At 39.6% G+C, this 133,060-nt stretch overlaps 1 protein-coding gene across 1 annotated transcript; it reads right to left on the minus strand.

The window, feature by feature from the left end:
- Positions 1-1,600: 1,600 nt before the first annotated feature.
- IGF1 (insulin like growth factor 1) lies at positions 1,601-71,105 on the minus strand. Its single transcript, XM_087723040.1, has 5 exons — positions 70,896-71,105; positions 64,439-64,601; positions 16,509-16,690; positions 11,477-11,532; positions 1,601-2,282 (listed from the first exon to the last, which is right to left on the minus strand). Exons 1-5 carry the CDS (start codon positions 70,956-70,958, stop codon positions 2,243-2,245), a joined length of 504 nt encoding a protein of 167 aa, XP_087579166.1. The 5' UTR covers positions 70,959-71,105; the 3' UTR covers positions 1,601-2,242.
- Positions 71,106-133,060: the final 61,955 nt, after the last annotated feature.

Below are 133,060 nucleotides of genomic sequence, written 5' to 3' on the forward strand. Positions count from 1 at the left end.
CACAGTGGTTAGAGTGCAGTACTGCAGGCTACTTCTGCTGCCTGCCGGCTGTCTGACATTTGGTAGTTCAAATCTCACCCAGCTCAAGATTGACTCAGCCTTCCATCCTTCTGAGGTCGGTAAAATGAGGACCCAAATTCTTGGGGGCAATATGCTGACTCTGTAAACCGCTTAGCGAGGGCTGTAAAGCACTGTGAAGCAGAATATAAGTCTAAGTGCTATTTCTATTTCTATTCCTATCATAAAAACCATACATTATTATGTTTATCTGCAACTTTTGATTAGAAAGGATAGGAAGCATCATACTCAACAACCACAGGTTTGGTGTGTCCCAGAAGCTGTCCTTCCTCTCACTGATAGCCAAAAGCTATGAGATCTAAATTATGTCACATTTCCCATGACCCTGTGCTTTTCCATCATCTTGAATGAAGGATTTCTAAGAATTGTTGTCCAACAGATCTGGAGAATACCAGATTAGGGAAGGCTGATTTGCAATAAAATCATAGTCTTGGCTCAGGCTGATGGGAAGCCAGAAATACCCCAAGTACAGTATGTTTTAAAGCAACCAGGTTACAAGTAAAGAGATCAAGAGTGATAGGGAACAGAAGATGCTGAGACAGAGATATTTATTAACCATTATTATTTATTCAACCTCACAGAGGTGTAAATTATACATAGAAATACATTAGAAAGGTACCCTCTTACAGCAATGTTTCACATTTTGACTTTGTTCCAAGAGGGTTGCAAATATTTCCATACATTCTACAAACGGAAGATTGCTTTTGCTTTCATTCAATACAGTGTGACTGAGTCCATTTTTCTAAAAAAAGAAACTGCAGTCAATTAAAATGTAGAGATACAATGCAAAAAAATAAAAAAGTGGAAATCAGAGTTAGCTTTTGAGAATGTTTGGACCTATCATGATAAGCACTAAAAAAGCATTTAAGAAGCATGAGTATGCTATTTGTTTATGGAACAATGTATACCGGGCTAAACATTTTGGACAGAGTTGGCACATGGGCTAAATGATTCTGAGTGACCTATGAAATAGTGAGATTTTTCTTCTTCTTCTTTGAACAAAACAATAAAACTTTGGTCATTGGGATTTCCTATGTGTCTGTGTGCAACTAATGAATGCTAAATAAAGAGAATAACTGATGAGTAGTATTTGATAAGAGTCTTGGAATAGGAAATTCTGCAACATACTAATGTTACATACATAGTATGAAATATTATTTACTTGTCATGTAGTCATGACAGTTTTGTATTCTGATGGAACACAAGGGAGAAAATGGCAAACTAGAAAATCCAAAAATGAACACCCTTTTGCACAAACGTTTATGCTCGTGCATTTTGCATGCACTTAGGAAGATCACCTGCACGATCTGAAGTGGAGTGGATTTAGGGGGAAAAACTAAGAACTTTTTACTGTTAAAAGACTAACAGAATAACAGAGTTGGAAGGGATCTTGGAGGTCTTCTAGTTTAACCCCCTGCTCCGGCAGGAGACCTACACCATTCTGGACAAATGGCTGTCCAATATCTTCTTGAAAACCTCCAGTGATGGAGCACCTACAACTTATGAAGACAAGTCTTTATTGTCCTCCCTGTCAGGAAATTTCTCCTTAGTTCTCCTTAGCTTCTCTCCTTGACCACAAGGGAAATATATGATCACAAGGGAAATACATCAACATTAATCTCAACATTTAGCACCTTGGCAGTTAAAAAAATAAGAATGTTCATAAATCGGAGGGCTACTTATGATATATGCTAGATTTGTAAGAGGTCACCCATGTAGGTGTTAGCCCATCCTCAGTCATGTTAGCTTGCAGAGAAGATTATGCAGAACTTATGCAAGTGGTTAGAGGCAACTGACATTGCAAATATGCATCAAGTTTTGTTACCAAAACCTCTTGGGATGCATTAAAAATGCCTCACTTTGAACTTTCTCCAAAGTATGTAAAACATACCCCATAACATTCTGCTTTTTCCAAAAAATAAAAGAAATACACATCTTGCATTGAAGAATCTTTCTTTTAGGTAGCAATACTAATTTAAAAAAAAATGCCGTAAGACACCAGCTGGTAGTTTTGATATTCTTCTTGGGATGCAATTGAATTGGTGAGAAATGTGTCAAGAGTCACTCTGTCATACCTCAAAGTAAAAGTTGACTCTCTATTGTCAGGAAACTTGCCCCTGGGTTAGTTTGACGCAGGCAAGTTCCTTGCTTAAGGCTCTGGTCCTCAATGTGGCTTGTGTCGGTGGAGCGCTTTGGGGTTTGGGCTGCAAGGGGAAATAAACCTAAATTACAACATAGTCCGGAAACAGGTGTTTAAGTTAATGGAATGATTACAAGAAAAAAAAAAAGCAACAGTTCTTAAAATTAGGCACACAAAACCAAGGACATGAAGGGAGTTTTTCTTCCAAACCCCAGGCCTAGCAGAGAAATCTTCCAATTGGTATAATAACTAAATGCAATTGCTATACTTGCAGAGCAAAACATTGTAAACAAACAGCAATGATGTGTTGCTTTTTTTCCTTCTCAAGTTTTGAACAAAAAAATAATTAACCAACAGATGCACAGACTGCAATGCACAAACCATTTTTTCCGGATGGAATTTTCTGGGTTCAGATAAAACTTTCCTAAAACTTAAATACTATACAACTCCCTCTCTCCCCCTGCCCCCACATCTAGAGAATGTCACACAATTTGCAAGGTATTGACGCACAAAGAGATTAATATACTGAAGTTGCCAAATTGTCATTTAGTACTGATATGGATCAGCTTTTACACTAAATAAATTTATGTATTTGACTTAAGTAAGAGACTCAGCCTCTTTTGAATAATATTTCACTAGCTTTTTTTAGTAAATGAAATTTATCAAAGAAAGACTAAAGTAGATACTTTCATCAGTTCATTTAAGAAAGCATCCATCCTTCTTTCATATATTTCAGTTATTTCCTCAGTGTTGTTTTCTATTAATTTTTTTAGTTTCATCTTTAGAGGAATCCTGTAATAGGTAAACACTCATTAAATAAGTCAATTTAGAAAGTTCATTGATATTGATGTTTAGTTGGGCAGTATCAACACTCCGCTATGTAGTACAGCAGAAAATAAGTGGCAAATATAGCAGAGTAACAAAAATATTCTGTGAAAAAGATATTCTATATTGTTCGTATTGGAATTTAGCCCAAGTTAATGACACTATTGCAGGAAAATAGTGAATATGATATTGGTGCCATAAAGTAAATAAACAGGGGACTGGATATATTATAGGTTGGTAGTCACAATTAAATATTTCTGAATTCAGTGGGATTTGTAGTTAGTCACAACAATCATTATTTATTTATAGATCTTTTCCCCTCTTTTTTCTATTTAAACAAGGATTCATGGCAGTTTATTGTACTGATCTCTAAGTAATTTTCCTGGGAAATACACATGCAAAAGGGTTGCTATAGCCAAGGTAACCACTTATACAGCTTCTAATGGCTTCATCAATATATGGATTTAGTATTACTGATTGACATGAGACCACATTACACTAGAAGCTTAAGACAAACTGTCCTCTTCGTTTCTAACAAGATGTCACTGCAGTCAGGCACTTTTCCTAAATTTTGCATTGCTGTGTAGTTGATTTCTGTGTAATTAGGTAACACTCCTTGTTATGTCATTCTCTGCATCCAGACTAAGGATAAAACATTATCCTGGCTAATTGTCAGCAACAATAGGTGCTACAATCATATAGTGTTTTGAATGCTAAGGATTTTCTACTCTTCATATTACAGCTCAAGGGTTATGTATGTTAACTATGGCAGTCCCAAAGAGGCTTTTTCAAGAGGCAACTGGACTTTCTTGTTTTTCTTTGAAGACTTTTCGCTTCTCATCCAAGAAGCTTCTTCTTCTTCTTCTGGAAGAGCTGAAAAAGCTTCTTGGATGAGAAGCGAAACATCTTCAAAGAAAAAACAGAAAGTTCAGTTGCCTCTTGAAATACGCACCTTTGGGACAACCATGACCTGGATGACTGAGAATCCCCATAGACAGTTAACTATGGCAAATTTTAAAATACATGTTGGAAGTATCCTGTGTGGCAAGCTAGACACCCAATAAAAGAGGCAATGAACAAACCCTTTTTTGGGGAAAAAAAGAAGAGTAATTTAAAATGGTAGGGAATTCAATAGGCAGACATACAAATGGGCAGAGAAGAAACTGTAATGTTTGTAAATGCTAGGACTGATGATAAAACAACCATTTTAATGCTGTAGTATCCTGAAGCAATTGCTAAACAGTGCAATTGTTAAGTGAGCTCTGCCGGTATATATTTTGCTGTCTTGTCCTCTTGTAACCTTTAACCTGTAGTATGGCCACGTGATCTCTGCTTCTCTCCTATAAGGGGATGAATTCTTTATTTCCAACAATTGTAGTGCTCATAGAGCCCTGTTTCATCTTCCAACAAACTTTTTATATCTAAGAAGTAATTCTGTAAAAATGTGAAACTGACATGCCAAATACATTTTCTTAGAAAATTATACTAGCATCTGTAGGATGGTGTTTTGGAAATATCTGTCCTTGGCCCAGGACAGTGATGGCGAACCTTTTAGACACCGAATGCCCAAACTGCGTGCGCACGCCCAAACTGAAAGGTGACTGTGCGTGTGAACATGTGTATCCATGCATATGCATGCGCATGGATGGACATGTGCAAATGTCCACATGCGCATGCATGCATGCATGTGTGTATGTACGGACATGCGCGCATGCGCAGCAGAGACCCAAAGACCAGTTGGCTGGCAGGAGGCGGGCCATCCCAAGACTGGCAGCACAGCAAGAGGTAAGATCTATTTCTTTCGGGAGCTTCTGTTTCATCATTTGCAGGGATCTGACTTAGGGTGATGGCATGTATGCCAGCAGCAGAGAGGGCTCTACGTGTCCCCTCTGGCACTCGTGCCATAGGTTCGCCATCACGGGCCCAGAAAAAGAATGAAAGCTAAAGGGGAATAATGAGCAATACTGGTAGTCCTCACTTAACAACCATTTCTTCAGCAAGCGTGTAAAATTATGATAAAGCTGAACAAGTGGTAGTTCGGACTGGTCCTCAAAGGTACTGCTATTGCAACACATTAACCCCATGATCATATGATCAAAATCTGAACACTTGCAGCCTGCCTACACTTAACAAACACAGCATGCACTGCAAGTCCCTCAACCTGCCTACCTCTGCTCCTTTGCTTCCCCCGCTGTCACCTACTCCTGCCAAACACAGCTGACCTTCAATATCTTTCTCCTACTGTGGTTGGGCCGAGGCACTGCTGCCCCTTCGTGAGATCTCCAGTGGTGAGCAGAGTGCAAGGTGACCAATAAGGCAGGGATGGGGAAGTGATAGGCAGATGGGGGAAACTAAAGCAGAAATGAGTGTGGCGGAGCAGGAGAGTCATGAGGTCTTTGCTTAAATACAATTTAGGCAAAGGACAATTCAGTCCTTACCTAATGACCCCAACTGGAAATGTCAGCACTAAGTAGCATGGCCATAAGATGTTTTGTATAATGACTGCTTCACTTAGTGGTGGAAGTCAGGCTCCAATTAAGGTCAGTAGTAAGGACAACTTGTAGCATTAAAAATATGTTTTCTTATGGGCAATGTTACTTCCATAATTCTATCTTCACACCTATGAAAATCTATCCAAGATGGTGCAGAGGTTTCAGCTGACTCCTAGCTGTAGTTTGGCAGTTCAAATCTCACTGAGTCAATCTCAGGGTTGACTCAGCTTTCCATCCTTCCAAGGTGGGTAAAATGAGGGCCCAGATTGTTGGGGGAAATATGCTGACTCTGTAAACCGCTTAGAGAGGGTTGTAAAATCACTATGAAGCAGTATGTAAGTTTAAGTGCTATTGCTATCGTCCCAGGTCAGCTAAATTTAATTGCAACTAAATTGAAATCCACATTCAGTAAGAGGTAGCTACTAGTTCTTAGCTGCAATTTACTTGAATAGAAGGGAGTCAGGAGAGATGATAGCAATAGCAGTAGACTTATATACCGCTTCATAGGGCTTTCAGCCCTCTCTAAGCAGTTTACAGAGAGTCAGCATATTGCCCCCAACAATCTGGGTCCTCATTTTACCCACCTCGGAAGGATGGAAGGCTGAGTCAACCCTGAGCCGGTGAGATTTGAACCGCTGAACTGCTGATCTAGCAGTAGCCTGCAGTGCTGCATTTAACCACTGCGCCACCTTGGCTCTATCCATATCTACCCTTAGATCTTCCAGCCAAATAAGAAGATTGTCCACTGTTGTTTTATACAGTAGTATCTCTCTATTGTATTATTTGTAGCCAAGTTTCAGGTAATCTTATAACTTACTTCATGTAAAAAATCAAATTAAAATGACTTCTAAGATGCTGTATTTGAACAAAGGTAAAGCTTGTAGTGTGCTGATGAGCAAAAATGTGATAAAATAAAAATGAACATGGTCTGAAGACAGAGTTGCTTCTCTTTCAAGAGCAAAATGTGACGTGTATGATTTACTGAATATGATTCAACCGAAGTAAGTTACTTCTGCAAAAAATTCACAAAGGGGGATCTGTGACTTATTATATAACTAAAACATTTTGACAACAATAAAAAAATACCTGATCCCCCTTTTAAAAATAATCCCTAAACCCACAGGCACTTACATTAGAGTGCCTATTTGCAACTAAAACAATAGAATGTCTGTTTCAATAATCTTTAAAATATATATGGCATAGTTTTGCGTAGAAGTGGTGCTATTTTTAAAAGAGGAGTCAGTTTGTTGGTTTATTTATTTGTTTGTTTAATGAGTTTTTCAATTAATTTCCAGATGAAGAGAGCAGTCCTATATAAACGTATAGTCACAATTCATATAAAAGGTCTTGGTCCCAAATCAGTGGGATGGGACTTCTGCTTTAAAAGTAGTTTTAAAAATGAATAAATGTTTATATTTTATACAAAAACATTTCCCTGCTTAGATTCAAATAATCTCTAATTGGGCTAACTTTCATTAAAAAAAAAGGACAACCCTGGAAACTAAAATATTTTTTTTTCACGAGATAAAGTTTATGGAAATTACCATTTTAAATCATATACATGGATCTAGATACAGGCATGTGCACTCACACAAACACACAAGCATACATAACTTAGGTTCCATAGAATATTAGCCATACATTTTCAACTCTTTCTCATAGAGCTGTCCCTTTCTTTCCTTATGTGTCCCTGCTTGAAGTGGAGTTCCATATAATCTTTTTCAGGACAGAAAATTTGAACTGAGAGACCTATAGATGTGGTGTCAACCGAAAACATTTCATTGTGAAATCATCTTGATAATTGATAGACCTACGTAAGTGTGATCAGGATAACAGAATAACAGAGTTGGAAAGGACCTTGGAGGTCTTCTAGTCCAGCCCCCTGCTCAAGGATGATAAACAGTAGATTCAAGTCCTTCTGCTATCTCCCAGAGAAGAAATTCCATACTTGAAGCTCTACTCACACTTTATGTGCTGGTTTGGGACCTAAAGCAGTATTTTTTGCAGTGCAATATCTATTTATCCCAGATAAGTTAGATCTATATCATGTCCATTGCAACAAATGGAAGTTAAGTAAGTATTAATATCATCCTTTACCTCCTAAGAGTCAATATACGTAGCGGTAGTATTCATTCCAAATTTAATTTAATTTTCTTGTTTTAAATTAGGCTAGTCTCTCAGTTCATAAAATATTTCCTTTTTATAATCATAAAAAGTTGAAAAGTTATGGCTAAACATATTTCAATTTTACGTACAATCTCTATATGTGCAATTGGCTTATTAAAAAACCATATTTATGTTTTGTTCTATGTCTTTGTTATTCAAGTACTTTCTCAAGCAGAACAATAGCACCACTTTGCATTGTTAACCAAAAACAGTAACAGGTAAAGCAAAATTTTCCACATATTTCGCTTTCCCACTCCGTGCATTTAGGCATCAACTTCATGACCACTTTCTAGGGCTGCATCCTGAATTGAGGACTCTGTAGACCAGGGGTTTCCAACCGTGACAACTTTAAGCCTGGAGGACTTCAACTCCCAGAATTCCCCAGCCAGCTTTGCTTTGCAGGTTGGAGATCCCTGCGGAAGACCATAGTCTCTCCAAATTTCTTTTCGGTTCTAAGGTTTTAAAATATCGTTGGTTGAAATTAAGTTAAATTCAGTGGCTAATATTTGATTCTGACTTGCCCTAAACTAAAATTCCTGAGTATATTGCCATATAAATGCACTAGGTTGAATGCTGCTATCTTAGGGAGAATGGTGGAGGGCTGTTTTCATATGACAAAGGAAGTCAAGCTACAGTATAGTGCAGTCTTCTTTTTCTATCACAACCACACTAGTTTTAAGAGTCTTGGAAATTCAATCTGCTTTTCCTCCTTGTTGCTGAAAAGGACCAATCTTTTCAAAGGTGCTTTTAAAGATGAAATCTTAGCTTTTTCACAGTACCATGAATCGTAGATGTCCCTTCTATTAGCTATTAGTACAGGTAATTGACTCTCAACCACAACTGAATCCATAATTTCTATTGTTAAGTAAGACAGTTGTTAAGTAAGGTTTGCCCCATTTTACAACCTTTTTTTTGCCAAAGTTGTTAAGTGAATTGACTTTCCTTGTCAGAAGGTTGCAAAAGGTGATCACATGACTCAGGGAGACTGCAACTGTCATGAATACATGCAAGTTGCCAAGTGTCTGGATATTGATCATGTGACCACAGGGATGCTGCAACAGTCATAAGGGTCACAAGCAGGGGTGAAATTCAGTAGGTTCCAACAGGTTCTGGAGAACCGGTAGCGGAAATTTTAAGTAGTTCGGAGAACCGGCAAATATGATCTTTGGCTGGTCCCAGAGTGGGGTGGGGATGGAGATTTTGCAGTATCCTTCCACTGCCACTCCCACCAAGCCACGCCCACAGAACAAGTAGTAAAAAAACCCTGAATTTCACCACTGGTCACAAGTCACTTTTTTCAGTGCCATTGTAACTTTGAACAGTCACTAAATAAACTGTTGTAAGCCAAGTACCTGTATTACTCTTTGATATTAATGTTTTAATGAATTAGAAACCCTAAATCAATTGTGCATCTTTTAACAAACCCTTCTATCTCATCTTTGCCATTGTTTCCAACTCATTTCAAATGTGCTACTTTGCTTGTACCTCTTACTGTTTTGGTAAGACCTTTCATAAACAAGCTACAGAATAGCACCATTGTACCATTAAAGATTTTTTTTTTACATACTGTTGGTTATATGTGTATGATTAATATGCTAAATTTTTACATATTGCCTTATAGGGAAGAAAAAGACATTTATTTATATTGTTAATAAGTTATCTGAAAGAGTCACTGAGAATTTAAGAGCGCTTATATGAGCTCTCAGCTTAGCTTGACAAAAATTATTATATTCTTCATATTGCATATACCATAATTTTCAGAGTATAAGACGCACCAAGATTTTGAAGAGGTGAATTTAAAAAAATAGTTTTTGCACTCTGCAGACCTCCCAAAAATGGCCCGTTATTCACAAAAACGGGCCCATTTTTTCCAAAAAAATGGGCATGAATAGTCTTTAGGAGGCTTGTAGAATGCTCCTGGGGGGGTGGCCCCACCCCCAGAAATCAGCAAAAATGGCCCTTTTTTTTGCAAAAATGGATCTTTTTTTGTAAAAAGGGGGGTATGCATAGCTTTTAGGAGGCTTATAGAGTGCTCCTGGGGCCGGGGGGGGGCAAAACTGAGCAAAAACCGGCCCGTTTTTCACTCATTCCTACCCTCCCCAGCCCCCAGGAGCACTTTGGAAGCCTCCTAAAGGCAATGGACGGCCATTTTGTGAAGGGGGCAGGGTTCCAGAAGGCAAAAAATGCTGCATTCAGTGTATAAGACGCACTCAGATTTTCAGCCTCTTTTTTGAGGGAAAAAGGTGTGTTTTATACTCCAAAAAATATGGGTATGTCTATTTTCATCTGTAATGCAGGGGAATGGCCATCTTAAAACCTAGACCCAGAAGCTTGCTTTAGATATTGGAGTTTGCACAGGGAGTTCCAATATATGCAAGTTGTTCTATTAATTTCAGTGGCCAAAGACAGATTGGCATAAGGATGAAATATGAATAGTAACATCCTCAATGGAATAAAATCATGTTTTGCACCTATGTAAGAACTCTCTGTGGATCCTGGAATATACAAGGATCTCTGAGTGAGATGAACACACATCAGGGGTGGGTTCCTGCCAGTTTTAACCTCTTCTATAGAAGAGCTTCCACAAATCTACAGTGCCGTTTAGAACCGGTTCCATTCCCCCCCCCCCCCGCCCATCCGCCCATCATCAAGATGAAGAGCGAGAGAAGGAATTCTGGGAGTTAAAGTCCACAAGTCTTAAAGCTGTCAAGTTTGAACACCCCTTGGGTTTTTTTCTAAAGGGTTAGGGGTTCAAGGGTCTTGTAACTTGACAGCTTTAAGACTTGCATACTTCAATGCCAGAGTTCCTGAGCCAACATGACTGGAGGAGGGATTCTGGGAGTTGAAGCCCACATGTCTTAAAGCTGTCAAGTTTGAACACCCCTGGGTTTTTTTTCTAAAGGGTTAGGGTGCAAGGGTCTTGTAACTTAACAGCTTTAAGACTTGTGTGCTTCAAATGCCAGAGTTTCTGAGCCAACATTTTGGTTGCTAAGCAAGAGCGTTGTTAAGTGAGTTTCACCACATTTTATAAGTTGGTCATGCCTACCCAGTCACATGGCTGGCAAACTACTCTCACTCGGTCACATGGCTGGCAAGCCACTCCCACAAAGCACATCTACAGAAGAGGTTCTAAAAAAAATTGAGACCCACCACTGACACACATGTGCTGTTAAAAAGCCACAACAGTAGTGAAATGAACATGTTAACTTTATTGCTGTCGCTACTGGGAATTCCAAACTATGTAAATATGGAAGGGAAATCAAACAGTGTTATCAGACACTGCAAGACAAACAATCTGTTGCTTATCTAGAAGTACAAATATTTTAAAAAAGTAAAAAATAAAAAAATAAACTCCACTTAGATAAGGCTGGGGGAGTGACTCCCATAGCAGGGTTCATAAATTAATTTAGTGCAATTGAGTCCACTAAAGGTTTTTGCATTGGCTGCTGCCTTTGAGGGCAGAAGGCTTTTAAGAGGTGTGGGATTGGGTCTATGTGAAACATGTACAGTTTTTGTACATACTGGCGTGTGGCACATTTTATTGCAGGAAGTGAACAATTACAGTAGCAATCTACCAGTCTCAGAAACATTTGAGCACTGAGTTGGCTTTTTTTGTTGAAATGTTTAATTGCATTGTTCCTAGGGAGAATGCCCATTAGTGGAGAATTCATTAAACTTATTGAACTCTAGCTTTGTCCAATTTCTGACTATTTACAGCAAAGTATCCTGCAGGTGGCACATTCATTCTTCACTCTAACGGATGGAATTTTCTTACATTCTGTAGTTCTTGTTTCCTGTGTTTCCTCTACTTGTGTTCTTCAAGTGCACTTCCTGAAAATAAAAGACATATTATTTTGTAAGTGAGAGTGGTTGACAATCTTGTCTCACTGAACGCTGCAATAGTTCTCTTCCTATTTTTTGAATGGAATGATGAGAAGCTAGTTTATATCAAGTGGAGGTATGTGGCCCAATTGAAATCCAGTCCATATTTAAATACTTAAAATTCTCTTCCATCATTTTCCTGCAAGTTAATAAAACACAGATTTAGAACAAACCATTCTGTTTCCTTTCATAGGTATTTTCCTTAGAATACATATGGCTTTTCTAGATACAGTCCCTATTGAATAAAATTGCCCTTTATGTACACCTTTTGGCATATAACATTTCATAATAGACAGCTTTTTGTCTGTAGTTTCAAAAATATACTCATTTGCATTAAAATTCCTTACTATCATTGATACTATGGCAAATTTTGCATTGGTTGAGTATGGCATTTCATGCTAAACAGAAAGCCTTAATCATGAAACTGTAAGTTTATCTAGTGTATAAATTTTGTTTTTCAGTTATGGTTGCTTGGATCAATGGAAGATGTATTGGAATACATCTGCATTGCTTCAAGTTTGGGAAGAGTGTTGTACAACATTTTGTTTTTATAACATTTTTCTTTTAATGTTAATTTTTATACATAGCTTCCCCCTCCCCAATTTTTCATTTTATTGTTGTTTGCCACGCAGAGTTGCTTTTGTGAGATGAACAGCTGTATAAATATGAGAATAAATAAATAAATAAACAAATAAATAATTACTAACTGGAAGCAGTTTCCTTGGTAGAGTTTGACTATATAGATCTTTCCCCATTATTTGGCTGCATGGCTAAACTGTGTCAACTCCCAATTTTTCAAAGGTAATTTATGGTATTTGGAAACACATCAGCATTTAAATCAGAATTTGCGAAGGACAAGTTCCAGAATGCCAGTTTCAGTCCTATTCTGACTCCCAGATTGCAATCTAAGACGGTATAGAAAGCGTAGAACAGAAATAGATCCCTGGGGGTGGGGGGGGGGGGGCTACCAGATATTGCCAACAATGTGAAAAAGAATTTCTGACTCTTGTCCTAAGGAATGAGACTAGGCTGTGGTGGCTCACATGGTTAGGATGCTGAGTCAGAAGACTATTGAAAGGTCAACAGCTCAGCAGTTCAAAACCCAAGAGTGTGAGCCACATGATGGAATAAACCCCCATCAATTTATCCCAGCTCCTGGCTACCTAGCAGTTTAAAAGCATGAAAATGCAGATAGATAGATAGGGACCACTTCAGTGGGAAAATAATAGGGACATTAAAGTTATCCCTTCAGATGTCCCATAGGCAATGGTGATATCTCTGGCTAATCCTTTCAACCTGGAAGCACTAGACTAGATGGGTCAATCTCATCATCAGTCATATGTCCCTGTGTTCCCACAAGAGATCTAAGTCCAGTTCACCTTGAATTTTCTTCTAATCTTACCTCCCACCAATATTCCTTGACCATGAGTAGTTCAGATTCTTGTAGAGAGCTTAGTCTTATAATAAATCTTTATAACTCTTTGAACTGCCTGGATCTCCCGATTTCCCTGGTGCTTAACATTAATCTGAACTACTAGAAAGGAATTCAAGGTGGACTGGTCTTAGATCTCATGCGCAGGGACTCATGATTGATGACACATTTGATTTCTCCTTTGGGCTCATCTCCTATAGTATAATAGGCCAGGAGGTAGGTAGATTGATAGAATGGGAGTTGTTTGTTAAGAGTTAGCATTTAAAAACCACTTACAGTATGTGAAAGATTTCAAGCTGCTATGCTCCAAATAAATACTATTACATATGATTCTCCCATTTCTGGATATATAGTTAAGGATTAGTTGAAAATGTGTAGAAAAATGGTTCCTTTGAAACTATGCCAATCTCCTGGTTGTTTAGCTGCAGCTATTTTTGTCTGCAATGGAAAATCTTGTACAACAAACTTTCTGACAAAGTTATAACAAGTTTAATTTGTGAAATGATATGACCAATGTGAGTCCAGCAATAACACTGTATTGAGTTTGAATGCTATTCCTTGGAGAATCTAAACTTAACCTGACAAAGCATTATATGTTAGCCACTAATAACGTAAAAGTCAGTGTAATATAATAGTTAAGGTGCTGGACCAGAATTAAAGAGATCTAAGTTGAAGCCTACCTCAACTATAGAAATTCACTGGGCAATGTTCTCTCACCCCAACCTACCCCAGAGTCTTGTTGTGGGGGGGGGGAGAAAGAGAGAATGGTATGTATATCACTATATTCCTGATGGAAAGGTTTAATATAAATTTAGCAAATGTGCTTTATTTTATCCAGTGCTTTATTTTATCTTTGCCTTGGTTATCTTCAGTTTTGACACTGCAACATGATTCATCTGGGGCTGTCCTTCAAAACATGCAGAAGTTTAAATTGGTACATAATATAGCACCTAGTTTGCAGAAGCCGAAGAAAATACAGACATCATATTAACTCTGAACTGAAATATCTTCACTGTTTACCAGATGCTTACCAGGCACAATAAAGTGTTGATATTAACTTTTAGAGCACTGCTTAAAATCTGATTGTACAAATTAAATTATTTATTTTTAGCACTTAGGAGAGAATTTTCACCTATATTAGTTGCTTTTGACAAAATGGGTGGCATATAAGTTTAATAAATAAATCACTCCCACTTAATGGAATGAAGTCCTTTAGGTGCTTTTATCTTCACTCTTTCAGTGATTAAAAATATTGTACAGTGGCAGCTGTTTTGTCACATTTTTAATTTTTAAATAATTTAGCAATAATTTCAATTAATATTTTAACTTCCCCCTTTTAAAGAAATGTTATTGCCTTTTATTAAATTGGTAAGTCAGTTTGAGTGCTCACTGGAATAGAAAGCAATGAGTAATTAGAATGAAGAAAGAAGCAAAATAAAAAAAGTGACTTTGGTCTAATTAAGCTGGTGCAGTGGTTAAATGCAGCACTGCAGGCTACTTCAGCTGACTGCAGTTCTGCAGTTCGGCTGTTCAAATCTCACCGGCTCAGGGTTGACTCAGCCTTCCATCCTTCCAAGGTGGTTAAAATGAGAACCCGGATTGTTGTTGGGGGCAATATGCTGACTCTGTAAAACCGCTTAGAGAGGGCTGAAAGCCCTATGAAGTGGTATATAAGTCTAACTGCTATTGCTATTGCTATTAAGCCTGTTTCTGACTAACATTAGTACCTGAGACGGTTTGCATCTGGTTTGTTTTCTGGCATTATTCTCATCAGACTATCTGCTAATAGTATTAACAGACTACAATCCCTTCTGACCTTGGTCTTATGCCATCAGTTGATTTCCATAATAAGATCTCCTTGCACCCCAACTAATAAGTGAAGCCTTATTATAATGGTAGCCAAACTGCCCTAAAGGCCAAATCTGAAGCCTCATGAATTTGAAAGAATGCTAAAAGAAGCCAATTTATTATTTTACTAATTTAAATTCTAGACCACTCTAAAGCCTGGGGAAATGTTAAAAAGTAAAACTGACTCTAAAATGTTCAGATAAAAATCAGTTGTAAGATCAAGGCTTAATCCCCCATGTGTAGGCAGCAGAAGTAAAATCCCATTGATTTTAGTGAGACTTAGTTTGAGATGACTACATTGGAGAGAAGCCCAAGAAAAGAACATAGGAACAGAGAGTACTAGGAGTTGGATCAGCCTATGTCCTTTCTAGTCCAGCATTCAGTGTCACACATTGGTCAACCACAGACATTCATAAACATGGAGGAAAGGGTAGTGGCAATACAAAAATGGACAACAAAGTTTATGAAAGTTAGTTGGGACTAGAGACTTTTAGTAAACTATCCTTTGCAAAGTTTAAGGATGAGTACAAGCCATTAAGTAGCTAAAGCTGCATCACTTATACACAAAATATGACACCAACACACATATAAACCAGAGGTGGGTTCCTACCGGTTCGGAATGGTTTGGCCGAGTAGGTAGTAACTTGGCCGGATATGCACCTGAACCAGTTCTATCAGCACCGCCATAGGCACCACCATCTGGTTTTTTTGCTTCTGCCCATACGCAGAAGCATTTTTTTACTTCTGCGCATGCGTGAGTAGCATGCATCAAGCGTGCCTACCCGAAGCGCAGCCCTGAGTGAACCGGCAGTAAAAGAAGCCGGAACCCATCCCTGATATAAACAATCCTTGGAGCTGGGGTTTCAAGCTCGATTTCATTGAGGGCTACATCAGTGTTGTATTTGACCTCTGGGGGGGAGTCAGAGTGGGTGTGTTCAGCTTGGTGTCACTCATGTCGGGGGAGGCTCTTGTGGAAGTCCAAGCACTCTGCTAACAAAAACAGGCTCCTGAGCTCCATTTTCGGCTGTGATGGCCTCCTGCAACCCTCTGCCAGTGAGGCACCGTGAGCCAGTCCATTGCTCTTTCCAGGGTAGCTCTGTGGCCAGATCTAAGAACCCCAGGGGGGCAGATCTGTCCTCCAGGCCTTGAATTTGACACCCCTACCTTAGAGAGTATATCATAAGCAGAGGGCAACAATTTCTGAAGTACCCAATGACTTATTTCTCAGCAAAAGTATCAAGTCTTTTGGGATAGAAGAAAGAAAGCTAGATAGGAATATGGAAATAATGTGGCTAATTTTAACAAAGTGGGGAACTGCTACAATAAGCCAGGATGTTTCAGAATAACATTGGTCATTTATCAGCAGCTACTAATAGAGAAAGAAAAAAAGAAGGCAAAGACGAAGATGAGATAAAGAGATGTGGAATATACAATTATCTCTATGGCTCTCTTCCTCTGGTGTCTTCTGTTCCATTTCTATTTCATATTGGAAGACTACAGTATTTTAGAAATGAAAGCTGCCCATAGATATCAAATTTGGATTTCTGGTACTGGGCAACCATATGTCCATCCCAAGCTTGGAGCAATGCTGAAAATCCTCATATGTAACAAATAATCAGATTAAATTTCATCACACTTCAGCTACCTTTTGTGCTTTAGGCATATCAGTGTGTCGCTGAGCACGTAGAGATCGTGCAGATTTAGGTGGCTTGACAGGAGCACAGTACATCTCCAGCCGTATCAGGTCACAGCTCTGGAAACAGCATTCATCCACTATTCCCCTAGTAGAAGAGGAACGCCTACTGCCTCCATAACCTGCTGGTTTACCTAAAGGGGACAAACGTGGTCATTATATATATAACAAAATCTTTCACATTCTGCTAATATTACAATATAATTAGGTGCATTACACTACAGAATAAGACACACAGAGCAAATTCTATTGTATCCTTTACTGGATCAATGTGCTAGCAATATCTTACAGACCTACAGGAGTAGCCAGGTATCTTCATTTATTCACACATTTCTCTTCCATTCATCCTGGCTAGCAAAACCCATAGCAGTTAATAGCCAGAGCAACATCACTAAACTCACAGCTATAATAAAGTATCCAAATTACAATATAAAACAGGGATGTCAAACTTGATTTCATTGAGGGCTGTGTCAGGGTTGTGTTTGACCTTCTGGGGTGCGGGGCAGAGAGTGTGGTCTATGGTAACTGTGGTGGCCTGAACTGTGGTGGCCTGTGGTGTCAGTGAAAACGGGCTCCTGAGCTCTGTTTCTGGCTGTGACGGCCTTCTGCAATCCTCTACTAGTGAAAACAGAGCTTGCAAGGGGCATGCACTGCCCTGCTGAGCTCCGTTTTTGTTGGCAGAGGTGCCATGGGCCAGTCTTCTGCTGTTTCCAGGGCGGCCCCGTGGGCCAGATCTAAGCATCTCGTGGGCTGGGTGCAGTCCGCAGGCCTTGAGTTTGACAGCCCTGGTCTAAAATAACAGATTCTGAGTATAAAGAATAAGTATTTAATGTTGTCTTCAAGCAAGCTGGAGAGGGACCCATCCTAATTGTAACAGGGAGAGAATTTTTACAAAAAATGATACCACTTTTCTCCTGGTTGATTTTTGACAATCATTTGTCTCTTGGCCACCACCATAAAAAGAGAACAATCAGACAATCAATAATTCACCACACAGGGGAAGGTTATTTCTTCGAGTAGCTGGGTTCCAAAGGTTTTATATGGATTTGTATTTTTACACCAGCACCTTGAATTTAACTCAGAAACCTACAGAGGGTAATGAGTAGTTATCACATATTGCTAAGAAACATTGAGCAAAGGTCCCGCTGCTGCATTTTGAATTCACTATATGTCCAAGGGCAGGTCTTGGCAGATTCATTACATCAAGTTAACCTAATTTGGAGGTAATCAGCGGATGTTGACTTTATATTAAAAGGAATGATTCTTTGTTGAAGAGTAGTTCAATGGTAACCTGGTTAAAGATTAAAAAAAAACTATAAGAAGAAAAAGCAGGGCCTTGAAGTATTCAGACTGAAGTGGTATTTGTGTGGGAAAATGTGGCTATTCAGAATTCTAAATCTAAATTTTGGGAGTACGTTGGGCTCCTACTGGATCCAACACTTGTAAGACAGATTTTGTTGTGCCTGAAAGTGTTCCCACTTTTAATATAGTATGTACTAAACCACTGTTAATCTGGCTTAGAAAATCCAAAGTGAAATAATTCTTACTTTGGGTTTGATTAGGACACTTTTTCCGAACAGCGTGAAAACACATATTTTATCATTTTGTCTCATGTATCCACATAGTGGATTAAACTGCCATAAAGCCATCTTGCTAAAAGGGTGGATATAAAACATGTTTTTGCTTAAATGATAAACAGCACTTCTTAGCAAGGGCACTGCCAGAGTACCCAAGATACTGTATTTTTGGAGTATAAGACACACTGGAGTATAAGACGATTTTGAAGAGGCAAAAATGGCCAGTTTTTCCTTCATTTCTGCCCTCCCCAGCCCCCAGGAGCACTCTGAAAGCCTCCTGAAGGCTATGCATGGCTATTTTGGTGAAGGGGGCAGGGTTTCAGGAGGCAAAAAATGCTGTATTCAGTGTATAAGATGCACCCAGATTTTCAGTCTCTTTTTTGAGGGAAAAAGGTTCACCTCATACTCTGAAAAATATGGTAAGTGAAGTGGTTTTGGCCTCTGAGAATGAAAATCCCTCATATCCCTATCCCTTCCCTTGGCAGTGAAAGTATGATCAAGTAAATGTTATGCTTTCATAAGACTTCAAATGGGCTAGAACAGCAAAGTTTAACAGCTTTATTGTTGCTAATGAAAAGGCTGGACCATGAGACAACAAACTGAGCTGTAATCATATGCGTATGTATGTATATATGTATGTATGCATGTGTGTGTGTGTGTGTGTGTGTGTGTGTGTGTGTGTGTAAATGTATGTGTGTAGCCCTCAACTTATTGTACATCATGACCCATTGTATGTCATGATGGTTGAAAGTCAAGGCACCTCTGTGACCAACTCAATTTTTATGACATTATTTTGTGGTTTTTGTTAAATTAATGCGGTGGAGGTTAAGTGAATAGCAGTTGATAAGCAAACCCATTTGCAGTGGGCATTTTTTGCTGGAAAGCAGTAGTATACAATGGTTTCTGGCAAAAATGTCATAAATTGCAGTCATATAGCAATAGCAATAGCAGTTAGACTTATATACCGCTTCATAGGGCTTTAAGCCCTCTCTAAGCCGTTTACAGAGTCAGCATATTGCCCCCAACAACAATCCGGGTTCTCATTTTACCCACCTCGGAAGGATGGAAGGCTGAGTCAACCCTGAGCCGGTGAGATTTGAACCACTGAACTGCAGATAACAGTCAGCTGTAGTGGCCTTCACTACTGCACCATAACCACTGCGCCACCTCGGCCCACATGACTATGGGATTCTGCAAAAGGTCGTAAATATGACCGCCCAAATACAATTATGTAACAACTGAAAGGAGTGCTGGCGGCCAGAATTTTGAACAGATACTAAGTTGAGGATTACCTGTACATGCATATCTTTCTACCTACTCAGACCCCCCCCCCCTTACATACATACATATATACACATGTACACACACACACACAAATTATGTAAACTGTAAACCCCACTGAATTGGGGAATATAGCAATAGCAATAGCAATAGCAGTAGACTTATATACCGCTTCATAGGCCTTTCAGGCCTCTCTAAGCGGTTTACAGAGAGTCAGCATATTGCCCCCAACAATCTGGGTCCTCATTTTACCCACCTCGGAAGGATGGAAGGCTGAGTCAACCCTGAGCCGGTGAGATTTGAACCGCTGACCTGCTGATCTAACAGTAGCCTGCAGTGCTGCATTTAACCACTGCGCCACCTTGGCTCTTGGAAATTTGTTGCTGTTGCCTGAACTTTGTTCGAGTTTGCACTCTTGTTGATTCATTTGTTCACATAATATGTGAACCAATAATATGTAAAGAGGGAGATGGATGGTTAAGAAATATGAAATACAAATAAATATTCCAAGAATATCTGTTTAATAGATCATAGCCTTTCTAGTAATAAAATAAACATGACCATTTAGTCAGCGGGGCCCTTCAAACTATTTGCTTGATAAATTCCAATAGATTTGAAAAAAGGTTTTCCCCAGGATATACATATAAAAAAGATATTTGTTTTGAATTTCACAAGTCAGTGAATTCCTCTAGTAGTATATAACATAACTTAGAGCAAAGCCATGCTCTGCTGTTAGGATATGTGCCATGATTATAAGAACAAAAAAATGGTATCAAATTAGTCACCTTAGCTAAGAGCCAAACAACACAAGGCATTTGGAAATCTTTCACTGGATTTGTTTTTAAAGCAATATTAGTGTGGGACTAAATCAAATTGGAAGGTCTGTTAGGAGCCACATTTTACTTCCAAACTTTCTTTGTCTTCTTCTTCCCTCCCCTCTTTCTGGAAGCTGCTATATGTCTCCAGAGAAAACTATATGTCCATTCAGCATGTTTTTCCACATGAACAAAAAAAGTAGCATGCAAAATTATTTCCAACTAGTAAACTGCAGTAGAATCTTGCTGTGACAAATCTTGCTGTTTATTGTTCCACTTAATTATGCCCTATTCCAGGATACTCTATTCCCATGATGGCACGCAGAGCCTTCTCTGTGGGCACGCGCACCGTCGCCAGTTGCTCTTCTGGTTTCCCTTGCGCACATGCCCGCTGGCCAGCTGGTCTTCATGGGCACTGGAGTGCTGGAAAATGGCCTGAAAGCAGCCCAAAAATAGCCAAAAAACAGACCCTTTGGGGGCTGTTTTCAGGCCATTTTTCTGGCTGTTTTCAGGCTGTTTTTCAGGTTTTCAGGCTGTTTTTCAGGCTATTTTCAGGCTGTTTTTGGCCTGAAAAATAGCAATAGCAAAAGCAGTTAGACTTATATACCGCTTCATAGAGCTTTCAGCCCTCTCTAAGCGGTTTACAGAGTCAGCATATCGCCCCCACAGTCTGGGTCCTCATTTCACCCACCTCGGAAGGATGGAAGGCTGAGTCAACCTTGAGCTGGTGAGATTAGAACCGCTGAACTGCAGATAACAGTCAGCTGAAGTGGTCTGCAGTACTGCACCCTAACCACTGCGCCACCTCGGAAAATGCCCCCAAACCAGGCATGCATGCGCCAGCCAGCTGGTCTTTGGGTTTCCAGTGCATTCCGGTTTGGGCACTTGGTGTTGAAAAGGTTTACCATCACTGCTCTATTCTATGTCCCTTCCTATTCAATTCACATCTTCCCTGTTCAACAAATCCCTAAGCATTCTGTGTTCATTGTGTATATTCAAATGTCATAAATTTCATTGAACTTCCATTGGGTTAATAATATTAACCTACTGAATCAAACCTTGCAAATCTAATTCCTATTAAAACAATTCTACTTTGCAGAATTTTTGCAGTGTGTCCAGGATCAAGATCAATGGCCTTTGTCTGAGTTAATGTTTGTTATTCAAATCATTTATCTTGAAACCGGCTTTGCTGGGAAGGGCCAACTGGCTTAGGACATCACTGTCTCCGTGCCTAGAACCAATCTATGCAACTGAAAATTAAACCTGAGGTAGAAGCATGTTGGTTTAATGTTTATATGATTCCTCTGACATCTGGAGAGATCAACATTTTTATATCGAGATCAGGCACATGGAAAAACTGTTTGCAAGATGTAGTTTTGAATGATTGACCAGTTTTATTGTTCAAGGTATTCAGGCAATGGGAATTCAATATAAGATATTATATGTGTATAATTAAAGTTTTAGACCTGGATTTGGAGAGATTATACAATGGGATAGATATTCTGGTTATAAAATTGTAATACAAATAATATTTTGCAAACAAAATATCATGAAAATACATTAAAGTAAACTTGTTTTTTGTTCAGATTTCATTATTTATTTATTTGTGGAAAAATAAATTTCATGATGAATTTGAGCCTTTCTGTTTGTATAACATGAATTAATGGTGACAATTTTAATACCTATAGAGAAGAAAAATCTTGTTAAAATGAATATTACATCAAGATTGGAATATATATTAAGAGAGACATCTATGTTAATTCCACTTAGATATCTTAAAATAATTATTGGTGTTTGGTAGGAAATCTAAATTCTGATTCCTATTCCCATGGTAAACTGATCCTTTGGAATAATTCTTATTTAAAATGGAAGGTAAAATCTCTTTTGAGTAAAGGATGAAAATAATAGATATTCTTGAGGTTCTTCAAGCTCATCCTGGAATGGGAAAATCTGGAGTAATCCGAAGGACCAATGGATATCTACATCTATGAAAATTTTGAGGGGTCCTTGGTGCTCTCTGAATTTGCTTGCTTTCTTGCAGTTTCATTACCCAAACTAGGTAACACCATCAGTGCTAATTTTTTCATGGAACACACATCTGCCCACTCTATCCCCCTGCCAAAAGGTCTTCCTGGGTGATCAGAAGAGCTGATGCTTTGGTCAGCTTGATCAAGGTGTTGTGGACACTCATGGATGGAGGCCAAAAGATAAAAAACCTAGCAGGCAAGTATGTAAAGGTAGAGTAGTTTTCGTCATTCTGACAACATTTCAATGTGTTGCACATCCTTCTGGAAGTTTCTAGGAAACAGTTGTTAGTTCTTAGGATACCAAAATAATGGAAGTTCAGAAGATCCCTGTTGGCATTCACTGTCAACCATGGTATCTGTATGTCTAAGCTGACTTTGCCTGACACATGAATCCCTCTGCATATATCTTCAGAGAAATTATTTCCAGGATGGGGCTGGGGAATAGAGGAATTCCCTTGGTCATCTCCCATGAGTTGTCCTGTTATGTAAGTCAAGTTAGCTCCCAGTTTAATCTGTTGGTAGTCAACTCTCTGGACTACATTTGGACAGATTCATAAGATTGAATCATACAATTTCAGTAGCTTTGGGGAAAAAAAGAGTCAGGCTTAATATTTGACTCATTCAGTAGCTGGCTTCTGTAGCAAAGGGGCTTCACTTTAAATAGGGCAGGAGCAATGATGTAATTCAAAAGTGCTTTCCCTTGCTTGAAATATCCTCTTCACTATTGTCATCAGCTCATTTTTCTATCAGATATACGAGAGCCGAAGTTGTTTCCATAAAAGACATTTAAACAGCAGGTTCATTCTTCTGTCCACACATCTTAAATTTGCCAAGGTTGAGAAGCACTGCTCTGGAGAGTAGCTTTTATAGATTTCAGATATCAATCCCACCCACCCAAAATCTGTTTTTGGCTTCTCTTTACATCACCTATGAGAGTGCAAATGTTGGCATGACTTTACCATTCATTAAAATCAGAAAGGGAAATCTGCCTTTTGAGACCTACCAGAACTGGACCACAAAAATCCAAAAAGTCACTTCATGTCAGCAAAATGTGAAAGTTTTCCATATGTCTGTGCTGTTATCCCATGGAATTTTGCAGTGCAGTTCTGGTACTCTTTATGGGGATGACTCAAAAGGATATCTGTTCAGTAGCTACTTTGGAAACAGGAATTAATACCATCACTGGTCATTAAGAAAGCTTTGAAAATACATTTCAGGCAAGCTTTTTTCATAGGGATTTTTGATAGCGTTAGTTTGCTGTATAATTTTAATATATTAAACTATTTAGCAATCCTTGATTTAGTGGATTATAGACTGTATAAGTGCGTAGGTCAATCCAATAGTACATAGAATTGAGTGAAAATGAGTAATCTGAGTATTATTTAAAAATGAGTCTGTCATCAATATCATAATAATGGTCATCTCATCATTTGAAAAGAAATACTAACATTTACTGCACACTTTTACTGCATTTTCAGTTGAACTATACTCTGAAGTATTTCTGAGAATATTTTTCCTTCCCGTTTTTCCTAGAAATGGTTATTTTGATGCCTGAGGCAAAGGGCAAACTTCAGGGAAATTTGTTTGAGAAGGGAAATGATGGCAAAGCCTGCGATTAGAGGAGCAAGGATTTTAAGCGAAGGCAACTTTGTACTTTCCAGATGTTTTGGATTTCTGCTCTCCTCAGCTCCAAGCAGCAAGACCAGTGGCAAAAGATTCTGAAATCTGGAACTCTATATTTCCAGAACACATAAAATGTTGTTTATACTTTATGGTGACTTCAGTCTATAGTCTTTAAATTATTATTTGACTCCAACCGTGTGAGACATTACAGCTAATGGTTAGAATGGAGAGATGGCCACAAAGACCACAGATTGTTAACCTTTTATCATGGACTAAACAAGGCCTTTGTGCATTCAAAGAATGGCGGGTATTAGTGCCAAGATAGATAGGGTTACAAGATCTGAGCTGCAAATCTTGACCACCATCAGATGGCAGCAAAATGTTACAATTGATGCATCTTGTTATGTCCATTTTTGTTGTTGCACTCTAATGGTCATCCAGATAATTGCAACCTAGATCTACCATTAGACAGATAGTTAGAAAAACAGGGAGACGAACAGATATTTTATTTGAAAGTACGGAAACTGGACATTCTTCTAACATCTGACAAAACCTTGGCAATCTGGTTGTGTTACATAACCTTTTAACATTTCCATCTATCATCTATATCCATGATGGCGAACCTATGGCACATATGCCACAGGTGGTATGCGGAGGCCTCTCTCCCAGCATGCGAGCCTCAGCTGAGCTCCACCAAGCATGGCCGTTGGCCAGCTGATTTTCGGGTCTCTGCAAAACACTATACAAGCCATCGATATGCATCCAATAGGAATAGGAAGTGCCTCACTGGAGCAGATAGAGGTAAATCCTAGAGAGGCAGGAATGCATCACTAAACAATTGAGATGAATGCTAGAAAGGAACAAAGCTGCAAACAAGGCCGACATAACTCCTGTAACTGCGTCCTCCCTGCACCCCTTTTTTGTTCCTAGGAGGCTTCAGGGAGGCCTGCTAGGCCCAAAATGGGATGCAGGGTGGGTCGCATGCACATGCACAACAGGAGGTGGGTGTGCACATTGTATTATGGTTGTAGGCATGTGTACATGTGCTGTCATGCGCACGCATGCGCCTTCGGCACACAAGGACAAAAAGATTAGCTATCACTGATCTCTATCTATCTATCTATCTATCTATCTATCTATCTATCTATCTATCTATCTATCTATCTATCTATCATCTATCTATCATCTATCTATCTATCTATCTATCTATCTATCTATCTATCTATCTATCTATCTATCTATCTATCTATCTATCTATCTATCATCTATCTATCATCTATCTATCTATCATCCATGTCTAGGAGGGTAAAAAATATAGGTATATATTACTTGAATGTAGCAGTTTTGAAGTTGGATGTTCAGGGTTTCAACTTGAAGAAGTTGGTGAAAGAAGATTTCCCAGTGATGTTTAAAAGTTCTCACTGTTTAAGGAATGTGGTCTCCCAGAGGAAACCTTGTAGTTTATGTTGGAATTAACTATGGTCCTTTGGAACCTGGCCTACTTTTACATAAGAATTATATCACTGCAATGTCTGCTTTAGGATTACTGTTGTGTAATTCTATGGAATTATCATAATTAGCCAGGCTTCTTCTGCAGACAAAATAATGTTTAATACATTAACCAGCTTGGTAACTTCTGGGAAAAAAATGGAGGGATATTGACGAAGAGACTCTACCAGGAAGAAAATAATCTTTCAGTGAAATCTCCATATTTGGGTGGGGATCAGACTCAACTTATTGGATAAAGGGAAGTGTGTGTCCTCAACCTTTCCTCGGTGATGGAAAAAGCCTGGAGGAAAAAACTTATGTTCACTTAAAACACAGTAGAAATTCACAGCTGGACACTTCAATTTCTATTCATATTAAAAAAAAAACAAGTAATTTATTTTTAAAGATGTTATCCTCAATATCAGAAGGTAGAAGACCACTTAGAACAGTCTGGACCAGACTGTTTCTTTTAATCTCATGTGTAAAAGGAGGTACATTGATATTTTTTTTGATAACTCAGTGGTGGGATTCATTTTTTTTTAAACTACCGGTTCTATGGGTGTGGCTTGGTGGGGGTGGCAGGAGAAGGATACTGTAAAATCTCCATTCCCTCCCCCCTCCAGAGCAAGGATACTGTAAAATCTCCATTCTCTCCCCACTCCAGGGGAAGGATATGTAAAATCTCCATTCCCTCCTGATTCCAGGGCAAGGATACTGTAAAATGCCCATTTCCCCCTCACTCCAGGGCAAGGATACTGTAAAATCTCCATTCCCTCCCATTCCAGGGGAAGGATACTGTAAAATCTCCATTCCCTTCCCCCTCCAGGGCAAGGAAACTGTAAAATGCCCATTCCCCCCTCACTCCAGGGGAAGGATACTGTAAAATCCCCATTCCCTCCTCTCTCCAGGGGAAGGATACTGTAAAATCCCCATTCCCCCCTCACTCCAGGGGAAGGATACTGTAAAATCTCCATTCCCTCCCCATTCCAGGGCAAGGATATTGTAAAATCCCCATTCTCTCCTCACTCCAGGGGAAGGATACTGTAAAATCTCCATTCCCTCCCCATTCCAGGGGAAGGATATGTAAAATCTCCATTTTCTCCTGATCAGCTGGGACTCAGGAGGCAGAGAATAGACTGGAGTGGGGCCAGTCAGAGATGGCATTTACCAGTTCTCTGAACTACTCTCCAGAACTGGTCAGAACCTGCTGAATACCACCTCTGTGATAAGTTAATAAATATTTATAGCAATAGCACTTAAACTTATACATTGCTTTACAGCCCTCTCTAAGTGGTTTATAGAATGAGCATATTGCCCCCAACAATCTGGGTCCTCATTTTATCAACCTTGGAAGGATGGAAGGCTGAGTCAACTTTGAGCCAGTGAGAATCGAACTTCTGGAGTGAGCAGTGAGTTAGCGAGTTAGCCTGCAGTACTGCATTCTAACCACTGCACCACCATGGTTAGAGGGTTATAGAAAAAAGAATTCTTCCCTTCTCAATAATAAGATATCCTTTATTGACACTTTTTCTGTGTACACATTGGCGCACATTAAAAATGAAATTCTTATGCATGCTCTGAAAAGAATATACATATATGCCCTGAGAAAAAATGAGATTTTTATAACTTCTTCTGTGTTAGGCATTCAGTAGAGTTCATTTTCTCTCTATAGTTTGGCATCTTAAAAGTTATCAGAACACTTCCTTCTTGTTGCATTGTTTCTAGTCCAAGTTTTTTTTGAAAGTTTAACATGAATCCCAAGAACAGTGAAAGATGTTTCTCACAGATATTTGTGATTATTATTTTTAACTGGCAGCTATCCTTTTCTCTTGCTGGATTCCATCTCTGGATTAAACAAACATAATAAATTATGGAATAGATGGATCAAGCCAAAGCCTGATCCAGAAGAACAGTTTTCACTTAATAATTGTTTTATGACTGATTTTATTTTCTCAGTCAATGTACCTATATTAAAATTGCTCAATGGTTTTTAGAACTTATCAACCACGTTAATGGAATGTATATTTTTTCAGTTTGTAGAAAAACAGACAATTTCTATAGAAATGTTGTTGTTAGTTGCGAAGTCATGTCTGATCCATCATGACCCCATGGACAATGTTCCTCCAGGCCTTCCTGTCCTCTACCATCCTCTGGAGTCCATTGAAGCTCACGTCTACTGCTTCAGTAGACTCCATCTACCTCATTCTCTGTGATCCCCTTCTTCTTTTGCCCTCAATCGTTCCAGCATTAGGCTCTTCTCCAGTGAGTCCTTCCTTCTCATTAGGTGGCCAAAATATTTGAGTTTCATCTTCAGGATCTGGCCTTCTACAGAGCAGTCAGGCTTGATTTCCTCTAGGACTGACCACTTTGATCTCCTTGCAGTCCAAGGGACCCGCAGGAGTCTTCTCCAGCACCATAGTTCAAAAGCCTCAATTCTTTGGTGCTCAACCTTTCACAGTCCAAACTTCACAGCCATACATTACAACTGGGAAAACGATAATCCTAAAGATATTCATATTGCACAATAATGGTACAATATTTGTATCATTTTGCCATTATTACTCCATTAGTAATTTATTCTTCTATTGTTTCCCTAATATAGTTTAATTTTCCTTCCATTGCCATTGCCTACAAAAACATTTCCAGAAAGTATGAACTGAAGTAATTGATACTTATCCATGTAGATATTAGTTAAAACAGTTATTAGAAGAAGAAGTAATACAGGTAGCCCTCAACTTACAACAATTCATTTAGGGATGAGTAATGACCTTGAGGACACAGAGAAATCTTCAGGTGGCCTCAACGATTCTCTAAAAGGATGCAAATGACCAGCTGTCTGCAAGGAATATAAATCCTTCCATTTCCCACCATCCAGTCAGAGCTGAAGAAGCTTATTGGATGAGAAGTGAAATTTCAAAGAAAAAACAAGGAAGTCCAGTTGCCTCCCGAAAAAAAGCACCTTTGGGACGACCATGACCTCGATGATTGAGATTCTCTAACAACTGTAGTAATTTACTTTTAAAAAAAAACAGATTATGAAATAGGGCAAAACTCAGTAACTGCTTTGCTTAAAAATGGAAATGTTGGACTCAGCTGTGGTGCTAGATCAAGGACCAACTGTATATAATTCCTCTTTTTCTGGTCCTGGGTTCTTCTCAATGTTTAGCTTTCTTTTACTTAGAGAAGGGATCAAGTGGTCAAAGATGTTAGTTCTCATCCCTTTCACTGCAATTACTGGTGGATGTTTTCTTACCAACAGATAATGTGTGGAGTGGGGAGGATTGCCAAGTCAGAGGATGTATTGTGAGGGTACATTGCACCATTTGCAGTGAATCACAACAGATGCAACTGTGACAGGATAGGGATTGGCAATGGGGGCAACAGATGTCATGCCGGTATAGTTTACTGCTGACTCAAGCATGGGTGGATAGCACTTTAATTCAGCAATGGGGAAAGGCCCAAGGGTGCACATGTTCTTCTTGGCTCTATCTCTAGCACTTGGAATTTATCAAAGCATCAAGAACAATGGGTCCTTTGTGCATGAGGGTGGCCAAAAGAATTATTTATTGTACAACATTGGAAGGCTAACGCTATACCTTATGTGTAGCAGTGGATTGCTAGTAAGTGTTATTGGAAATAAACCTCTGAAATAAACTTTTTTTTCTCTCCAACAGAAGGTCAAGAAAGAGAGCATTCTACTAATCGGCTTAATTTTTCTGGGGTTCTTTTGTTCATGATGCAAATTTCCAGGTTGTTTTTTTTCTGGGAATTTTTTTTAATGTGTAGTTTTGTTGTTCGAAAACAACAAAACAACTATTCAAAGGTTGCAGAATATTTGGAGTGATAAAGTTTTCTTGAATAAAGTTTGAATCTACAGCTCTATATGGAACAGATATAAGTATACTCCTGTTCAGACTTATATTCACATATCACAAATTTATCTACTGTTCTCTTTACGGGCAAGAACAAGGGGTCTTTTCCACCCGCTTTCTTTCTGTAATGCTAAATAAACATTTCAGAACAGGTGAGCCAATTAGGTGTAGAAGCCAAGAGACGGAGAGTTTTAACGCTGCTTTAGACATGAGAGCCCAATGGGTGATTTTGGGCCAGTCATTCTCTTGTCAGCACTCAGAAAATAACAATGGGAAATCACTTTGATGTTTATGTAGTCACCAGGAGTCAAGGCTAACTTGGATAAAATAAATTCATAGTAAGGAGGGGGAGTAACATTCTTATACACATATTTTATAGTGACTTTTTAATTATATGTTTCAGTTGGGTATATATCTGTATATTTATATTTATTATATATATAATGTATTCTGAGTGTAATGCTGTAATAAAAGATTAATGTAACAGAGCTATTATTTTTGAATATATATGTACACCAGTCTTGCAAGTTTTGAGAACTCTTCAAAAAGTATTAATGCCTTTTTCACTTTAGGCAGTGGTAGAATAATACAAAATCTTTCTCTCTCTCTCTCTCTCTCTCTCTCTCTCTCTCTCTCTCTCTCTCTCTCTCTCCCTCCCCCCCTCCCTCCCTCCCTCCCTCCCTTCCTCCCCCCTAGATATGTGTATGTGTATGCACTCATCACTGTGTATAATAATAGCTTAGTTGTATTTCATTTTATTAGGAAAAAAAAGTTATTTTCCTTGTGTTAAGTCAGTGCCTCTTAAACTGCTGTGAAAATATAGCTTGTAAAATTCCGTCAGCCTCTAAACACCTTTTGATGTTCCGTGCACTCATAAAAAATAATTTGATTTATTTCATTTCCCTCTTGATGATTGTAAAATCCTGCCCCCTCTTGTAGAGTAAGGGTTCATCGAGATGGCTTTGCATAGAAGCCTTGAGCCCTCCAGGGTTGATTATTCCTTCTTTAAAAGGCAAATGAAGAAGATGAAAAAGGAAGAATAACAAGACTCAAGTTTAATTCAAGATTCTTAAACCTTTGTTTTGCATTCAGATACTTTTGTATCAAAGTGATAAAAATAAGAGTGTAAAGAAAATACTACCAGGTGACATTTCACATTTTGCAAGTTTTTAGGAGTCACACTCTAAATTTTGAGATATGCTACCTTAAACTACCTTTAAAGCATAATTAAAAAGGAGAAGTAAGTCTTAAAAGACATGAGAATCAGAAGTGGTATTCAGCCGGTTTGCGCCGGTTTGCTCAAACCAGTGGCATAAATTTTGCCCAGTTTGGAGAGCCAGTAGCGATGGCTAGCTGCCCATGCCCCCAAACCGGTCCCCATGTCACTGGTTCTCATCCTGCCCATCTGATCACTGCTTGCTTGCATCCTTTGCATACTGGCTCTCAAAGAGGCCAGCAGCTTGCCGCAGGCCACCAGAAAGTCCTCCAGTCAGCAAAAAAGCATCTGCCGTTGCCGCCATCTTCTTTGTGCATGCGCATCCCATTGCTTTACAAGTCCGCTTGCCTCTTTGAGAGCCAGTATGCAAAGAGGCGGCTAGGAGGCTTCTATGCCAGCCAACTGCTTCTCAGTAGTGGCAGCTGGCTGGGAGCCACCGAAAACTCCAGTCAGCTTGCCTTCTGGACTAGACCAGCCACCACAGAAGGTAAGCACCAAAGAGGCGGTTGGTGGAGGGGGAGGAAGCAGGGAAATGTGGACGACTAATGAAGGGAAGGCAGGGGTAGATAGGAAAAAAATCCTTAAAAATTTCCTACCTTTTCCCGTGGGTGTGACTAGGTGGGGGGGATGTGACTGAGTGGGCATTCCACACCCACTCAGTCACATGCCCCCTCCACATAACCACGCCAACCAAAATTTTTTGAATCCCACCACTGATAAGAATGATAATCCACTACTGAAAGTTAGGGACAAATACAGCATCACTGCATTTGATAGAACTATCAGTAAAGCCACTATAAATTAGTAGTGCAAGGACTCATGGGATACACTGATTGGCAACAATTCTCTATTATTCCAGAGAAGAGTCATCCCCAACCTCTACTTAGAGAGGCCAGAGGTTGAATCTTTTATTATTATTTTCTTAAATTAGTTCTTTTGCTTCGCTACTACTTGCAAAGTGCTGCAGGTTTTGGGCTGCAGGTAGCACAAGTATAACAACCATGGATTGAAGCAAAGAATTAAACAGGCCTGTCAGACTGACGGCCCATGGGCCGGATGCACCATGTGCAGGCCACACCCACCCCAGGTCCGCAAAGGCAAAAAACATCGTGAAACATCACAATACGTCACGTGACATAATCGAGTTTGACGGCCATGAATTGGAGTATTCTGAATCTCTGTGCAGCATCTAGTAGTTCTTAAAATTTTTGCAGTCCAAATCTGCAGCCCTTCTTGTTATCAGTGGCGGATTAAGGCTCACCGGTGCCCTAAGCTCTGACAAACCTTGGTGGCCCCCCTCCTTTGTACGTACTGTACAACTCTTCATTGGTTTTTCTTTCTTTCTCAACTTTGTGGTGCCCCCTTGGGCCTGGTGCCCTAAGCATGTGCTTAGTCTGCTTAATGGTTAATACACACCACGGCTTGTTATACTGGCCATTTCATATTGTACTCTTTTCCTTTACTACCAAATTTCTGACAATAAAAAATGAATTATCAAATGTTTGATAAAAAAGTTACAAATGTTTGATAAAAAGACACCCACGTTTTCATTCGGTGAGCTACATGTGTCTTCATTTCCTAATAGTCTATATTGTTGAACCTCTTTTGTGGCCTTCCGTGAAGAAAGACATTGAGACTTATGTAGCTAGTTGCCCCATTTGTGCCGCGGCGAAATGCCCTCTGGGAAAACCCCAGGGTTTGCTCCAGGCGGTAGCTCACCCAGAAGCCCCGTGGAAGGAGACGTTCAACTCTTGAGACCTACAGGCAGGACTATCAGATTGGGACTTAAAATTTTTGAATCTTTCTCAAGTTGATTTGAACAAGTGATTGGTTTTACTCTTTAAAGTCAGTGGTGAAATTCAAATTTGTTTACTACCGGTTCTGTGGGCATGGCTTGGTGGGTGTAGCTTGGTGGGCATGGCATGGGAAGGATACTGCAAAATCCCCATTCCCACTCCCCCACTCTGGGGCCAGGCAAAGGTAGCATTTGCCTGTTCTCCGCACTACTCAAAATTTCCACTACCAGTTCTTCAGAACCTATCAGAACCTGCTGGATTTAACCCCTGCTTTAACTATAAGAAGTATAGTAGGGATGTCAAACGCATGTTGTCACATTGTTGTCACATGATGTATTGAGACTCCCCCCTTCGCTAAACTGGGGGTGGGCGTGGCCAGCGTCTTACATATCTGTCCTGTGGGCCGTGAGTTTGACACCCCTAAAGAATAGCTATATACAAGATGCTATAGCTCAATAAATCCATTACCTTAGTGTTTATTATGTTATTCTCAGCAGCGTTTTGGATATTTGAGCATTCTATTTTTTTTCCTATAGAAACTTTTAAAACCGACATCTGATTTTGGAAGAGATTTTACCATTGGAGTCTTACTGAATATTAAAATAATGCTTGGAAAGTGTTGCTGGATGATAGGGCACGGAAATAGGGGAGACAAGTTATAAAAATTGTAATTTGTTCCTTATGTCACATAAACTCCCAGGTCAATTGTAATTTAACGTGTGTGTGTGTGTGTGCGCGCGTGCGTTATTTATTTAATATTCTTTGTTATGAGAGATAATTCCAGTCTTTTTTCATGGTGACAAACTGATCAAAAATTAGGAAAGATTTTATGTTGTGAGCCACAGCATTTCCAACTCTAATGCATTCGCTGTTGTAATAAGAGCCACTAGATCTTTACAAATTAATACTGGTTTTAAAATCAATATTTATTTTGAAGTGCAATAGATAAATCTTTCCTCTCTTGACTTTGGGAGGGGGAAAGGGGAGAGAAATAAAAGGGTGATCTAAGGATAAGCAAGCTTTGTGCTGCAGTGTTTCTTGCTTGCTTTGTCCCATCTGGCCAAGTTCTCGAATATTATTCAAGCTGATATGTTATAAAGTGCAACATTCGGGAGTTCAACAGATTGCTAGCATCTGAGTGCTAAAGCTGGCAATAATTACAAAGCCATTCATTATTAACATTCTTTATTTCAGCTTTCAAACATCAGTTTCTCATGTCAGACATGGTCCCAAGCGATGATTTAATCCCCTTCCTTTACTACACCCAAGTATGTAGAAGATTCCTAAATGTCAGGCTGTTATTTAGTAGTCATCTAAAAGTACTTTTGTGAACTTTTGTCTTGATGTAGCAGACTATGAGACATGTGCATAGTACAACCTGTACTTTCCTGAAGAAACCCTTGTGTGTTCCCCAGTTCCCCATAGTTTTCTTATTGTCATTAGCAAGCACCTTTGTGTAAGCGGTTTAACCTAACGCAATTCACTTCATGTTCAGTAATTGACGCCTGATTTCTGAGCCAAAGTCTCAGGGCCACCTGTTTGGCATTCTGACCATTCTGATTTGGCGGTGGAGGAAGCTTTGCGTTTCTTCGAAAAAATACCCTTGTTTTGAAATCAGAAGTGTACTTTATATTGGGAAAGAAAAAATAATATTCAAGCCATCTTTCTCTTTGCATCTTATTGCTTGCAAGTACTGCTTAAATTCTGTTTCTACCCTATCTTTGAATTTGAAAGTTTATTTATAGGCTGCCCTTTTCCCTGGGGGGACTCAGGGCGGCTTACAACTCATGGGGAAGGGGATACAAACAATGACACATAAGAACAATACATAATTAAAAAGAACACAACATTCATACCATTGGGTGGGGGTGGGTTAAATCTTTAGCCCCAGGCCTGACGGGATAGCCAGATTTTAAGGGCTGTGCGGAAGGTCTGGAGGGTGGTGAGGGTACGAATCTCCACAGGGAGATCGTTCCAAAGGGTCGGAGCTACTACCGAGAAGGCTCTCCTGACTATCTGACTCTGTCTCCAAAACTCAGCATTTTGCAAGCCATGTCAGCCCAGACTGGACAATAATAACTGGATTCTTAGATATTAGGTTTAGATTTAGATTCTAATCTAGATTCTTAGATACATATTGCCAAAAGTATTCACTCACCCATCCAAATAATCAGAAACAGGTGTTCCAATCACTTCCATGGCCACATGTGTATAAAATCAAGTACCTAGGCATGCAGACTGTTTTTACAAACATTTGTGAAAGAATGGGTCACTCTCAGGAGCTTAGTGAATTCCAGCATGGAACTGTGATAGGATGCCACCTGTGCAACAAATCCAGTCGTGAAATTTCCTCGCTCCTAACTATTCCACAGTCAACTGTCAGCTGTATTATAAGAACGTGGAAGTGTTTGGGAATGACAGCAACTCAGCCACGAAGTGGTAGGCCACGTAAACTGATGGAGTGGGGTCAGCGGATGCTGAGGCGCATAGTGCGAAGAGGTCGCCAACTTTCTGCAGAGTCAATCGCTACAGACCTCCAAACATCATGTGGCCTTCAGATTAGCTCAAGAACTGTGCGCAGAGAGCTTCATGGAATGGGTTTCCATGGCCAAGCAGCTGCATCCAAGCCATACATCCCCAAGTGCAATGCAAAGTGTTAGATGCAGTGGTGTAAAGCATGCCGCCACTGGGCTCTAGAGCAGTGGAGATGCATTCTCTGGAGTGACAAATCACGCTTCTCCATCTGGCAATCTGATGGACGAGTCTGGGTTTGGCGGGTGCCAGGAGAACAGTACTTGTCTGACTGCATTGTGCCAAGTGTAAAGTTTGGTGGAGGGGGGATTATGGTGTGGGGTTGTTTTTTAGGAGCTGGGCTTGGCCCCTTAGTTCCAGTGAAAGGAACTCTGAATGCTTCAGCATACCAAGACATTTTGGACAATTCCATGCTCCCAACTTTGTGGGAACAGTTTGGAGCTGGCCCCTTCCTTTTCCAACATGACTATGCACCAGTGCACAAAGCAAGGTCCATAAAGACATGGATGACAGAGTCTGGTGTGGATGACCTTGACTGGCCTGCACGGAATCCTGACCTCAACCCGATAGACCACCTTTGGGATGAATTAGAGCAGAGACTGAGAGCCAGGCCTTCTCGTCCAACATCAGTGTGTGACCTCACAAATGTGCTTCTGGAAAAATGGTCAAAAATTCCCATCAACACATTCCTAAACCTTGTGGACAGCCTTCCCAGAAGAGTTGAAGCTGTTATAGCTGCAAAGGGTAGGCTGACGTCATATTGAACCCTATGGATTAGGAATAGGATGTCACTTACAGTAAGTTCATATGTGAGTAAAGGCAGGTGAAAGAACACTTTTGGCAATATAGTGTATATTTTCTAAAATTCTAAAATACTTGGGAATAGCAACAATCCTTCCTTCCTTCCCCCCTCCCTCCCCTCCCTCCCTCCATCCATTGTTCCTTCCCTCCCTCTTTCCTTCTTTCCTTCCTTCCTTTCTCTCTCTCTCTCTCTCTTTCTTTCTTTCTTCTCCCTCCCACTCCCTCTCTCCCTCTCTCCCAATCTTTGCTTTTCTCAATTTTATATGTATACATTTCTTAACTAACAGCTTATAGAAGAATGCACTTGGTCATTTTTAGATGCTTTCTCCTCCCCTTTGCAACAAATCTTCTCTAAGAAGCAGAAGAACCATTTAAGTTGATTTGGCTGACCATACAGGAAAAAGGAAATGACATTCCCTTGCACAATCACCAATGGTCTCTTCATCTGTTTGGCAACTCCAGATGCTACATCCAAGCAAGTAGTCTGGCTATTCTTTAGTAACTCATATACACATGCTCTGCTGAATTGAGATACCAGTGCTTACATAGGACTAGTTTCCCTTGGAGAGACACCACTAATTGTGCTTCTGCTTACTCAAATATACAAACGGAGTTAAGAGAATGATTCATAGCAGCAACATATTGGTAGATTAATTTTCATTGTCTAGATTCTCATTCTCTGCCAGATTTCTGGAGAATCCCTAGCATAATACAGTTTTTAGCAAGGGAAACTTCTCTTTGCCTCATACTCAAGACATCCTTCCTTCCATAACACATCTCATCTCTCTCTTTCTTTTGGTCCTGGCAGACTAGAATAGGAGTAGCTACCTATAGCTGCATAGTGGCTGCATATAGTCCCCAGAAATCTATTGGGTCATTTTAAAAAATGGAAATAGAAGCAGTTTGATGATTATTATGTATGGTTGTCTCTTTCAGACGCATTGGTAAGCACCCAACCCCTCAAAAGTTGTTCATCGGTATGCTAAGGTTTGAGTAATCTTTTATTCAATTAACTTCTCGTCCATGTTCAGTTTTCACATTTCTTAGGTAAGGGAGAGATGTTCATTTCGCAAACAAAGGCCATGGACATCTACAGGGTAATCAAGATAGAGTCTACAATTGTACAATTGAACCTTTGTCCCTATTTACTTGACATACAATGGTGGATACCCATTTCTAAGACAATTTATGATTGGCTAGTGTACCTATTTTAGCAGTTTCTATTTTCTTTTTTTAAGGGATGTGGTGGCTCAGTGGCTAAGCTTGTCAATCAGAAAGGTTGGCAGTTCGGTGGTTTGAATCCCTAGCGTCGCAAAACAGAGTGAGCTCCTGTTACTTGTCCCAGTTTCTGCCAACCTAGTAGTTCGAAACCATGTATAAATGCAAGTAGAAAAATAGGAACCACATTTGGTGGGAAGGTAACATGCTCTGTGTGCCTTTGCCGTTGAGTCATGCTGGCCACATGACCACAGAGATTCTTCGGACAGCACTGGCTCTTAGAGTCGGGAACACCTAGCACATATGTGTGAGGAAAACTTTCACCTTTACTATTTTCTTTTTTAACTACAAAGACTCTATTTTTAGGGGTTGGGTGGGAGTGTTTTGAGAAATAATTCATACTAATGAATATTACCCAGTCAGATGCCTACTATAATGTTTTCCAGAAGCAGGTAAAAATCTGAATTATTCTGGGTAGTTTTGAGGAAACGAGGAAAGTGAATATGTTGGCTTGGTGGATTAGATTATTTCAGTGTTATGACTTTATACTATTAATTGTGTTTCATTATGCTTTTATTTTTGTATTGTTATTTCTCAGAAATCTATTGTGTGATTAGATAAATGGATGGATAGGTAAGCAGTAGGTTGGTAGGTCGGTAGATAGATGATAGATAGACAGATATTATCCTCTGATACTTAACTACACTATTATTTATTTTCTATATTTAAAGAGGTTTCCAAATTCACCATTAGCATTCCTGCCACTAACACATCTTGATAATCTTTGTGATACATTAGGGAAATAAAAATCTAGTGAGTTTATTCAGAAACTCACTACCTTGAACACTGATGTGATTTTAAAATACGGAATATATTTGCAAGCCTGGCGGGAGTTACATAATGGTTTGATGTCAGCCTCTTGATTAGTATTGTACTATTGAGCAATTAAAGTTCAATTTGGATGAGAAAGTTCACACACGAGAACTGCCCAACAGTTCTAGGAATTTTGCATTAGTTTCCCCCTCCCCTGATGTTAAGGCAAGGAACAAATCTGGCTTGTTATTTTCCAGAATTTTTAGTGAACTTCAGGTCATTGAATAACTTCCTTATTGGTTGTACTGGACATTCAACTGCTTCCCCCCAGAAGATGGCATTAAAATTATTAAGTTTCATAAAATATATTTCTTACACTTATTGCACAAGATCATCTGTCTTGGTGTAACATAGCTGGAAAGATTGTGACTTTCAAGATGTTGTAAAAAAAAAAAATCACTCTCAGTTCTCTTCTCTCCACTGCCCAAGCTGTCTAACACCATAGCACTAGGAATAGCACTTAGACTTATATACCGCTTCACAGTGCTTTACAGCACTCTGTAAGTGATTTGCAGTTAGCCTATTGCCCCCACTAATGTGGCTCCTCATTTTACTGACCTCAGAAGGCTGGACAGCTGAGTTCATGTTGAACTGGTCAGGATTGAATTCCTGACAGTGAACAGTGAGTGAGGCTGCAATATTGCATTCTAACCACTGTGTCCCCACAGTTCACGAATGCTTGGGAGCTGTCATCTTGTGAAATCTGGAGGGCCATGGGTTCTTCGTCCCTATTGCATTGCTCAAAGAGCCACTTGAGCAGTTGATAGTCTCCCCAAAAAATTGTTTGTACAACATAGTTCCCCCCAAATATATTGGAATTGCTTTGGTGTTATATTGAATATAATATTCACACAAATAAGACTAAAGAAAAATATGATGTGTTGCTAGTAAATCAAAGTATATTCACATTTGGAATTAAAGCATTATTTTCACAACTAGTAAAACCTTTGCCCGTCTAATTTTAAGATGCAAATTTTAACTGCATCTTCTGTAATAAAATTTTCCTTTTTTTTCTCCAAATTTCTGGCCCTGGATTTAGTAATTAACATTTAAAATCCTTCTGGATATATTCAAAGGCTATATTTTACAGTTCATTTATGCAGAATTAAAATGGAATAAGGAAACACTGAGCCACCCAAGCACTTTATATTGCGTGCCTAGAGGAGATTCAGAGTACTTTTCAAAATTTAGTGATGTGATTATTGAAAGCTGACATCTGGCAAATGCATATAATGCGTAAAGTAACCCTAACATAAACTGCCCACTTTTTAAAAGATAAAAACGGAACCTATTCTTTGCCAAAAAGACAGTTAAAGAAATGATAGCTAAAGAAATGTCAATCTGCCTCATTTAGGTACGATGACTATAGCTTCCTATTGCCATCTAATTTATCAGTTAAGAAATGGAATATATATATGCATGCATATGCATATGTATACCTTGTTTCCTGAAAATAATGTGCTAAAATAAGCCCTCCCTGAAAATATTGCAACACAGCAGCAGCCATGAGGTGGCTGCTCACTACAGCAGCTCGCCACCTCCTGCATCTCAAAAATAATAAAACCTCCCCGAAAATAAGGCCAAGTGCTGTCTTATTTTCGGGCAAACACAGTACATACCAGAGGTGTGTTCCTACCAGTTCGCACCTATTCAGTAGAGCCAGTTCATCAAATCTACCAAACCAGTTAGAAGATGTTCCACCAGTGGACCCGGAAAGCAGGCCACATCTACAGAAGAGGTTCCAAAATTTTTTGAAACCCACCACTGGTCCTTGGATATGATTATTCTACACTATCATGCTCATATTTATAAAACTCAGTGCCTCTGTGAAAGGTAAGGATGACTACTGAGTTTGTGGTGCAATCAGAAATTGCGTATGTTGAAGTTGTTTTAACACAAACCAAAGATGCCTTTTAAAAAACAAGTTTACATCATATTCTTATGCATGCCAGTGCTGTGTGTGAGGTAATTTAAGGTGGTTCTGACAAGTGTCGTCGGCATCTTCATGTCCGGTCAAATGGGTGGCAAGCCACTCCTATCCGGTCACATGGGCGGCAAGCCACTCCCACAAAGGAGGCCACACCCACAGAGTAGGTTCGAACAATTTTTGAAACCCACCACTGGTACACACACACACACACACAAATTTGCTTAGACTCTGACAAAGCAAAAAACATCTTGTCGTTTATCAATTTGTTGACTTCTCCTTCAACCAGTGGTGAGTTCCTACCAGTTTGGACCGGTTTGGTCGAACCGGTAGTGGTTTGGTGGCCTGGGTTGCTGGAACCAGCAGCGATCCAGGCCTGCCACGCCCCCCGAGCCAGTTCCCCAGTCTCTTCTCCCATCGCCGGCATGTTTCTGTGCATGCGCAGAACAGTTTTCACAAAATTTTTGCACATGCGCAAAACACCCTTTTTCATCAAACCGGTAGTAAACCACTTTAGGAACCCACCACTGCCTTCAACCCTGCTTCATTGTTCCCATATCACCAGACATGCCATGAGACCTGGTAAAAGAGAGTGGAGACCAATATTTCACTTTTGGCCACGCTTCGATGATCAGTAAACTTGGTTATCCACATACATTTTTAACTGATACAGTAGCTTGCCAAGAGAACTCCAATCTGCTATTTTGTCTATTACCATTTTGCATAGGAGACACAGGAGTGATCGTAAGAAATTCCAGTCTTTTTACGAAGCAGTTATTTCAATGCATGGGTCGATAATCAGCCTCTGTGGATAACATTGCTTGCAACATTGCACTTATCCCTGAGTTCCTCTGGTATCTACACATACTAATGCGCTGAGAGGTGAATTTTGCATCGACAATTGTATGTACAACAGCAGTTATATATATAGAAACTACATATATAAACAAAACCTTTCTGTAAACTTTATAAGTTTGGATAAAAGGGACGAATGTTACATACAATATGCAATATTAAAGCTGGAAATATATGATGCTGTCTTGCTTTCCGGATTATAATGCTTGAAAAAAATGCAGCCATGTTTGCACAATGCAATCTGCATCTTTTTTCTGAGAATATAGCAGGGATTTCAGTATCTTCATCTGATATGTTATAACTTATTTGTATTTATTTAAAATATTATAAGCTGTCATGTCATCTATGAACATCCATATTTAATATATTCAAAATTAACTAAACAAAAAAAAACCCAGCAACACAAAAAATCTCTCTAAAAATGGAAGTATAATTTGTGCATAGACATCACTTTGGCAATAAAGGTAAAGGTAAAGGTTCCCCTCACATATATGTGCTAGTTGTTCCTGACTCTAGAAGGCCGTGCTCATCTCCATTTCAAAGCCGAGGAGCCAGCCCTGTCCGAATAAGTCTCCATGGTCATGGGGCCGGCATGTCTAAATGCTGAAGTTGCACCGAACGCTGTTACCTTCCCACCAAAGGTGGTCCCTATTTTTCTACTTGCATTTTTACATGCTTTCAAACTGCTAGGTTGGCAGAAGCTGGGACAAGTAACGGGAGCTCACTCTGTTACGCGGTGCTATGGATTTGAACCGCCGACCTGTCGACCTTTCTGATCGACAAGCTCAGCATCTTAGCTACTGAGCCACTGGGTCCCTTGTCATTTTAGCAATACTGCCTGATATATTCCTGATTAAAAAAAACATGCAAATGAAAGGAGACCTTTTATAGTAGTTTCTAATTTTGCAGAAATAGTATAAATATACTAATAGCATATACTATAATAATAGTATAATAATAATAGAGGCTGATTATCGACCCATGCATTGAAATAACTGCTTCATAGGGCTTTCAGCCCTCTCTAAGCAGTTTACAGAGTCAGCATATCACCCCCACAGTCTGGGTCCTCATTTCACCCACCTCGGAAGGATGGAAGGCTGAGTCAACCTTGAGCCGGTGAGATTAGAACTGCTGAACTGCAGATAACAGTCAGCTGAAGTGGCCTGCAGTACTGCAGCCTAACCACCGCACCACCTCGGCTCTAGAGACTTTAATGTGATGAAGGGGAAAGTCAATTTTTATTTTTTTTTATACTTTTTATTTTCTGTTTTCTTTTTCTTTACTGAACCTTTCATTTTCTATTTTTTAGTTTGTATTAGATTTTAATTTTAGTTACAATTTTTAATAAAATTACAATTAAAACATAATTGTGTAAAAAAAAAGTCTGAACAATATATCTTCCAAGTAGCAATAAAGCAACATGCCTTAAGCATGCCTTTAAGCAGGGCTGTGGCTGAGGAAAGGTGAATGTCTATCCCTCCTCCCCCTTATACATACCTGAGTATCAGAATGGTGTTAATCCATCTGGGTTGTGGACCCGGAAATAACAATAATATAATAGTTCTGTGCATTTCTATATTAATGGAACCAGGGAAGCATGGCTGGATCGCGGGCCACATGGAAGGGAATAGGGAAGGCAGGCAAGCGGGCCTGGCAATGGGGATTGCCAGGGAAGCCATGGGGAAGGCAGGCAAGCATTGCTGGCCCATGGGGGAGTGAAGGAAGACTCACCACACAGAGATCAGCTGGGTAGCATGGTCGAGGTAAGCAAGGGAACCAGACAGCAGCAGTAGCTATCCTGCAGACATGACTCTAGGCAGGTGAGGTGGAGTGAGTGGGTGGGGCAGGGAGTGGCAGGGCCAGCCAGCGGTGACAGTTGCTAGTTCGTTGAACTGCGCATAATCGTTACTACCTGTTTGGGAGAACCGGTCCAAACCAGCTGAACACCTCCTCTGAACGGTACCATTCTAACTTCTTGATAACATTGGTTCAAAGCAAATATTATAGTTACATTTTTTTATATCTTGCCTTCTGACAATGTCCTATTTTTTTTAAATACCATGTGAACTCAAAATCTGTTGTCTATTACTTAATAGTTAATATAGTTCCAGCATATTGGATTTATTTAAAATTTATAACCTTTTTGACATGTTTAGATTTCATCTGTTTTTAATCAGAGATGATCTTTGGGAAGGTTTCCATTGAAATCAATCACATAAAGCTGTGTAGTACTGCCAACATTTGTTCATCAAGACCTTAGTAACAGATCCAATGGTTTTCATGGTATCAACAACAACTTTCAGAAATCAAGATAGGTTGCCATATGTATACTATCAAATACCGTACTGTCTTTTAATCCAGAATACTGTTTAAAATAGCCAGGTACATTAATATTGTTGATTGCACTGCTTTTTCATGATTCTGTTTACAATATGATTATTGCCTACATAATTTGTAACTGTTCATGTACCAAGTGCCTTCAAGACTATTGTAGGGGGATAATACATCAAATATGATTTGTTATAATGTTTAGTACTCTAATAATCCAAAGGCGGAATGAGTGTATTTCATGAATGCATAGAGGTTCCTATGAAGTTGATAAGACTGTAGCAAATAAACAAATATCTAAATAGTAGCTTTTGTGCATGGGTAGAAACTTATGTGAATTGAACAGATGGGATCTTGTAATGTAATACATGTGACTTCTTAGAGCAGGGGTATCAAACTCAATTTCATTGAGAGCCACATCAGGGTTGTTTTTGACCTTGGCAGGCCAGGGGGCATTGCCAGGGTGAGCATGACCAGCCCAACAGTCATGTTGGGGGCATCTGTAGTGGCCCAAGCACTCTGCCAGTGAAAACGGAGCTCAGGAGAGCTGAATGGGTCCCTCATAAACTCCGGTTTCATTGGCAGAGGCACTGCGGGACGGTCCTTCACTGTTTCCCAGGCTGCATGGTGGGCCAGATCTAAGCACCCCATGGGTAGCATCCAGGGGCCAGCCATGAGTTTGACACCCCTGCCTTAGAGTCAAACATTATTTTGTATGACTACACAGACATGTCCATGTAGTTTTCTTGGTTGCAATATGGAAGTAGTCTTGTTTCAGCTTGCCAGCCTAGTCTACTGATTTGAGATTTTGTAGTAATCTGCCATCCAAATACTAACCAAGATCAATCTACCTTAACCTTTTTTCCCCTTTTATGATCAGTTAAAATCTGATAAACATTGCAACATTCCTGAATGCTTCGGGAATAATGTAAATAGAAATGTTCTCTTTGAAAAGAGACAAATCCCTTCAGCTGCACGATCTCCAGGAATTCCAAGGACCAATTAAAATAGCTTGGGGAGCTGAATATGGTTTGCAAATTTCTGTAAATTTCTCAACAGGTTCTAGAAGCAAGATGGTGAGAGACTTTGTGTATGGCAGAGTAAAGCAAGTCAACATTATCCACATGTTCTAGACTACCATCCGAATAATGCCACGCCTGAATGGCCCAAACATCCTGGAGATCACCTCCAGTATCTGACACTTCATGTGAATCTTCACTTCTCTTCTCTGTACAATATGTTGCTTTCAGGGGTGAGTTCCGGCCGGGACTATTGCGGGGTTTGCTCATGTGCGCATGCACAGAACTGAAAAGGAAGATGGCAACGCCAATGGCGCTGACCGGGGAACCAATTCAGGGGTGTGGCAGGCTTGAGTCGCTGCTGGTTCCAGTGACCCAGGCTACTGAACCACCACCAGTTCGGCTGAACCTGTCCGAACCAGTAGGAACACACCACTGGTCGGTTTGCTTGATTTAAAATGAGATTGACATTTATCAGATATGAAACATATTTGAGAATGTAAGCTTGTGGTTAATAACCTAACTAAGCTCCTGGGTCATATTAGAATCTTGCAGTATAACAATTACATAGCTATCCTACCCAATGTGATTTTGGAACTGAGCGTTCCAAAAACGAAACACTATGGAAAGAGCTATGCATTGCCTTAAGAATGTGATTTGAATTAGGAATACTTTCTTCCCATAACTGTACCTTTCGTTGGACTCCTTAGGTTCCTGTCCCATTTCATAGGTTGGGCCTAGTTCTAAAAAGGGAGGGTATGAGTTTGGATAATGGAGAAGTACAGCAGAACAATCTTATCCATCTTGGTGCCCTTCAGATGTATTGCACTTCAGCACAAAAGTCTGGCTGGAGTATATGGAAATTAAAGTCCAATGCAGCTGAATGGCACCACAGTGGAAAATGCTTCTATTAGGAGAACTTCTGATTATATTGCTGTAACAGTAGATGGGCCACAACAATTTCCACAATTTATTTGAAAAAAAAAAGTATATGGCTAGGAATATGAGATACATGGCACCCTCAACAAAAAGTAGTAGGACAAAACCCCTTGCATACTCATCTATTCATTGCAGACATAAATCTCTGCCTTTATTTTTTCTTCTTCTATTGTCATTTTTAAAACACATCACTACCCAAACTTGGCAAAATCCACATTAAGTAAGGCTTAATGCCGCCAGTTTTGAAATTGCAACCACAGCAATTAGCTTTTCCAATTTCCAGTTCAAAAGAGGTCAGGAAATAAGATTATTCTTGGAGCAGAAGTACTCTATGTTACCTCAAAGGAAAATGTAAAATGGACAGGAGCAAGCAAAAGAGGCATTTCATTCTTGTCTTGAAATAAGCACTGACAAAGCTTCCTTCATTAGTTCTTCTCCTTTTTCCTCACATCAATCAGCTTTCTGTCTTCTGCACAAACATGGTCAAAGTTGCCCCTGCCTCTCATTTTGTTATATTTATTATTGTTCCATGAGTCATATTTAATGTTACTAATCAAAACCAGATTTTAAGGTTTAGCAAACTTGGGGAAACAAGTATTGGTCATTCTTTATTAAATGAACATCTTTTTCATTTTGTTAAAGGTCCAGGACCCATCACATCCTAGACATAAATTGTTTCAACTTCTACTCTCAAGGGTACACCAGAACAACTAGCCACAAGGACAGTCCCCCCCCCACCCCAATGCCATCACTCTGCTAAACAACTCATTCCCACAACACTGTCAAACTATTTACTAAGACTATATTACTGTTATTCTTCTCACCCTTCCTATTACCTATCTCCTCCCACTTATGATTATAACCATGTTGCTTTTATCTCTATGATTTATATTGTTTTATTTGTTTCCTAGTATGATTTGATGGCTTATTTGATTGCTTATTATGACTATCACTAAGTGTGTCTTATGATTCTTGATGAATGTATTTTTTTCTTTTTATGTAGACTGAGAGCATATGCACCAAAGACAAATTCCTTGTGTGTCCAATTACACTTGACCAATAAAGAATTCTATTCTATTCTATTCTATTCTATTCTATTCTATTCTACTCCATTCCTTCTATTCCATTCCATTCCACTCCACTCCACTCCACTCCACTCCACTCCACTCCACTCCACTCCACTCCACTCCACTCCACTCCATTCCATTCCATTCCATTCTATTCTATTCTATTCTATTCTATTCTATTCTATTCTATTCTATTCTACCTTTTCTCCCAATCCCCTATCGTTGTGGAAATGGGTAATGCCACCAGATGGTTATACACAGTAGGTGGAGTGCAAGCGCCAGGCAACTCAATAGGACTTCCTTCCGAGTTCAAATACAAGGGATTGTGCTCTCAGTTACTTTCTGAATTGCATTAACACTGAATATGAAACGATGCCCCCTTACAATGATATTCAAGGCAACACCAGAATCTACATGAGTATATAGCTTCTATCTACATGAATACACAGCTTCAACCTTAAACTGTCCACTGTGGACCTTACCCCATTCCTAAGAGGTCCGTAAAGGGGGCGTGAATAAGTGCACCAGCGTGCCTAACTTCCCTGTCGTACTATCCCCATCTATTTGTATTCATTTCTTTAGTTTATATTTATACCTGCTATCTTGTACATGTTTGACAAACTAATAAATACAAATACATTGACTGTGCAATCTCCATCAAATTGTAACCAGATAATCTCTAGATCAAAAAGTTCTGAATCTGTTTTCTTTCTAATGTTTAACTTTTAGGGGATATATATATCTCCCAGGGGTGGGTTCCTGCCAGTTCTAACCTCTTCTATAGAAGAGGTTCCACAAATCTACCATGCCGTTTAGAACTGGTTCCAGCTCCCTCCCCCTGCCCGTCCGTACCACGCTTGCCCCGCCCGCCGTTCACTGATTGGCTGGCTCACCAATCACCCCACCCGCCTCTAAGAGTCCTATCTAAATCTTAAAGTTTTAAAGCTGTCAAGTTTGAACATCCCTGGGTTTTTTTTCTAAAGGGTTAGGGGTGCAAGGGTCTTGTAACTTGACAGCTTTAAGACTTGCACACTTCAAATGCCAGAGTTTCTGAGCCAACATTTTGGTTGCTAAGCAGGAGCATTGTTAAGTGAGTTTCACCACATTTTACAAGTTGGCCATGCCCACCCAGTCACATGACTGGCAAGCCACTCCCACCTGGTCACATGGCCGGCAAGCCATTCCCACAAAGCAGGCCACACCTACAGAAGAGGTTCTAAAAATTTTTGAAACCCACCACTGATATATCCCCTAATACACACACACACACACACACACACACACACACACACACACACACACACCAGTGGTGCATGCATCCTTACCTCCGTGCGCTTGTTTGGAAGTGCCAAAGAGCTTAAATACAGGTAAGGATGGCGGGCGGGCAGGTAGGCCCTCCGGAGCACCGTACCAGAATGGTACCCAGTGCTCCCGGCAGGCACCGGTACGCCCATACCAGGGTGTACCACCTGCAACCCACTACTGATACATACATACAAATATACATATACATACACATACATACACACACACACACACACACACACACACACACACACATATACATATATACACAAACACACACACATACATATGTCAAATATGGAATTTGTTTTCCCCAATTAAATAAATAAATAATTGGGGAGGGAGGGAGACTGTTTAAAGCAGTGGTTCTCAACCTGTGGGTCAGGACCCCTTTGGTGGTTGAACGATCCTTTCACAGGGATCTCCTAAGACCATCGGAAAACAAATATCTTTGAAAAAATACAGAAAATATAAAATAATTTTATGGTTGGGGGTCACCACAACATGAGGAAGTGTATTAAAGGGTTGCAGCATTAGGAAGGTTGAGACCCACTGGTTTAAAGGCTTTAGGCATTTCCCAATATTAAGGGATATGATAAAAATACATGCTTTTCTAAGCCTTTGTCACCTATTTTAAAGGTCAATTTTAATGTTGGTTTTTATTTTAATTATAATAACTAAGTCACCCCTGACTTAGGGTAAATAGCTATTTTGTATGCCAAAAGCTGAGTTGTAAAGCAAGGAAATTATCTTTCTGAAATACTGAAGGAGAGCTGCTGATCAGTGCAGGCAACACTAAGATCTATGGATCAAATGAATGAATGGTATAAGGCAGTTCACATATGTATAGCATAGAGGAATTGAAATAGACATGCTCACAACAATGTTTTGACCTTCTTAAATTCTGTGCTCTGGAAGAAATACATTAAAATAACCTAAAATAAGAAACTAGTAATAAAATAAAAAAATGTAAGGTCACAGAAACATTAAATTTAATGGAAATTACCACTATGAATTCATCATTTTAGCAAAGCATATGAAAAGCTCTTCTTCACATTGAGCGGTATGATAAGATCATATTAGATATTGCAAGAAATAGATCCAGGCAAAATTTAAGCAAAATTTAAGCAACAGCAGCAGTGGCTTTTATAATTTCACTTGTTACTTTTTGATTTTACCCAACCTGATTGCTGCTTCTTAGTTACACAAAGAGAAATTAGATACATTTTCAGTAGCTCATTCTCAAATCTTTTCTGTGAGTCACTGCTAGTGCTTTTGCCAAACTAAATATGTCTGAGCAAGGTTGGAAACATTAATGGAAAGAAACATAACACTTGCAATGTGTGTGTGTGTATTGGGGCAGGGGAGTTGAGCAACAAAGGAAGCAAGTTCTACCATGTTCAAGCATAATTCAGCAATGTAAAGGATGCAGAAGTGAGATATATTTCGATATAAAGAACTATGGGAATGATAATAACTCTGAATTTGTTAAATTGAAAAAAAAATGATGCAAGGAGTGAAGTGATATATACAGCTGCCTTATCATCAGGCAGCTAAGCTAAGCTAAGCCAAGCCAAGCATAACCATCCAAAGCATACCAAATCAAGAAAGCTTCTACATGAACAGAACAAAGACCAAATCATGGATAATGCAATCAGTATTTTGGTATGATATATACATGTGATAAAGGTAAAGGTTCCCATCGCACATATGTGCTAGTTGTTCCCGACTCTAGGGGGCAGTGCTCATCTCTGTTTCAAAGCTGAAGAGCCAGCGCTGTCCGAAGACATCTCAATGGTCATGTGGCCAACGTGACTAAATGCCAAAGGTGCATGGAACGCTGTTACCTTCCCACCAAAGGTGGTTCCTATTTTTCTACTTGCATTTTACATGCTTTTGAACTGCAAGGTTGGTAGAAGCTGGGATAAGTAATGGGAGCTCACTCCATTACATAGCACTAGGGATTCGAACTGCTGAACTGCTGACCTCCTGATCGACAAGCTTAGCGTCTTTGCCACTGAGCTACTGCAAAATCCTCCAAATAATGCTTAAAATTAGATCAGTGTGCCATGCCTCTAATTTTGGAGGGTTTTATAATGACCAATGATCACTGAGGGTTTTGTTGTTCAGTCCTTCTTTAAACTCTTTTTACTTGAAGACAATTGCATATGTTTTGGAAATGAATCTCCTAATTTGATTATGTGAGGAAGGATTTTCCTTTGACTATCCTGAATCCTTCATTTTAGGGAAATGAGACACAGAACTCTACTTTTCCATTTTATAGACAGCTCTGTTATGTCATCTCTCCATTGGTTTTTCCTTCTACAACAGTGGTTCCCAAACTTGGCAACTTTAAGAATTGTGGACTTCAACTCCAGAGCAGAGCTGGCTGGAGAATTCTGGGAGTTGAAGTCCACAAGTCTTAAAGTTGCCAAGTTTGGGAACCACTGTTCTACACTGAATGCTGTAGTCCCAAACATTTATGATTTCTTCTCATGAGAAAATTATTACACTTCCCTAATAATTTGTTTTTCATTGCCTCCTGAAAAATAGGATGTTGATCAAAACGCATCATTGCCCCCTATGATTGCAGCTGGGAGAAGTACATTTTAAATATTAAATATTTTTTTCTTTATTCGAGGAAAGGCAATTCCAAACGGATTCTTTACACACCTATATGGTGTGTAAAGACATTCTTCTAATTCCCCTATCTTCAACAGACAAGCCCATGTTCTAATAGTGTACGGTGAGAAAAAGAAAAATTGTTTTTCCCATAGTCCCCATTAGTTTACATATCTGTTTAACTCATGATTGTTATAAGCCAAAAAAATATATAACTTTTCTCTTTCTTTCCATGAAAAACCGTTGTTGTTTCTAATAGCTTTGATCAATGTTTACTGAACTTTTAGCAACTGTACAACATTCTTTTTGTCTACAGGCACAAGAATTGTAGCAGGATTCTAAAGGCACAAGACCTTCCATTGGTCAAGCCTTCTGATTTTACTGTCAAAATGGGACAAAGCTCGAACAGGTTGTTCTGACTGTTGAACTGCCCAGGTTGGCAGAGGGATGAGCATTTTTTTTGGGTGAGTCTACAATATTCCAGCCAATTGGTGCTCATCTGCTGACCCACTAAAGATCACATCATTTCTCCTTTTTCTCTGCACATAGTTTCTACTTGTTATAAGTCTGTAGAGATTCTCAGTCATCCAGGTCATGGTTGTCCCAAAGGTGCTTTTTTTCAGGAGGCAACTGAACTGTCTTGTTTTTTCTTTTGAAGACATTTCGCTTTTCATCCAAGAAGCTTCTCAGCTCTGACAGGATAGCGGGAAATAGAAGGATTTATATTCCTTGCAGACTGCTGGAAATTTTCATCTTTTGAGAGGGTCTTTAAAGCACTTGGAAGTTTATCTGTGTCCTCAGGGTCACATGAGTAACGCTCCTGGTCCTGTAGTCTGCAATTATTATTATTATTATTTGGAATGCCATTCCTACTCCCACACCATTCAAAGGGTGTTCATCCCAAATTGTATAGCTAAAAGTCTATAGCTCTGTGGAAGTAGGAATGGATTTGCAGGGGAAACAACTGAAGATTACAGGAACCAGGAGCACTACTCAGGTGACCCTGAGGGCACAGATAAGCCTCCATGTGCTTCAACGACCCTCTAAAAGGATGCAAATGACCAGCTGTCTGCAAGAAATATAAATCCTTCCATTCCCCACTATCCTGTCAGAGCTGAAGAAGCTTCTTGGATGAGAAATGAAACATCTTCAAAAGAAAAAACAAGAAAGTCCAGTTGCCTCCTGAAAAAGCACCTTTTGGGTTCTACTTATTATGTTGGGAAGCCAAAATGCTTCTTTTGCCGTTGAAATGTTTGTTTTACCCTTTTACCCCATTCGAGAATGCTGCCAATTGGAAGGTGGCATGAATCAGATGCTTCTCCTGGCTGCCCAGACTGCTCTGGGCTAGAAAACGCTGTGGAACTTTTGGATCCAGCAGCTGAGAAATGGCCTAAATATGGTCCCACCATTGATGTACACAGAAACAGGGATGAACTGACAAAATGGATACTGAATTTTGTCCTTCATACATTCTAGCATAAATTGGCCTTTGAGTAGCTGGCACAGAGCTGATTGATATTTTCATTAAGCTTCCCATCATAATTGCAATATTTCTTCCCCCGTCCAGGGCTCCCAGTTCAATCCCAGTTATATATCAAAGGGTTTGATGTGGTGTTCCAGTTTTTATCACTTGTTTTGCTTGTACTGCATTTACTGCCCACTCACTCAATTTGGATGGCTCATTTTGGTCCTCTTCAATGTTCCTTGTTTAGTTTTATAATGTTAAATGATTTAATATAACTAACAATTTTAGCTACATCACTATGCAACCCCACTGTTCGATCATTCATAGCCAAGTTATAAAATATTAGTCCTAGTATAAAGGCTTGGTACAGCTTTGTAAAAACTCTGTCATTACTACCAGTCTAGTGCATTTTTAATAAGATGCCAATCTATGAAAGGATCTATACTTAAGACCTTGGTCAAAGGCCAAAGTTACTGTGTTAGTCATACCATTCCCATTCACTTGTTTCTTGACTTCCACAGACATTCAAGACTACCTAACTAGTCTCAGACTACAGTTACTATATAGTAACTGTATAGTAAATGTTTTGGGAAAAGGTTTTGATTAAGAAACTGTGTGGTCTTAGTTGACTGTATGATTTGCCCAAATGATTCTTGCTATCCATGCTCAAATATTGCAAAGCCATTAATAATATTAGGGCAAATAAAGGCAATCATGTGCAAACATTTTGGATGATTGCATAATGGAATATGCCAGAAATAAAACAAGTCAAGGATTTCTTGGTATTTAAGGTTTCATGAAAAAATGAATTGGGGCAGTAATGCCAAGAACTGATACTGGGCTTGCCAAGTGCTTTTTAAACTAACATTTGCCAACATGACATTAAACAATGGATAAACATGTGCACACACACGAACACACACACACACACACACACACAAAGAGAAAGAGAGAGCGAGAGCGAGAGAGACAGAGACACACAGAGAGAGAGACTATAGTTAAACATACCAGTGTTAAATAATTCTTCATTTTCCCTTTCTTTTCACTAAAACACTGATAAAATACCAGAAGCTATTGCAATGACTTGTCTAAAATAAAGGACAAATGAATTTTGGCTGTAAAACTTCTCATTTTCATTCCCTCACAAAGGCAGAACGTGAAGATTTATCTGTCTGAAATGTCACTTGGGACCAAGGCTCCAGTTCAAGCCATTTTTGGTAACTCATTACCTCTGTTGTGGCAGTGCTAATATCACTAAATGAAAACCATAATTCTTGTCAAAAGGAGATGTGGCTGAGTTCAGTTTTATCTCCTTCAGATGTTGTCTTCTGCTGTGGCCAGCTGGTGAGAATTAAATGAGCCTTCCGCATTCTCCGAAAGCTAGTGACTTCCAGATATTTGGTCATGCTGATTGGAGATTATGAGAGATGCAATCAAATATTTCTGTATCGTGCCAGGTTGGGGGAAATTGAACCAGATTGCCAGAAAGTCATTTTAAGTAATTGGCAGAATTGACACCATTTAGATGGTATATAGGTATGAATGGTTGAAGGATACACATTCATTCATGCATATAGTATAGGCATAGCATGCTAGTTCTTACTAATTGTAAATGTACTTTTAGTTCTAAGCCATGATTGCTAGGCTCACACAATATATTAAATCAAAACCAAATCAACTACATTGTTTAGTATCTTGTGTGATCTAGACAACTGGCTATTTATGAGAATAAAAAAGAAATGGGCTATCAATGCTTCACTTATGCATCTGAAGGTGTCAGGTTCAGAACACTGAGAACTTTTATCCTTTGAATGTTATGCTGGAGGCTCTGTTCCTAAAATTAGCTATGCTGATAACAGAGAAACAGACAGAGGCAGTGATATTGTAGGGATTATTCTAGGCACCTGATAGAGGAAATCTTCCCAGAGTTGCATTCTGATAGAGGAAAGTTCCCACAAATTGACAAAGATATCACCATGTCCTATTATATTTTGAAAGTGTTTGATCCTTGAAGAAAGAGATAGAATTCTTGGTCTTGTTGATCCAGCCTTATTCCCTGTCTATTTAGAGAAGACTTTCTGGGAGATAAACCTGAGGTTGGACCTGTGGTAAATGCTTCTTTGAGTGTGGAGACGATTTTGCTTGCCTTGAAGGATGGTGTAACACCTCTTGAAGCAATCATCACTGGGGCAAACAGTTCTGCCCAATTTTGTCCAATCTTTCCTTTCTGAAGAAAGTTATTGAGAGAATTGTTGGAGTTTCATAGGAAAAAGGAAGCAGATTATCTGGATGCTTAACAGTCCGGTTTCACACCAGGACATAGTACAGATAACTTTGTTTACACTTGTCAGTGACCTCTGGCACAGCCAGGATGGAGGTGATGTAACTGTCCTGGTTTTTCTTGGTTTCTCATTGGCTTTTAATACCATTGAAAGCATCAATCAAGTTATTCTCCTGGACTTATTGTGGGAATTAAGAATGGGAGGCATGTCCTCCTTGATTTGTAACCAGTTCCAGTTCATTTTGACAGAAGGGAGGAAGGTTGGGGGCCATGACATGTGGTGTATCAAGCATTGGCACTTTAGCCTTTCCTGTTTGATATGTGAATGAAGCCACTAGTTGAGACTATCTGATGGCATTGGGACATATATCATCAGGCTGATGATACCCAGTTCTAGAGCTCAAGCCCTTATTGACCAAGTGTGCTGTCAAGCTCTGGCCCCAGGATCTGAAAGAAACAAGCATGCTTAAACTCAACCCCAAATGACCAAATCGCTTTGTGTTCCTGGTTCTTGTGGTACCATGCCATGTCCCCAGAAAAACACAAGTGCACAATTGAGGGCTCCTCAAGGTTCTGCTCTCTTGTGGCCAAGAGAGTCTTACCTCATATTCATTTAGTACACCAATTTCTCCTTTCCTGAACCAGATATCTCTTTTCGCAATCACTCACGCCTTAGTTACCTTTTGTGTATGAGTTATAAACAGTTTGAGTATTGAGTTATAATCAGTGGTGGGTTTCCATTTTTTTTACTACCAGTTCATCCATGCACACTCAGGTGGCCAGAGCCCTGGCGGGTGGGTGGTGCCCAGCTCGGATGGGAGAAGTCCATGTGGGTGGGCAGAGCGTCCCGTCACTGCCAATACCGGTTCACCTGATCTGGGCCAAACCGAAACCCACCTCTGGTTATAATGGACCTTACATGTGGATGTTGTTAAAGCTGCAGTTGGCTCAGAATGGCACAGCACTTCTGATAAGTTTGAATAGACCCCTCCATGCAAGTCTTCTAAACAGACTTGAAGCCCTGGATTTTTAACCTGGGCCCCATGTTAGGCAAAACATGTTGCCTCCTAAAAAAAACACCTTTAGGACAACCATGATCTGGATGACTGAGACTCCCCATAGAATATGTGTCCTAAATACCATTGTGTTTATATTGGTGTATGTTGCTTCCCTAGTCATGTTTTTTTAATATAAGGTTTTTTTTGTTGTGAGTTAGATGGCTTTATAAATTTAGACTATAAATAAAACCAAAATTTTATTTAATTGAATATGCAGTTTAATTTATATTTTAGAAGATCAGTTTCCATGTTTTTAATAATTTGCCTCTGGTGCTTTATTAAAAATTCTGAGATTTGCTTGCCTACCATTTCCCTTTACTCTTAAGACTTAACATCTTCATATTGATAAAAAATAGAAATACTAATATTTCTAGTATTAGACGCCATTAAACAAGAAACAGTTTTAATTCATTTACCTTAGTTAATTGTAAAACATTAAGGCCTACAAAATTGCCTATTGCTGGTCTGTGAAGAATTTGTGAAATGCATCCATTATTTTGGAAATAGGCATACCCTCTTTTGAAATATTATACATGATAACATTCTGTTTAATATAAAGTAATGATTTTTATTTTTATTTTAAGTAAATCCTCAAATGTTTCCATGTAAATTTGCTAGCAAGAAGGCAGTGGCTAAGTTCACATGCAATACTAAGCCATAATGTTTTCAATAACTATGTTTTTCATAATACTGAGCCATAAAAATTGGTTCAAAACAATTCACCCTATGGCTTAGTATGCTGGGTCAACCAAGCCAACAAAAGTATCTGCTTCTAAAATATTGGAGTCTACACTTAATTAATTAAAAATGGAATTGAGAAAGTTTCTGGGTGGCAAAGCACGAATGAAATCAAAGAGGAATTTCCTGCATAGCCTGTGAAAAAATACATAGAAGGATAGAATCTAATAGCTTCCTATTAATACTTTCTATGATCTTGAAGAGCCAGGGCCAGATACCTTTATAAATATGCGGATATCACAAAAGTATGCAGATGAATTAGTGACAAGAAAAGCAGCAGTCAAATGACATCATGGGTGGACACAAACAGCACCTTGTGCTGAATATCAAAGAAGAAGAAAAACCCTATCAAATTCTTTTATGAAATTTCTTCTTCTAAAGCATGTGTATGTTAGATCATTCTTTTCACCCGTGCCAAGTCTTGTGGTTTTTCATTTTTAATGCAAGCAATGCCTCAGAAGATTTGCTTTAAACATAACAGTTGACTATTGTTAGTGGAAAAATGCATTCCACTTTGTGGCAGTCAAAAGCTCTAGGTAGTTTTTAGATTTATGGATGTTGAGTGAATAACCCAAGTATTCAATAATTTGGCTGTGACTCATTTCCCAAAAGACCATTGTTCTGTTTTTTATTAGCAAGTGTGGATTAGGTTGAAAATTTTCCATCAGTTTTCTTAGATGGAGGAAGTCCTCACAGACAGGGTGTCATAATTTTCTTTGAATTAATGACATGAATTAAGTGTTTCCTTTATAATTTCAAATACTGTTTTTTCTGGAAAATGGATGGAAAGATGTTATCTTTAGAAGGTCCAAAATATATAACTGGTCACACTGTTATTAGAGTCAACTAAAATGCCATAAGAGGGTGAACAGAGGTTCAGGTTTTCCGGAATATCTTGCAAGGCAAGCTCTTAGAAAAAACTAGTGTAGGGAAAAAATGAAAGAAATAAAAAAAAACTAGGGCAGATAAGGTCTGCAGTTCAAAAACAATCTATAGAACTGTAGTCTGAATGTAGGAATGATGGGTGTTCATAATTGTCAATGTACGCAATGAAGGACAAAAAAATGACTTCAATCGCTAAGTTATGTGTGACTCTTTGTGACCCTATGTATCACAGCACACCAGGCCTCCCTGCCCTCTATTGTCTCTTGGAGTCTGCCCAAATCCATGTCCATTTCATCAATGACAATATCTAACCATTTCATCCTCTACTGTACCCTTCTCCTTTTCCCTTCAATCTTTTCCAACATTATGGTCTTCTGCAATCATTTGGTGGCCAAAGTATTCAAACTTTAGCTTCAGTATCTGTCCTTCCAAAGATCTCCCTGTAGTCCAACGGATTCTCAAGAGTCTTTTACAGCACCACAGTTCAAAAGCAACAATTCTTTGATGCTCAGTTTAACTCTCACAGCCATATTGTCAGTGGGGAAGCCATTTTTCCTTTTTGTAGTTTCCTGACTGCCACATGTGTAGCTTGGGAATTCGGGAGTGGAGATTTGGCTTCGAGCGGTATAATTTAGCCATACAACATTCTTTCTTGCCCGCACCTGGATGGAAGTGGTTGGAGATTGTTTCTCTTTTAAGCATTGGATTGGACCATGTGATGAACTTGGGTGGGGGGGGAAGGGGCTGTGAACTTTCAACTGGGTGGGGTAAGCCTGGAAGCTTTCAGATTCAGGTTTCCCCAGATGTGCCAACATGACATCTCTAATAAAATGGAACTTTGAGGAACTTCAGGCCTTGGAGTTTTATTTCATTGGGCGTGTTTCTTGGAACCCTGACACCAGTGGTGGGTTCCTACCAGTTTGGACCAGTTCAGCTGAACCGGTAGTGGTTTAGTGGCATGAGTCACTCAAACTGGCAGTGACCCAGGCCTGCCACACCCCCAAACTGGTTCTTCTACGGCACTGCCATCTTGATTTTCAGTTCTGCACATGCGCAGAACAATTTTCATTGCAGAAATTTATTTTTTTTCTATTTTTTGCACATGCGCAGACCTATTTATATGCAAATGCACACATAATTTTTTGTGTGCACTGAACTGGTAGTAATGCCCAGCAGGAACCCATCCCTGCCTGACATATATTACTAGTGGGAAATAGCTTTGACTACATGGTCCTTTGTTGGCGATGTCTCTGGTTTTTAAAATGCTGTCTAGTTTTGCCATAGATTTCACTCAAGGAACAGGGGTCTTTTAATTTCATGGCTGCAGTTGCCGTCTGCAGTCTGAAAACACAAATAGTTTCAATCTGTCTCCTGCTCCTCATTATCATTGAGTAGCATCATAATCCTATATCCTTGAAATCTGCAAAGTATATTAGATAAAACATCAAGCCAAGTTACATTGTCTTACATAAAGTAATTCTTCCTCAAGTTAAGCTTGATTCCTAGTGCAGAGGTCCCTAATTCTCAGGCTGTGACCCATTACAGGTGGCCACTCACGTTCTGTTAGCGCGAGCAGCATGTGCCTGCAGCTCACACAAATGGAGCCGAACATGCTTGCATCTGCCCACCTACCACTCACAGGAAACTATCCCCTGCTCCCCATGAGCCCACCAAGCCAGAAAGGCTGGGGACCACTGTTCTAGTGAAAGTATGGATACATTCAAGGGTGGATTGCTGCCGGCATTACTGCCGGTTCGGTGTGCGTGCAATTTTGTGCATTCTTGCTTGCTTCGCTCGCATGTGCATTTGACCATAAATGCAATGAAAATTGTTCTGCGCAGAAGCAAAAAACAATATGGCGGCGCCTATGGCACCGCCGGGAGAACTGTTCTGGGGGTATGGCAGGCCTGGGTCACTGCCAGTTCCAGTGACCTAGGCCGCCAAACTGCTACCGGTTCAGCCGAACCGGTCCGAACCAGTAGGAATCCACCACTGGATACATCTATGAAATTTTCTGGAGGACAAGAAGTGGTTCTTCTGTGATTGTTTGGTTTCAGTTTTACAACACTGTGAGTTCCTGATGATGCTTCATCCAAGTAATAGGCAGATGTGGTCCTGCTTAGTCCTAATCAGCTAAGGTTTCTAGGTATTGTCGCCAAATGATCTTACTCGTACTTAAAGCTATTTCATTTCAGTATCTTTCACTTTAGTTAGAACATTTTCCTAATGTTGTTGTTAGCCCATGAAACCAACCACCTTTCTTTTTTTTAACCTTAAAATCACCTAGAGATCTACTACAAGAATCCAATCGACTTTTAAAACTTATAAGTGTAACGTCTTAATCGTAAGAAGGATGCTAGGAACAGAGAATCTGCTACTGTTTTTTTTTCCTGAACAAGTGGCACAATTCCCCCCCCCCAAAAAAGTTCTCCAATCTGGGCTCAGAGAAGACTTTGAGGATTTATAAATAAAGAGAACTATGATTCATGGAAGCTTATGAAATAATATATTTTACCCTTTAAGGTAGCACAGAACTGTATTGTTCTCTAATGAGTAGTAAACTTTTCAAACCTCACATTTCTCTCTAGCTAAGGTCAAAATGTGAGCTGATTTTCCATGTATCGGCCAGTCCTTCGTGCCCACCCAGATTCTGTCTACCCCCATCTTTGATAAGTGGTGGTAATGATCCATATGAAGAGGATTTAGAGAGTTCACTTATTTACAGTCTTTTCACAACCTAGGGTAGAATAGAATAGAATAGAATAACAGAGTTGGAAGGTTCCTTGAAGGTCTTCTAGTCCAACCTCCTGCTTAGGCAGGAGATTTGACACCCCTGAACTAGAAGGATAGAAAAAGTCACGTTCCTAACAACTGCTGATAGCAATGGATGTGTGTTGAGATCTCTTGGCTGTCCATTGTGGGCTGTTGGGTAATTGATTCCTGCTGAGTAAACAGAGGTTGTAAGAGGAATAAAACCAGTCTAGTTCCACAAAGTTGGAATTGAGCATATTAATAGAATAGAATAGAATAACAGAGTTGGAAGGGACCTTGGAGGTCTCCTAGTCCAACCCCCTGCTTTGGCAGGAAACCGTACACCACTTCAGACAAATTGATATCCAACATCTTCTTAAAAATGTCCAGTGTTAGAGCATTCACAACTTCTGGAGACAAGTTGTTCCACTGAATAATTGTTCTAACTGTCAGGAAATTTCTCCTCAGTTCTAAGTTGCTTCTCTCCTTGATTAGTTTCCACCCATTGCTTCTTGTCCTGCCCTCAGCTGCTTCGGAGAATAGTTTGACTCCCTCTTCACTGCAGCAGCCCCTGAGATATTGGAACATTGCTATCATGTCTCACCCTAGTCCTTATTTTCATTAAACTAGACAAATCCAGTTCATGCAACCGTTCTTCATTTAATGGGTAGCCCATTAAATGTTGCATAGAAAGCTCAAATATACATAGGAAATGAAATTCTTCTAAGACCCTATTGAAATTGAGGTATAATCATAAAAAATAAATAAAAGGGAATAGGAAAAAATAGCACTCCTCTGTTTTCTCTATTATCCCATTATTGTTCCCAATATTTTACATGCAAAGAGGGAAGAAGGTTTATTTGGGGCATATAGGAGATCTATGGGAGGGCATGGAGAATAGGGAGAGTCAGAGGGAAGGAAACTAATTTTTTATTCCTGTTGGAGTTTTTCAGAAAAAGATGTTGTACATCCTTTAGCGTTAAGCAGCATATGGGGTAGAAGTGATAAGGATACCTTTTCCCCTCATTTGTTTCAGGTTTCTTGTTACCTAACTTCTTTTGAATGCTGTTTTCTTTAGAAAAAGTAGAAAAATGAATTCTTTGGCTGTTTGCTAGCATTGTACAATTCCTGGGTCAAGTGTAATGCATAAATTAAAGGTTGACAGCATTATTATTGTGGAAGGTTTTTTTTCTCCTTTTACAAAAATGAAATGCCAAAGTCTTGTCTTAAATACCTGCAATTCCTTTTTAACCGAGACATAGGTTTTCACGTGATTTTCCAGCTGTTTGGATCCAAAGGACCATTACGCTCTTCACAGAGATTTCCCTTGGTTGCCAAGCATCTCATTGTGAACTTGGAAAGCCACAATTTTCCCCCTGCCATGGAATTTAGGCTACTAAGCAGCTTGCTTTAACAGCAGATGATGGAATGCTCTACAAAGAGAGAGAACCTGGAAACATTTTATGCTATTTGGCAACCAGTTCAAGATTACTTGACTCAGTGAAATATGACTTAGTCTTTATCACCTAGGTGTTCCTGGCCAGCTCTTTCTTCTGTTTTTTACATCTATCTTTGCTTCCTACGGCTTATTTTGTATATGAATTCTTCCCCCGCCCCAAGCAATGGGTAAACATATTGTTTTTTTTCTTTTGGTCTGTTGGTTTATATAGTATATAATTCAAGATCTACTGTGGCACTGCAGATAATAGGTTGATCTGTGCAATTGGAGGTCCCTGACTCAGCTGTTGGAATATGGGACCATAAGAAGTTGCTTTACATGGACAAAGTTCATATGTTGAATTATAGTAGCTATAATATATTTGTTTGGTTTTGCTGGGTTAGGAATTCTGGGAGTTGAAGGTTTGGGAATTCTGGGAGTTAAAAGGTGGGGAATTCTGGGAATTGAAGGTTTGGGAATTCTGGGAGTTGAAGGTTTAGGAATTCTAGGAGTTGAAAGGTGGGGAATTCTGGGAGTTGAAATCTATATGTCTTAAAGTTCCCAAGTTTGAGAATCATGGACATAACCCTGGCTCTGTGGAAGAGACTCCAGGAACTCTGTTGGAAGCAAAGACAGAGTGACGTATCAACACGCATACACTCAACATTTGGGCTATCATCCTACTTTAAGTTCATGTAACCTGCCACCCAAAACTAAGCCCAATACACGAGAGGAGGACATGGGATCAGACCAAGGTGATGTTGCTGCAGTGGTAGCAGAACATGTGCTACCTTAGCCATGATGGTGTACTAGTGATCTCTGCCTGGGCACAGGATAATCCTTCTTTCTGAGTCTGAAACTGATTCAGTGATTGTATCTCTCCACCAACTATTCAGTGTTCAGCTATGGCCCAGGGGTTACAGAAACTGACTGGAACTAACAAACTGCTGCTGCTGTCACTGTTCTTCTAATATTATCTAATCATCTCTCTCTTGCAGTGTGTGTGCAGAATGTAAGGCACTTTCTATTGTTCTTAATTGGGGCAGGTCAGCTTCTCCTTTTCCCTATCTCCTTTTTTCCCATCAGTCTTCTCTTTGATCTTGTCTCCTGGTGTTCCTTCACACTTTCTTGGGTGAAACAATTGAGAGGACAGAGAGTGCCACCTTCTTTCATAATCTGAAAGATATGTGACCTGTAAGCCTTAGTTCTCTTCTACATATTGTTGCAAGCAGGGAAGAGCTGCTGGGGGTTTGCAGGGGTCCAGGAGAACCTCTAGGTAAGATTCTGTGCAGTTCAGAGAACCCCCAAATCCCATTCCTGGCTGGCCCTGCCCACCCTTCCCAGGAGTCCCCACGTAGCCCATTTTGGATGTAGGTAAGTGCAGGGTATGTGCAGAGGCTCAGGGAGGGTGAAAAACGGGTCTACCGGAAGTTTGGGAATGGGCCTGTTTCCAGCCTCCAGAGGTTATTCAGAGCCTGGGGAGGCCATTTTCACCCTCCTGGAGCCTCAAGGAAAGAGGCCAGGGAGGGCAAAAATCTCTCTCCACTGTAGTGCAGGAGGTCAACTAGGCCATGCCCACCATGGCCACGCCCACCCAGCAACCGGGCAGAGATCCCCTTGCTAAAAATTTTGAAACCCACTCCTTGCAGGTCACCGAAAGGGATATGGAGCACCATGAGGAAATAGCATGAGGGCCCTGATGCGGAATAAACTGGCTTTTTTGGGTCATTATGAATGCTATATTGACTCAACATGCACATCATCAAGTCCTTGAAGACATGGAGGCCTTATTTGTGCAGAAGGTGAAGGCATGAGTCACACTGAGCTTTCTTCTCTCTTTTCCCAGTATACTGAAACCAGGAGGATCTCAGAATCTTTCACTCACACTTTCAATGAGTTATAGTTTATTTAGGATTAGCTATGAGTCAAGTAGGACTTCCAGGTCACATAGCTACTTCTTCAACAAGAGGGCCACCCAGTCAAGAGGCACCTTGGAATGAAATGAGAATCTTTAGGACAGGGGTGTCAAACTGACACGTGACGTATTGCAACTCCCCCTCCCTCTTCGCTAAATCAGAGGTGGGCATCACATCTGGACCATGAGCACCCAAGTTTGACACCCCAGCTTTAGGAGGAAATGGCAACATGAAGGCCCTTCCCCTCTTATTAAACTTTGAAATTATTTAATTTTCATTGTAATTGTTTTAGTGTAATATTTATGTATAGTATTTGAATACTACCCAGAGTTGCTCTGTATGGGGGAGTATGATATAAATAAAAATAAATAAATTCTGTTGTCTTAAGACTTAATTGCAGACTGTTTTATTATGCCAAGTTCTTACAGCCTACACACACACACACGCGCACACACACACACAAACACAAACACAAAAGGCACCCATAGCATCAGCATCAAAACCAAGTGGCAATACTGGGTATCATCAGGTTATTGATGGTCCAATGCCAAGTTGATGGATGACCCCTGACAACAGGTTAATATAGCTGTTAAACAAAGTGATGAAAGGAGGAGATAAACATCCTCTAAGATATCCTATATAATAAGGTGCTTAATGCCCAAATGTAAACATCCTCCAAGGGGCAATATCCATCACAGATGTCCAATAAAGAGGAGCTGAAAGTCAATGTGATCATCACAAGTTTTATTAAAGTGCTGTAAATACTTACAGGAGGAAACATGTTCCCTGTATCAGGTATACATGTTCTGTTCTTGCCATAGCACAACTATATCAAGGGGCTGGTTTATAAGGTTTGTAACCATTCAACAATGGTTGAAACAAATTGTGTGAGAAGTTAGTTTAGTAAAATGTTATTCCTGCAAACTCTTCAGTATCTCTGAACCTGAAATTATCTCAGTGTGCATTTTAAGCTCTTCATTCGTAATTTCAATTAAATATTTTTTTACCAAACAGTTGGATATTAAAATCAAGATTTCTTACAAACAAGCACAAAACATTCCATTACATGACAATCCTTCTTAATTCATGAAGTCACATTCATACAAAACTGTTCAAGCAGAAATTTCTCCAGCCTTGTTCTCAAAATATCTTGAAGCCAAAGCAATAGCAAAGATTGTTCAAAGCAGTATGCACCTCTTGATATTTGCTTTATATTACCATTTCCTACCTCCTGCACGTCCCACTTAAATGACAATTCACATAACCACAAAGACTAGAATGTTGGAAGAGAGTTGTAATAATGATAGAACACCCAGTTTTTAATTTGCTAAAAAGAGAAATTGTGCAGGACTAAACCATTTCCAGATGCATCATCTTGTATCAGAAGAAATTCTTAGGGTGGAAGAGAGGTGAAATTGGTAAGTATAGCAAGAGGAAAAGAAAAAGAATAGTTAGAAAGTATAATAATCTCCAAAACACATATTTTTGAAGTGAGTAGAAGATGTTAAACCCACACAATGTATTTTTTGATCTATAAACTAGGATTTGAGAGGTCTATTACCATATTTTTCAGAGTATAAGACGCACCCTTTTCTCTCAAAAAAGAGGCTGAAAATCTGGGTGCGTCTTATACACTGAATACAGCATTTTTTGCCACCCAAAACCCCATCCCTTCACCAAAATGGTGATGCATAGCCTTTAGGAGGCTTTCAGAGTGCTCCTGGGGGCTGGGGAGGGCAGAAATGAGCAAAAAACAGGCCATTTTTGCTCCCCCCAGCACTGTACAAGCCTCCTAAAGGATATTCATGCCCCTTTTTTTGGAAAAAAAGGCCCGTTTTTGTGAAAATTGGCCATTTTTGGGAGGCCTGCAGAGTGCAAAAACTTTTTTTAAAATTTGCCTCTTCAAAATCTTGGTGTGTCTTATACTCCAGTGCATCTTATAATCCAAAAATATGGTATATTATTACTTACATATGCTATTATTTGATAAATACCATGCAGATATGCACACACCATCTTCCACATACGCTTGGGTGTGGAAACACTGAAAAAGCAGAGGAATTGGTGGTTGATGTGTGAGACCCCAAAATTTACATTCCCCAGAAAAACAGTCGGAAAAACTGACCCAGCTTTTCAGCACAAAAAGGATCAATGGATGGTTAAACTTACTGAAATAAAAGCCTCTTTCTCCACAGACAAATTGAAGAGCATCAACCAACTCAGCACCACAAAGTGTTTCTTGGCCGGCAGCAGCAACAGAAGAGCTGGTTAATGTGAGCAAACATAGGCCAAAGTAGAAGAAATTAATGGATGTTGAGGTGAGCATTTTTACCTGTGAATGAAATAAAAAAAAAACTCTGTCAGTGTTTTTTCAGATAATCCCAATAAATAAGGTGCTTATTTATGTAGAATCTACATTGATTGCATTATTAGCACAGAGGCCCATTCAGAAAGAATTATTACATATTGAGGAAAATTCTGATGAAATAACCATGAACCTTGTCTGCCCAGCAGCTAATGTCTATGTGCAATTTCAAATTTCTACTTCTGATAGTTCTTTATTTTTAAATAGAATTGACTGGACAGCCCTTTATACAGATCAGAAACTTCATTCAAATAGATCCTGGACAACTCTGTAAACTAGGACAGTGGTCACCAACTTTGGTGGTCCGCAGAAAAATAATTTGCATTTTTTTATATTGCACTAAATCAGGGGTCCTCAAACTACGCCCCCTGGGCCGGATACATGCAATGTGTTGCTGCAGAGAGTCTCCCACTTCGGAGTCTTTTTGTGCAGGTTGGAGGGGGGCATAAATTTCAACTTGGGGTCTTATTCAGCTTCCTGGGGCGGGGCTTTGGGCAAAGGCTGGAGGAAAATGCTGCTGGTGGCAAACAGGCAGAGGGCCTTGTTCCAGTGGGACAGCATTATGGCTTGGAATTGGTTGACCATCTCAGCCCGCACTGGTACCTGACCTTGCCTTGCACTCTCACAGGTCTTCCCTCTGCTTGGAAAGCCTATACTCATAGTCCTCAGTGAGGTGCTTTTACTAAGCCTCCTTCTCAGTCAGATCCAACAACTGCTTTCTGTTGGGGCCCTAAAAAGCCCGGGCAGGAAGAACGATGAGTGGCTGGGAGGGGAGGGGTGAGTAGAAGTTGGTGAGGCAGCCTTCGATGTGAGTGGCATTGAGTTGGCCACGCCTTAACAGTCATATGACCAGTTAGCCACGTCCACACAGCTGGTCATTAGGCAGATCATATTAGTGGTCCGTGGGATTTAAAATTATGAATTTAGTGGTCCCTGAGGTCCGAAAAGTTGGGGAGCCCCTAAATACAGGGCTACTCCCAGGTGGGAAACCCAGTTTTCTATGTCTTTCTGACCTCTGAGAATTGTTTGTTGTTTCACTTCATGCCTTTTCTCTGAGGTATACCCACATCCACTCCAAATTTGATTGAAGCAAACTCTGAATCACCCAGGAAGATACAAGCATTTTGAGCAAAATAGACAAAGAAAACATCTCATTTTCAGATAAATCTTTTGCTTTTTGTGCATTTTTTAAAATCAGATACATATGTACCTTAGTGTAGTTTGTATGTTGGTGTGGCAGTTGATTCCTATCCTGCATTCTTTCTTTTTCTTAAAGAAATCCATGGGTGATTGTGTTGGCATCCAGAGCCATCTCCCATGCCTTAAATTCATGTGAACCAGTACTATGAATACCTCTGCAGGATTTTGATAAACTCAACTCCATTAAAGAGTTGAGATTACTTAATTTCAGTTCAAGCAAAACTTCTGTGTCTTTTAAACTTCACCCAACTTTTCCAACTATTACAAGAAAATGGCGACATTAAAAATGGATCTATTTTCCTTTTAAATGCTTTGTCCAAATTATTAAAAGCAGAGGGATTTCCCCACCTAAATGCATATTGAACCAGACAACTTATTTTTAAGTTTTCAGAGGCTTAACTCAACAGATATAGTGAGGTTCAACTGTGAAGGGCAAGGCCAAATACATTGGGTGAGATCCAGCTACCAAAGCAGTTTTAAACCCCTATCTAACTGATGTTTAAATTAGGATCAGCAGCTGTGTTGTGTTACTGGAGCAGCACAAGGCAGCTGCAGTTTGCTAATCTTTTTCAGACATCTAAGACAATTAACTACCGGGAGAAATGGGCAGGGATTACAAACACAAGCACCATCAAATTCTGGAAAGTATAGCATGCCTAGATGAATTCACTAGGAATTGGGAGTACCCCAACAACTGCAGCACAGAAATTCTTACACTTGTAACAAAATATTGTAAGGAATCTTTCAGTTCTATGCTTAACCCAGGCAGCTGTGCTCTCTTCTAGGATGCTCCATTCCATTTCCCTGTCCATGCTACATATTGATATGAAGTATTCCATGACTACTATATAGCAATCCTGATTGGATTAGGCTTATTTATTTATTCATCATACTAGTATGCTGCCCATCTCACAATGAAGTGACCCTGATTTAGACTTAGAGGTATGGATGTGTGACTCTACTTCCCCAAATATTTCCTGTATACTGTATTCAGAAACTGTGCTAATAGTACATGGATTTTTCTCCAAGTAATTTAGCAATAGCAATAGCACTTAGATTTATATACCGCTTCACAGTGCTTTACAGCCCTCTCTAAGCAGTTTACAGAGTCAACATATTGCCCCCAACAATCTGGGTCCTCATTTTACTGATCTCAGAAGGATGGAAGGCTGAGTCAACCTTAAGCTGCTCAGAATCAAACTCCTGGAGTGAGCAGTGAGCTAGACCTGCAGTGCTGCATTCTAACCACTGTGCCACCACGGCTCTTAATTTATCTCCAAGATCAGTTGCTAAATGAGCTGTATCAGCATCAGCATCATGATCAGCCCTTTTTCTCAGCCTCCTGAAATTTTGCCACATTATAGGATTATTGAAAATTACAACATTGCCCAGTAAGTAGAAAAAGATTTGATTGCCAAACACTTCCTTGGCAGTGGCTGGAAGGATTACCTAGGTTACTTGTCTTAATATCTTTGAAAAGCAGGTTTTCCCTCTATGAAGCTTTTTTCCCAAGAGCATTCCTTTTCCTTGAGCCAGCCACCCAGCCACACAGACAGACAGACAGACAGACAGACAGACAGACAACACATACTATTTATTCCGGGGGAGGGGCAATCAGAATCACAGACAGAAACAAGTCCTTAGCAATGCCTAGCTTGACTCTCACATTAAATGTAAAACACTTTTCTACAAAAGCCCATCTATAATGACTAGCCAACCTGGCAGAGAACATAGTCAACTAGCCAACAGACGAGAGTAATAGGGAAGAGCTTCATTTATGTAAACATCCAACATAAAGATATAAAAATATTTAAAAGATTCAATGAAGATGAAACAACCATTTAGCATTTGCAAAACATGACAGTCCAGAATAGTAGAAAGGCAAATATGAGTGTGACTTCAGAAGGAGAATCAAGGTTCACTATATTCAATCATGAAAACTGAGAATAGTCCCAGTTTTCATAATGCCATTTCCCTCTATTTAATGATACCTCAGAAGTGTTTAAGGCAGAGGTAAGTCACCTGCTTTCACAGGCTTTATCTCCAGCGTGCAATTCAAAACGTTATCCCAGCATTGTCCCAATGAAATGCATTGCGTACCTGCTGAAGAACACTGTGTATTCAACACAGTGTTCTTTGATCCCAGTTGGCTTTGCCTCAAACATAAACTTCATTTAACAATGTTATTTTTTTCTGAGACTGCAGCAGACTTTTTTACACACTGTAAAAAAGAAATATCAGATCTAGGACAAGAGAATGGGACTCTTGTGTTATTCCCACTCCTTTATGTGAGCCAAGAATGTGACACCATACACTTGCCTAGAAGTTCAATCTTTTATCCTAGATTGCAAAATCATAATCTCTTTACCAAGTTTGGAAAGAGGAAATAATGGTCAAATGGACCAAAAATCCTATCCCATCAATCACATAATAGTGTTTTTGAAGATTTATCTGTCAGAAAAAAATCTCTGAGATACCTTAATATTTCTTCTTCCTTTAGATGGGAAGACTTGAGTCATTAAAGGAATACTTACAGTAATTAACAATTTGACTGCTGGTCTTTTCAATAGATCAGAGTGTCCCCAATTTATTGTCTGTCCCATTTGAATTGGAGGCAGAGGCCTTTAAAAGCAAGTCCTGGAAAGTGGGTGGGGTTTATCAGAGTGTCTGATTAAATTTGGACTCTGAGTCCAGCTCTGTACTGTGCAGGACTGGCTAAACAATGTGGTAATGAATGACCAATTATGTTTCATAGCTGCAATTTCGACAGATCTTCTCCTTCAGAGAGGACCCAGGATCTTCTGCATCTGGAGAGCAGCAGTCCAAAACAGTGGCTCTTAAAGTAGCCAGCAGATGGATTGCTCCTTGGCTTTAACACCTTCTTTTGCCCTCCCCCAACTCCTCCCCTTCGGCAAGCTTCAAATCAAGCAGCGCGTACAAAAAAAACCTCCGCTTGAGCGAAATTTGGGCGCGCGCCGGTTTGGTGGCTATCTAAAATAACAACGCTTCGGGGTTACTGAAAGTGCTTTTCAGAGACCCGGCAGCTGGAATATTGTACACAGAAGTCTCAATTCTGTGCTAAGGAAATACATATGCAAGCTGCCAGACATTATCATTAGGTAAATAAGGCAATATATGCAACCCTCACGATGCCAAGGAAGGCATTGAATAAGAAATCAAACATACTGTAAGTACCCTGACTATCTGGACAAAGTGAGTGGTTCTGTCCTGTTTGGGACTCATTATACCTAGGTAGCCAGATGTTATTCTATGGAGTTCAAATCCTCACCAGGAACTCATGGACCTTTGCATTTTAAAAGGTTATATGCAGTACATGAACTTTAGGAGCTATCCAAGTCCTGGCACTCAGTAGGTAGAGAAAGTAATATATACTATCCATTAGAATCACCTTTCCTTCAAATCTCAGAACAGAGAGATACAAATGGATCTTGCTGTGCCTTTGTGTACCAGGTATTCCTTTTCTATCTATTGGCATACACAAACAATACTGAAGAACCAATTCTTTCTAGAAGCTATGGGAGAAGTCTAGCAGGATCAGTGTAGCTAGCGTTACCCAAGAAGAAGTTGAGGAAAGTTCTCATGGCACTAAACTCAAGAATATTCTTATCTCAAGGATAGCCTTAGGAATGGAAGAAAAACAATATTTGGAATTAAGGTTGCAAGTTATGAACATTTACAGGGTAATAATCCACATTTAACCTGTTGGTTTTTCTCCCTGACATGCATGCATGGGATCCAGCTACAAATCCTTCTAAACTTAATAGGATTTGGTTTTCAGCTAACATGGTTAGTGGTTTAGCACTGCCTTCTTTTATAAATTCAATTTTGCTACACTCTGCTAATTAATTGTGATTTGGTATCTACATTATGTTGGGAAGCTTATAATAATAATAAAAATACCTTCCTCTTTCCGATAAACTGAGCATTGGATGCTGTCCATAGTTCTGCAGTTATAACCATGACCCTCCAATAGCTATTGATTTCAGCAATATTTGCATGACACTGTTTATTCTTACTCCAAACATCTTATAAAATCATTTCTTTCAAGTAAAGTAAAATGGATAAATCATACTCAGGCAAGGTAGTTTTTTTTTAAAGTAAAAAAACAAAGCTAAATTGGCACCTACAGCTTTGGAGATTGTCAGCTGCACACAACTCTGCCTACAAAATGGAAAAACAAAACTTTATTCTTGAAGGATATAATTTTGCTGAGAATGGAAACTTGAGGCCATCTGACAAAAACAGAGGTCAATAGATCTACTGAAGTCAAATCTAGCTAAAAGGAGTTATGTTTCCAAGAAGCAGAGAATACAGGATACTATTTTTTTAAAAAAAAAAACCTATCAAACTTTGCTTAACAAAAGCTGCTTTGTGAAAGTAAAATAAAACTGCATAAAATAATTTGTTCACTTTTCTTACTGCATACTTGCTTAAACTTAGCAGGAATCTGAAAGATCAGAAAGCTGTGCATGGTTTTTCTTTCAGAAAAGGGGAAAAAAAACCCTTCACTTTCACAGGAAACCATTAAAAAAAACTCTAAATGCAGATTGATGCCAATAAGCAGCTGCTATAAAGAACTATATACTGTAATCTCTGGGTTCCTTCTGTGCTTCTGGGTACATAATAATCCTAGAGAATCAGCTACTTGATGTCTAATGGGTATCACAATGTCAACATTTGCACCTGCAGTGCAATTCAAAACTGCTTGTATCCAACTCAGCAGTTATTAACCACAGCAAATGATGTAAGTGGGAATTTTAAATGTGACAGAGCAAGAATTTTTGCAGAAAGTTTTCCTAATCCAAGTTGAATTCTTAAGTACCTTCACCTTCACTGTTTTCTAAGCTGTCTTCATTCCATGCAGGCATTTCTCAACTGTGCTAAAATTGTTTAGCAGTTTAGAAATAAAATCCCAGTGCAGAAATAACGCCACTGAAAGTGTCTATAGCAATCTTCAAGCCAAAATCTGATTACACATACAGCAAAATTATCAATTATATATATATTTCAAAAAGAAGTCAAATAGGAAGAAAGATTTACCTTCAAGAAATCACAAAAGCAGCACTTAAATAATAGTGTTGAAAGACTGTTGGTTTTCCCCATTGCTTCTTAAGTGCAAACTCTGGAAATGAATTGGTTAGCAGAAAAATAATGAGGGGGGGATAAAAAAGAAAAAAAAAAGAAATCCAGGAGATGTTCACATATCAATATTGAGGAGTTTTATTCCATTGCGCAGGCTTGATCTGCTCTGATTTGAGAGTGAGATTTAGCAAACAGAAGATTTAGAGAAAATCCTCACATTTATCTACATTACAGACACTGTAGACAGGAAACAGCTGGAGGAGCATTTGATCTCTCTCTCTTCTCTCCTTTCTCTCTCTCTCTCCTCTCTCTCTCTCTCTCTCTTTCTCTCCCTCTTCTGGCAGAGTTACTGAGTAAGGATTTTTGGGCACAATGACAAATAACATCATACCTTTGCATTTTGAAACTGGAGCACTGAAGTGTCGTTGGGTTTTTTCCACCCAATCCCCCTCCTTCTTTAAAAGAATGCACGCTTCTGAATGGAAGACAAGAAAATATAGTTGAAGAACTCCGAGAAGCTGAAGCTGCAATAAGAAATGAAACATGTAAATGGACATGTTTCAGCTGGCTGCAATAGATACCCAGAGATTAATTCAGATACCTTTGCGCTGTGTTGTCCAAGAAGCTGCTGGGATTTCTGCATGTTGGCCATTGTGAGAACCAGCTCTTCTTAATATCAATGCTAAAAATCACCTTTTGCCATCTGATTCCTACCAGAATGGCTAATCCATATACAATGCACATCCTCGTGCCTTTTATAAAACCCGCTGGAATAAATGCATCTTGACAGAAGTGGAATATTTTTGTTTTTTTCCTTCTACCCCAGGGGTGTCAAACTCACATCATTGCAGCATCATCAGGGGACGTATCACAACTTTTTTCCTCTTTCCTAAACCCGTCGTGGGCATGACCAGCGCGTGACGTATCTGGCCCGCGGGCTACAAGTTTGACAGCCCTGTTCTATCGCACCTATTCATTGATGTTCCACAACATTTTGCTTTTTGTTTTGTTTTGTTAAAGCAAGCTTGATGGTGTGAATGGGCAAAGAATTGAGTGATCATGTAAGATGGATACAGCCGAGGGGGTCTGTTTTTTTCAAGAGCTAATCTGGGTCAGTCACCAGAACTAGAGATTTAGTCTTTTGAGCTTTTGCACTCGTGCTGGAACTGATCTTCAGGGAATTTCTCGCCCATCATCAAGGAAGTCTCCTGAGGATGGGCTCCAGAATGAGTCTGAAAGCTTGGAAGACTAAACCTCTAGTCCCAGTGACCAACCCAGATTGGATCATGCAATATTATCCTTGGACACATATATTTGTCTTCATTCATGATTTTTTTTCTTTGCAGATGAAGGATTTTTGCTTGTTTTTCGGGGATGTTACTCCTTACTGTGGTATATGTGTTATACTTTAACATTTATGTTTTGGTATGTATTTCACAAAACCTAAATGTTAAAGTCTAAAACGTATACCACAGTAAGTAATAATATCCCTGAAGAACAAGGAAAAATCCTTCATTTGCAAAAAAAATGTTTTGGTATGTATTTCACAGGAGACGCGGTGGCTCGGTGGCTAAGAGGCTGAACTCGTTGATCAGAAGGTCATCAGTTCAGCAGTTTGAATCCCTAGCACCGTGTAACGGAGTGAGCTCCTCTTACTTGTCCTAGCTTCTGCCAAGATAGCAGTTCGAAAGCATGTAAAAATGTAAGTAGAAAAATAGGAACCACCTTTGGTGGGAAGCTAACAGAGCTCCGTGTGCCCTCAGAGTTTAGTCATGCCGGCCACATGACCACAAAGATGTCTTTGGACAGTGCTGGCTCTTTGGCTTAGAAATGGAGATGAGCACCACATCTAGAGCCGGAAGCGACTAGCATGCATGTGCAGGGGAACCTTTACCTATGTATTTCACTCAAAAATGGCAAGAAACTGCCACTGAATTTGGTGGTTGAGAATGGAAGAAGCTGCACAATTCTGTACTAAATTATTAGAAGAGGTCTTCAGGAAGGGAATGTGGTTTGAAGATACCAAGTTATTCCCTAACAATAACCCTAAGTCTAGAAAGTCCTTTCTAAGACAGAAACTGAGGTGTAGTTGGATGGTCTTACTCCCAATCATGAGAAGATAGTAGCTAGTTAGATGGATAGTTTGACTTCACATAAGATAACTGAGATCTCAAACAGTGAGACTTCTCAAATTCCTATCAGCAACAGAAAATTTTTTGGCAGTGGAGCTGTTCATGGTAGGGCAACACACTTTATTATCTGCCCGTATCTATAGATCAAGCTGGCCCTCAGATATCTTTGAAAAAGTAGCTGAAATGGTCAGCATCCTTGGAGGGAGATGATCAAAACTGCTGATATATGTCACATCTTGTCAGTTATTGGATGTTCATCTTTTACATCTTTATTCTTTTCTCAGTTTGTTTCTGATTTATAAATAGCACATAGTGGCCAGAAATAGGAGGATATGATGTTATTGATCAGTTAAATCAAGTTGAAAATATAAAAATCCAAAGCAATAGATATAATCTGTTTAAATTATATATACTTTAGGACGAAGATAATTATCATGTGCAAGAATCAAAGCATGCATTCTTGCAATACATTGTTGTGTTTTTCTTTGCAGGCTCTTGGGAATTTCTTACTTAGTAAAAAGGGGGGGGTGGGAGCTACTTTCTCTGTGATTTGGATGAAATTATAAACCTGAAAAAATGTTTTCTGCAAAATATTTGCAAACTTTACCATCATCGGAAGAATGAAACAGATTCTGAAGCATGAGAAGTGTTGGAATATAAAGTTGTATGTTCCACTAGGCCTGTACTATCTCATTTCAAAAGGCAGTTTCCTTCTAGTCTGTGAACAGTACTGAAAAGCTGAAGAAACTGCAGTAATATGAGCACAGATCTCATTAAAGCACCCATATCTTAAGCTGCCATGCAAGCAGCAATATTTCTTAATGCAATTTATTAAAACAGTCATAAGCTTCAGGTTTGTGATTTACCAAGGCAGTAGTTGCCTAGGTCAGGGGTGTCAAACTTGTGTCATCACATGACGTATCATGACTCCCCCCCTTCGATAAACCAAGAGTGGGCGTGGCCAGCATGTGACATTTCTGGCCCGTGGACCGCACATTTGACACTCCTGGCCTAGATGGATCCATAGGAAGGGATGTTTTTTTAAAGAGGTGCTACATTCATGCTCCTGCATATATCTAAGCATGTTTGAAGTACGCACAGCCCTACTATGCTATGGTCAGCATAGAAATAAAATTAAGCTGCCAACCTGTTTTTTTTTTTAATGGGAGATTGAGGAGATATTCTTTCCTTCTTCACAAATAGATGGATATGCTGGAAAGGGCATGTTTTAGTCCATTTACAGATGACTCAAGTACTAAAGCCGAGTTTGTATGTTTCCCATATTGTATATTATAGTCAAATATAAGAATGACTGCCATCAAATACAACGCTATGGAAAGCTAGGCAAAGTTCACACATTAAGTCAAACTTCATGGATTGGGGCGCTTTTCATTCACAGTGTTCTGACCTAGGCTTCCCAAGATCATGAAGCAGACTCCTCGTCCCGATAAAACCTCTTTTATTTAGGTTAAAGGGGATTCTTCTCCAGCAAAGTCCCAGCAAACAGTCTTTCATGAGATTTCACAACTGCAGTCCTTTATCAGGATTGGAGAGTTGCAAAAAGGGGAAATGGTTAAACACTAAGACATATATTTTACTTTTTCATGAAACGTGTAATATACATAACAAATCTATGTGCAGTGCAGTACAAATCGGGGAAAACCCCACTATTTCTTAAGTGGGGAACAATTCGCTTCACCAACAGTTCAAACCAAAAGTTAAGTAGTGGTGTGAAAAACTCTATATTGCCTACAAGCTGAACACTGTTTTGCTAGTCATAGACCCTTATACTGAATATTAGGGTTGGATTCACTTTAAAAAAAGTGATTCATGACGTGTGTTTGGCCCTTCTGCAAGCACAGCATCCCTCTGCTACCATTGATCCTAAAGGATAGTGGTACAAAAAAGTTTCAAGACAGGGACATCCTCAAGGGGGAATCATAAAACCAAGGTGATGAGTACACTGCAGAATTGAAGGCCCTTTCCTGTTTACATGCAACATATATGAAATTGGACTGGGCTTCAGTTGTGTCACCATAGCATATGACTTCCCCCTGCAGAAACCTCTACCCAGGCTGGAACATGGCCAACAGATCTCTAGCATGCTTCAGCCAAGTGGAAAGAAGTGTCTCTGTAATTTCTCTCCCAATTGCTTTAGCAACTGGCAGAGAGCTTTGCTGAGGACTCAGGGGTAAGCAGAGCTCAGGACTCTATGTTGTTTTGAAGTCTGTGGATAGGATAGTAAGGGCAGGGAGAGCCCTGTTCCAGAGCAATGCTCATTGGTTGTATAGCATGGAGGATTGTGTGACTTGATAGGCTGGTCTTTGGGGATATTATGGTGTGTGTGAGAGAGAGGGGGGGAGAGGGAGAGGGTGGGAGAGAGGGGGAGAGATGGTGTGTGTGTGTGTGTGGTGTGTGTGTGTGTGTGTGTGTGTGTGAGAGAGAGAGAGAGAGAGAGAGAGAATAGACCTTGGGGAGATGTGATGTTGAGGAACACATTTCCATGTTGACAGACAAATGGGAAGATGTTGCATGTGCTGCTCCAGGAAAAGCAGGACCTTCGGTTTGTGGCAGGGCCTCACATCTATTGTAAATGTTCCAACACTGGAAATTTTAAAGAAGATATTGGATAACCATTTTTCTGAAATGGTATAGGGCCGTGATGGCAGATCTATGACACATGTGCCAGAAGTGGCACATAGAGCCATGTCTCTGGGCATGCCAGCTGTTGCCCATTGCTCTTCCGGATTCCGGAAACTGGAAGAGCAGCTCCCGACCTGCATGCATGCACCGGCCAGATGGTCTTCATGAGCGCATGTGCACCAGGAACCAGAAGACCATGTGACTGGTACTCATGCGCATGCCAGAAATCAGACGTTTAGCTTCCCGGCATGGACATGCACGCTGGAGAACTGCTCTTCCAGTTTTTGGTGCTCCCCTGCATGCATGTGCATGCTCCCATTTTGGCACCAAGTGCCGAAAAAAATAGCCAAAACTGGCATAGGGTTTCCTATCTGTGCAGGGGATTGGACTGGAGGATCTCCAAGGTCCCTTCCAACTCTGTTATTCTGTTTTATTATGTTCTGTTCCACTCCAATCTGCTCTATTTTTGCCTTACTTCTGGATCTATGTGGTTAGATTGCTGGATGCCTTGGTCTTAGGCTGCTTCTCTATATGAAGTTGAACCAGGACTGCAGATGTATTGGGCCATCTAGTTTTTTTTAAGTGATTGAATTGTATTGGCAGAAAACAGCAAGTAAATATTATTGAAATAATTATGATTCCATGGTCAGAAAGATGTTAAGAATGGCAAAGCATGTATATATCTCTGTTATTATTGACTCCGCAAATTATTGTCCAACTATACAGGTCAAAATAACCTGTTTCTGGTATAGGGAGGATCAAGTTGGAAGATAGTCCGGCTGGAAGTGATACCAGACACTTGGAAAGAGACAGGCATTGTTTGACCCAACTGCATTGGGCAAACGTAATCTCCAAACAGTTGGAAAAAGGTTATGGAGAATGTGTTATGTTTATATCCATGAACTTAAACCAGGTGTTTGTGTTGGTTGGGATCATCTTCTTGGAGCAGGAGAACATCAGTCTTCATCACCAATGGCAGTTGGCAGGTGAATGATGCTTTCTATGCAAACCTTTAAATGGAAGAATTTTCTCAGGATATACTCTGTCCAAAATGAAAGAAAGGGCAATGGTTTAGAACTGCAAATGTTTTAACTTTGCGGAAGAATGGTTTACATATTTTCACAGTAACAGCATCACAAGTTTGGCAAGTTTTCTCACTTTTTATCTTACAATGACCTGATAAGAAATTTATTTACACATGTTTGAATGTCTGCATATTTCCTAGAAACTGCTGTCAGACTGGAGAGAGAGAGAGGGAGAGAAGGAGAGAGAGGGAGAAGATTTAACAGGGGCAAATTAAGGCCAATCTAGTAGTTGCTATCGAGGAGTTAGGGATCTTTCCTACTCCTACCTGGAGTGGGACCACCTTCCGTATGCAAAACATTAGTTGTATCACAAAATTTCTCCACTACTGCTCATGAGATGGAATCAAAACCAATTGAGTAAAGCAGAGTGGAGGACATTTACGTTCCTTACATGTCATCTGGTGGAAAGAAAAATGAACCTTAGCCATCCAGAATATGTGCTTCCTTTTATGTGGAACTGCCATACCAAAGATATCAGAAAGCAAGCAAATGTGCAGGGCTGTGACAAAACTCTTCATTACAATACTGATAAGTTCTAAAATGTTGTCTGATTTTTCAACATTAATATTGTACCATGTTACAACTCTTAGATACCTTAGTTCCGTGATAGTGAACCTATGGCACATGTGCTACCTGTGGCACACGGAGTCCTCTCTGCGGGCACATGAGCTGTCGCCTATCTCAGTTCCACTGCACATGCGCATACGTCTTCTGCCAGCCAGCTGATTTTTGGGTCTGCGAGGAGGCTCTGGGCAGGTGAAAAATAGGCCGCCTGGAAGTTCTGGAAGTCCGGAAACAGGCCTGTTTACAGCCTCCGGAGAGCATCCTGAGCCAGGGGGGAAGCTGTTTTCATCCTCCCAGAGGCTTGAGGAGAGCCTACAGAGCCTGGGGAGGGCGGAAATGCCCAACCCCGCTGTGGTGCAGGAGACCAAGTAGACCACATCCACCATAGCCATGCCCACCCAGCAACCAGGCAGAGAACCGGTTGCTAAACTTTTTGTGTGGAGGGGCAGGGGATGAGTGATGGGGTCTGGGAGTATTGCATTACGGATATGGACACACACACACACACATACACACACACACACACATGCTGTCGCGCACACATGATTTTGGCATGCAAGGACAGAAAGGTTAGCCATCACTGTCCTAGTTATTAGTTGGCAATTTTGAGCGCCCCCCTGGCTTTTTTTTTTTTTTTAAAAATTGCTGCCAAATCAGCAAGGTGATTTCTTTTCATTATCTCTCAACTCTCAGTCTGTCCTTATGTTGAGTGGCATATCAAAAATAGACCGCTGATGGAAATAAATATAAGCAATGGAGACCAAAGAAGCTACAGTTTCTACTGAGCAGTACCATGAGCAGCGAATTCTCCTACTCCCTCATTTTTTTAAAAATCCTCATAGAAATTTCTTCTGGTAAATTAGGCTGAGAAGTTCCCCAAAAGTTGCTTAGCAACTTCCAATTCTTATCCTGTTATATGACATTCCAGTAGAAGAAATTAGTGTAAAATTTGAGTTTCTGCCTGCTGTTGGGTTGATTTCTCTTTTCTCTCATAATAAATATGAAAAATTTATTGCCATAAATGATTGGCTGCAACTTCTAATTTAGTGGGCTTTAGAAATGGTTTATAGCCCAACCCTACACTTATGCACTTGTAAATTCCACTGAACTCAGCTTATTCTTCAAAAGATATCCAGTACTTCAAATTGCAACCTTGGACATACATGTGAGATACATACAATATAGGGATGTATGAACCTGCAAACTCCTATCAGTTGTGGCTTAAAAAAAAAGTATATGCAAAAATGTATACAACTTTTCATGCAACTTCCATGTACGCATGCTGTACATATTTTGCTAACATGCGCATTGTTGCATGCAGTTGTTTTGACATGCAATATTCCAGCTGTTACTTTCGCTAATGCAGTGTCTGTGTATGTGTTTTCCCCTATATATTCTTTTTATCTGTGAAAATAGTTTTGCAACATTCAGGACAGCTTGACTATTGAATAATAGTTGCAGTTTGAATCATGTACAATTCAGGAAGTACGATGTAGGTATACTTGAAATAAAATGCCAAGAACATTTATCTCCATTCCCTTGATAGAATAATATAGAATAATAGAATTACGGAGTTGGAAGGAACCTTGGACGTCTTCTAGTCCAATCCCCTGCTTAGGCAGGAAGCTCTACACCACTTCAGATAAATGGTTATCCAACATCTTCTTAAAAACCTCCAATGTTGGAGCATTCACAACTTCTGGAGGCAAGTTGTTCCACTGATTAATTGTTCTAACTGTCAGGAAATTTCTCCTTAGTTTTAAGTTGCTTCTCTCCTTGATTAGTTTCCACCCATTGTTTCTTGCCCCACCCTCAGGTGCTTTGGAGAATAGCTTGATTCCCTCTTCTTTGTGGCAACCCCTGAGATCTTGGAACACTGCTCTCATGTCTTCCCCTAGTCCTTATTTTCATTAAACTATACATACTGAGTTCCTGCAACTGTTCTTCATATGTTTTAGTCTCCAGTCCCCTAATCACTTTGTTGCTCTTCTCTGCACTCTTTCTAGAGTCTCCACATCTTTTTTACATCGTGGTGACCAAAACTGAATGCAGTATTCCAAGTGTGGCCTTACCAAGGCATTATAAAGTGGTATTAACACTTCTTGTGATCTTGATTCTATCCCTCTGTTTATGCAGCCTAGAACTGTGTTGGCTTTTTTGGCAGCTGCTGCACACTGCTGGCTCATATTTAATTGATTGTCCACTAGGACTCCAAGATCCCTCTCACAGTTACTACTACTGAGCAAGTTCCACATATACTGTACCTGTGCATCTTGTTTTTCTTGCCTAAATGTAGAACTTTACTTTTTTCACAATTGAATTTTATTTTGTTAGATAGAGCCCAATGTTCAAGTGTGTCAAGATCCTTCTGTATCTTAAGTCTATCTTCTGGAGTGTTCAGTATTCCTGCCAGTTTGGTGTCATCTGAAAATTTGATGAGTTCCCATCTATCCCCTCGTCCAAGTCATTGATTAAGATGTTGAAGAGTACTGGGCCTAAAATAGAGCCTTGGGGTACTTCACTACGTACTTCCTTCCATGTAGGTGCAGTTCCATTGAGGACTACATGCTGAGTGAGGTTGGTCAGCCAGTTATGAATCCATCTGGTGAAGATGCTAACCCACATTTTTCTACTTTATCTAGTAGTAGATTATGGTCTACTTTATCAAACGCCTTACTGAAGCCAAGTAAATTATATCATGATATATATGTTGATAACTGTAATATCTATTTAATATCTATTCTTGCATATAAAGTCTGAAGAAAATGAGGGAAAGCTGTTGGGATCACATTCTTCTTATGGTTCCTGGAAGTATCCGGTTTGACTACTGTGAGAAACTGGATATTGAATTAGGCAAACCTTCATTCAGATCCAGAAGGACCCTCCATATGTTCTTATGCACAGTGTCCAGTACTCTTGGGTTGTTTCTCAGTAGGACATGACACCCGAATAAACAATTGCAACCACATTATTTAGAAAGAAGCTTCAGCTTACTCCATAAGACTTTATGGTGTTTGCTGTAAGGGCCTTTAAAATACAGTCCTGTTTCTATAACATTTTTTTAAAAAAAATAGAAATTGACTTTTTTCATAGACTGCTTTTTAATAGGTTTGTGCATGGTGGCTTTCTATTGTTTTTTTGAATGTCTTCTTGCTTCCACGTACTTATGTGTTTGGAGCATGGTTGAAGAAATGAAGTCCACGAAAAATAAAATAAAATAAATGGTGAGCCCTCTGGTGGTCACGTTGTTTATTTCGTTACAGCCGGTTCACATTATTCAGGGATCTGCCGTGAAGTTAAGTAGTGTGTTCTTTTCCCTCCTGAGAAAAGTGCTCCAATCTGGAGATCCAGTCAGCCATTGCTTCCAAACAATCGTTTTACTGCCTTTTTTCTTTTTTCCAACCAACACTCCATGTTCTGTGGCTCTTAAACCTCACTAGAGGTTTTCAGAAGAATGTTTCTGCTTAGATATTTGCTTTCCTGAAAAGTCCTTCTGCAAACCTCAGTTTTCTGCTCTAAGTAAGCTTGCTTTTAGAGAACCCAATTGCAGGAAGGAAAATTCTGATAAGGGGTGTCCTTGAGTTTTCTGTCCTGAAGGAAAAATGTGAAACCATGTGCCACCATAGTTGGCACATGGCACTATGTGCCAACCATATCAAGTTTGATATGAGGGGGAAAAATAATTCTGTGAGTCCCTTGGACTGCAAGACAATCAAACTGGTCAGTCCTAGAAGAGATCAATCCTGACTGCTCTTTAGAAGGCCAGATCCTGAAGATGAAATTCAAATACCTTGGCCACCTAATGAGAAGGTAGTACTCACTGGAGAAGAGCCCAATGCTGGGGAAGACTGAGGGCAAAAGAAGAAGAGGCCGATAGAGATAAGGTGGCTAGATGGAGTCACCGAAGCAGTAGGCGTGAGTTGTCCATGGGGTTGCGATGGGTAGGACATGACTTCGCAACTAACAACAACATAAAAGGAGCCCTTAATTGTTTTAGGATTTTCAGGGTGGCTCCAATGTTGAAGAGAGTACAGGAAGATGTAACAGAAAATGTGAAAATCCTCTTCCTGCAACTTCTGGCCAAGCCAGCATTGCTTTCCTGGAAGCAAAACCTCCTTCACCATTCAAAGGATTCCAATATTACCTCCATGGGAAAAATCCATGATGTAGCAGTGGTCATATTGAGAAGATAATATGAATGGACCTCAAAGTCTTCTAGTGATTAGTTCTACTCAGGTCTGTACTCAGAATATAGTCAATATGGCGGCTGCAATGGTGTCATAGAAACACCATCCATTTTTATGTGTGAAGTTCATAAGGAAAAACAGGCAGAATTTCAACAGGACCATTGTGGCCTCCATCTTGACTTTTTGACCATTGGCCCTGGACACTCCTGGCTCTAATTCAGGACAGAGGGTTGGAATAAGCTTGTGCATCAGAAAGAGTACTTCACTACAGTTTTTCTTTGATTTTACCACTTTACTACCGGCATTTTCTATATTCAGATAAGTTTGAAAAATGTATTTGAAAACATATTTGGGAACATTTTTAATTGATCTGTTCCAAAGTTCTGCCAGAATCTCTGGCAGATATTAGGGAAAACTCTACCCTGACTTGTCATATTTCTTCTATTGCACCTATAAATATGTCAAACCTTGAGAATGGGGTCGGTAGAATCCCTGGCAAGTTTTTAGATAACTTCCTCAATGGGCCTTATCAGGGGTGGATTTCGGCTTCTGTTACTGCCAGTTCACTCATGGAAGTCCTTGAGGTGCGCTATGCGCACATGCACAGTAGGTAAAAAAAATGCTTCTGCGCATGCACAGAAGCAAAAAACAAAATGGCGCTGCCTATGGTGCTGCCTATGCCGCGGCCGATAGAATCAATTCAGGGGCATAGCCGGCCAAGTTACTACCTACTCAGCCAAACTGGTAGGAACCCACCTTTGGGCCTCAGTGTTGGAGAATGACACATCTGTTGAAAGGAGAACTGGACTTTCTTGGTTTTTCCTTGAAAACATTTCGCTTCTTATCCAAGAAGCTTCTTAATTCAATACTTCAAAAGAACTGAAGAAGCTTCTTGGATGAGAAGTGAAATGTGGAAAAAAACAAAGTCCAGATGCCTTTTGGAAAAGCACCTTTGGGACACACCTGATCTAGATGATTGAGAATCTCCATAAACACATTCTTTGATCAGTGAGGGCCAGTCCTTGTTTCTAATGTTTTGAAGAACCATTTCTACTACTACGGTCTCAGTAGCTTATTCCTGAGACTGAATTTCCCTAACCTTTACCGAGTCCCTCCCAGAAAAGCACAAATAATGTAGATTGCTCTTAATTTGAGACTAGATGTTTCTGCTAGGTGTAGTTTCTAGGTTGTTTGAAGAAGTTACGCTGACATTTCTCCTGGCTGAATTTTCTCAGAATTGGGCTCGTTGCCTTCTTGAGGCTTTACCTCAAATTCACAGCACAGCTTCATGCTTATTTCACAAACAATTCTGGTTTCCACATTCCCTCTGAACATATGGCAGATTGCTTGCTGAGCTCCACTTTCTTCTGCCACAAATAACTGGCTTCAACTGACAACCTTTTCTTTTTCAGAAATTCTTGGCTAGAACTGGGAACTTATCCCTACCCCACCCCCATTTATCATCCCCCCCCCTGCATATAGTAATGCATTGCATAGTTCTTAGAAGTGCAATTTGCAATATACATTCTAGAATATAATGTTACACAGCAATGGTATATGAGTCAGCTTTTACTATTCTCATACCACCTAATTTTTATGAGTATGGTAGCTTGCCCTTTCTGTAGTTCCAAAAATGAAATTGAAGACCACATGAACTGAGATGCAGTGCTCCCCCCACAATTAATATATACTTTTCTTAACTGTGACATCAACAAAATATTGTAATTAAAATATTTTTCCCAGTTTCATCATAAATTCCTTCTAACTGTTTTTCATATAAATCTAGACAGCATACTAAAAAGGAGAGACATCAGCCTGCCAACAAAGTGTGTATAGTCCAGGCTATGGTTTTTTCCAGTTGCAATATATGGCTGTGAAAGTTGGACCATAAGAAAGGCTGAGCGCCAACGAATTGAGGCCTTTGAACTATGGTGCTGGAGAAGACTCCTGTGAGTCCCTTGGACTGCAAGACCATCAAACCGGTCAGTCCTAGAGGAGATCAACCTTGACTGCTTTTTAGAAGGCCAGATCCTGAAGATGAAACTCAAATACTTTGGCCACCTAATGAGAAAGAAGGACTCACTGGAGAAGAGCCTAATGCTGGGAAGGATTGAGGGCAAAAGAAGAATGGGGCAACAGAGAATGAGGTGGCTGGATGGAGTCACCAAAGCAGTAGACGTGATCTTAAATGGGCTCCAGAGGATGGTAGAGGACAGGAAGGCCTGGGGGAATGTTGTCCATGGGGTTGCAATGGGTCGGACATGACTTTGCAACTAACAGCAATAACAACATTCTCACAAGGTGCCCAGTGTTCTCAAGCCATTAAAGACATTCCCTACTTATTGGACATATTATGACCTTCAGTTTATGTTTTTCCTCTTTCCATAAGATTTGTATACTATATCTTGTGGCTTTTTGAAGCCTTCAGATTTATCCATCATTTATCCATCATTTATCCTTCAGATAGGTAGTACTACATAAGCGAAAGCACCTTCAATAGCCAAAAGAAAGATACTAGCAATTGTATAAACTGAAGTATATATTTGTGAATTACATGAACCAGCTGACATTTATGATGTAACCATGTTAATGCTTTCTTGAGTTCTGTGCAAACACACAACATCTTGTTTAAAATAAGACAATTTAATGAGGGCTACATGTATTCCAGATGTTGCTCACAGAGTATGTCTCATGAGCAAAAAGGAAGTTTCTCTGTAGTTATATATAATGTTTATGTTCTCCTGACACCTTTAACAGAATAACAGAATAAGAAAGTTGAAAGGGGTCTTGGAGGTTTTCTAATCTATCCCCCTACTCAGGCAGGAAACCCTATACCATTCAGACAAATGGTTGTTCAATCTCTTCTTAAAAACTTCCAGTTTTTGGAACATCCACAACATTTGGAGAGGGAGTTGTTCCATTGAGTAATTGTACTTTGCAGTTCTCTTTTCCATTTGGACGAGAAAGTCTACTGAAAAACTATAGTCAAATGAAGTTTATATATGCACAGAAGACATGGAATGAGAGCAATTTTGGGGAGGGCAAGAGGAATAGTAAACCTTTAGGTGGTTTCTTAAAAAGAGTGTTACTTAAGGAAGAGGATATGGTTAATAACTGGAGAGTAAATGTATTAACTACTTTTAGTGATCTTAATTTAATCTTCATGATATTAATATGCTATGATATTAAATCTGATTTAGTCTTTGTCCTGCACTCAACTGTTTTAAGGGATGTAGCCACTGACATATCACTAAAAAGTTCGGTGTTTCTCTCTCTTCTTACATCTCCTCAAATTGTGCATGTCTACTCTACACCAGGGATGAACTATTAACTGCAGTTACTAGGGGTTGGCTAACTGGCAGGACAAATAACGAGGAAACTTAAGAATTACATACCAAGAATATCTAGAAGGCTAAACATTTCCCACACAACAAAATGGCAAATTAAATTCTAGCATTCTCAAGGAAGCTCATTTTGATCCCAACTCCCACCCAGTAAGTATCTGTGGGATGTTTTTCCCTCTCAGTGCCCCTTCACAATTTCTCATGTCTCAGCTTTATAGAAACCCCCATCACCATAGTGGCTGGATGTTTATAAAATAACAGTGTGATATAGCACTGAGTGGACCAGATGTTCCAGATAATGTGTTGACAGCAAAATTTTCATCCTTGAAGAAAATTTTCTGAGTTGTCATGACCCACTTGGTCATGGTAAGATTTTTTTTTTAAAAAAAATGCTAATTGTTGTTGTTTTTCCTTCTGGCAAGGTACTACATGCCTCTTCATATTTGATTAAGAATCTGCTTTGAGAATCTGTTTGACACAGCAATACTCCCACTCTTCACGATTAATATGTCTATTATGTGCAGGAATTTAGATAGGAATATTCTTTTTTCTTTAGTTTCTTCCTCACTGAGAAATTTAGTTTGGTTGATTAAGACACTGCATTAAGTATTTTTGAGCCATTTGTGAAGCATCTGCTCAAAACAGCTAATCACTAATTACAAAATGTCTGATCAAATTCATCTGAAACAGCCACCACATAGAGAAAGACTGAGATACAGATTCCTCCATTCACAAAGCAGGCATGTTTTAAATCAGTGAATGTCTATTCTACAGCAGAGCAGTCTTATGAGATTCTTAAGAGTCCGTTTTTGTAGTCTTAACTCCTTTAGACTGACGAATGTTTCCCCTGCGTAGTGATATCTTGCCTATGAGAGAAAAAAGATGCAATAATTGGCTCCATATTTAATCTCTTCTTTTATGGCCTTGGGGACAGGTCAACCTAACTGATGCTGAACTTCCAAATGCTTGCAGAATTGACTGTTTGTACCTGTCTACGGCCCTATAATCAATACTTGTTTTGACTCTGTGTTCTGAAATGTTTAATGTCTCAAAATCCTAATTGGGGCAGGTGTGTGTGTGTGTGTGTGGCATTGGGAGAAAGGGAAAAAAAGGCCTGCTTTCAGTCGCTCATTGTTAATTGGATTGTTGCTATGACTACCAAAGCTGATGAGTAGAAGATGGTGTTACCTATATTGATTTATTAAATCATATGTCTTTCCATCACAAATGGCATTCAGAGTAACTATCCATGAGAAATCTAGGCTCCGCAAATGTAACATTTTATAGAAGTATACAGGTAAATCAGTTTTAAAAAACCCATATATGAAGCTCACTTGTTGATTAAGCAGCGATCCATTCATTTTCTGTTTTATTCTGACTTTACACTATTTGATTTTTTAAAAAATAATCACTTTGCCTCATTACAATGCAAGACTTAAGGTGCATTTGTGAATGGTTAACACAGTGTTTTTCAACCTTGGCGACTTTAAGTCCTGTGGACTTCAACTCCCAGACTTTAAGTCCTGTGGCTTCAACTCCCAGAATTGGGATTCTGGGAGTTGAAGTCCACAGGACTTAAAGTCGCCAAGGTTGAGAAACACTGGGTTAACATGACTTATTTCCAAAATAGTAGATAAACTATTGTGTATCATTGCTATTTGTTTCCTTGCATTCCAGGGCTGTCAAACCAAGGCCCACGGGCCGGATGTGGCCTGCGGGGTGCTTAGATATGGCCGACTGGGCTGCCCTGGAACCAGCAAAGGACTGGCCTGCTGTGTCCTCTGCCAGCAAAAATGAAGCTCAGGAGGGCTGCGTTCGGCCCTCCTGAGCTCCATTTTCACTGGCAGAGCACTCAGGCCACCACAGGTGCCCCAACACAAGAGATGTCAAGCTGGCCACACCCCCTTCCAAGGTCAAACACAACCCTGATGCATCCCTCAATGAACTCAAGTTTGATACCCTTGGCCTATTTTATTGTTTCCTATGTATAAGAGAACACCTACTGCAGAATGGGTTTGTATATGTGGTAAAGGAGAAGTGGAAGATAATTCACATGTTCTATTACACCGCGAGCTATACAGAGCTTGTAGGTCTGCACATATTCTCCCCTTATTAGAGAGATTGCCAGGGAGGGCAGACAATTTTTATCTAGGCTTTCTCCTTCAGGACACTAACCCGGTTACCACCTATGCAGTGGCAAAGTTCTGTGTGGCTGCAATGTCCATAAGAAAAAAATTGGCTACAGAAGTATAGTTGTCATCTGGTACCAATTATTTGGACGTATCTCTAACAATCTTTGGACCATTGTACTTACTCCTATACTTAACAGAGTTGCACCCAGGTAAACCAGGGAGTGACCCAAACAATCTGAGAACATGTATGTTATTTTCCACTTTTAACGTCAATACTTTTTAACTATGTCTTAATGTCAGTACTTTTTAACATATTGTAAAAACTAATGTGTGTTGCTGGTCTTTGACCGTAATAAAGATTTACTTACTTACTTACCTATGTGCCAGGGTGGTTTTTATTGGCTGTCAAAAAAACCTACTTAATAAACAAAATGAATAAAGGGCACATCATGAACATGCAAAGGTGGAGATTAGAGATTCTAGAAAAATTAATATTTTCTAATTCCCTTTATAGCCTGTACAGTTTGGAGGTAACTTTTGCCTGCCAAACAAGGAAGATCTGGCCAGTTTTTTAAAGGTAGTTAATTGGAAAGAAACTATGCCAAAGAATAACAGTTATTTTGATCAGGAGCAACTGACACGTAGATATTTTAGAGCGTATGGAAGTTTTGCCTTATTGATGCCATATGGCAAGTCTGATCAATGTCCAATTTTCCTATAATGAGTATCGCAGATGTCTGCATGCATGGCGATGCTTTCCAACCACAACTCTTTCTGAGCTATATAAAATGAAAGGGTTGTTAATATACTACTCAGTTATCTACATTAGACCTCCTCATGTTCAACTTCTGAGAGCCAACAGAGCACTAGGCATATTTTGTTTAGAAATATATGACCACTTTTTAGCCTGGTCATATTAATCTTGATGACTCATGTTCTCCTCCACAATACTTCACTCTATTACTCCTCCCACCCACTCTTCTGCTTTCAGTGACTACTGAGCTTGTTCAGTTTGAATTATATGGCATGTTGAAATTTCCATTCCCTTAGGATTTTTCTGCTGAAGAGTTTTGGCTATTGGATAAGTTGGAGTTTCTCCAACTCTGGTCTACCTCCCACCTCTGGTGTTGTTTTGACTACATAATCAATGATAGCATTTATATCTTCACTGCAGGAATAGAGAGAATGATTAGAATTTTGCAAGGACAATCCAATGGTCAAATTCCTGATGTCATCTGGGAGATACCCACTGATTTATTTCTGGGAAAGCTGGGATGGGAGCCTTTATTTAGAATGTGTACAAATAGGGATCCAGTTAGAAGTCAGAAATAAAGATTCTGTCCCTCTCCATGGACTTTCCCATTTGTGAAATTCTGGGCTCTCTTTAGAATCCCCATTATTGTCCAATATATTTTTCAGGCAGTAATATATGCTCCAGAGTCCATTGGAGTTGCGCAGCCAAAATTTTTTAAAATACTAATAATAATGCAGAGAATTGTAGAATGGTTTTACCTAGCAGTGGGTTCTTCCTCTCTCTCTCTTGTGACCACCTCAGGCCCTTCTAGTTTTAGCTGCTAAAACTCACTGCCATGAAATTTTGCCACGGTACCATAAGCACTAAAATAGAGAGATTATTTTAAAAAATAAGATCCCCCCTTTCCATATTTTTCGGAGTATATGACACTCCGAAGTATAAGATGCACCTAGCTTTTGGGGAGGAAAACAAGGGGGAGGGAATCTGCCTCTGCCTCCCAGCAATTTGCCTTCTTGCACCAAACAGCAAACAGTACAGATGATATACACTGTATGTGGTCTTACATTTCAGACTATACTTGTACAGATGCTGTTAAAATTGATGTGGCTTTCTGGAAGTATTGTTATTTTCTGCTATTTAAAAGAAGATACAATAGCACTGGGCCGCTTCAGATCAAACATTTGTTTTAAAAAGCTTCTTCATTTTGTTAAGTTGTCTAGAATAATAAAAAAGCTGTCTTTAAAAAGTAAGTCTAATAATTTGAACATTCTATAGGCATTTATAGTTATTGACTTACGGTCAGTGATGTGCGGTGAGGTTCATGGCCGGCTTTCGGAAAGCCCAGCCAAAGCCCTGCCGCCACATCCGCCATAGAGCGGGACGCATCCTGCTCTATGGCGGATGCGGCGCTGGGACTTTAAAGCCCTGCTGCCACTTTAAAGCCATGGGACCACCGTTCCCTTCTTTCAACCTCCAAGCCGCGCCTCCCTCTCTAAACTTCCGAGCTGTGCTGGGGCCAGGAAGCGGGGCTGGCCCACAAAGGCCTGGGTGTGGGCAGAGGAGCTGGCAGCGGAAGCGGGGCCTTGGGCGAAGCGAGACCAAAGGGAGGGCAGGAGGAGGCCGCCTCAGCCTCACCTCCTGGCCGCAGGTTGTGGAACAAACTGGAAGCCAGCAACTGGGCCCGGCGGTGGCATTTGGGGGGAGCTGCCCCTCCCAAATGCCACTTTTGCAAGGTGGGAGAAAAGATTTTTTGCAACCATTTAGAGGAGATGGCACAAGCTTTACTCGAATTAATTGGTCGTAAATTCACAATTTTCTTCTCTTCCCGCCTCCCCTTTGTGTCCCACATAAAAAAGTGTCAGGAAAACAAACACACACAGACACAGACACACACACACACACTACTTACAATAATAAAATTACTTACAAATTACAATAATTTTGAATTCCCCCCCCCTCCTACCCACATACCCTTTTCAGCTGTTTCACATAGGATTTCAACTCTCCTCTTGTCTGCCATGATGAAAATGTAAAAATGTAAAAGGAAAAAGGCAAGAGCTGCTGAGGTCAGGCTGGGTTAGCTGCTGCCAGAGTCCCCAATGGATGACTCTGCTTAACTGTTTAAAAAATCATCTAAAAAAAGTGCCCTCTACAGGAGGAGGTGAGAGAACCACGTGCCTCATCTACATAAGGAATTTTTTGGCTTTTAACCCTTGCTTAACTCTGCTCAAGTGATCATAAAGCTAGACTAAATGAGGCAGGTGGTTCTCCCACCTCCTCCTGCAGAGGGCACTTTTTTAAGAGGCTTTTTCAAACAAGTAAGCACTAAGCAGAGTCATCCACTGTGACTCTGGCAGCAACTACCTCAGCCTTTTTCCTTTTACATTTTTTTTTCTTTTCATGATGACAGTGGTGAGGCCCTGTCTCCCCTGCCTCCCCTGACTGCACATCACTGCTAACGGTGTCTCCTTGCAACATTCAGCAAACAGCCTGTTTCAGTTTAGCCTGATTAGAAGAAAAAAAATCTGCCTCTGCCTCCCAGCAATTTGCCCCTTGCAGAAAACAGCTAATTTTACTTTCAATTTCAGCACTGGCCTCCATTCTCTCCATTCTCTCTCTGCAAGGAGATAAATTGCTGGGAGGCAGAGGCCAAAGGGTTGGGCAGGGCTACATTCAGTGTATAAGACACACCCAAATTTTCTCCCTCTTTTAGCGGGGAAAAGATGTGTCTTATACTCCGAAAAATACGGTAGGCTTATTATCTATAATGATTAGGTTTGCAAATTGCCATAAGACCAATTGTGTTTATTTTAATCATGGTTTGTTGAATAAGTCAGAAGAGAAAAGTCCACACATAACATTAAAGCAGAAAAGATAATGGCTGGGCTTAAAGAATACACATACATACATACATACATTCATTCATTCATTCATTCATTCATTCATTCATTCATTCATTCATTCTATACTCACCTATCTTACATATAGGATGTAAACCAAACCCAAAGCAAGCAAAGCATATTTTCCCTTCATATTGCATTTAAAATTAGCTAATATCTAATATTTCTTTGGATTTTTTTTTACAGCCTTCCCCAATCTAGCTTCCTGTGGTTGAATTTAGCCTATATGTTTAGCCTGTGGTTTTTGCAGTCATCATAACAAATGTAAAGAAGAAACAGCAAGAAAAATAAGTTGTTTTTCTCAGTTCTCTGGTATAGGATGATTGCGCCTTTAGAAAAGTGTTGGATGCTGTGTGTTTCTCTCCTCTTCCCCATTTCAAACCAGAAAAAAAGGATACAATTGAGCAATCAGAATAATTGTCAAGGGAAGCAGGCAGGGGTGGGATTCAGCCGGTTCTGATTGGCTAGCAGGTGGCCCCGCCCATCCACTCCTGCTTTATTCCGTCCTATATTTCTTTTGTTTGAAGCCCAGCTGATCGGTGTGGCAGAGCAGATTGCCATGTCTCAGCTGTTTTACTCACCGGGAAAAGGTAAGATTTAGTTCTGATTTCAAATGCAATGTGAGCACGAAACACGCAAAGTGAACCAGTTGTTACACAGGTTGAATCCCGCTACTGGAAGCAGATTGAACCCAGTGTATGGTTTCATAATTGCTTGTTATAACTTAAGAAAGAGGAGATAGGAAAGGGCGAGGGTGCCTGGGGCTTGAAGCCAATACTGTACTTTAGGAGGGAAGCTTTGGCTGCAGAAAACTAGTTCAACTCAGTTTCAACACTTTGTTGGAAAATGTCTGTTTATCTTTGACAGAATTGAAACCAAATGAAAAGAAGGTGTTTTTTTTTTTAAAAAAAAAAACCACCAACCTTTTCATTTAGAACCTAACCTTTGGGGATATGTGCTTGTGTGTAAAAATGTGTTTCTGTGATCTGCAAAACTAGACAAGATGTACTGGATTTTCTTAACTTCTTTCCCCGAAGCAGTTGTTACAGCTGATGTTCAGCAGTAAATCAAATGGTACTCAAAGGCTCACCAAAGGAGGCCCTGATTCTATCATTTTCCTTCTGCTTGACTTGAGACTCTTCCAAATAACCCAAAAAGACAGATTCATTCCCAAGCACTGGCGGTCATCAATCCAGGTCACAAAATACATTTGCATGAATTTGAGAACAGTACAGTGAAAAACTGAAGCCTGCTCTGAAGGAAGGTGGGGAAAGCAGTGTTCTCTTAAAATAATTCATTCTATTTGTATTATAATTTCTTAGTTGACTGCAGTTGATACCAGAGTGGCATCTTTTTGATTTGTTCCAGTTTCCCAACTTAGTGCCATGCGCATGTGCCGGACTACGACCCCCATCGTCTTCAGCCAACATGGTGAGTGTCATCAGATAATGCTAGGCTGAATTTAATAAGTAACAAGTCTCTGTCAGAGTTGGTTGCAGCAATCATATCCAGAAAGCACACCCAGGTAACTGATTCAGCAGGATTCACTAACTTCTCTTTATATACTGTATAATATAACACATGAAATAAGTATACAATATCAAAAGCAGGTTTTCCAACGCAGTAGCAAACACAAGCAAACACAGGCAGAGGGGAGAACAGTTTCAGTTTAGAGCAGCAGACTAGTTTAGAGCTCAGCACAGACTCAGAGCTACGGAGCCAGTTGAGCTAAGCCACGCCCAGGCTCCTTGCTGGCCCCTTGTTGCTCACACAGCAAATACTGTTTCAGTTTCCAAATAGCCCTCATTGGCTGACCCAGTTGCCATGTCTCTTCCAGTCATGAACTCTCAATACACTGACAGTCTCACCTGGCGATTGGCTATATGGAAGCACATTCAAAACGTATGTCTAGAAGTCACATTAAACATAACTACTCAAGAATCATTCTGGGGCAAAATATGAACCATTCTGAATTTTCTCAGATCCAAATTACAACATGATCTTTACTGGTTCAGATGACTGGTTGTTCTTGTCTGGGCTTTGAAGCAAAGCAAGTTGGAACCAAGGGAACCAAGGCTATCAACTAGCCTGGAAAAATGGGGTGGGGGGAGTATTCTGGGAGACAGAATAGCAAATAGCAAAGAACTTCCATACTCTTGCCAAGACAATGATACTATGATTGTATCGATACAGTCGTTAGCAGTCACACTCAATTTGAGAGTACAGTTACCCAATTAAATCTTACTGAAGGAAGACAGTTGCCATGGCCATTTTGGGATGAGAGATTTTTGAATTTTAATACTTCTGATAAGGGCTGCTTTCTAGCTCTGACCATATTTTCTTCTAGACCAAATTTCATCCCTTTCCATATACACAATGAAAAGGCAATGACTGTATGGGTTGAGCATCTCTATAACTGGAATCAAATAAATGAGAAATGGAAAAACCAGTGCTAGATTATTTCTCCTACTAAGGCAGGCATTTTACTGCTGAACAATTCTTTCTTGTCCAAAGCCACAAAAGATCTGAAATGAGAGCCAGGATTAGAACTCAGGAGTTGCTGGCTCCTTCTGTTCTATTTAGACAAAGAGAACATGCTGCAGTAAAACAACATTTTCCAAACATTAATAAGAACCATTTGAAATGACCTGAGTAAATCATTATTTGTTGCTAAGATACCTTTGGTGGTTTGGACCAGCCTCATGGATCTGCAAGAGCTCATGGGAACATATCTTCTCATCAACCTCTGGTTTAGTTTCCATCAGCAGTTCTTTATTTTGATTGCTTTAAAGGGCAGAGCTTATAAAACCATGACACAGTCATACCTTATTTCATCTAGTAATTCTAAAACTACTGACTCTTGTAATGGCAAGCATCCCTGTTAGCTGTTAAAATGCCAATGGTGACTTATGAATTTGAGGAAGAAAGGTTGACAGTCATCGTTTGTTCAAGACAGAAATAATGCATTGTATAGGCTTATCATTTAGTTTAGTTTATTTTAGTTTAGTTTAGTTTATTGTCATTGCACATTGTACATTAAATGCCATCTTCAGTGTACATTATAACTATAAAAATAAAAACACAAACACACAGCCTTCTATATAATTGAAATTGAAAACCCGATATTGCATTAATATTGCACTATACCATAGCATTTCATATAGTTTCTGCCCTGGGATCAAAGCAGTTTTTCAGCCTATATGTCCTAGCTTTTATTATCCTGTACCATCTGCCAGATGGTAATAGTTAAAAAAAAAAGGGTGCCCAGGATGAGATGGATCTTTAAGAATGTTTTGAATTTTCTTAAGGCCGCAGGAGCTATAAAGGTCTTCCAAAGAGGGCAGAGTGCAACCAATGATCCTCTGGGCAATGACGTTGACCCTCTGGCGTGCTGTCCTATCTGCCACTGTGCAATTGGCAAACCATATGCATGTGCAGTAAGTTAAAATATGCTCTATGATGCAGCGGTAGAAGGTCACCAGCAGTTTTCCATTCAGTTGTTGTTTCCTGAGAAATCTCAGGTAGTATAATCTCTAATGGGACCTTTTGATAAGTGCTGCAATGTGAATGCTGCAATGTGCAGAACTCAAAAACAAGATGGCGGTGGTGACGGCGGCGACCAGGGAACTGGTTTGGGGGTGTGGCAGGCATGTGTCGCTGCCGGTTCCAGCAACCCAGGCCGCCATACCATTACCAGTTTGCCTGAACTGGGCTGAAGAGAGCCAAGGTGGCACAGTGGTTAGGGTGCAGTACTGCAGGCCACTTCAGCTGACTGTTATCTGCAGTTCAGCAGTTCTAATCTCACCGGCTCAAGGTTGACTCAGCCTTCCATCCTTCCGAGGTGGGTGAAATGAGGACCCAGATTGTGGGGGCGATATGCTGACTCTGTAAACCGCTTAGAGAGGGCTGAAAGCCCTATGAAGCGGTATATAAGTCTAACTTCTATTGCTATTGCTATTGCTAACTGGTAGGAGCCCACCTCTGTTGCCCATAGCAGTACTACTGAAAAAATTCCACCCCTCGTAATGTTTTTCTTGGAAATTTAATGGAAATGTGAGGTTATTAATACCAAGAAATACAAATGTAGAATGAAAAAAAAAGGATATCCATAACCACATCCTTGGTTACCCCACATCTAAACAAGAGGAAGAACACTACCCTGCTCAACTTTCTTTTCCTTTGGAAAAAAACATTCTACACCAAATTATTCTTCATCAAGATGAATGGAAATTGGTAGGCAATTCAGGGGAATTTCTCTGCTGAGGAGTAGTACGAAATGAATGTTCATCCAGCTAGAATATATTCCATTAACTTTTGCACAATGGTAGGAGCTTTAGGAGTAAATCTATAAATATGAAAAAGTTTCTGAAACCGGAAATGTTGAAAGCTGCCAATCTCAACCATGTGATTATTCCCCATTAAGCAGAAAGTTCTGAAAGCAATAAACAAAACTGCAACATTATCCGAAGCTCAATGGAGTGAAATCCTCAATGAAGTTTGTTGTGATTGAGCAAAGATCTCTATGGAAGACTGCCCATTCATTATCTACTCACCTCCCAACAGCAAGGGAACTCCACGGAAAGCAGGTTTAAGAATAGTAGCTCATGTAAAAAAAAAAAGAGTTATTTCAGACAGTGTGGGTGAGTTAAGGACATCTTTTCTAACCTCAGCTATAAATTTCTACCTGTTGCAGGCTTTAAGCTATCCTCTTAATGTTGTCTGAATATTTTTCAGAGTGGTTGAATCTATACTGGAATTTGTTCTTTTATAACAGGATTTATTCTGGTTTCTTTCGCAATACCACTCAAATCTGGAAGCAGTCTAAGGAGTGTGTGAGTAAAGATATTAAATGTGCAGCCACCATTTCTGAGCAAGTTTGGAGTTGCTGTGACAAAATTCATAAGTAAAATGTGTGCATTAATTTGAAAGATGCTCCTTTTGTGGTTTGCACAAAGCACCCATTATACAATGGCTGAAGAAATATTATTGTCAGGGTTCCAAGTAATACACCCATAACAAACAGAACTCCAAGACAAGCAGTTTCCTTGAAGAACAAATTTATTGGATATATCATATTGGCACAGGCTGGTGATAACCGACTCTAAAAGTTCCCATGTTTTTCACTTAATTAAAATAAAAGTCCCCCCCCCTTCCCAATCAATCAGTCATATGGTCCAATCAAAATGCTGTCCGGTTGCCTGGAAACTTTACCCCTCCTCTCTTCAGCCACCTTGGGAATGTCCTTGGATCTCAGGGGAAACTACTTTGTTTTGACTACAAAACCCCAACTATCTCTATGTGTATTTTATAATATGACCAGATTATGATTTGTACATACATCTACAGTATACACAGAGATGCATAGTTTGCATACTGGAAATATTATTATTTTTTAAAATGAGTAATTCCAAAGTATTTTCTTCTCCTAATTAACTTTATTGTACAATACAAAAAGCTGCACCTCTATGGTGTAATGAACTGTTACCAAAGTTTTGGAATGCTATTTTTTCATAAAGATATGACTGTGAAACTTTTTAATCAACAGTTTTATAACATTGGCTGGACTTATATGTCACACTGAGCCAAAATGCAGGGTTTTTTAAAAAAACGTTTTGGCTTAGAATGATGTGTGACCTAGCTATTGTGGATCTAACCCATTATTTATGGCTTAGCATTATGGATAAAACCAGCCATTGTGGTGTAGTTAACTGTCTATGGCTGAAATAATAAACAAAAGCTTAGTATGATGCATAAATCCAGTTGTTGTAAGCCAGACATCTCTAGCTTGATACCAGTGGTGGGTTCTGGACCCTGTCACAACTGCGATGGGGCAGGGAGTCCAGCACTTGCACACGCACTGCGAACACATGCTCACCACTACCCCGCGATGCTCCAGCTGCTCGGTGGAACATCACACAGGCAGCGTACCCTGCGTGCACCTGCACAAATGCCCCAGTCCACTCAAATAGCGGTAAGGAGAGTGGGCAGGTGGGCCCACCGCAGCACTGTACCAGAACAGTCCCTGCGGCTCCCAGCAGGCATTGGTACGCCCGTACCGGGGCGTACCAGCCAGAACCCACCACTGCCGGATACTCTCCAGATGTGGTAAACCATCCTTTTGAATCTCCAACTAGTGTAACTAGAGGTTGAATTCTGGAGGCTTTGACATGGAAAAAAAGCTGTAAGTGATTCTGAGACATGCATCTTTAAATGAATATATTTTGATGTTAAATAAACTCCTTTACTACTGAATTGGACTAATCTAGAATACGTTGTATCTTCCTTCCCTAACCTAGATTCTAGAAACATTTAGATTCTTTTTAGAACATTAAACATCAGACCTTTTGAGGTCTTCTAGTCCAACCCCTTGCTCAAGCAGGAGACCCTATACTTTTTCAGACAAGTGGTTATTCAGTCTCTTCTTAAAAGGCTCCAGCGATGGGGTACCAAGAACTTCTGAAGCCAAGCCATTCCAATGTTCACACTATTGGGAAATTAAAGATTACAATCAGAAAAACATAAAACGAGTACAAACTAAACTAATTCAAACTAAAAAAATAAGAATAAAAAGAAAAAGTGAAGAAAAGAAGAAACCATATAAAGAAGCAACTTCCTCCTCATAAGAAATATAAACAAATGTGTTTCTGTGTCTGTGTTTATCACCAGCTCTTAAAATACAACACATGTTGTCTTCATCCCATATCTCCTCTCTTTATTATAAACAAAATCCAAAAGCTTAGTCATTCAGTCCTTATCAGTAAAAGTCCATTAAGGATTACCAGGAATAACAACAAATCTGTTTTAACTTTAATCATAAGTCAACTCTAAGTTGCTACCATAGACTAAAACATAAATATATAATTGTGCCTATAACTGCTGTAAAACTATGTCTTTGTATTTTTTTTTTCATCTTTTCTATTTTTCTTTTGCTGTACTTCTCACTTTCTCTTTGATTTCTTTCTTTTTCTTTTATTTTCTTAGTTTATACAAGTTTATATTAGCTTTATAGGGACACAGTGGCTAAGACACTGAGCTTGTTGATTAGAAAGGTTGGCAGTTCGGCAGTTCGAATCCCTAGTGCCGCATAACGGAGTGAGCTCCTGTTACTTTTCCCAGCTTCTGCCAAATTAGCAGTTCGAAAGAATGTAAAAATGCAAGTAGAAAAAATAGGAACCACCTTTGGTGGGAAGGTAACAGCATCCCGTGCACCTTTGGTGTTTAGTCATGCCGGCCACATGACCAGGAGACATCTTCGGACAGCACTGGCTCTTCAGCTTTGAAACGGAGATAAGCATCTCCTCCTAGAATTGGGAATGGCTAGCACACATTTGCAAAGGGAACCTTTACCTTTACCTATATTAGCTTTTATCCTCCTTCTTTAAAATCTTTAATAAAGATTATATATTAGAAATGTAATTCCAAGTCCAGCCATATAGAGGTAGAACAGGATTTGTACTGATCACCTTGAAATAATACAAATATTGCATTATGTTTTGGATAAAAATGAGAGCAGCATATCAACAATGTAAAAATCAAATGATTTATAAACTTTGCCCAATGTACTTATTTCTTCATATTTCCACTCCAAGGATGTTCCAACATTCCAGTGATACTCTTTATAGGATACTCTTACAACTGCTAAATTGTGATTCCTTTGTGGAATACAACAAAGAAAGTTTAGCAACAAAGCATTTGCCACAAAAACACCCTGGTTTGTCAGAGTAGCTTAATCACATGCACAAATTATAATGACACCCTACTTGTGTTGCATGCTGCCTTTCTTTCTCTCCCACACATGTATTGAACAATTCATACAGATATTTACAACTGCTTCCATGTGGATGGAAATATGCCTCTTGGACTTTTTGCACAACTGAATCACATAATCTGTGCCAACCATGGGGAGGTTCTCATATCACCACCTTTAGTCCCATGTTTGGCACTGCTCGACTAATTTGAAAATTTCCTATGTGAGTCATCTCTCAAATTTGCTCCAGCTATCAAATATTTCTTAGAAACTAAAGAACATCTCATATTAATAAATCATGTTCTGAAGAAAATTAGTAAAGGCAGGTGATAAAAAAAGAAAGGAGGGGGTTAGCAGATTTAACTATTTTTAAATAAATCTGGAAAATGGAAAGTAGAGAAAATTAAAGCCAGGTGAGTCAGGATTAAATATTGTTGGAACAATAAGTTGACATAAGTGTCAATTATACCAGAAAGTCTCAGATCCTTGATAGTAGATATAGTATTTATGTGGTCCACACATGGTCTGCTTCAGAGTAAGCCAACAGCAGAACGAGTTATTATTTAGCATAGGTGTAGAGGAATATAGACATGGCCTTGAAGAAGGAATTCAACAGCCATTAGTAACCATCAGTTTAGCCACAGGAAGGAGAAGGAAAAGAAACTCAAGATTTCCCCTTGACATGAAGTTACAGAAAAATGTAAGTAATGAAAAATTGTAGAGAGAACGCAGTAGCTCCATCATATTTGCAGTAATTCAGTATGTATATAAACCTTCATTACAATTCCAATGTATGAAACTCTGGGCTGGATGTCATCAAGTTTTTCATCCTATGCATGGAAATTCATGCTATCATGTGGCTGGACAAAGGCATGACTTCCAGAATACACATACATACCATAAATATAAAAGCTCAGCCTTGCCCATTTTTATCATGCCTGTACATATAATCTTGCTGTCATTCTTCTACAATGCTGAAGCCACCAAACGCTGACATGAAGGATAGCCCATCTCACTCCTGCTTCTGTGATGGGGGAAAATACACCATTTTTCGAATTCGTATATTTATGTGCCTAGGCAAGATCTTAAACTTTAAAGTAAAATGTCAAGGTGTTCATATTATCAATTATTTATCTTTGCTAGGATCTCCTGAAAAGCATGGTTTTAAACAAAATGTTCTAGAAGTATAAAAAGGTAAAGGTAAATGTTCCCCTCGCACATATGCGCTAGTCGTTCCCGACTCTAGGGGGTGGTGCTCATCTCCGTTTCAAAGCTAAAGAGCCAGCACTGTCCTAAGATGTCTCCATGGTCATGTGGCTGGCATAATTAAATGCCAAAGACGCATGGAACACTGTTACCTTCCCACCAAGGGGAAGGTATTTTTCTACTTGCATTTTTACATGCTTTTGAACTGCTAGGTTGACAGAAGCTGGGACAAGTAACAGGAGCTCACTCCGTTACGTGGCACTAGATTCGAACCGCCGACCTGCCAACCTTTCTGATCGGCAAGCTCAGCGTCTTAGCCACTGAGTCACTGCATCCCCTTTTTGGAAGTATATATTTTATTTCACTTACCAGAGCAAATGGAGAGAGTGGTAACATGAAGAATGAATTGAAAACAACTCAAAACATATGTCACTTTGTCATTGGCAACTTAAAGTGTACTTATAGCATCATTCAAGTGATCCAAAGACATTACTGTTAAATTGACACAATAGTGGTTGTATGGAGAGATTCTCAGTCATCCAGGTCATGGTTGTCCCAAAGGTGCTTTTCCAAAAGGCAATTGGACTTTTTTTTTTACTTGAAGATGTTTTGCTTCTCATCCAGGAACTGAAGAAGCTTATTGGATGAGAAGTGAAACATTTCAAGGAAAAACAAAGGAAGTCCAGTTGCCTTTTGAAAAACCATCTTTGGGATAGTCAGTGATTGGATGATCCTACAAGACAGCTAACACTACCAGTAGTGTTGAAAGTAAAAGAGGGAGGAGGTACAACCAAAAACAAATAGAGGTTTATAACAGACTAAAACCATTCTTTATTTCATTCCAAACTTAGGGTCATGCAATGAAAGTAATTTGAAGGAAGTTAAAAACAAATGATGTCATTTGATAAGGAATATATAGAATTCATAACTATCATACAGGTGCATTGGTGGATTGTGCAACTATAATGGAGATGTCTCTTGAAACAAAAGACTCCATCTTTGAGACAAATATCTCTTGGACTTGTACTGTTAAGCATGTAATCAGAGATGAGGAAAATATCATTGAATATTTACGGGGATTATCTAAGAATGGAAGTTTTATTTTGTATGTTTATTCAAGTTTTCACAACCTTGGCCCCCAATACTATCATCTCTAGCTAGAAGACATGATAGCAGATGGAATTGGGGTAGGAAAAAAATCAACAATCCCTCGAGGTTGGCAAAGACTGAGACATCCTTTTTGTTCTAATTAAGTAGTTGATTCAGAGTTGAAGGAAAAATAAACCAGAGTTGCATTACAAGAGTGGAAAAACTATGGCTTGTGTTTCAGTTGAGGTGGGGAGAATGTGATTTTCCATATAAATGGGAAGCTACCTGGCTCGTGTGTGTATATGGGTTGGAAAATCCCATCCATTTATGACAAGAAGCTTAAAAAGAAAAATATTTAGAGTATTGTTATAGCCCATGCTATTTTTTGCCTAGTGCTGATATAACACAGAACTACTCTGTAATCCAAAAACTGAAATTGGTGGCATCCCTCCTCCTAAACCACCAAATCAATCACTAGATTTCCTTAGCATACATTAAAAGTAGTGCTGTTCATCCCATTCTTGCTTACTATCAACCTTGGTGATCCAGAACAACTTAGGTTTATTGCTGTTATACTTCAAGAAAGTAATAGGATACCAAGGTGAGTTCTTACAAGGAGCAAGACAATTATTCATGTGGTCTCTTGGATTCAGAAGAGCTACGTGCAAGTCCAACCTGACAAGAACCCTTAACTCAGGAATAAGAGTAATAAAAGTAAGCTTTTGTCATTGTTTGAAAAATTGGTATTCCCAATGATTAAATCATTTTAAATCTGGAGCAGCATTAAAAAGTTATCTTTAATTTTCTAGAATCATAGCACTGGAAGTGGGCATTGAGGCCAATCTATGTTTCATGCCAAAATCCAAATTAAAATATTGCAGCCAAATGATTTTTTTTACTTCTGCCTAATGCATATTTTAAAAAACCTTCCATTTTTCCATCATGTAGTAATACATATAACTCCCAATAAAAGGGAGCTATCATCTCCACAGAAATTGTGAATGTTGGTTTTGTTTTTAATATGTTGTCTTTGTCTCGTTCCCCCCTTTCCCTTGTCTTTTGTGAGCCGCCCGGAGTCCTCCGGGAGTGGGCGGCATACAAGACAAATAAATAAATAAATAAATAAATAAATAAATAAATAAATAAATAAATAAATAAATAAATAAATAAATAAATAAATAAATAAATAAATAAATAAATCTTTTCAGGTAATTTGTCTCCTTCAAACTGTCCTTTCTATTCAGAATTCATTTTTTAAAAAAAACATTGCATTGCAATCTGTCTTTCCATAACTAAAATTCATAGTTCTGTGTCCTGTTTTCTTTTTTTTTAGTAAATCAAATGTTTTATTCATTTTCATTTTCAATTTCATACAATCACTTATATACTGAGTATTTGCAATAAAGAATAAAAGACATAACCCCCCCCAAACACAACTCATAAAACCAACCTAGCACTTTCATCATCCATACACCCCTTCTTCTCCCCCTCCAACTTTCATTTCTCCCCTCCAACATTCTCCCCTCCTACTTCCCTTTCCCCTCCTACATTCCTTTCTCCCCTTCCTCCCCCTCTCAACCTCCTTACATTCCCCTCTTCCTCCCTCCTTACTTCTCCCTCTTCTTTCCCTCTACTTCTCACTTTGGTGCATTTCTCTATTCATTAATCCATTCAATTCTTATCTACTAAAGTTGAGCTAAAAAGAAAATAGAAAAAAAAGAAGAAAGAAAATAAAAAAAGAGAAAAATAAAAAGAAAAGATAAGGAACAGCAGTATACAAGTGCATTCTTCTTATTCTATATATTGAAATTGTATTTCCACCCACCCACCCACCCCCAATAAAACCCCCTCCCTAATCCCCTCCGACTTCCCAGGTCCCACACCCGGCACAATTCTCTATCAAACACCTTTTAGAATATCTTATAGTCAAATAAATTAATTTATTTGTCCTGTTTTCTGAATTGCATGAAAACAAATCTTGACCTCCTTTGTGACATCCTGTCAGATAGTTCAAGATCCTAATATCAATAACCCCTCTCAGTCGTTTTCTGAATTTAATTTAAATTATTCAATTTAGACATTGCCTGATTTCAATCAACTCTGGGTGGCTTTATAGTAAGAGAGACAACATAAAAACAGAATACATTATTATAAAACAATAAAAGAGGCTAAACATATCCAGTGCTTTCAATATTTTTTCATAAGGTTTAGTTTCTGATCCTATCACCCAATTTCTCTAATTTCTTTTCAAACTCTGAGGCCCAGAATTTGTCCAGAATGGCATAGATTCAAAAGGGCAAATATATAATACATTACTAAAACTTTAATTTTATCTTAATTTCCTTATATTGTAAATAAGTGTTTTCTAACCTTGTTAACTTTAAGATGTGTGCACTTCAACTCCCAGAATATGCTGGCTGAGGAAACATCTTAAAGATGACAACATTAAGAAGATCATGAATTTTATGACTCAGTGTTCTTTCTGTATTTTTTTTCTTTCAGTGTTTCAAAACATTCCAAATTTCAGCAATAGGAAAGTCCTCATCTGAAGTCCAGTTACAGGATTCATTTTAAAGCCCAACTAATCAATTTCTCAATGCTTCAGCTACATCCATTTTTATTAGCCCTTATGGAAGCCAATTACCTCATGTCACAGCCCATCTCAGTGACTCAGACCAGGAGCTTAGAAAATTAAATTTGTCTTATGGAAATCATTTGTAAAACCAGCATTGATTTAAAGTATTCTTGTTTCTCTTTCTGATTCTCTTCTGCCATTTAAAAGAATGGATAAGAATATTACTTGTGCAGTCAGGGCCCTGTGCTCCTTCTGATGTTTTGATATTACTGTTATATTGGTTCTCTGCAATATTATTCACCCTGTATATTAGCAAAAAAGGTATAATTGTTGATGGACTTGGTTCTTGGCCCTGGAGGCAACATATTTCACAGCTTGATGGCTTTGATTAACATAGGTTTGGTTTCAGGTTTGGTAATGATGACAAATTCTTTTTGTCTTCTTACAGTACATAGCAATGGCAATAGCATTTAGATTTACTGGTATATACTACTTCACAGTGCTTTACAGCCCTTTCTAAGATGTTTACAGAGTCAGCATATTGTCCTCAAAAATCTGAGTCCTCATTTTACTAACTTTGGAAAGATGGAAAGCTTTGTCAACCTTGAGCCGATCAAGATCGAACTGCTGGCAGCCTGCAATACTGCATTCTAATCACTGCCCCAATATGACTTAATGACATAACTGCTCTCACTCTCTGCCATTTTCACCATCCTCTTTGCCATTCTACAATGCTCTTTTTCTCTCCCTTTATACTCTTGGCCTGGCAGGAAAAAAAATGCTTTAAAAAGTGGGAGGGGGGGGGGAAGCTTCCCATGATTGTGCAGCTCACAGCTGATCTGCGCGATCATCGGAAGCTTCCCCACCCCACTTTTTAAAGCATTTTTCCCCCTGTCGGTTTGGCCAAATAGGCAGGAAAAAAATGCTTCAAAAAGCAGGGGGGAAAGCTTCCGACAATCGCACAGATTAGCTGTGAGCCGCACAATCATCTGAACCTTTTTTTTCCACTTTGTAAAGCATTTTTCTCCTGCCTATTTGCCTGAACCAGCAGGAAAAAATTCCTTTAAAAAGTGAAAAAAAAAGCTTCCCATGATGAACCTTTTTTTTTCACTTCTTAAAACATTTTTTACTACTTGTTCATGCAAATAGGTAGTAAAAATGCTTTAAACATTTTTAAAAAGTTGGCCACACCTACCCAGTCACATGACACCCCCCAAGCCATGCCCCAAAAGCCACGGCCAGAGAACCGGTAGCAAAAATTTTTACATTTCACCACTAATTTGCTCCTTTGCTTGCCTGTCTTTGTGGTAGAAAATAATTCTCCCACTCTCTATTTCTGTTTGCAAAGCCTCATCTGTTCTCATCAACAGAAATACGGCCACATGCTGCTCTGATCCTTTGGTGTTTTCTTCAAATATTCCTATGATATTGCATTTGCTGCAAACATAAGCCTGGGTATTTTTTAGAAAGGAAGACAAACATGCAACAAACATTATAGACCACAATTGCATATCTCTGGCTATTTTCACTTTTCCTCTTAGAAGACCACCTTTTACTCCTTTCACAGGAATTCCTCTTGCTTTTGAAAGGAAATTTATTAGAAAGAGTGCAGAGAAGAGCTACAAAGATGATCAGGTGACTGGAGGCTAAAACACATGAAGAAAGCTTGCAGGAAATGGCTATGTCTAGTTTAATGAAAAGAAGGACTTGGGGGAGACGTGATAACAGTGTTCCAATATCTCAGGGGCTGCCACAAACAAGAGGGAATCAAACTAACCTCCAAGGCACCTGAGGGTAGAACAAAAAGCAATGGGTGGAAAGTAATCAAGGAGAGAAGCAACTTAGAACTAAGGAGAAAATTTCCTGACAGTTAGAACAATTAATCAGTGGAAAAACTTGCCTCCAACACTGGATGTTTTAAAGAAGATGTTGGATATCAATTTGTCTGAAGTGGTGTAGGGTTTCCTGCCTAAGCAGAGGGTTGGACTAGAAGACCTCCAAGGTCCCTTCTAATTATGTTATTCTATTCTATTCATATGCTCAATTCCAACTTTGTGGAACCAGACTCGTTTTTATTCCTCTTACACTCCTGTTTACTCAACAGGAATCAATCACGCAACAGCCCACAATGGACAATCAAGAGGTCTCAAGACACATCCATTGCTATCAGCAATTGTTAGGAACGTGGCTTTTTTTATCCCTCTAGTTCAGGGGTGTCAAACTTGCAGTGTCACATTACGGTGATATATCGCAACTCCCCCCCTCCCTTAGTTAAACCAGGGATGGGCATAGCCAGTGCATGTCTGGCCTGTGCGCTGTGTGTTTCATGCCCCTGATTTAGTTCAACAAACAGCTTCTTTGAACATACTGCTTCACTCTTCTCTCTTCCACCTGTTCAATTCCACAGGCAAAATCCTATTGCTTGCTCAGTATGTGTCAGGTGCTGCTTCATTTAATAATCAGGAAAGAAACCACTCAACTCCATTTTTGAAATTAAGTGTACTTTTACTAATTACAAATGATAAGTAGCAAAGCAAAGCTGAGTCTGGGTAATTTGGCGCGAAAGCAATAGATATCATGTATAGTTCAATCCCCTCCCCTTGGCACCCCATTCCATAGTCCAATAATAATTCACCCAACTGTCAGGTGGGAGATATCTTCAAAAAGCATCATCAGGGTGGAATGCTGGACAGTTAGCCTTGGCGGGAAACTCCCTTTCTCCACATGTGCAAAGAGATGGTCAGGACAGCTTCTAGAACACTCCTCCAGCACATAATGATTCCCCTCCCAAATACCATGCCCCCCTCCCCGTTTCAATGGCAGCCGAAGCAGCAGCAAAGCAGAGGCTGACATTATGGCTTTTTTCCTTCTAAAAGCAGTGCAGAATCTTTCATATATTTTCTGAAGAAGCTATTCGCATGTCTCACATTTTAGTAACTACAGAAATAATTCCACTATGAAATGATGTGACCTTTAGTGCAGGTAAAATCTAAAACAGGCAAGTTTCAATGAAGGAGAATATTTGGAGTACTCAGGACTGGAGTGAGGTGTCTTTGGTGTTCTCTGAGTTTGCTTGTTTTCTTACAGACATTTCATTACCCAAACTAGGTAACATCATCAGGGTTAGTCCTAGTTTGGATAATGAAACATCTTCAAGAAAACAAGCAAGCTCTGAAAGCACCAAAGACCCCTCATAAGCAAGTTTAGTTTAGCAATTCAGAAAAGAGGTATTAATGTTTAAATACGTTTACTTCATTCTTTCCCTCTTTAATTGTGATATATATATATATATATATATATATATATATATATATATATATATATATATATATATATATATATATATATATATATATATATATATATATATATATATATATATATATATATATATATATAACTAATCTAGAAATATTTTTGAGGTAGGGGTTTGCATCCTGTGAACATAAAGCAATGATGTGCCCTATTTTATGGGCTGAATGTAGACTAGGCCAGAGGTGGATCGCTCCTGGTTCAGGGAAACTGCTAGTGGTGATTTGGCCTGGGTCACAGAACTGGCAGCAACCCAGGCTGGCCACGCCCCAAAATCAGTTCCCTGGTCTCTTCTGCTGTTGCTGGCATGTTTCTGTGAATGCGCAGAACAATTTCTAGTCAACTGCGCATGAGCTAAGCGAGTACCCACCGGTTCAGGAACCCACCCGTGGAGCCCTTTGTATCATATGCTGAGGGTTGCATTCCAAAAATCTGTAGATGTCCAGGACAAAAATTACATTTGCTTTCATCTCCATACATGTGCATTTTACAAAAAACCAAAAACAAATCTAGTTAAGATAACAACTGTATTTTTTCTCCAGTCTAAATAATTTGGTGACAACTTTTGCAAGTCTGTTAAAGTCTGTATGTTTTGTTGTCCTGGAAACCTAAGCTGTATCTCTCCAAATTAAAACTTTTTTCCTCTGAGACTCTCTTTTCCTTCTCCTATGTTATACAAATAAGAGATTGGGATTGGAATGGATAATCAAATGTAGATATCTCTGTCTAAAGCCCCTTCCTTCCTTCCTTCCTTCCTTCCTTCCTTCCTTCCTTCCTTCCTTCCTTCCTTCCTTCCTTCCTTCTTCTTATGTTTAATTGATATTTTGTCATGCATAGCATTTCTTTTAGAGATTGTAATAATAAATAGCATCAACAAATATGTTGTTGAAAGGAATATGTTCAAGCAAACATGATATTGTTAAACTTTGGTTACATCTGGCAGTAAAGTCTGAATGAGATAAATAATAAATGAATTCAATGAAGATGATTATGAGAGGTATTGCTTTACTGATATGTAAAGTAACTAGAATGCATCATTTAAGGAAAAAGTATACTTCTGAATATTGTATACTTTAAAGTGGTGAATCACGCTACAAAACCACGAAAAGTGCAGATTTTCATTTCCCTGTAGATTTAAAAAGCACAAATGTGATAAACACAGCTAGAACAATAGAATTTCTCATCATTTCCTAATACCACTTTTTTGAAATATAAGAGGCACTTATGCATCTTATATCTCAAACCAAAGTGTTCATGAAAGCTAGTTCTGGTGTCTACTGTTCTGAATCCTAAATATATATTTGCCTGAAACATAGATGCTAGGGGAAGGCAAAAGGTTTAATTTAATTTAATTTAAATTAATTGTTTTGTTTTAAAGCTGAATATTTATGTGTGACAAACAGCCAGCCAGCAAATTCAATCTGGCCGCTAAGAATAAACAGGTGATGAAGCGGTAACTCCTGGCAACAGACAGAAAATACTTTGGAACTTGCAATGCTGACATGCCATTGAATATGATCTTAAACAAAAGCAGTGGGAGCATCAGACTGGGTCACTGAAGGGGAGCTCAGACTTCAGAAGACAGGCTGAGAATGTAACATCTGCAAGCAGCACCAGTGAAGAGAAGCAGGAGAAAACCCACTCGCCCGGCCTTGCCAAACAGTCTGTACTGAAAGCCAGAATTAACCCCCCCTCCTCCATCCTTCTTATCCCATTCTCCCCCTTATCCTCCCTAATGCTTCCTTCTCCTGCTTCAGATCAAAAAGACAGCAACAGCAAAGCAGTTTGCCAAGGCAAAGATCCTGGAGCATCTGTTCTAAGGAGCCACTTTTAAAAAAATAATTGCATGATCGCATGGGGAAAACATCTGGTCAGTGTGTAAAGGACCACCAGTAACACAGGGGTGGAAGACAGGATAGGAAAGAGGAGGGACAGGAGAAAGTCAGAATTGGGGATGGTGGGAGGGAGAGCAAGATGCCCTGTGGGGTGGCATGACCTTAAGAGAGGAACTGCTTATTTGGTGTCTTTAATTTTGAATCCTACACCAAAGGGAGAGAGACTTCTCGCCTGCTGAGCTGTGTATATTGGCAGGTATTAGCCAACATGTGTGACTTTGAAAAATCCCTAAGGAAGATTGCCTTCCAAACTATGTAACAAAAAGGATTTTGACTAAACTTGGATTCTACTTCCCACCAATACATTCCAGACGGGAGTGAATTTGAGAAAGTCCATCATGGAGACAACATATAGGAGTAAGAAAGCTGACCACCATTATCAAGGCACTAGTCAGAATTGCATTGGGTTGCTAGATGGTCCATGCTAGCTAGATAAGGGAGTTGACAAATTCAAAAGCAGAGACTGCTTCAATCTGGTTCCACTTGTAGGCAAAACGAAGCAGTTACTTCAGGTACTACACTCAAGATGAATGCTAGATGAGGCAAAGCTTGCAGCAATGACTTGATTGCAGTAAAATATACAGCATTTCCCAGTTATTGGCTTGATACAATCATCATTCAAATAATTTTAACAATTGAGGCATATGAGCTATCTGGCTATAGGGCTATGGTGGAGAACCGATGGAACGTGTGCCACGGGTGGCACGTGAGCCATTGCCCCAGTTCAGCTCTGCCACGCATGCATCTCCCACTGACTAACTGGTCATCAGGTTTCTGGCGCCCATGAGCAGGGTGCATGCACATGCATGGGGTGCGGGGTCAGGAATAACAATAGCACTTAGACTTTTATATATCACTTCACAGTGCTTTTACAGCCCTCTCTAAACAGTTTACAGAGTCAGCCTATTGCCCTCCAACAATCTGGACCCTCATTTTACCCACCTCAGAAGGATGGAAGGCTGAGTCAACCTTGAGCCTGGTGAGATTCGATCTGCCAAATTGTAGGCAGCCGGCAGTCAGCAGATGTATCCTGCAGTACTGCACTCTAACCACTGCACCACCATGGCTCAATGGAATGGCAGATCTACAGTTGCAAGTTGTAGCCTTTGCCCACACCATATAATAGTTCCTCCAAGATAGGGAATTGGTATCATTGTAATGTGCCATATTCCTGGACCTTCCACAGAGTTTTAATCTACCATCAAAGGAACGAAATGCTGAAACTGGAACGATTTGAGCACCACATAGTTCGCATAAGTTAACATTTTGAAATTTTCTTCATGAAGCTGATTATTTTCGTTGATCCAAACATTTTTAATGACTACATGCAATATGCATCTCATTAAAAAAACCAGAGTACAGAATAATAGAATTGGAAGGGACCTTGGAAGTCTTCTAGTCCAGCATCCTGGTCAAGCAGGAGAACCTATATCGGGGGCGGCCTGCAGGGCAGGTGTCATGTGCTGGCCCCATCCACCCCCATCTTAGCGAAGGGGGAAAAAGGGACAACAATGTGACAACACGAGTTTGACATCCATGTCCTATATCATTCCAGACAAGTGGTTGTCCAGTCTCTTTTTAAAAGCCTCCAGAAGCACCCACAATGTCTGAAGACATTTTATTGGTTAATTGTTCTCACTGTCAGAAAATTTCTCCTGAGTCCTAGGTTGCTTTTCTCCTTGATTAGTTTTTGTCTTGCCTTCTGGTGCTTTAGAAAATAAGTTGACAACACCCCCCCTTCTTTGTGGCAGCCCCCCAAATATTGGAACTATTGATTGCAATACTAATCAATCAATAAAACAAACTATTCTATCTCTTATATTCTTTTTGTTCTAACAAAAGCTTTTCCTAGCTTTTTGCAGGTGTCTATTTAAAAACACAATTTGGAGTATTTTTGAACAGCCAAAAATGAAATTTTACTCTTCTCTGATAATCATATTCTCAAGAAGAGTGACTCTTCTTGAAGTATCTCATGACTTTTGAGGAGACTTTCTTTAAATCAGGGGGAATCAGATTTACAATGTATGTATGCATTTTTTTGCTTGCCAGTAAATATATTTTGTGTTGGCTGGTTCTTAGAAAGTTGGGTTGGGAGGTGGGGACTGGCGTGTTTGAAAAATACGATGATTGCAACTCTAAACAGTGGTGCTCTCGAGTGCAAAACATTGCAGTTCCCATTTGTGTAAAGAAATACCCACAACTTAAAAATTAAATCATTTTCATTTAATGATTATTGAATTATGCAGTAAGGCCATCTGGCTAAGCAGACTTTTTCAGGTGAATATATTTTTCTGGCTGAGTCATGTTTTATTTAAATCATTTCCTGAAAATTGTTTCATGTGATTGCTGTCCCCATCCAGACAGAAAGCTTGTTCTTTTGCTGTTTGTTTTTGAAGAGAGATTAGTTGGAGGTCTGAGGGCCCTTTCTTATAGCTCATGTTGAGAATGACAATCCAAAGAGGGACTCAATAAAAGGTACGACTTCAGTACAATATACACACACCAATATTATGAGGTAGAAGAGACATCTTGGAAAAAGCTAATCTTTTTCTTAGAGCGCTAATAAACCTCTATCACTCTTTTATCGACAGGTCACCATGGCAACACACAGACAATAAGAACACATGTTCAACCAGCATTGCAAGCTAATTTGAGTGTCATGCTGGTTTTGGTGTAGGGTTCGGTACCATTACATTTGAAGCACTCACCTTTGTCAAATCTGTGACCTTCTGCAAATATAAAGTATCACATAGGAAAATAGGAGCGAATTTAAGTATATTATGGAACATTAATTTTGCAGGGAAGGGTTGCTTCCAAGTGTCCAAATTACATCATTCATAGTGATGTATAATATAAATGTATAATAATATCATTTTGCAAATGATATAAATTGTCATGAATGATATAATTATGCAAATGAAGTAAATGTCTATGAATGATCTAAAATTAATATAAATTTAACTGCCTTGTTCAAATTATTTCGATGAAATACGGACCACCGTATCCAGTCTATTTCATGGATGTCCACTAAATCAAGATTTAATTGTGTTTATTCTACCTACTGATTATCAGTTTTATTTACAAAGCCAACACACCTGCAGTATAGTTTGGAAAGTGAATTGCCATGCCTATGATGGCTGAAGAGATCTTGGCCCAATTCCTTTTGACAGCAGAAGATCATAAGAGATTGAATCTATAGAGGTGAACAGTAAAAAAAAAAAGGAGAGCGATGAAGCATTTTCTCAAATCACTTTCACTGAACCTTAAGTAAAATAGGTATCTCAGGATTAGCTAACAGTCTAAGGAACATATACAGAGGTGTACTTAGCATATTATTGTGCAGGAATGCCACAGGAATTACAAACTATTTGTTATACAAGTGCCTCCAAAACTAAATGTGACCTGAACTATCTTGACCATGGCCAAGCTATGACAACTGACAAACCAGGCTCTTGGTTGGCATTGGCAGCCATTTTGAATAGCACTTAGACTTATATACTACTCCACAGTGTTTTACAGTACTCACTGAGCAGTTTACAAATGTCAACATATTACCCCAACAATCTGGGTCACTATTTTATCAACCTCAGAAGGATGGAAGGATGAGTCAACCTTGAGCTAATCAGGATTGAAATCGTCGCTGTGGGCAGAGTTTGCCTGCAATACTATATTCTAACCATTGCGGCACTGCAACATCAAGTGTGTAGTTTAATGCCAGAATTTGTTCTCCCTCTCTCCCTCTCCCTCCCTCTCTCCCCCTCTCTCTGTCTGTCTGTCTCTCTCTTTCTTCTCTCCCTCCCTGTCTCATCCCTCTCTGTGTGTTTTGAGCCTACTGATTACATAGGCAGTTATATATACATAAGAATTTTAAAAAAATTCTAAGAAATATAATAAATATTAATTAATAAATGGCCTGATGCCTGCAGTAGTATAACCACAGCTGGTCACTTGGAGGTCATATCTTAGCACCTGACAGGGAAGGGCATTTCTCTTTACATGAAGGTGTCCACTGCAGTTTTGAACCCTGTAAAGTTAACATTCTGCAGGCCTGAACTGGGGTCGAGAGTTGAAAAATGTTAAGGAGTTACCCTTCCCAGAAATTAATCTAATCTAATCTTAGCATAATATTTTCCAACATTGCATCAGGACCAAGGCATAACTATTTTTTATTTTATTTTATTAAATAAATTCTAGTAGTATAATTAATCCCACCCACCCCCTTTCTATCTCGTTACATCATTTGGAGGAGTTCTGGGGCTATACATCTAAGGTGGCGCAGTGGTTAAATGCAGCACTGCAGGCTACTGCTAGATCAGCAGGTCAGCGGTTCAAATCTCACCGGCTCAGGGTTGACTCAGCCTTCCATCCTTCCGAGGTAGGTAAAATGAGGACCCAGATTGTTGGGGGCAATATGCTGACTCTCTGTAAACCGCTTAGAGAGGCCTGAAAGGCCTATGAAGCGGTATATAAGTCTACTGCTATTGCTATTGCTATTGCTAAATATCTTGGAATTGTAGCTCTCAGTTTTTCTCCCCCACCTTCTAATTCCATTTTTTCATGTATTTTTAAGCTATCAGCATGCGTGCAAACACTCTCCACTTTTTATTGTTCTCTAATGCCGACTGGAAGCCTTTTGGATTGCAGAACAAGTTTTTTGTCTTAAAACAAGAAACAGGGGGGGAAAGCCCTTTTAAGGCATGGAACATTAAAAGATGATTGCCCCATCCTTGCTTGCATTATTCTGCTACAGAAGAAGAGCAAAGAAGCATCCCTGTTAATCAGCTGCTGAATCTCTTCTGACTTAATGCTTTAATTTTTTTGTCTTGTTCTTTGGGTCGTAGATGATTGACTGATGTTGGAAGAGAACCAAGGCAAGGTCTTGTTTGATTTGGACATCATATTTCAAATTATACTTCCTCATTGTGTAACAGCCATTAGAACTGACCCTGAAAATGTTTCTGCATCCAGCTAGGTGATTTTGGACAGATGGCTAGTCTAAAGTCACCTAACAAGCTCTCTTCATGATCACTAAGGAAATTTTGCAACAATTCTGCAAGATTTCTGTTTGGAATAATAATTAATTTTATGGGAAGCTTTGAGTGCCACAGTTGTCTATTTCCTCTCACAGGGCTGGCCAAAGCAGCTATGGATTCCTCTAATACCCTGGTAAGGAAAAAGCAGCACCAGATAACAAAAAATTAAGAAATAAATAATACTCCACCCAAAAAACAAGGAAGAAACAATGCCTCAATCCAGGCCAGTAAGACAATTTATCACATGTAGACCAGTAGAAATTCCATTGTCCCATTCACTGGTAAATTACCTAGCCCCGTAATGGCGAGCCTATGGCACGTGTGCCCAAAGTGACACGCAGAGCCGTGTTGCCTGGCATGTGTGGTATCACCCATTCCTCTTCTGGGTTTTTGGTGTGCATGCACACGTGACGATCAGCTGGCCAGCGTGCATACTCACACCGGAACCTGGAAGAGCTGGTCTTCTGTTTTCAGGTGTGAGCATGCATGCCGGTTAGCTGATCATCACACACACATGTGCACCAGTAACTGGAAGACTAGCTGGCTGGTGCGCATGCATGTGCTGGAAACTGTAAGTTCATTTTCTGGCACGTGCATAGCAATAGCAATAGCAGTAGACTTATATACCGCTTCATAGGCCTTTCAGGCCTCTCTAAGCGGTTTACAGAGAGTCAGCATATTGCCCCCAACAATCTGGGTCCTCATTTTACCCACCTCGGAAGGATGGAAGGCTGAGTCAACCCTGAGCCGGTGAGATTTGAACTGCTGACCTGCTGATCTAGCAGTAGCCTGCAGTGCTGCATTTAACCACTGCGCCACCTTGGCGCCACGTGCATGACACCTGGGCAGCTCCTCTTCCGGGGTTGCAGCCCCGATGAGCATGCGCTCATGGGCTTCCTTTTCAACACTCGGTGCCAAAAAGGTTCGCCATCAGTGATCTAGCCTGTAACTGAAATGTCAGAGAAAAAGAGAAACAAGCACAGAGAACACCAAGAACCCTAATTTATCATACATTTTTCTGCAAACATTCATTGGTCAAATTCACCAGGAGTTTTGCTGGCAACATTGGCAGGTGCTGTTAAGTAGGTAAAGGGAAAAGGTTTCCTTGTCCTATCATGTCTGAGTCAAAGGTGTGTGCTCATCTCCATTTCTAGGCCAAGGGAGCTAGTGTTGTCTGAAGACATTTTCTGTAATCATGTAGCCAGCATTGCTATATGCCAAAGGCACACAGAATGTTGTTATCTTTCCATCAGAGTGGTACCTATTCATCTACTAGCATTTCCATGCTTTCAGGTGGGAAAGAATGCGGGCAAGAACAGGAGCTCAATGTGTGGCGCTCAAGTTTCGAACCCGGGCTATCAGCTTTGCAGCTGACAACTAAAGATCCTCTTTAACTACTGAGCTGTGCACCCCCTGCTTTTAAGTAGGACAACATAAAAAAGAAAGAAGCAAAAAAGAAGCATCAGTTCCTGAAAAATACAGATGATGATGATGATGATGATGATGATGATGATGATGATGATGATGATGATATAGAATCTTTTAATTGAACTGGAATGGAGAATGATATTTGTTAGATTGGGTAATGGATAGGCACCACAGGCTTAACAGTAACAACAACTCTTTATTGAATACAACAAGTGAGAACAATCCAGCTTTTATAGGGAGCTGTCAGACCCTTCAACCAATAGGGTCTGGAATAGAGGACCTTGGTGGAAACCACTGTAGATAGGGTGAATATCTAACAATATTTTTAATTTAATTGATCTAATTATACTCTAACAGCTGATCATATCTTACTGTCCCATTGTGGCAAATATTTAAAAAGGAATGCTGAAAAAATGAGGTGGCAAATTACGTAGAACTGAATCAATTGGGCTTTTTTTTTCTTTTTTGAGTAGGCATCTCTAGGGCTTTGCTATAAAAATATCCAAAGTAATCAGATCTAGGAACATAATTCAGTCATCCTTATCTATGTCTATTTGAAGTTTAAATAAGAAAAGTGCTTTTTTTTTTTTAGAATAATGACATCCATGCCTGTATCGGAGAAACGATAATAAGATTTTTAAATATCCACATCAGTTAACTTTGAATGTGGCAGAACACCATGTAGTTTGGGAAATTTGGCAAAATTTTCTGGGAAGAGCAGAGATAAATGACATATAGGACAAACGAATTCTGAGACTATCGTCCAAACAATTTCACAAGACGTTATTTCCTGGAAAGTAACACATTTTTAACCATTGTTCAAAAAGCACTATGCAGACTCTATTTTGTGAGTCATAATCTCCACATTTTTTGCACTCCCTAATATATTTAATGCAAATTACCAATTTATTACTGGGGTAATACAATTGGATCAGAAAAATCAATAAACTCAAGGAATTTCCAGGTTCTGTTCCTAACTTTCTTGTCGTCTTCATCCTGAAAGCATCAGATTTTGGCCCTAATTTATAAGCTTCTACCCAGCCTTCGTATCCTGGCCTGCGTCCAAAGGAACAGCATTCCTGAACAAAAAAAGTTGGCAATCCAACCAATATAAAAATCATTAAGTTAGTGGCTCCTTCTGGAGCTATTTGTCTAAGGAATTCCAACAGATAGTTCTTTGACGAAGAACATTTTGCTCAGAACACAGCTGGTGTCTCTAAAGCAATGGTACTTCTATGTCCTTCACCACCCACACCACTCTATGTTGCTTTGCAGTTGCCCTAACCCTCACTCATCGTCTAAGTCCTAGTCAGGAATTTTGATTCATCAGATGTTGCTGTTAAACTACATTTCCCAGCATTCTTCGCAAACAGCAAAGAGTAGCAGACTGAGGAGAATGCCCAATTTGGCAACATTATTAATTATATATGTTTCTGTGACAATTTCATAATACAGGGATATTTCAATTGGGGTTTTGAAGTAATGGAAACTTCCTTCTGGGTGTCTTATCACAAAATAGTTTTAAGAGCAATTCAGAGTAGATAACTGGAAAGACTAAAATACCGTGCTTAAGATAAATTCTAAACATATAAAGATTTTAAAGTAAGATTGTATTTCCCTTAAGTTGATCCTGAAGGAAAACCTGAAAAGGCATCCCCATCATTATAGATATATTTAATATAAGGAAACAGTAGTTTTCCAATACTTAACTGAATATAGAAAGATGTTAATCAAACAATTTTATTTATAGTCAAAAGTCCCAACAGAAAATTACAAATATAATCTAAACTTGGCATTAACAAACAAAATAATAAATAATAAGAGCCCTGGTGGCACAATGGTTGAAGTGCAGCACTGAAGGCAAACTCTGCCCACAGCTTGGAATTGGATCCTGATGAGCTCAAGGTTGACCCATCCTTCCATTCTTCTGAGGACAGTAAACTGAGAATCCAAATTGTTGGGGGCAATATGCAAATAATGCTGACATTATAAACTGCCCAGAGAATGTTGTAAAGCACTATGGGGTGGTATATAAGCTTAAATGCTGTTTCTATTTCTAAAATAATAAATATACTACAGTTCAAACTTCTACTCAATGGGCTGAGAGGTCAACTACATGGAGATGCACTTTAATATAGTAGGGGCGTGCATAAGTGCACCAGCGTGCCTAACGTCCCTGTCCAACTATCCCCATTTATTTGTCCCCATTTCCTGTGTTCTTATGTTTATTCCTATTCCTGTTTTTTGTACATGAGTGACAAACTATAACTAAATATAAATAAATAAATAAATAAATAAATAAATAAATAAATAAATAAATAAATAAATAAATAAATAAATAAATAAATAAATAAATAAATAAATAAATATAACGGAAAGATAAAACTGCTAATTATGTGACTAGAGATATTCACATTAACTGTATTTTATTCTACTTAAATCTGAATGAATGAAGTACAGGTAGTCTTTGACATGCAGCAGTCCATTTAGCGACCATTCAAAGTGACAAAGACACTAAAAAAGTGATTTATGATCATTTTTCACAGTTGCGACCTTTGTAGCATCAAAATTCACATGCCTGGCAACTGACTCACATTTAAGACTGTTGTGGGGCTCCAGGGTCATGTGATCACCTGTTGCAACCTTTCTGACAAGGAAAGTCAATGGGAAAGCCAGATTCAAGTAACAATTGGGTTACTCAAAAAAAAATCAGTTGCAGTGATTCAGTTAACAACTGTGGCAAGAAAGGTCATAAAATGGGGCAAAACCCACTTAACAAATGTCTCACTGAACCACGGAAATTCTGGGCTCAGTTGTGGTGATAAATCCGGGACCACCTGTACAGTGTAGCTTCCAGTTGCACTCCTGAAGCCTGAATGTGGCCTGGGATGACCCTGGTGGAACCCTGTAACGTAGTATTAAAATATTTTCCAACTGTCAAGAGCTTTTCCTCTTCAGTTTTAATATGTCTGACTGGTTCCTTGGCCTGAATCTGGACACAATAGTGTCCAGTGGTAGGACAAAAATGAAGCATAGATTTAGCAACTATATGAGCGGGATCAACCTTAGTGGCTGTGTAAATAGGACATAATAGAAAGAGAATTGTTTTCTGAATCAGCTTCACGTTTCTGATTTTTACAAGGAGATCTCAGAGGCTCCCAATCTGCCAGGATGTCAGCCCTGCAAGTACTTCCATGTTAAACGCCAGTGTCTGCAGATGAAATTTCATCATGGGCACAGCTGCCTATTCATTAGCGCCAACAGAATGCAACAACTGCATTCCAGCAAGCATGGTAGAATCTTATCTGGGATGTTCTGGATTGTAATGTCAGGGTTCCAGAAAACACCTCCAACGAAAGAAAACTCTGGGGCTAACAATTCCCCAAAGTTCTACTTTATTAGAGATGTCATATTGGCACACCTGGGAAAACCCAGATCTGAGAGGTCCGGGTTTTCCCCTCCCAAAAGAAAGTCAAAGATCCACCCCCTGCACCCACAAGTCCATCACATGGTCCAGTGTGACTTCTTCAATACACTTGGAAACAATCCCCAATCACTCCCATCCAGGTGCAAGGCTAGTTATCCTTGAGAAGGAATGTTGTTATGGCTAATCTTCCATCACTCCTTACAAGTCCCTCTCCCAATTTCCCCAGCTCTAAATGTTGGCAGCCCGGAAACTCCAAAGTAAAAGATGGCTTCCAGGTCTGACATGTTTAATGATTATACCCAGCTCTTCAAATTTATTCCATATGATGGGGATCAATTCATTTGAAGTAGACTTTAAATGGATTGAATTTTTATTGTCTTGGTATTTATGAGACATGCCTTATCAAATACCGGTAGTAGTAGCTTCTTTATATTCAATAGGCTTTACTCCTTCAATATGCACCTTAGGGGCTGTTGATTTTTAACAAACTGTTGGATAAGGCAGATTTAGCTCTACAGTTGTGTTAAGTTTCTTCTCTGCTTATTATCAGCTAGATATTATCAGTTATCAAAAACTGCAGATAACAATTTTTTTTGAGCCAACTAGGGCCATACCTAAAGCTTTGAGAATCCCAATCGGAATTACAATGAATTCTTCCTTTAAAAAAAAAAGAATATTTGTATACATGGAAGTTAACGACAAACATGATGAAGCAAAGGTTCTTCCTCCCCTAACATTTTGGGGTGGGTGAGGGTGGGATGGAAATGGCAAAATGACATAATAGAACAGAATAGCAAAACTTTTTTTTTTTTTTGCTATCAGAAAGGTAGAGCTACTGAGATAAAAGTTCTCAAAGCAACCTATCCTGAACAAGCAAACTAAACTAACCTTGAACCAGTATATACAAAATGTACTTGGTTTCTATCCAAGATGAAACTATGAGAATTTTCTAAAATATACACTCATATGATTTTTTCCAAAATCTGGAAGGCTGGCCTAGCTGGTTGGATGCCATTTTCCATGCTTTATTGCCTATAGTAAAAACTCCAACTCCCTATGCTTTATTTGCAATAAACCTAGCATGGCAATGATTTGTGCCAGTTCTACTACTAGTGTAGCCATTTTTTCACACCATACGTATGCCTGTCTCTGTACATATATACTGTGTAAAAAGAAAAGAAATGCAACATTCACGCACCAAGGAGAGCTATGTGTTGGTATCAAATTTGAATTTGTTAATAGGAAAAGTCATGAATTTTTTAAGTTCTGGGAAAACAGCATCCAGATGATTCTTACCAGTGTTCTGTTTACTGTTGTTTCTATTAGTTTTTGTGGTTTTATCTTTATATCAGACTTTGACTGAATTGCCCTTAAAATCCAGGAACATCTTTTGTTAAGACAGAGAGTAAGTCTGAGAATAAATAGAGAAACAGAGGCAAAAGAAATAAAAAACCCTTTTGATTTTTCCAACTATCCAAGCTCAGAGAAATTAGTTTTATTTATAGAAGAAACCTGTGTAAATAATAAATTCTATCACTTGCTCCAAATCATCTGTGTGAGTTTGACAAACAGATATAATTTACGCTTTTGTAAGTGTACCTGAGATGAAAAACAATTTATTCCCTAAAGGAATCCAACAGAACGTTTCTTAAATCTGTTTACTGTTCACCATTTTTCCTTCGCATCTCCTCATCACATTGGTCAATTGCTGTCTCCTTGAAGTCATTCCAGACTGTTTACAATCATTTGTAATGATTCAAACTTCCAGCCACCCATTATTCTGTCACTCTATTATTCTAAGAAGTGCTGCTTTCTGGATAAATTGTAAATGGCTAAAGTAAACATACATATAACATTACACATATATATGTTGGCTCCCTCAACTAGGAAACAGAGATGAGCACTGCTCCCTAGGGTCAGACATGGACAGGAGAAACCTTTACCTTTTTGTAAAGTATATTTATATATTAGGTATATCATTTTCTATATTTATAAATCATATAATGCTACTATATAATGTTATGTGTTTTTATATACAGTGTGTGTAAATACAAGGCTCCTGGAGTGGGGCTGAAAGGCGAAAGGGAAGCAGTATGCTTCCTCCCCTATTTGGGAACACTGGGTGTTTTTTTTTCTTTTGTCAAAGCACCCATTGTGCCCAAATATGGGAGGGAGCATACTGCTTCCCTTTCACCTTTCAGCCCCACTCCAGGAGCCTTCCAGGCAGTCACTTACATGAGGTTAATACAACTGCCTAATATGTAAAAACAACCCAAGTTCAAATCCCAGCAAGAGTATGGCTAGCTGATGAGACCTAAATAGCTTGAAATAATCTATACTAGTCTCCCTTCATTTATTTATCAGCAAAAATGTTTATATATGTTTATATATATTTATATACTATACATTTCTATTTATGTTGACATAATAGAGCACAGGTTCGATTCCCAACATGGGTATGGCTAGCTGATGAGAGCTAAATAGCTTGAAATAGATCTATACTAGTCTCCCTTTATTTATTTATCAGCATAAATATAACAAATATATTATATATGTTTATATATATTTATATACTATACATTTCTATTTATGTTGACATAAAGTTAATATAAATTTCTGTTCTGTGTTGTCCTTTAGAAACTGTACGACGTTGTCAGATTTACTTGTTAATATACAACATTTAATGTTTCTGAAAATAAACCTTCAGTGATTTCCTAAATGTCTTAAGATGGTATTACAGGTTCATCTATTATTTTCATCCATCTTTCTTGGTGTGGTAGCATTCCCTGCTCTTTAGCTCTGATGGAACTTACGTATTGGTTAATTTTGATGCTGCAGGTGTGCCATTGAATCAGTAGTGATTATATAAATAGATCATCTTAAGGATTATGTGTACTCAGCTTGGTCCTTCAAGTGTTCCAGCAGTATACTCATTGGTATTATAATCAAGTCCATCTACTTTGCTTGTTCTCTTCGTGTCTTTTCTTCCATAATTCTCAACATCAAAGTCTTCTCCAGAGAGCTAAATCTTCACATAATAGGTATAAAGTATGACAATATGAACCTTGTCATTTGTGCTCAAAGTAAAAACTATGAGTTGATTTGTTTGATAATCCATTTGTTTAGTTTCTTGGCTGTCTATGGTAATCTCAGAAGTTTTTTTCAATGCCAATGTCCAAAAAGGTCAATATTCTTCCTATCCAGATTTAATGCCATGTGTTTGTGGAAAGGTGGTCTATAAATCCTAGAAATATTTGTTTGACTGGGAGAAATACCCTTCCCACATTTCCATTCTCTGTTTTAAATTTTTCAAAATTCAGTAGCACAAACCATTGGCAATTTTTCTGTTCTAACCAGTCCCTTAGGGACAGTGTTGGGATTCAAAAATTTTTACTACTGGGTCTGTGGGTGTGGTTTGATGGGCATGGTATAGCTTAGTGGGCATGACTTGGTGGGCGTGGCTTAGTGGGCATGGCTTGGCCAGCATGGCTTAGTGGGTGTGGCAGGGGAAGGATACTGTAAAATCTCCATTCCCTCCCCACTCCAGGGGAAAGTTACTGCAAAATCCCCATTTCCTCCCAATCAGCTGGGACTTGGGAGGCAGAGAATAGATGGGGGCAGGGCCAGTCAGAGGTGGTATTTACCAGTTCTCCAAACTACTCAAAATTTCTGCTACCGGTTCTCCAGTAGCAGTCAGAACCTGCTGAATACCACCTCTGCTTAGGGAAAAATTAAAGTAATTGGGTGTCAGGATTCCAAATAGCATCCAAAAAAAATTAGAGTCCAAGGCAAAAGATTCCTCAAAGTTCCAATTTAATAAGAGAGCCATGTTGGCACATCTGGGAAAACCCGAATCTGAAAGCTTCCTGGTTTTCCCACCCAGTTGAAAGTTCAAGATCCTGCCCCTACACCCACAAGTCCATTGCATGGTCCAATCTTCCACTGCCATGCTGGCAGTTCCACCCATCCAGTTCCAGACAGGTGCTGAGACAAAGGATGACCTTAGCTTTCTAGAAAGAATATTGTTATGGCTACCTATTACCCAACTCCATATAATGACCCCTCCCATTTTCCCACAATAGAAAATGAATAGTAGAAAGTATGGCAGGCCTGAAACCTAAAATGAAAAGATGCCTTGCAGATCTGACATTGGGGTGAATCCAGACACCTTCTTCCAATAGAGGAAGCATGTCTGTATGAACATCCAAAGTAGGAAAGATGAGGCAAATGATACCCAAATGATGCCAAAATAATCATGACATCATTACACACTTTGTGTGAAATGTAATAATATGGTGACACTACCCATGATATCATTCTAATGGACATCTATGCATATCTTTTGGGGAAACTGGGTCTGCATCTAATTCATATATGGAATGAAACAAGACAACTTGAGCCCAACAAAAGCAGTCACTTCATTTCTCCAATGAGCACTTTAAAATCCCTGAAAGTATCCCAGCCCAGTCAAGCACTTTTTAAAATAATAGAACAGAGGGACGTAACATGAGCTTAATCATTTCCAAATGGATCTTGAAAAATGTTTGGAAATTTACCACTACACAAAATCACAGCATTGCTACTAGAAAGTTACAACAGTTTCCAATAAACTTGAACTTTTAAGTTTCCTCCATGTGGTCAGTTTCAGAACATCCAGTTCTCCTCTTTATTATATGTAAAACCTAGTTACTTCTTTCAAAGTCTTTTTTAAAATATTGGTATTTATCAGAGTGTTGGATCTGGCATTCAAATACAAATTATGTACATGTGTTCCACTTCTGAAGACTCATTGCTAGATCTAAGAGGATCATATATACATATACTGTATATACCAAAACTAGTTCAATGTGCTTTTTTCTAAAAGGCCACTTGACATTACATGTTACCAAATCATGACCCAGTCAAAGCAGCTCATGTAAAACTCCTTATTTTCTTTACCAATATGGAAATAATAGGGAAAACGCCAGTTATGAAGCTGAGCTGGTGTCATTGCTGGAGATTTCCTTCTTGCAGAAAGATTTAGTATCCTTTCATGAAAACCGTCTGTTCTCCATTGGCTGACCACTATGACTTTACATTGGCAATAAATATATTGCTGGTGCAGAAATCCATTGCTGGATTGCAAAAGTTTCTTAGAGGAAACTGAGAGGGATGGTCTTGTGCAGCAGACAAAAAGAGTCTTGAAATTCAACTTAGATGTAGTAGTAGAATAACCTGAGAGGCAGAAGGATCAAAAAGACTACAGAGACCTAAAATTCTGAATTTCTTCATTGAACAAAGACTGTGTAGACAGGATTGTCAAACTCAAGGCCTGGGGGCTGAATCGGGCCCACGGGATGCTTAGATCTGACCCATGAGGCTAGTGGTTTAGTGGTTTAGTGGTGGTGGTTTAGTGGTTTATTTGACTTGTATGCCGCCCTGTTCCCAAAGGGACTCAGGGCAGCTGACAAACCAGGAGGGAAGGGGAACAAATACAAAGAGTAAAACAGAAACAAAACAACAATACAAAACAATTTAAAAAGTCACAACAAGCACAACCAATTCGAGTAGGGGTGGAACTCAACAGCCTCAGGCCTGCTGGAACAGCCAGGTCTCAACGGCTTTACAGAAAGCCTGAAGGGTGGCGAGGGTCTGAATCTCCATGGGGAAATCATTCCAGAGGGCCGGAGCAGCCACAGAGAAGGCCCTCCTCCGGGTGGTCGACAGCCGGCATTGGCCATCAGATGGAATTCGGAGGAGGCCTAATCTGTGGGATCTAATGGGTCTGTGGGAGGTAATTGGCAGAAGGCGGTCTCTCAAGTACCCAGGTCCAATGCCATGTAGGGCTTTATAAGTGACGACTAGCTACCCTGGAAACAGCAAAGGATCGGCCCATGGTGCCTCTGTCAGTAAAAATGGAGCTTGGGAGGGTGGCCCTCTTGAGGGTGGCCCTCCTGAGATCCATTTTCACTGGCAGAGGGTTGCAGGAAGCAACCTGTAGTCCTTTTGATCCTTCTGCCTCTCAGATTGTTCTAATTGCAACTGAAAAAAAGAGCTTGGGAGCCTGTTTTCACTGGCAGAGCACTCGGGACAGGTGCTGACACAGTGTCTTCGAGCTGGCCACACCCACCCTGGCCCCCCCAAAGTCAAACACAACCCTGATGTGGCCCTCAATGAAATTGAGTTTGACACCCCCTGGTATGCGGCTTAATCACTTATGTCTGGAAAGTAGGTTCCCCAGCAGAAGCATTCATCAGAATGTGTGACAGTTAGGACAACGTTCACTCCCCCCTCCCCCGCTTCCACTGACTTACTGGAATATTTGCACAAAAGTGGCAAACTTCCAGCCACTTTCCTTGTAAGAGCCCAAGAAAACAGATAAGGGAGTTATAGTCATAAATTGTCTATGTAGAGATGCTTAAAGTACTCATTGGAATTCTTGTGTGGTTGCAACTTTAACCTTCCTTCTAATAAATATTACTCATCTGAGGTCTGTGATTTGATTTTTTGGATTTAGTGTGGTGGGTCCAGGTTGTTGGGAGTAAAATCTAACATTTATTGCGATTGTGGATTGTTACCCAGCAGTGCTGTATAAAGTGTCTGGAAAAACGTATAGCAGGCTGCTGTGACAAGACCTCCAAGCACTTTGTATGTATCTCTTACGTTTTTCCAGAACTGGGAAAATTGAATTGAGAAAAGTCCTGTGAGGTGATTGGGTGCCAGACTCATCAGATAGACTAGGCCAGGAAATCCCCGTGGAGATTCGTACCCTCACCACACTCCAGGCCTTCCGCATAGCCCTTAAAACCTGGCTGCTCCGACAGGCCTGGGGCTAAAGACTCGCTGCCCCACTTCGAATGGTATGATTGTTGTGTTTTTAACTATGTATGGTTTTTATGTCTTCGTTATTCTGTTTGTATTTCCCCTCCCTTTGAGTTGTGAGCCGCCCTGAGTCCCTATGGGGAAAAGGGTGGCATACAAATAAATAAACTAAACTAAACAATTCCATAAGAAGACTAAAATTATTTTTACTGAGATTGGTTATAGTATTAGGATATTGCAAATCTGATTATAATGCACTTCCTCTTTATGGGTGAGTGAATTTGAGAGGCATCTGCTTGAGCTGCTTCCTAAAGCTACCCCAACTCTTCTGTATTTTAAATAAAACATTTCAACCATTTTTGCCTAGGTAACAGTTTCTTCATACTTCCACTCAAGGTCATCTTACTTCTGGCAATATTATTTGGTATTTCATCAAGCCTGGACAGATTCCTCAGTAAGTTCACTAATGTCACTTGTAATCTTGACCCATGCTTCACTACTAGTAGTACAAGAGTACAAGAATAGAGTAGAGAGTAGCTAAATCCCAGTAGTAATAAATGCCTCACCACTGGAGCGACAGACGCATGCAGTCTTGAAAGAGATACACGTGTGCCCTTATTCAAAGAAGTTATCATTGAATATGGTTGCCATAAACAGTTGTTTATGTGTGCCTCTGAGTCAGTGTTGAATCAATACTGTTGAATCCTGGCAAATGCTTGGATAAGCCCCTGCTGAGTTCTTGGCAAGAAGAACTGGTTCAGAAGCAGTTTGCCATTGCCTACTTCCTAAGGCTGAGAGACAGTGACTGGCCCAAGGTTGTGGCTGCTCCATCATTGGATGCTTTTAAGAAAAGACTGGAGAGACACTTGCAGGGAATGGATTGGAAGACCTCCAAGGTCCCTTCCAACTTTGTTATTCTGTTTCTGTTCTACTGCCCAGCTAGCTTAATGGACAAGGTTAACTCATGATCTCCTGGTTTCTAGCTTGATGGCTTGACCACTATACCAAACTAGCTCTTTTAAAAAAATTAAATACCTATTGCCTAATCTAAGCTCCCTGGAGAAAGTAGATTATATGGACCATTGCATCAATCAATGTTTAGTCATTAGTGTGGGATAAACGTTGCATTGGTCACCCTCATGGATGATCCATGTCAATACTTCAATGAAGGGGACTTCTTGCCTTGCTGGATCTCTATGCACCATCGATCTGGTATTCTTCTGAGTTACCTTAATGGGTTTACATCTGGGGGCCTATTTTGAGATGGAACTTGAGGGTAGATTTCAGCCAGGATTATGGAGAGGAAGCTTAAGTTATAAACAATTCAATACACCCGGGTTTGGCCTTTCTTCCATTTTGTTTGACAAAAATATGAAGCCATGGAAAAAGTCATCTGTTTTGGTGGGTTCAGTAGCAGATGGTAGTGAAGGCATAGCCTTTTCAGAGTCTGAGAAAGTAGATAGCTGTTTGCAAAATATTGCTAGTCATCCAAAATGTTAACAAAAAAAAATGTTTGTTAACACAAATTGTGTTTTAATTGTGTATAGTTGAAGTAATCTGGGATGCCATTGAACCCACCTCTGAACATGGAATATAGAAGAATAAAGTTGGAAGGAACCTTGGAGGTCTTCTAGACCAACCCCCAATATAACCAGAGGCCCTATAGCCGTGATGGCTAACCTTTTTGTCCTCGTGTGCCGAAAGCATGCGTGCCCACACCCATAATGCAATGTGCCCTGCCCCGTGCACATGCACACCACACCCTCCATTTCCCCCCCTGTGCATGCGCACACGACTCCCGCGCATGGGCCTGTGTCTCCCTCATGTGCAGCAGAGTCCCGAAAATCAGCTGGCCAGCAGGAAGCATGCGCGCATGTGCGGTGGAGCTGAGCTGGGGCGACAGCTCACATGCTCGCAGAGAGGGCTCCACGTGCCACTTGAGGCACACATGCCATAGGGTCTCCATCATAGGTCTATACCATTTACTAAATGGTTGTCTATTTATCTGAGATGTACCATTTATCCAGTTTTACCAGTATAAATATACCATATGTTTATGAATACTATACTACACATTTATATATCTATTTATCCATATTTGTGTATACATATCCCTAGCACCGCACAACGGAGTGAGCTCCCGTTACTTGTCCCAGCTTCTGCCAACCTAGCAGTTCTAAAGCATGTAAAAATGCAAGTAGAAAAATAGGAAGTACCTTTGGTGGAAAGGTAACAGCGTTCCATGCACCTTTGGTGTTTAGTCATGCTGGCCACATGACCATGGAGAAATCACACAGTGCTGGCTCTTTGGCTTTGAAACAGAGATAAGCACTGCCCCCTAGAATCAGGAACAACTAGCACATATGTGCAAGAAGAATCTTTACCTTTTACCTTATGTATATATTTAAAAATACTATAAATGTGCCATTTATCCAGTATTATTTAAGTGAAACATTCAGAATGGTTTATTATAAATTATTATTCAATAATAATATTATTCACAACTCCCCAACCCCACCTCAAAAATCCAGACCCTGTTATTTTACACAAGTGTCTTGGCAAAACAAGTCCCAAACCAGATTCCCACTTCATCATCAAAAAGAATTGAATTGAATTTATTACATTTGTATGCCGCCCTTTTCCCCGAAGGGGACTCAGGGCGGCTCACAACCCAAGTCAAGGGGAAGGGTAAAAATAAGGAATAAAAAGACAGACAACAATACCATAGTTTAAAAGCACACAACAACCATACCATTCGAGGAAGGGACAAGACTCATTAGCCCCAGGCCTGTTGGAAGAGCCAGGTTTTAAGGGCTTTGCGGAAGGCCTGGAGGGTGGTGAGGGTTCGAATCTCCATGGGGAGCTCGTTCCAAGGGCCGGAGCAGCCACAGAGAAGGCTCTCCTCCGGGTGGTTGCCAGACGGCATTGGCCAGCGGATGGGATTCGGAGGAGGCCTAATCTGTGGGATCTAATCGGTCTATTGGAGGTGATTGGCAGCAGGCGGTCTCTCAAGTACCCAGGTCCAATACCATGAAGGGCTTTATAAGTGACGACTAGCGCCTTGAAGCGTATCCGAAGACCAATAGGCAGCCAGTGCAGCTCGCGGAGGATAGGTGTGACGTGGGTGAACCGAGGTGCACCCACAATTACAATGCAAAGCAATTACAATGAGCCCGAATTAGCCCAAATTACCACTTTGAGGATAATTACTCCCAGCACAAGAACCCCTGGTCTAGAGTCTCCTTATTGTTCTTCACTTGAGTTGTGAATGTTAGCAAAGAAGAAGGAAATCCTTAAAAGGATATGGCAGGAAAAACCCTGAAAATCAACATGTCCAAAGAATGCTTGGAAATGTTCTTATAAATGTGATGTGTTTCTTACAACCGAGAATCCCTGATCTAGAGACCAAGGCACAGTTTCTTAGCATCAGCAACTTTAAGATTGAACTTCGAGAATTCCCCAGTCAGCGTGAGAGCTGAAGTCCACACATCTTAAACCTGCTGATATTGAGAAATGCTGCTTTAGTCAATACATTCCTTAATTTGGCTTTGCTTTCCTCCAGCTTTGTTTGCTGGAGAACTCTTCGCTTTTCCCAAGTCAGATTTAAAAGCTAGAAAGTGTGCTAATTTGGGAGCATGTTCATCTAATGCATAGCACGACAGTGGCTGGGGATGTATAATTTTTCCTAATATGTGCATTTGTGTACATACATTTGGTCACCAAAATCCAGAAAAGTGCAGATCTGAAGAAGTGTTATGTTGAACACACATCACTGCACTTGGAATCTGGGTTGCTTACAGTTGAAGCTTGAGCTGGTCTATTTGTTTAACTTTTGGCTTAAATCATTGTTTGCTCCTGCTGGTTTGGCCCCTCCAACTTCTCTGGACAGTTTTCAATCTGTCTGGAAGCAGCCATTGTCTAAAAAGCCTAGTCATATATGGATTTTCACTGAGATTTTTGGTCTCGTTGGGGTCTTATAGAATGAAAACAATTCTTGGCTTGCCTGCTTGGATACCAATATGCAAAGTTTTAAGGAAAAATTTTCCTTACTAAGGTTAGTTTTTTTTAAAGCATTTTAACCCCAAAGAGTAAAGGGCCTTTACAAAGGGGTATCTGGAGAACTTCTTGAGGAAAGGTGTTGTAGCACCCATTTGCAGGTATTGAAGAAATGATGGGATGTGTTCTTTTATGCCAGGGATGTATAATTTTCTTAAGGGGCCACGGGAGACTGTTGTGGAGGTGTGTAGGCACATATATAAACAGGAGGCACATATATAGCTGTGAAGGTGTGTAGGCACATATATAAACAGGAGGCACATATATAAACAGGAGGCACATATATAAACAGGAGGCACATATATAAACAGGAGGCACATATATAAACTGGAGGGAAAAATAACAATTACCTTCAAAATATGGGACACAGTGGCTCAGTGGCTAAGATGCTGAGCTTGTCGATCAGAAAGGTTGGCAGTTCGGCGGTTCAAATCCCTAATGCCACATAACGGAATGAGCTCCCGTTACTTGTCTCAGCTTCTGCCAACCTACAAGTTCGAAAGCATGTAAAAATAGAAGTAGAAAAATAGGGACCACCTTTGATGGGAAGGTAACAGTTTTCCATGTGCCTTCGGCATTTAGTCATGCTGGCCACATGACCATGGAGACGTCTTTTGACAGCGCTGGCTGTTCGGTTTTGAAACAGAGATGAGCACCGCCCTAGAGTCAGGAACAACTAGCACATATGTGCAAGGGGAACCTTACTTACCTTAAAAATAAAAGCAATTTATGTCAGCCAAACATGGACTGCCAAAGGGACAGATGTAGCCTGGTCCAAGATGACTTAAACTTGTTTGTGTTACCATTTTTCCCCAAAGCCTATATTTGTAAAAATAAGATGTCAATGCCAAATTGAACGGTGAATGCAAGATGCCATTTTATGCATCCCACTCATTTATTTGTCTCTGCTGCATTGTATTTATAATAACTTCATCCATGTTCTTCTATAGAAACCCTAGAAATTGCTTTTCCCCCCCCCCCCAGATATTGGCCAAATCAATTCCAACAGAATGTTCAGAAATAAATGTAACTTCCTATTTACCTATTAACTCTCAGCCTTGGTTCAGGCACATTAAATAACTTCAGAATTAGCTCATCCACTTGTCACAATGATGCAGTGTTCCACGGATCAAAAGTAAGTAACCACTTAGTCTTTACACGGAATTTTAGTCTGAAGGCTGCAACTGATTATAACTTTGAGAAAAAATTAATATGTAATGTAATAAACATATGTGGCTAATTTGTATGCTATTTAGGTGGACATCAACCAATTTTTTTCCCCAGAAAAGGTTAGGTTTATACTTTGGTCCTGGTTGATGAAATCTTTCTGGCCATTGCTTGCTGTTGATGACGTCTTAAATTACAGCATATCATGCTGGGAAGAATCATTTATCTAAAAGAGATTTGTTATCGGGTTTTTTAAAAGAATTGGCAACATTGCTGAAACATGGATGGATGGAATTTGGCACTTACTTACTGTAGACTAAGAAGTATGCAGAGGATTCAAGCAACATAAGATTGAGAATGCTTTGCTAAAGAGCAGAGGCAAAAGGCAGAAAAGATAGTGCTCAGGCTTCTAAGAGATGCATTTGATTTGCTGACATTGGATTTGGACAGTCCCTGTGTTTGCAGAATAGAAGACTATTCTGGCCAACTAGAATGATCATGGAATTTCCATTCTACTGTTAAATCTTCAACCCCATCAATAGATTATATGTGAAAAACAGATTACATGTTAGTCTTTGGATACATCTGGGAACAATCAGTCAAAACTGAAAAAACACTATATGTTAAACACTTCAGATTCAAATTCTAGTACCTTAAGTTAAAAATATCCCGCAATGAATGACATTTGAAAACTACAATGATCCTTGGAGATTATGTAGTTCAATTCTACTCATCTGCTCAAGGAAGAAATCTGCAAGCTCCAGTAACCAAATGGATTAATTACAACTATTTCAAAATGCAGAAGGTGCAATTAATATTTTCAGATGCCTTCCTTATAGACACTTTGTTAAAAGTGTGTGAAGAATGGTACGGAATAAAAAAAAAAAAAACTTCCATATTGTTATGCTCAGACTAGGAATCAGATTGATTCACTGCTTATGACAGCTCAGAGTGTTTACCTTGCTGAATCTACCTTGCAGCCCCTCCTAATGTCTCAAGAAGATGTCCCTCACCTTCTAAAATCTTTAGACAGAGGTTAGATCTTGAATTTTTTTCAATGCAAAGCGTCTGCTCTTAAACTGAGCTATATTTCATATAGCTTTGAGTAAGGCAAACTTAATCTAAGAACATCTTTCATTCTTAAAATGTAAATTTCAAAACTTCAAGAGTGGGACAAGAAAAACGTGTGGCTGAACCCAGCCTTAGCTGGGTTTTATGCATTTTTAGAATTATTTTAGATTTCCATTCCTGGGTTATTTTGATTTATCTTTCTCCCAACAGCACACTCTTTTTATATTGTTGCTCTACCATTGTTTAATCCAGGTGGATTTCATCATCAACACATCTGAAACCATTGCCTTTCCTACACCTGCCTGTTGAGTTGTTTTAAATTGTGGTATTGTTTGTCCATGTCTTTTTTCCCCTATTTGTATCCCCTACCCCCCACCCCCCCTGACTTGGGTTGTGAGCCACCCTGAGTCCCTTCTGGGAAAAGGGCGGCATATAAATATAATAAATTCAATTCAATTCAATTCACCTTTATTTCAGGTTCCCTTTCCCCAGTGTTGGGATTCAAATAATTTAACAACCAGTTTTCTGCCCTAATGATTTCTTCCAATAACCAGTTCACAAAACTGCTCAGAAAGTTAACAACTGGTTCTCTTGAAGTGGTGTGAACTGGCTGAATCCCATCACTGCATTTCCCCCTCATTTAATATAGCCTGTATGATAATAGATGAAGCACTAAATATGCATAAATCTGTGAAAGTATACCTTTTTTAAATAGTAGAGGTGTGTGGGAAGGAAGGAAGGAAGGAAGGAAGGAAGAAAAAAGGTTTTTTTACCATTTTTTGAGATTTATTTTAAAATTATAGTAAAACAGAATTTAGTATAGCAATTATAAAAAGATCAAAAATACAAGAATGAAATTAAGCTGCACTGGTCAGCCACAAACAACATGAATTTCAATAAAGACAAGATGCAGACATGAATGCACAAGGGAATTTTGATAACAAAGGCGGTATTTAAGAGTGCCAGTGTGGTTTTTACCAGAGTTTTAATGTCGGCAAATAAAGTACATTTCAATACCCTTGCAACAGTCTCTGTTTATATAGTTTTGTGCCAGTAGTGGGGTTAATAATAACTGGCTTTGGAAGACATCTGCTAAAGTTATTTTTCTTCCTCATTGGATCATCCTTCTTTACATCAATAAACCAACTTTCTCAGTTGCTCGATTGACTTCAAGATAATCAAAGAAAGAAATACAGGATCTTTATAAAGCAGTAGGATTCTCTTTCAAACCTAAAATAGTATAAATGTCTCAGACAACTACAAGATGTTTAGCTGCTCCTTCTGAATTGACTAAAGCAGAGCAATGCAACAGGAAGGAAAAGCTCAGTAATCATTCTAGAGATGAAAATACCCTGTTTCCCTGAAAATAAGACCTCCCCTGATAATAAGCCCAATCAGGCTTTTGAACGTATGCACTAAAATTAGCTCTCCCTCAAAAATAAGCCCTCTCTGAAAATATTGCAACACAGCAGCAGCCATGTGGTGACCCCGTTTGCCTCCTCTTGCACCTCAAATATAATAAGACCTCCCCAAAAATAAAGCCAAGCACATATTTTGAGGCTCAAAAGAAAATAC

This window comes from Thamnophis sirtalis, unplaced genomic scaffold, assembly GCF_051295495.1.
Source record: "Thamnophis sirtalis isolate CommonGarterSnake01/CBP01778 unplaced genomic scaffold, rThaSir2_p1.2 scaffold_9, whole genome shotgun sequence".
NCBI classification, from domain to species: Eukaryota; Metazoa; Chordata; class Lepidosauria; order Squamata; family Natricidae; genus Thamnophis; species Thamnophis sirtalis.

Coding starts and splice junctions, on each gene's coding strand:
- IGF1 (XM_087723040.1), bottom strand. CDS start 70,958: ATGGGGAAAACCAACAGTCTTTCAACACTATTATTTAAGTGCTGCTTT. Junction 64,602..70,895: donor GCTTTTGTGATTTCTTGAAG/GTAAATCTTTCT, acceptor TTTCATTCACAG/GTAAAAATGCTCACCTCAAC. Junction 2,283..11,476: donor GGAAACAAGAACTACAGAAT/GTAAGAAAATTC, acceptor TTCCCCTTGCAG/CCCAAACCCCAAAGCGCTCC.